Genomic DNA, 144,179 nt, shown 5'->3' with positions numbered 1-144,179 from the left:
ACACAGGCTTCCTGAGGCCTCTAATCAGAACCTGGCCCAAAACTCCACCCCTCCACCATCTTCTAAAATAAATCGAATCACACTTAAGCATATGATGATTTAGGCATTCCCCCGACCAAGATTTGTGAGGTTATATGGGAGAAAGGCCATAACAAGAAGCACATAGCCATCTGCCATCTCATTGGGCTGCTATCTTTTTCCTCACTTCGCTTCAAGCTGATCCCTCAAGTTCATAACCTTCCACAAGTCCACACTCTCCACATATGACCCTCCTTGCCTTCTGAAGCACTTCGAGAAGCATAGGACGCCCACCAGTCCTGTGTACATTTTCTTCAGGCTCCTTTGAAATTGAAATAAATTTCAATTTGAAATTCCAATAAATAAAGTAGTTTTTTCATTTCATTATTTGTTATGTAGTTCATTAACTGTTATTGTTCTGATTTGTTAATCTTGTATCTTATGAAGAATAGCTTATGTCCTCATGTTTTGAAAAGGAGAAAGAGTCAAGGACCCGGCACTTTGTATAAGACACGAGAAATATTTAGTTCACCCACACCTCAGGGACTTGGCTTTTTTGTGTCATTATTTCAGTAATTTATTAAGAGTTCCTCCCTATTCCCTGATGACTCATTAATGGTATCCTAAGCATCTCCCTCTAACGAGTGAGACTTGCTCACTTCCTTGCTTACCACTCCTGGAGGAATCTCCTCACAGGATTAAAATTGAAAATTGGGATTGGGAAGAAGAGAGCCACAGCTGTGGCTCTCTTCTTCCCAGTTAGTAATTTTCAGATGCCCAGGCTAATTGTTCCTCTCCTAAGCCAAGACCTGAATCAACAATATGAAAGTGGATGAATTCCAAATACTGGCTTTTGTCTGATTATCAATTTGTAAAGAAACAAAGACACAATATGGGTCAATGTTTTTATTTTTCTTCAAATTTATTAGATTTTTAATCAATAAGAACAAAAGAAATACTCTTGAAAAGACAAAGCTATATTGATGAGGAATGGATCAGTGGCTGCCAGGGGTTAGTGGCGGGGGAGGGTGCAGTTATAAAAGAAATTCGGGGGGACTGATGGAACTATTCTGTATTCTAATAGTGAGTACATGAATCCACACATGTGTTAAAACTCAGACGTGTATACCAAATGAAAAAGTCAATTTCACGTATGGTAATTTAAAATAAAAAATTCCAGAAGAAAAAAAGTTTTTTGTATTGCACAGGCTGTATCTAAAAATGTACATAAGGGACGCCTGGGTGGCTCAGTTGGTTAAGCACCTGCCTTCAAATCAGGTCATGATCCTGAAATCTTGGGATTGAGCCCCACATCGGGCTCCCTGCTCAGTGGGGAGTCTGCTTCTCCCTCTGCTCCTCCCCCCTCATACTCTTTCTAACATGCCCTTTCTCTCATTCTCTCTGTTTCAAATAAATAAAACCTTTTAAAAAAATTAAAAGGTACATAAGATGCACATCTCAGTAATTTCCTCTGAGGAAGGCAACTGGATAGATGGAAAACAGGTTGGAGAAATATCCTTATTCCTCGTTTACCTTGTGTTTCAAATTTTTTAAATAAATTATTTTATTAAAGTATAACATCAGTATCCATTTAGATGAATTATCACCAAGTGAACACACCCAGGCAACCACCAATCAGGGCACAATATGGAATATTGCCAGTACTTCAGGAGCCTCTCCCTCCTGCCACCTCCCATTCATTATCTTTCTCTCTTCCCCAGAGAAAATCACAATCTTGATGTCTAAGACCACAGATTAGTTTCACGTCTAGAAATTTATATAAATGGAATGATACAGTATGTATTTCTTTTTGTTTGGCTTCTTCCACTCAACATTATGGGACTCATTCCTATAGTATATTGGCAGTTCATTTTCCTTTTATTGTGGTGTAATATTTCTCTGTATGGATATATTATAAATTTTTATCCATTTTACCATTAGTGGACATTTGGGCTGTTTCCAGCTTTGGAATATTATGAATAATGTGGTTTCAGACATTTTTGTATTTGTCTTTTGGTGCCTCTATTTATGTATCTCTTTGGGGTATATCTTTTACATAGCTAGGAGTGGAATTACTGGGTCAATAGGGTACATACATGCTCAGCTTTTGGGTTTTTTAAAAAAAGATTTTATGTATTCATTTGAGAAAGAGAGAGAGAAAATGAATTGGGGTGGGGGGGCAGAGGGAGAAGTAGACCCCCCCCTGAGCAAGGAGCTAGACCTGGGACTCTATTCCAGGACCCTGGGATCATGACCTAAGCCAAAGGCAGATACTTAACCAACTGAGCCATGCAGGCATCCCACATGTTCAGCTTTGACAGATGCCAAATGGTGTTTCCAGTGGCTGTACCAATTAACACTACAACTGATCACAAATAAGAGTTCTAGTGGATGAGTATCCTCTATCAACTTGGAATGGTCTTTCTTTTTTCATCTTAGCCATTCTGCTGAGTGTGTAATGTCATGTTGTGGTTTAATAAAATAAGTTCCATTGAAGTATAATGTACATACAAATTAATGCACTCACTAAAGTGCTTATTTTGATGAGTTTGAGAAATTTATATGCCCACACCACACTCAAGGTAGAGAACATTTTCACCACCCTAAAAAGTCCCATTGTTCCTCAACCAGGACAACCTTCCCTATCCTCAATGCTCAAGCCACCCTTGATCTGCTTTCTGTCATATAGTACATTTATCTTTACTAGAGTTTCATAGAAAAGGAGTCACACAGTAAGTTCTCTTTTATGTCTGCCATTTCTTATCAGGATAATGTTTGTAAGATTCATTTATGTTGTTGCCTATATCAGAAGTTAATTCTTGGGATGCCTGGGTGGCTCAGTGGGTTAAAGCCTCTGCCTTCGGCTCAGGTCATGATCTCAGGGTCCTGGGATTGAGGCCTGCATTGGGCTTTCTGCTCAGCAGGGGGCCTGCTCCCCCCCCCCCACCTGCCTCTCTGCCTCCTTGTGATCTCTGTCTGTCAAATAAATAAATAAAATCTTTTAAAAAAAGAAGTTAATTCTTTTAAGTATTCCATTAGTATGAATATTCCACAATTTATATATTTATTCACTCATTCATTGTCATTTTAGTTATATCCAGCTTTTGGCTATTATGAATAATGTTGCTAAGAACATTTGGGTACAAGTCTTTTTCAAAACATGTTTTCCTTTCTCTAGGTTGAATACCCAGAAATGGGAATGATAGGAGATATATATATATATATATATATATATATATATATATATATAATTTTTTTTAATCTCAAAGGGAACTTCCAAACTATTTTCCAGATTAGCTAGATCATTTTGCATTCCCACCATCAATATATGAGAGTTCCAATTGCTTCACATTCTTGCCAGCACTTGGCATTCTTAAATTTTGTCTTTTTAATTTTGGCCATTCTCAAGTGTGTGTAGTAGTATTTCATATTGTGGTTTCAATTTGCATTTCACCGATGACTGATGAAGTTCAGTCTCATTGAGTGTATTTATGGGCCATTCTTGTATCCTTTTGTGAAGAGTCCGTTAGACTTTCACTGATTTAAAACATTTTTAAAATCAGCTTTATTGAGGAGCAAATCACATACAATAAAATTTACTGATTTTTAAGCAGTCTGCGGAGTTTTGAAGAAACGTTACACTCATTATAATCATGAATCCAATCAAGATATAGAACATTTCCATCAGCCCAGAAACTTCTCCCAGGCCCCTTTGAATAATCCCCTCCCTCCACCCCTGGCCCTTGGCAACACTGATCTTTTCCTTCTTTCCTTCTTTTTCTTCCTTCCTTCCTTCCTTCCTTTCTTTTTTTTTTTTCTTTCTTTCTTTCTTTCTTTCTTTCTTTCTTTCTTTCTTTTTCTTCCTCTCTTTCACACTGATCTGCTTTTTATCACTATAGTTTTAGTTTTGCTTTTTCTAGAATTTCATATAAATGGAATCATACAGGATGTAGCCATTCTTATATTATAACATTTTATTCTTTGTATTCATATACTTTTAAATCAGTATTATTGAGATACAATTTACATCCTCTGAAATTCTCCCGTTTCAAATGCACAGTCTGATGAGTTTTAGTAATCTTACAGAGCTGTACATGCATCACCACAATCTAGTTTTAGAACGTTTTCATCACCCAGGAAAGAGAGTTCTTAATCTTCATTCCCACTGCCAGCCCAGGTAACAAATAATCTACTGTCTATCTGGCTACTTTCACTTATAATGCTTTTGAGATTCATTCTTGTGTTAGCCAACTATCAGCAGTCAATTCCTTTTCATTGTTGAGTAATATTCCACTGCATGGATATATGACAAAATGTATATCTATTCAACAGTTAATGTACATTTGAATCATTTCTACTTCTTGGCTATTATCAGCAATGTTGCTATGAACATTCATGGTACAAGTTTTGTACAATCATATGCTTTCATTTCTCTTAAGTAGGTACCTAGAAGTGGAATTGTTGGGTCATATACACTAACACTATGTGAGACATTTTGAGAAACTGCCAAATTATTTCTCCAATTGCTGATCCATTTGACATTTCCACCATCGGTGTGTGAGGTGTCCAATTTCTCCACATGCTTGCCAACATTTGTTGTCTATCTTTTTTATTGTGGCCACTCTAGTGGATGTGAAGTGGTATCCCATTGCAGTTTTAATCTATGTTTTCCTAATGTCTAATGATGTTCAGCATCTTTCTATGTTCTTAATAGCTGTTATGGGCTGAATCATGTCTCCCCAAAACTCATGAAGTGGAGCCTTGTCCAGCTGAGACACAGTAGTCATCAAGGTGTTGGGCCGCAGAGAACTGTGACCTGAAGAGGTAGATGAGCTTGAATCCACCCAGAACCCTACCACACCAGACAGCATCCTTGGAAGCTTGCTGAGGATTTCTCTGAGGCCTAGCCGAGTTGGGCCTGGAGACCCCAAGTCTGGCTAGTCCAGCTCAGACTGGCTACCACTGCTGCCGTCAAATCATGGGTTGGTGGGGGGGGGGGTCACTGCTGCTTCTGGGTCTGAGCCCAGCCAAGGGGAGCCATGGAGAGGGCTCTGGGTCTCTGCAGGAAATGGGGTTGCAGCCTGCACCTCACCTCCCCTTCTCACTGCCCATTCTTTTTTTCAAACTGTATCTCTGAAATCCCCTGTGTAGTTCACACTTGCAGAATATGTGAACTTGAACTAGCCACATTTCAGGTACTCAATCAGCAAGTGTGGTCAGTGACTACTGCATGGGACAACACAGTTCTATAGCTTTACCAATATATTTTGTCACTTCTGTCATTTACAAAAAGAAGTATGATAGAATTGTCCTATGACTATGAATGTACCAACTTTAATTTCTATCCAGTTTTGCTTTAAAAATGTTGAGTCTAGGGTATTGTGTACATCAAAATTTTAAAATTTTACTTTTTTCTGGTGAATTGAGTCTATTGTCTCTGTGAAATAATCCTTGTTCTCTCTAATTCACGCTTCCTGCATGAAGCCCTTAATCTCTTTCACTCTCTTCGTGACTTATTTGCTATAGTTGCTGCATAATTTAGTGCTCCATATATTGTTGACCTTACATGACATTATTATTATTGTTGATTTATACAATGTTTACTTAAGACTTACCAACAGATTTACTATTTTTATTATTATCACTTCTTGAATCTCTAAGCTGCCATCTTGATCACTTATATTTGATATTTCTTTCAGTATGAATCTGCTGGTGACAGATTTTCTCAGTTTTTGTCTGAAAATTTCTTTAGTTCACCCTAAATCTTTTATTGTAAGATCATTTGGGTTCACATGCAGTTTTAAGAAATAATATAGAAAAATCCCATGTACCTTTACCCAGTTCCCCTAAAAGTAGCATCCTGCATGTATATAGTCCATACACCCTACACAGATATGGTACAATATCACAATCAGGAAATTGACATAGATTCAATACACTGACCTTATTGAGATTTCTCCGTTAATCATTTTCGTGTGTGTGTGTGTATTTCATTCTGTGCAATTTTATCACTTGTAAAGATTCTTGTGACCACTACCACATCCAAATACAGAGCAGTTCTATATCACAAGGCACTCTGGTCTTATCCTGTTACAGCCACATCCACCTCCCTGATGCCCACCCCAGCTTCTAGAGTTCTAAAATGTTATCCTTTCAAACATTATATAAGTGGAATCATCAGTAAGTGAACTCTGGGGATTGGCTTTTTTCAGTCACCACAATTCCCTGGAGATTCATCCAGATTGTTATGTATATCAACAGTTAGTTCCCCTTTACTCAAGAATAGAAGTCCATGGTATGGATAAGCCCCAGTTTGTTTAACCATTCGCACATGGGGTACATGTGGGCTGTTTCCAGTTTGGGGATATTATAAATGAAGCTGCTATGAACATTCATGCACAAGTTTGTGTGTGAGCATAAATTTTCCTTTATCTGGGATAAATTACCAAGAGTGCAAGGTTGTATGGCATGTATATGCTTAGTTTTGTGAAAAACTGCCATTGTCATTTCTTGGAGTGGCTGTAGCATTTTACATTCCCACCAGCGATGTATAAGTGATCCATGTCCTTGGCATCCTCTCTAGCATTTGGTGTTGTCACTATTTTTTTATTTTACCCTGTCTGCTAGACATGCAGCGATATCTCATTGTGGTTTTATTATTTATTTACTTACTTACTTACTTAACAGAGAATGTGGGCTCACAAGCTGGGGCGAGGAGCTGAGGGAGAAGCAGACTCTCCGCTGAGCAGGGAGCCCCACGCGGGGCTCCACCCCAGGACGCTGGGATCATGACCTAAGCAAAAGGCAACTGCTTAACTGACTGAGCCACCCAGGTGTCCCCCTCATTGTGGTTTTAATTTACATTTCCATGAGGTTAATGTTATGGCCTGAATTGTCCCCCAACCCCACCAGATTTGTATGTTGAAATCCGAACTCCCAGTACCTCACAATGTAACTGTTTGGAAAGAAGGCCTTTAATGAGGCGATTCAATTAAAATGAGGCTGCTAGGGTGAGAACCTAATCCAATATGGCTGGTGTCCTTATAAGAAGAAAAGGTAACACAAGGGGCATGTGTGCTTAGAGGGACATTTATGCAAAGAGGCTGCAAGAAAGTGTCCAGCAGTCAGCCAGAGATAGAGCTCTCAAAGGAAAAAAAAAAAAAAGCAACCATGCCAACATTATTTTTGATCTTGGACTTTTATCCTTCAGAACTGTAAGATAATAAACCTCCATTGTTAAAGTCAATTTGTAGTATTTTTTAAAGATTTTTATTTTATTTTATTTTCATATATATATTTTTATTTCTTTTATTATGTTATGTAAGTCATCATACAGTACATCATTAGTTTTTTTTTTAAGATTTTATTTATTTATTTGAGGGAGAATGAATGAGAGAGAGCATGAGAGAGGAGAAGGTCAGAGGGAGAAGCAGACTCCCCAGGGAGCTGGGAGCCCGATGTGGGACTCGATCCTGGAAGTCCGGGATCATGACCTGAGCCGAAGGCAGTCGCCCAACCAACTGAGCCACCCAGGCGCCCCCATCATTAGTTTTTGATGTAGAGCTCCACAGTTCACTGTTTGCATGTAACAACCAGTGCTCCATGCAATCCATGCCCTCCTTAATACCCATCACCAGTCCAACCCATCCTCCTACACACCTTCCCTCTAAAACCCTCCGTTTGTTTCTGGGAGTCCATGGTCTCTCTTGATTCATCTCCTCCTCTGATTTCTCCCCCTTCATTTTCCCCTTCTTTCTCCTAATGTCCTCCATGCTATTCCTTATGTTCCACAAGTAAGTAAAACCATGTGATAATTGACTCTCTGCTTGGCTTATTTCACTCATCATAATCTCCTCCAGTCCCATCCATGTTGGTGCAAAAGTTGGGTATTCATCCTTTTTGATGGCTGCGTCATATTCCATTGTGTATGTGGACCACATCTTCTTTATACATTCGTCTGTTGAAGAGCATTTCTGCCTTTTTCACAGTTTAACTACTGTGGACATTGTTGCTATGAACATTGGGGTGCAGTAGAGGTTCCTCAAAAAATTAAAAATATAGTTACCCTATGACCCAGCAATTTCACTGCTGGGTATTTACTTCAAAGATACAGATGTAGTGAACAGTTTGAAGTATTTTGTTATGGCAGCTCTAGCCAGCTAATATAGGTACTGATGTTGAACATCTTTTCATGTGTTTATTTGCCAGGTGTTTATCCTCTCCACTAAAATGTCTCTTCATGTCTTTTGCCCATTTTCTAATTGGATTTTTTTTTACTCTTATTTGTTCTTTTTTTTACTGTTGAGTTTTGAGAATTCTTTTTCAGTTCTAGACATGAGGTTTTTGTTTTCCATGTGGTCTGGAAATGTTTTCTCCCAGTAGACAGCTTGTCTTTTATGTAATTCATAGGATTTTGATGAGGTCCAATTTGTCGATTTTTCCTTTACACTATGGTGATTCTACTGTCAGGTTTAAGAATTATTTGACTACTTGCTGATCCCCCAAATTTACTTCTATGGTTTTCTCTAGATGTTTCAGAATTTTGTGTTTTAAAGTTGTCTGTAATCCATTTTGAGTTAATTCCTGTGTGAGGTGGGGATTTAGGCTGAGGTTCATTTTTGGCCTCTGTATGTGCAATTGTTCCAGCACCATTTTTTTTGAATAGGCTCTTTTTTCATTGAATTGCTTTCGCACTTTTATAAAGAATCAGTTGGACATATTTGTGCACATTTTGTCTTCACTTTCACTTTTGAAAGGTATTTTTGCTGGACATCAAATTGTATATTGCTTTTTCATTTTTAAAAACTTTCCAGCTGTTTGACAATGTCATCACATTGTCTGGTGGCTTCTATAGTTTCCACTAGACTGTCAGTTTAAGTTGCTCTTTTGAATTTAATCTTTCTTTTTAATGAGTTCCTCAACCATTAGCACTCTCAAAATAGTGTAAGCTTTTAAAGGAACATTTGGAAAAAAAGAGAACCTGAAGTAAAATGACATCTAATGTTACCAGCCTACCGCAACCTCAGATTTGCACTTTTAGATACTAATTTCCATAAGCATTTTTAATAGGGCTAATTCTTTAATTCTCTGCCTATTTCTTTTAAGTCCTACCATTTTCTATATGTTTTCAGTTGCGGTATCCCCACCGCATCTCTTGCATTTGCAAAAATAGATAATAAGGAAGACTTGCCAATGTCTACATTTATAATTCTTATCTTCTATTTAGTAGTAAGATTTTTTTTTCAACTAAGTCTGCATGGAGTGGTTTATGGTTTTATATGTCTAAGAGGGGAAAGGTACACAGAAATATATAATACATTACATAAAGACTAATATCCTACCCTTCCCTTTTTTAAAATGTAAGAAGAAACACTCTTACTTTCAGCAATTTCATTTGTATTCCCATGACTCAGCCTTACGTTTTGTTTCAGTAAATGTTTTGGTCAGCTGGGATTTCTCCTGCCGTTTTTGATATTGTTCTTGTGCCTATGGTATTTTTTTGGGGGTTATTTGTAGGTTCTTTCACCATTTTAGAGAAACTTTTTTTTTTTAATTTGCAGGGTTTTTTAAAATTTAAGTAGTATGAATCCATAAAGTGGCTTCTAGAAAAAAAAAATCCATTTTCCTAACATGGTGAGTACATTTGGAGTGGCGTATGTTTGTTTTACTCAAGTGTGCAGGCAGCCTACCTTGGCAGAAATAGTATAAACTGAAGATTCTGTAAGCCATTACCAACCATAACAATCAAAAGTCACCACTCCCAGTAATTCAAGCAAAGCTACTGCTTCCATATTCAGTGTTGTGGGATACGGAGCCTCTTCAACAGCTTACCCAAGTTGAGTAAGAGACAGAACTCAGGAAAGGTTGAGAAGACAGAAAAATGGAACTATTTCAGCAACCTCTAAGAGAGAAGCCATGTGTTTTGGCCTCCCTAGTAATTTTCCTCAATGATTTTTATGCCAGATCTCCAGGGGTTTTTCTCCCAGAAATTTTTGGGGCTTGTGTCTCTGCTTTGAAAGCCAGACAGTTACACTAAAGTCCCTTTCACAGTGTTTATTAAAATATAACTGCATATAATACTTTACAATTTTCAGAGTGGCTTCTTCACAGAACCATCCAATCAACCCTTATTTCCAACAAAGCTGTCGTGTTGATAGGCTCAAGACTGTCCCCACTTTAGAGATGAGGAAGCTAAGTCAATTGTCCAAGATATTACAGATAGTAAATGACAGGACCCGAGCAAGTACCTGAGTCAAGTCGGCTGATTCTGGTGCTCTTTCCTTCCCACAAAACTGCCCCCACCTCAGAATATACAAATAGCCATGAATAAAATCTAAATTTACAAAGAATTTTTTTTATTTTAAACTTTTCTTACTTGTGGAAATTGCCCTTCAGTTTTCCAGAAGCGTTTTTACAATTCAGTAAGTTCGCATGGGTCTGTTTGAACAGGGATATTTTCACTCTTAGCCCAAGACAAAGCCTCTGCTCCCAGCCTAACAATTTTGCTGCGTCGTCAGGTCACTTCTGAGTCCCCACGAGAGAGCCACACACAACTACGAGCTCAGTATGAAACTTGAATTTATATTGAATTTGCTCGCCACATAATCAGACATCAGTAGAAAGTGAGGAGATTTAACAAGTGCACCCTCTCTTAACAAGTGCACCCTCTCTGCACGGTGTGGACATAGGCTGGGACAAGACCAACCCTGAGCTAATCTTCCTAGGTGTTGCGGGTTCAAGGAGGAATTTTCATGCCTGAATCCCATCACTTGTTCTCCTCAAAGCTTTCCTCTCAGAACACTATAGCACAAGGAACGATTAGCAGAACAGCAGGAAAATGTCCTTTGTTAATAAAAGCTTGATTTGAAAATGCAGCATATGCCTGGTAACCCCTCCTCCCCTCTTTCTATGTTTCTATTGTGGGGCTCTCTGTTTTTTGTTTGTTTGGTTGGTTTGGTTTGTTTCTGTTTTTGCTTTTTAATAGATTGAGAAATGCAGCTTACGCTACTCCCTCCTCTCAGAATCCAAGAAACTAAGGTCTTCTCTTCAGAACAAATTGGCCTGACCTAAAAATCCAGAGCAGGGGGAACTGACTATATAGTCAGAGATGTATATCACTTTTCACCATGATGACCTTGCTCGCTGGTGAGATGTGGCCCTAATGAATCATTGCAGACCAATCAGATGATTAGCTCTGGCGCAGGGTGATCTAAGAAAGAGGTATATCACACACCCGCAAATGTAGGTAAGAGTATTTGCTCTCTACGGTGGACCAAGGCTGAAGTGTGGAGAGAGGGTTAAAAATGATGTGTGTGTGTGTGTGTGTGTGTGTGTGTGTGTGAGAGAGAGAGAGAGAGAGAGAGTACACTTACTGTTCCATGTAAGTCTATTGGGGAACGGATTTCAATGCTGGCTCCCTCTCTTGGGTTGCCATGGTGATGAGAGCGTGAAGAGCAAGTGACAGCGGACAGAGGAATGCAGTGCCATCCAGAGATCCAGTGCTTCAGGGGGAAGTAACAAGAGTCTCCTCTCAGTGGAACCAAGCTTCCCAAGGCTTCAGGGTCAAACAGAGGATGAGAAGGGGGTCTTGTGCTCGATGATTTGTTATCTCAGCAGTGCTTGGGCTGTTGCCAATGTGTCAGAATGAGAGCCGGCCAGCCTCTGGTGCTGACGGTCAAGCCTGCATCCTCTACCCCCAGAATGACGTCACAATACTGCTTCCCTCAGTGCTTTCAAATAGGTATTGCCCTCAGCACCCATGCTCACGGCGCACGTCAACACTTCCTGGTCCCCATACTGACTAAGAACAGAGTTGCCCTTTTGAGCCCCCGATAGCTATGTCTGACAGGAGATGAGTGGCTGAAGCAAGCTGACTGTAAGGACAAGGCAGAAGTTATTTCTCAGCAGGACACGCAGCTTGGCTGGGGAGAGAATGTTCACCTCTCCTCAAACCTGTCATTGAACCTTTAATGGTATTCTTGGCATGTGTTTGAGATGTGTCAGTCTCGGGCCACCAGTCCTGGGAATTTTCTGCCCTTTCTTCTAGGAGAAGAGTCCTCGTTTGAGAGTTTACTGAGGATACAACTTAGCCTCAGGAGAAGCAAGAAATTTGTTGTCAGAATGCAGCGATGTGGTCTCCAAACAATAAGCCACATCCTGGGCTATTGATGCTCCATGTTTAGCCGGAGCTCGGGGACATGGGTGGCCGCAAGAGTTGGTGGAAAAGATTTGCGGGTCCAATCCTAACTTCTGTGCTGAACAAGTCACTTCTTGTCCCATCATCTTCAATCTCCTTATTGAAAAGTGGGACTAGAGCTCCTTTTCTGATTTCATATTATTTTATTTTTTCCTCCCCCTATGATCCTCTGTTTTGTATCTTAAATTCCACATATGAGTGAAATCATGTGATAATTATCTTTCTCTGACTGATTTCTTTCGCTTAGCATAATACCCTCTAGTTCCACTCATGTTGTGACAAATGGTAAGATTTCAATTTTTTGATGGCTGAGTAATATTCATTGTATATATGTCTTCTTTATCCATTCATCTGTTGATGGACATCTGGGCTCTCTCCATAGCTTGGCTATTGTGGACGTTGCTGCTATAAACATTGGGGGGCAATTGCCCCGTTGGATCACTACATTTGTATTCTTTGGGTAAATACCCAGTAGTGTCATTGCTGGGTTATAGGATAACTTTATTTTTAACTTTTTGAGGAAATTCCATACTCTTCCCCAGAGTGGCTGTGCCAGCTTGCATTCCCACCAGCAGGGTAAGAGGAAGACTCTTAATTCTAGGAAACAAACTGAGGGACACTGGAGGGGAGGAGGGGAGGGGAGGGGGTACCTGGGTGATGGGCATGAAGGCGGCACGTGATGGAATGAGCACTGGGTGTGATACGCAACTGATGAATCACTAAACCCTACCTCAGAAACTAATGATACATTCTGTGTTAATTCATTGAATTTAAATTAAAAAGAAGAAAAATGAGAGTATATCATGGGGAGGTCTACAAGATTCAAATGAAATCATGGATGTAAAGCTGCTCTGAACCACAGAAAGGGGCTGTGTAAAGCAAGTTATTAACAGTCACAGGATGTACAAAGATGTGCAGCCCAAGATTCTTGGAAGTATATACACGGAAGGAAACACCTGCCTTAGCCCAAGTCTTGGCCGCAAGCCTTAGGTGAGTTTATCAACATTGCCTCTCTTGGGGCAAGATAGTGGGCATGGGGGCATCCACGACCTAAGAGAGCATGTTGGGGAAGTCAAGAAGAGTCAAAAATGAAACTTCTAAAATGATAAAATGTGTCCAAAAAAAAAAAAAACCCAAAAACAAAACAAAAAAAAAACAGTACTGGGGGACCTGGGTGGCTCAGTCGGTTAAGTGCCTGACTTGGTTTTGGCTCAGGTCATGATCTCAGGGTTGTGAGATAAAGGCCTATGTCAAGCCTCCTGTTGAGCCCCACATCAGGCTCCACACTCAGCGTGGAGTCTGCTTGAAGTTCCCTTCTTCTCCCTCTACCCCTCCCCCCACTCTCTCTCTAATACATAAATCTTAAAAAAAAAAAAGAGCAATGCTGTATATATCATTGTATCTCATATCTACAATGTGCCAAGTATTCTAAGTCCTTTACATGCATTTTCTCATTTAATTCTTACACTAACCCTGTGAAATTAGTTATTATTATTTTTATCTTACAGATGAAGAAGCCAAGGCTTAAAGATCAATGTGCTATTTTGCCCATGGTCACTTAGCCAGCAAGGAGGAGAACCAAGCTTTGAACCCTAGTCTAGCGTGACTCCAGAGTCTGTCCCCATGACCACCTGGTGCTAGCTAAAAGGCTGGTCATAGAACCCTTTGCGGCCATGGGCCTCTGGATCCCTTGCTTAGTGCTAAAGGTCCAGGCTCCGTCTTGAGCTGGGCCACTAGGGGGCAATGCATCTCCTGCTATTTCTAGACCCGGCTTAATTTGCTGGGGCCTTGTGGGAGTTGGCTGTTCTCTCCCAGAGGCAGAAGGCTTTGGGAAGAACCCAGAGCCTGACTCTAGCTTGTTCTTGAGCTTTCCCTCAACCCCCTTTTAATCTGCACTTGGCTCTAGGCCCCAGGCATCCCCAATGTTGAGGATAGAAATGCCTTTGCATGGGGATTTACCTGCTTCTCCTCCATGTAGGCACAGGAGAGCAGGTGAGCTGCACACCCTCAAGGGCCCTTCCCTAGGGGATTCCATAGAAGGTAGGAGGAGCCTAGTAGGTAGGAGCCAGGACTCTCTATCTACACTGCCCCAGCCTTCCCCTCAGCTTCCCCACATCGTGGTTGCCACTTAACCTCTCCAAGCCGCTTGCTTGCTTGCTTGCTTGCTTTTTTAAGATTTTATTTATTTGACAGAGACACAGCAAGAGTGGGAACACAAGCAAGGGGAGTGGGAGAGAGAGAGAAGCAGGCTTCCCACCAAGTGGGGGCAGGGGGTGGTGGGACTCAGTCCCAGGACCCCAGGATCATGACCTGAACCAAAGGCAAGTGCTTGAGGATTGAGCCATCCAGGCGCTCCTCCTAGCCACTTTCTTATCTGTGTGTATGAGCATGACGCCACCCATCCTGCTGGGGTTTGGTGAGCCTTGCTTGGGATAAAGTATGTGCCATAAGGGGTACAGTGCCTGAAGCACCACCTAGACAATGGGTAGCTCCTTCCTCTGAGCCCAGAATCTTCGGCCAGAAGGAAGCACTCCCAGCCGAGGCCCAAGCCTTTCAGAGGCCATACAGCGCTGGGGGGCAGGAACAGGAGACGTCCCTCATTGGCCCCTGGCCCCTGGTAGCCCCCGTGCCTGAAGAAGCCCAGGCAGGTTCTCACAGAACCTGCGACTGCCCAGCAGGAGTCCTCCAAACGTCCTGACCTTGGTGACAGCTTTCAGCATCCCTCAGTTTTTCCTGGCCCGGAATTATTCCTAACTTCTGACTCACTTCCCTCCTGCCAGAAGTGAACCTTTGTTTCTCCCAGGAACCAACCCCCACTTCTATCCCCCGCCCTTCGACAGATTTAATCTTTCCCCAAGTCTGTAAATTTCATTTCTTGAAAGCATGGGATTCTGGAAGGAGACAGACCTGAATCTTGCTCCTGCTGCTTATCATTGTGGAGGAAACTTAGGCACATGCTGCAATAGCTCAGAAACTGGCTCAGCTGTTTATTAACTGTGTGACCTTGAGCAGATTCCTTCATCTTTCTGAACCCCAGTTTTCTTATCTGTACTAGTGCTTATGATCCAGGATTATTGTGAGGATTAAGTGAGATAATACGTGTAAAGCGCCTGACACTTAGAAGGTGCCATGGATCACCAGCTGTGTGATTTGGAGCAATTAAAAAAAAAATCACTCTAAGCCTCAGTTTTCCTAACAGTACCTTTCCCTCGGGTTTGTTATATTAAAAGAGTTTATCTCTGTCACTTTCCTAACCGTGCACCCAGTCCATAAGAAGAATTCAATGATTATCTGCAGGGTGCCTATGTGGTTCAGTTAATTGTCTGCCTTCAGCTCAGGTCATGATCCCAGGGTTCTGGGACTAAGTCCCTCATGGGGCTCCTTCCTCAGAGGGGAGCCTGCTTCTCCCTCTCCCTCTGCCTGCAATTCCACCTGCTTGTGTTCTCTCTCTCTCCCCCCCCACTCTCTGTCAAATTAATAAATAAATAAAATCTTGTAAAAAATAAATCAATGATTATCTGCTATTGTAACTGTTATCCTCCTAGCCACCCTGTTGCCTCTGGATAGGGAAAGCTCCTTGTTCCACCTCAGTGTTACTAGCTCCAACCCACCAACCCCCCAACCACGCACACGTGGCTATCTAATGAGCAGCATGTCTCCTTTCCTTCCTAGCACCCTGGTGTCAAAGGGTGGCCTGAGTTCCCTATTCTGACCTGTCAGGGGCCTCGTATCACCTCCTGTATTTCGGGTTTACCCCCAGATGGCAAGGCTCAACGTCCGTGTAAGCACACAAACCCACATACAAAGACCTTGCTAACTCTTAGTTTACTCGCTCATCAATGGGCATAGTAATCGTGCCTGTCTCCTAGGCGCTCATGGGTGTTATGTGAAGAGCAAGTACGAGGCAAAGAGTGTTGTGGCTACCGCTTCCTGAGCACTCACTCTTCGTCAGGTTTTTATACCTGGATTTCTGTGCTTTGCCTGGGGGGTTGCAAAAAGCCTTCCGACCTGGGAGTAACCCCAAAACACAGTACCCGACACCAGGCTCCTGACAGATCCAAACAGGGAACTTGGGCCACCAGACCGCCTTGTTAGGGAGTAGGATTGACAACCATTTTACAACAGGGTCCTGAAGCAGAAAGGAGACAAAATGCGCACTAGACGGACACACAGGCTCAGTTAGGGGCAGAGGGGAGAGATGACTGATGGTGATACCCACTGGAGCAGGGAAGGCGGCTCTCCTTGCCTAGAGACAGAGGAGAATAAGCAGAGAGCTGAGAGATTGTTGACACATGAGTGGAGTCAGCCTACGGGTAAAGCCAGCCTGGAGGAATTTATAGTGCTGCCTCTTTCTGGAAAGGGTTCTCCCTCTGTCTTCCCCTGAGCCCATCCTTCAAAGCCCGGCTCAGATGCAGCCTCCCACGAAGCTGATGTACCCACCCTCTCTCCATTGCTCTTGGATGGGGGAAGCCAGAAGCATTAGTGCTGGGGTGAGGAAGTGTGGGGCACAAGGATGAGTCAGCTGTCGTGGAGCTGGAGGAAAGGCTCTTGAGTTTTGCGCTGGATCTGAAGTTGCTGCAAGGACTGGATACACTGATAACAAAGTAACTCACACGGGGTTCTGGTTACTCATAACAGTGAATTCCAATCACTTAGCAACTACGTGTGGGGAGGAGGATTGGAATCCATTTCAGGGCAGGGGACTGGGAGGAAAGGGGGACAAAATGTCTGCCACTGACCAACAGGGCATGCGCACTGAGGAGGAGGAGCAGAGGGAAAGTGAGAGGAGCTCATTCTGAGTTAAGAATTACTGCTACGAGGGTTTTAGGGTCTTTAAGCCCGTGGGGATTTAGGGATTTGTAATTCTATGCTATATAATACTCTAAAACCAAGGATATTGGGATTCCAAGGATTTTAAATGCCTACAACCTATGGTACAAGGACTCGAGCAGTTTTTGAGCTATGAAATGCTGGGAGCTTAGGACCCAAAACAAGGATTTTAAACGGAACACTGGACATGTTAAAATACCAATCCCCCTTCGACTTCAAATCAGTCATGTTTTAACCCTTGCGACAGTGATTTCCAAACTGTCTTTCCAACAATCTAGGGATCCCTGTGCGTGTCTCACAGACGAATGGAGAGTTAGTTTTTACAGGAGAAAGGACAACAGGATGGGAATTCTGCATCAGCCGTTGTGCCTTCGACCAGGGAAACTCCATCTTCATTTGGTTTGTATATTGGTTTGCTGTACTTGGTCCAAAAGAAGGGTGTTTCTGGGGCACCTGGTTGGCTCAGTCAGTAAGTGTCTGCCTTCAGCTCAGGTCATGATCCCAGCGTCCCTAGATTAAGCCCTGCATCAGGCTCCCTGCTCAGCGGAGAGTCTGCTTCTCCCTCTGCCCTTCACCCCACTTCTGCTCTCTCTCTATCAAATAAGTAAATAAATAAAATCTTTAAAAGAAGAAGAAGAAGAATTAGAAGAAGAAGAAGACGAAGACAAAGACAAAGATGAAGACGAAGAAGAAGAAGAAGAGTGTTCCAGCTAAAGCACAAAAAGGAAGTTTTTAAGCCTCTGGCCTAGGAAAAAGGGACCAGAAACCTGCGGAGAGTGGCCCAGAAAGCCACATTTGATCTCTGTTTTGTTTTGTTTTTAAACCAAATACCGCAAAGATTCTTCGACTACTATACCAAATGGTGCCAGAGAAATCAGGTGGATCAGGATAAAGCAGTCATTAGCTGAGTAAACTAGTCATTAGCTGACTCTACAGATAAGCCCATGTCTCCTATAAAACTAATAATAACTGCCACTGAAACTACAATTGCGATGACTACTACCATTTACTGAACACTTTTACTATGTGCCAGTAGCTATACTAGGTACTTTACACATATTATCTCATGGAATCCTCACAACAACCCTGAGAAGAAGTATTAGTTTCTCCTTATGACAGATGATGAGACTGCGGATGAGTGGACAAGTTACTTGCCCAAGGTCATACAGCAGGCAGACGGTAGAGTCTGCTTTACTTACAAGCCAAAACAGAATGGACTATAGGAATCCAGGTGGTCAAAGGTCAACTGTCTGGCAGCCTCAATTAAGGAATGAGGTTAAACTTTGACCAATAGATGGCACCAGTGTGTGTGTGTGTGTGTGTGTGTGTGTGTGTGTGTGTGTGTGTATGTATGCGTGTGTGTGTGTGTGTGTGTGTGTGTGTGTGAGAGAGAGTTCCGTGGTCTGCTCAGGTTGTCCAAATTCAGGCACTTCCCAGGGAGGGCTCAGAACTGAAGCAGTCCACTCTCAAGTTGAAGGAGGAGAGAAATGGCCAGCATTTTGGGCCTGAATCAAATGATGTCACCCAGTCCTGTTTGTAGCTAAGCAAAGATCCGGGAGACCAGCAAGTGGAGGGACAGAGGCGGTTCCTTAAGAAGACCTGAGAATTTTTTCCTTCAACATTTCCTGAGCATGTCCCTTATACAAGGCAGTGTGCTGTATGATAAAGTCACATGGGGATATCAGACACAGCCACAGGCGGACAGAGGCAGATGCTATGGTGGAGGAGGTCATGAATATATGGGGGGACCCCACCGGGACTTGAAGTTCTGGGGAGGCTTCACACAGGAACGGTGTCGGTGTCTGAACTAGTCCTATTGGCTGAAGGGGAGCTCACCAGACATACAAAAGTGATGAGGCATTCCAGAAAGAGGGTTAAAGCCACCAAGGTGTTCAAAGGCATGACACATTCAAGGATGGGCGCCACAGGCTTCAACTGTCAAGAGACGAGTCTGAAGAGACTGGCAAGAACTAGGCTGTCAAACAGCTTAGAATATCAAATTAAAGGCTTCATTTGTGAATATATGAATAGAGAAGCCATAGATTCTCAAGGGGATCTGTGATCAAAAGAAAAAAAGAACGGTAAGTCCCAACTGTTGGTGAGGCAATGAAGAGCATGGTAGGGCTTTCAGCGGAGCACGCTATGGTCTGATCTTGGGACCAGTGGGCACATTGCGTAGGAAGGCAAGAACATGAATTGGGGTAATCGGGGCAGGATGGGCATGAGGACCTGAGCTGTAGAAGATACAAATGGAATCGAGGAGATAAAGTTGACAGGAGTTAGTAATCAACCCCCTTGAACCCCCTCCCTGCATGTATACTCTCATCTCCAAAGCTCAGCAGAGGCTACACGTCTCACTCTCCCCCATACTCCCATACTCTGGGCGTTTTGGAGGCCTATTTGCTCCTTTCCTAAGCTGCTGTTGAAGTTTAATCGAGCCTGACTGATTTCACATGTTGACAGAGAAAGCCTGGCCCCATGCTGGGTCAGTCTGGGCCCTATATCCCCATGGAGTAGAATCTGTCAACTGACCTCAAGTAGGGCAATGAATCGGCCTTGAGCTGTTCTCTGACCCTCTGCCTGTGGCTTCACAACATGGGCAGAGTTCAGTTAAGAAATCTGCACAGTTCCAGGAAAAGGGCACACATCATCTAGTTTATTTTTCACCTGATTTATTTCATACCAACATACAGACCTCAGTGGATAGCATGCAAAATACATGGAGGTTCTCCAAAGCAAGCTGATTTCCTAGATGCCCCTTTCCTATCCTGCAAGGCGCCTCAAAGAGGTGCCCCCATTTTGCTTGGATCTGATATTGGTGTCTCTGCAGGGGAAGCCAGAAGTCAGGCTTTATGAAGGAAGGCAGGACTCTGGGGCTAGCTGGAATGCTGGGGAGTCAAAGGCCCCCTGAAGAGTAACTGGTTCTCTCTGCATAAGCAGGTATTGTCTTGAACTGCTTCTGAGGTGCTTCAGAAAGCAGGTCTTCCCCTAGAGCTCCTTGGACCCCCTCATTGTCAACACCACAGCAACACAGACAATGAGATGCCAGAGGCCTGGGCTCACAGGCTAATTGAATACAACCACTGTGAGCTGGGCACTCCAGGGCCCAACTTATAATCCAGAAAGCTGTATCTGGAGATTCCTGCCTCACTGATGTTCTAGAGCCTTGCCAGTCATCCTGAACCCCAATCAGACTCTGACCAGTTCAGTTTGGGCATGTCAGGAGAAGGGAAGGAAGATGAACTGTGGCCGTGTGTGGTGCTGACCTTGGTACCCTCACACACTCTTCTGGCCCCCTTTCCTCTGTCTCTGTCTCCTCTTCCTTGTCCTTTTCTTCTTCCCCCTCCTCCTCTTCGCTGTCTGAATCCTCATATAGGTTGATGGTTGCCTGGACAGGGAAGTTCTGCAGTAAAATCTCCCCATCACTGTACAGGTAGTCAAAGGAGCGGGATTTAGGCCAGAAGAGCCTGTGGACAGAGAAGAAATATGGCCCCTGACTTAGTTAGGTCTCATACGTGCAGAGAGGCAAGGAAGGCCAGATGGAAGTGAGGCGAAAGGGAAAAGAATGATTCTAACAGAACTTTCAAAATGGCCCCAGGCAGGAAGGTCATGTCGGTGGGCCTAGAGCTGTGGAAAGCCCCTGCCCCGGCATCTGTCAACTCTGACATTGATCCCACCCTCCCCTCACCCACGACTTCAGAAGTCTTCTAGCCAAGAATTCTCTAGCCCTGCATCCCCCACATCTCACTAAGGCTTCCTTCGCTGACCCCACCCATCGGGGCTCATTCTTAGGGGTCACCGACAGATCCTCCAAGGAAGCCAACCTTGGTGAACTCTCTGAACCACCCTGGGCTTCAGTTTCTTGGTCTAAGAAAGAGGGATCCGGGCACTGCCTGCCTCCTCCTGCTCCACAGGGCTGCTCTGAGGATTAGAAGAGCTGACAGATCTACGTCAGGTTCCAAGCTGAGCACCATAGGCTTACCTGACGGGATGATGGAACTTGGAGTCAGCCTTCGTGACTTCTGCACCTGTTGGACCACCAGTAGCCTGTCCAAAGCAAGAGCTAGCATGTGACTCAAAGCCCATGGCCACACAGCAGCCTCCTCTGTACCAGGACTCCCAACCCTCCCTAAGATGATCTAGAAACCTTAGACATCCCTGGGGGCAGCCCCTGGGCCTCGTCCCCCACAAGGGGCTCTGTCCTTCTGGTTGTAAAACAAATCCACAGAGTCCTGGGGGTTGTTTGCTTTCCTGCCCCTATTCTAACACCTGTTTGGAGATTGGCCGGGAGACAGAGTTCTACTGAGCCACAAAGATTCAAGGGAGGGGGCTTGCGGGGTGGGGAAGGGAGAGCACTGAGGTTGCATGCCAGGAGACCAGGATTCTAGCACCAGCTCTCCCACAGGTTAGCTGTGGGGCCTGCCCAAATCCTTCCCCACTCCTGGGCACTCATCTCTTCATCCTTCCCTTTGAAACCCCAGAGAGGCCCTCCTCCCTCAGTCATCATGAAATCAAATGTGAGGGAGGCTGTGGAGAGGCATTCCCACATCTGCAGCCCGGACCCAAAGGCAGGGGCGCTCTGGAAAGGGACCTGCTTGACCGCTGTGAACGCACGTGGCTGCCTGTGCATGTGACCGTGGGACACAGGGGCTCAGACTCACCGAATCCACCAGTCTCCAAACCTGGCCCGAAGGGTCACTTGTAGAGGACAGCCAGGGCCTCCAGAGACAAGCTCCTCTAGGACAGAGAGGCAAGATCAGTCGTGGCAGAAGGAGATGGGAACCTCCGAAGCACTTGGCTCTGATGCCGGGGCTCCAGGAAGCCTGCCGTGAGGCCCCTGAGCCCAGGTCAGGGCCCCTCCCGCCTCCTTCAACAATGTGATCATTGCTCTTGTCAGGCTGCTTTGTAATTATCTGTTTACTCGCCATTGAGCTTCTTGGGGGCAGACATAGGTATGATTGCGTCTGAATCCCCAACGCCCAGAGCAATGCCTGGTACACAGTAGGCATTTCACTCAGTGTTTGTTGACTGTGGCATGTTTGGAGGAATAAATTAGGGTTGCATGGAAAATATCTGGCCCCTCATCTCCTACTCCAACAAGCAGAACTGAGAGTCCTGCCATCTTCCTGCACTGGGGAAAGTGACCTGAACTATTCCTGGGCCCACTGCTTCCCCACTAGACTTCCAGAGGTCCGGGAAAGAAGCAAATGGAAATCTTAAGGCCTGGTCAGGAAAAAGACAGCCCCCCCCCAACCCCCACCACCAGTCAAAGGCTTCTTGGGACTTTGGCCCTCTTTTTCCCACAGCCTAGGTCATATGGAAGACATGCACGCAGTGTGCATGTCTCCCCTGTGCTCCTCAATGGACTGAGCCCCTTGGCCCATGAGGCCTTGGCTGCTCAGCTTTTAGCTTTGGCAATGCCTCTGTCCCCAAATTCCCTCCTGCCACCCAGAAGGATGAGTGAGGTGAGAAACCAGTTGAGGCACTCTAGCTTGAGATGGGCAAGGGGCAGTCTCTGGGGGCTGGGAGGTCTTACCCTACCCCTCCACAGGGAGCAGGGGCACCCTGGCCATTCATCCATTTCATTGTCCCAGGAATCCCAGGACCCCACTAAGCCAGAGTTCGGGTCGCCAGAGGCCAAGTTCCACTTACCTTTCTTTGCCACCTACTTGCTGTCCAGAGGAAACAAGGACCGATGGACTTAATAGGTCAGGGAGTGCCTGGGGGTGCTGCACAGGGGCTAGAGCTAGGACTGGGGCTGGGACAGGGGCAGCAGCAGCGGGAACAGGAGGGTCCATCCTTAGGGGGTTGAGGCCAGGCAGGCCGTAGGGGCTCTCATTTCTCAGAACCTCCTGCATTCTTTTGGCCTTTCCTGGGAGACCCTTTTATAAGGCCTGTCTGGACTCATAAATTATTCAGGGCAGAGCAGGGCTGGGGGACCGGGAGGAGGAGGAGGGATGAAGATTTAGAACAGGGAGCTGGGGGGGGGGAGCTGGGTCTCTGGGTGTGAAAGCCCTCCCAGTTGAATAAACAGAGTGTCGGTGGGGGGTGAGGGGTTTTCTTTACCTCCAAGTCAGAAAAGAAAACACAGAAGGGGCAAATCACACACCATTTGTGCAAATTCCCCAGGCAGTAACAAGGATGGAGGGGGGAAAGGAGGGAAGCTCATTAGCACCCCAAACCACAGAAAGCTGTCAGGCACAGAGGGCTGGAGAGACGGGCCTTTGGCAAAGCCAGTTCCCAGCAAAAAGGGACAGCTGACCCGGCTAAGGCAAGCAAAGGACTCACACGTTATTTCGGCTCAAAACCCACAAGAGATGTGCCCAGTAGACCTGACAGAGGGTGACTGCCGTTAAGCATGCCACCTGGGTCAGGAAAATAGGAGGTTGTGGGTGGAGCAGGTCTAGCTGCCCGTGGGGTCACCCTGGAGCCTTCCTTCCATGCCCTTTGTTTTCTGTGTCAGTTCCTTTGCAAAAGTGCCCAAATCTCCTCTCGTGGCCTCAGCAGTAAGTAATCTAGTAAAGGAGTGCAGGCAGCATTTCAGGGCTTGGAGGTCAGATTCCAAGTCTCAGAGCTCGACTCCCAGTCCAGAAGCCAGGATGCTGGGGGGAGTGTTGTAGGGGGGATGGCGGGAGGCAGGGTTCTTTCTGGCAGCTAAACTGCCTCAGAACCATCCCCAGCCCAGGGGCTTTTTTTTCCCCTCACGTGTGAGACGAGGGTGCAGGGTGCAGGTCCAGTGGTCTCAAGGGGCGCTGCCAGCCTGAACACTCTGTGACGGGGTTGCATGGTAAAGGGGTACTGACCCCGGGGGCAGGGCAAGCAAGCCAAGCGGCTGCAGCACCGTCTTTGGCCTTCGCCAGTCTTCTGGGCCTTTGCCAAAAAGCTTTCAGTTACAACTGCTGGTGGCCTCCTTGTGCTTTAAAGTCCCGGAATATTTCTCCGGAGCTCAGCATCCAGGACCAGCATGGATTTAGCTTCTTGGGTATTCATCCAGGTCGGGTTTGTGATTGTCCAAAATCTGAAACAACCTCAATGTCCAATAATAGGAAACCAGCTACATTCATTAGGGTAAGTCTTTGCCAGTGAATACTAAGCAGGCCCTCACAATCAGGCTCTAGAAGGAAAATCATCAACACAGAAAGTGGGAAAGAACATCAGATCCTAAAATCGTCTGAGCAATTCGATTCAAGGGCTCCTCTTTTCTCTCTTCACCCACCCCCTCCCCCCCACCCCACTTGAAATTCCAGCCCCACCGGGAGCTCTGTAGCAAAGGAAAATTGGAAACAATATCAACAAATGCCTCACTTTAGAAAGCTGGCTCAACAACTCCTTGAACAGTGAGACAATTTCACATTCAAATTGGCTTGGGGAAAGAAAACAAGCAGGGTCTATCCAGGATGCCGTGTTGGGGGGCGGAGGGGGAGACTGCTTGGAAGAAGGAGGAAGGTGACTGCGATCAGTTCTGGGAATAAGACTGTGGGAGATTTTTACTTCCTGCTTCGTCCTCCGAAGTTCCACAGGATCCTGCTGTCCTTTGGGCAAGAGAAAATAAAGACGCAAGAAAATTAAGAAAGAAGGAAATGCTTATCAGGGAGCAGAGAACCCTCTCGGGGGGAAATGACACTCCGTGGGAGCGAGGCCGAGGCCCAGGGCGGAATCTACAAGGAGACGCATTTTGGCTCCATCCAAGGAAAATTTCTAACAGCCCAGCCACCACCTAACCCAAGGGCCTGGCACGGCCCCAGCCCTCGATAAACAGAGGTTTATTATATGTGTTGAAATGAGGGCAGTGGCATGCGCTGCCTCAGACTGAGGTAAGCTCTCTGGCCCTGCTTTGTGGAAGCCCAGGCTGGAGCCTGTGTCGGGAGAGGGAAAAGGAGGGCTGCTGGGCAAGTCCGCGTTTCTATCAGTCTCTGAGGGTTCTTGCTCAGTTGACCTCCAGAGGATGAGAATTTGCTTGTATGGCTTGGCTTCGCAGGCTCCAATGAGGTGTGAGGCTGAGGGGGAGGAGCCAGGTGGAAGAAAATTCTGGAAGGACTGGGGCCTGCGAAGAAGAAGCAGACCTACTGGCACTCCCTGGGAGTTTCTTGACCTCTAGGTGACCGTGGGCTCCGAAAACAAGCAGGACAGAAGAAGGCCAGGGAGAAGAGGGAGACATGAACTTCTGAGCCCAAGCCAACTCAGCCATGCCACCCATCCCACCACCTCCAACCTTGAACCTGTGTTCATTCAGTCATAGTCCTTCACTGCTGGGGCTGTCCAGCCCCCTCACTCCTCTGAGCAGCCCGCAGGTTTCCCCTCCCAGCATGCTCTTCTGGAGCCCAGGTGGCCTTTGGGCCTGTCTGCAATGGCTCTTTGGTCTCCCCACACGACTGCTCCTCCTGAGAATTGTGTCCACCTCATTCAGTGTATGGGAGATGAAGCCCCTGGCCCATCTCGGTGGGCTTTCTCCAGCCTGAAGGATTTAAGGCCTGCAAGCATTACTGGACAAAAGTGGGAGCCTGGCTATTCTCCCTTGCAGTCAGCACAGAACAGGAAGGAGCAGGATGGCCAACAGGGTGGTAAGGAAATGTGTGGAACAACCAAAATGTGTCACATCTTGGCAGGGTGGTTATGAGCCTACCTCTGACAGCCCTGTGGTATCTCTGGGCTTTGTCAGTGATTCCTTTGCCAGGCCCTTCTGAGAGGACTGGGCGCCTCCTCTGGGCTACACGGCACTGGGCATTGCCTGGAAAAGGAAGGGACTAGAAAGAGGAAAGTGCTGAGGACACTGCCTCCAGGTGCTTATAGCCTAGGGAGGGAGATAAAACCTGCACAAAGCCAGCCAGACTTAGACATCCCCAACTGGGGCCCTGTCCCCCTCAGCCACCCTCAAGTGCGTTCCCAGTCAAGCCCCAACTCCAGCCTCCACATTTCCCCTGGGCCCCATTCCAAACTTCCTTCAGCTCCCGACCATGTTCCTGCTCCACCCCTCTCCTCCTACTTCCCTGAGAAAACAGAGGCCTTCAAGCATGAATTACCTCAGTGCCCTGCCCCACCCCCCCAAAATTGGCTGGCCTCTCCAACTTCCTTCCCCCCTCCAGCCCTCCCTTCTCAAGGGACAAGGTGCCCCTCTCGTTAAAGGCTAATCCCTTTATCTGGGCCTTGGCCTCATCCACCCTCCTTCTTTGAGCCCTTCTTCTAGACATTATTCCCCCTTCTCTTCAGAGAAGTCCAGTTTCTTTGTACTAGTTCTTTCCTTTCTGATTGTAAAATGGTGGTCTCTTTTATGCCAGAAAATAAGGCCCCTCTGGCCCCAGATGTGTTCTCTTGTTCGCTTAACATGTTCCCCCTATCTCTGTCTCTTTTTCTCTCCCCCTCCACTTGCCTCTCTCTTTTCTTCCCATCACCCTCAAATGTACCTCAACTTACTACAGTTTGGCCCCTGCCCCATCTTCCTAGCGAATGGGCACCACCGAAGGTCACCAACCTCCCCTTCTAATTGCCAAATTCAGTGATCTCTTTGAATCCTGGATGGCAAAAGACACTAGTGGCCAAGCCCTCTTGGTCTCCACCATTACTCTCTTGTTTTCTCCTCCTTCTGGAACCGTTGCTCTTGGTCTCTGTGGCTGACATCTCTTCCTCTGCCCATTGACCAGACCTGTGGTTCTCAGTAGCAGTCCCCGAATTAGGCTATTTAGGCTAACACACAGTGATGTTTTCAGTTAGTCACAGCAAAATGGAAAACACATGCAAAGGAGAGGTTTTCAATAATCCAAACTTAAGTCACTTATAAAAAGGACTGTCCTTTATTCTGAGACTATGCCCTTCCTATTTGTGGGGTGGGGAAAGCAAAATAGTCTTTCTTTTGTGAAATGATCACAGTGGATATTCATTTTTTTTTCTTTAATGCTCCAACTTGGCAAACTAAAACGTTGGTTTCTCTATGTCAGTCCCGTTAATGTTTGTTGAATGAATCAAAACTCGAGAATGATATTTCCTCCCTGGCAAACCTCCTCCATACCCACCTCAGGAACCAGCATCAAATGGTCCGAGTCACGCAAGCAAAAACCTCAGCCATTTCTCCCATCTGTCTTCTCTGGGCTCCCCTGCTCAACTCATTGTTTCTTTGACTGTGGCCTCATCCATCCTCTCTCACCCGGCCACCTGAAACAGATTCCAAGGCTGTTTTCCCTTGCCCTTGACTTGGCCCTTCCACGCCACCCTCCCCCACAGCCACCCCAGTGATCTTTCTGAAACACACACCTGAGTACAGTCTTCCTGCACTGGAAAACTTCTGGTGATTCCCAGTTGCCCAGAAGAAATATCCAGACCCCTATTAAGGGAGTGACAGCTGAAGCCCTTCACTTCCTGAGCCCGACCTGCTTCTCCTGGCTTCTGCCTCCCGTGGCTTCCACGCACGCTCCACGACAGCTTCTCTTGACTTGACCTCCTCTTTGTAAACAGGCCATGGCCTTTCACTCCTAATCCTTTCAGAGTTTGGGGCCTCTGGAGGTCTTAATCCCATCCTGTGTCAGGTTTATCATGGACAATGTTGTGGGTCACAACCGAAGGTAGGGCTTACAAACCAATGGAGTGGGTCATAGCCAGCATTTAACCAAATGAGCAAAGAGAAGCACGGATCACATATGGTGAGGATGTAGGTCATTCTATGCAACTTTTGCTTTTGTCATATGGAGATGGAGAGAGAGATCGAAGCATGCACAAACGCATGTACTGTGTACACCATGCCGCACAATACATTTCTTGCTGGCGGTCACAGTCACGGTCACTGTCACCAGATTTGCCCTCGGGCCTACACGTTGTTCTGTGATTCACTTAGCGCTGCTCACGTCACAGCCCTTGCTCTCCAAATGGGTCTAGTCTCACTGGGGAGCGTAACAGAGGTCAGGAAAAGGGGTAATCCCGGTTGGGAGACCTCTTGGAGGAGGGGGTGGTTGAGCTGGGCTGGGCCTAAGTCGGCAGAGAGAAGGGGACGTGTCATCCTGGCCGGCAGAGCTGGCACAGAAACGGAGTGAGAGGAGAGAACATTTGTTAAACATTTATGTACCAGGCACTGTCCTAAGCATTTTGCATGGATTAATTTGTCTCACAAACAACCCTATGAGGAAGATACAAGCCTCATTTTATAGATGAGATTAAAATACTTGCCCAAGGTCGGAGAGCTAAACGTGACAAGACTGGGATTTGAACTCAGGTCGACTCTGTGCTTGTAACCACTGCAGTGCACCACCGCTGGGGGCTGGTGAGGAGAGGGGGGCCATCCCGGGAATAGTGGGAGCCCTAGCCCTCAGGGATAGGACCGACAATGGCAGGCAAAAAGGCCCAGAACTGGTTTTGCACTGACCTCAGCAATGGAGATCTTACTCTTTCTCCCCAGCCTTTGCCTCTTGAGCCAGGGCCCCTGGAGTTGGGAGGCAGGAAGCCCTAAAAGGCCGGTATGGGGGCCCGAAGCAAGGCAGGGTCTGCTCTGAGAGAGGAAAAAAGGGGAAGGTTTTCTCCCCCACCCAGTCTGACCCCAAAGCAAAAATAGCAAATGGTGCCTGGGACCTCTGCCCTCAAGTCCAAATGTCCCAAATGTGCCAAGTCCTGGACCCAGTCCCTTGGGTTCCTGAGACAGAGGGTCCCCTCTGGAGAACAGTTTGTTGCCAGGTCAGCCCTCCTCCCACACCCTCTGCCTCTTGGCCTGCCACTGGAGCCAGGCTGTGGCCCATGTGGTGCAGGGAGACCCCCCCTCGCAGCTCCCCATTTGCTCCTCATTTGAAAGCCAGGGGCCTAGAAAAACAGCTTGGAGGAAGCAGCAGGGGCGGGAGGAGGGTGCCCAGGGACGGTAACTCCCAGCCAGCCTCCTTCCCTCTGCTATTCAGTCCATCCTGCCCCCTCCCTGGTTCCTCTGGCCAGCCTTGCCAGCCCCTCTTCTCTGAGGCAGCCTCTCTCCCAGCCTGGTCTGGGAAGCCTCTGAAAGACACGGAACTCTGGGGAGTGCATTCTCTTCTTTCCCTTTTGGTCTTGGAGTCCCGCTGATCATGCCTAAGTAAGGCCAGATCTTGCTGACTAGTGGCAGGTGTCTTCCCGGGAGGTGGGTACTGATGGGGTCCTGAGAATAGCCACCAGCACCACAAAAATAAGGGAGCATTTATTGAGCGCTTACGATGTGTCGGGCACTGTGCTAAGCACTTTCTTTTTTTATTACTTCGTTTACTCCTTGTGGAGGTCCTATGAGGTAGGTACTGTTATTGCACCCATTTGAAGAGGAGCAGGAAACTGAGGTACAGAGGGATGAAGTGACATATCTGAGACGGGAACGCTGGTGGGTTTGGTTTCAACCCCCACCCCCCCCCCCCACCACCACCACCAGGAGGCTGTAGAATACAGCTGCGTGGAGGGTGTAATCCCTTCGGTGGTCGCCCCTGTGGGCCACTGTGGTGGAAGGCAGATGGCAGAAGGGGCCAGTGGAAGACGGTGACCAGCATCACAACCTGAGAAAGACTCCTGTCCCATCACCGGTGCTCTGGGGCTGGGCGGATCCGTCAATGGCTCCACCTCCCAACTACAGAACTAAAATACGGGGCACAGCTCTTCACTGAGCGCTCACCAGCCGCTGCTCTAGATGGCTCGGGCTGCCAATCTAGCTCAGGTCCCCGTCATCTAGCGTCTGTGTATCTACGCTGGACCTTCACAGGGAAAAGCTTGGCCTCGAGACTCAAATACACTCCGGTGCGTCCCACCTCCAGCACCTAGCTGCATGGCCCGTGGCAAATGACTTACCCTCCCGTTGCCCAGTGCCCGCATAGGTGAAATAACATAAGGGTCCCTACCCCGCAGGGTTGTAGTGAAGGTTTCACGAGACCGTGTAGAGGTTGTTCAGTCAGACATGTCCTTGGACCTCAGCCTCTGTTGCCTGTTGACATTATTGTAATTATTCCAATAATTACAGCCGCATCACCGTGGTTAGGTTCCCAGAGCTTGGGAGACAGGCATGAGTTGGATTCCCTCCTCGAAATCCACCGTCCAGGTGGCCTTGGGTCAATTAACCAATCTCCCTGAGCCTCAGTTTCCGGTTGGGGGTGGGTGGTGGAAAGAGTCGTGCCGTATCACAGGGCTGGCGTTGAGGATGAAATGAGATTCTGTAAGTAAATTGGTGTTGATTTTTTTTTTGTCCCACATATTGTCAGGTGTTTTCTGCACACGTGGCCAGATTTGCCTTCTTAGCTCAGTTTCCACCCCGTTCACGCACCGGCACCCACCAGCAACCCCGTGGCTGGCGGCAAATGGCAGGCACGACTTTCCCCGTGTTTTCAGCCTCACCTCCAACTCCACCCAGATTCCCTCTCACTTCCCGCAGGCCTTGCTGTTACACGGGCCCTGCGCGTGATCATCTGCACCTCCATGCCGAGGTCTAGAAGGCCTCTCCTCTTCCCCATGACTAAAATTCTACCTCTCCCTTTCCAGGTCCTCTTTGAACCGACACTCTCTCCAGGGAACCCCCAAACATGCCAATATCCACCACCTTTTCATCTGAGTTCCCTTTTCAGATGTGATGGGAGCCTCCCTATTGAGATGATCAGGGAAGGGGCTTTGTCATCTCTCCTCACTCCTGTTGGCACCTGGCAGAGGATTGGGTCCACAGCAGGAGCTCATTCCATGTGAATGGACTGTCATTCAATAGCAGAGAGAAGACCGTCTGAAGCTAATAGATTCAGTCTAGCAGAGCTTTGGGGCTCTAGTGTTGGGTGGCAAAAGGTCATGACAGATACATGGGCCATGATGAGATTCTCTGTTAGTACTTTGGCCTTGCAAGACAGAACATCCAACATCCCAGGAAGGGGGAGTTTTAGAGGGTAACTTCTGACTTGGCTGGGACAGCTCAGGAGCAAAGCAGGTCAAGAGAAAAAGGGGCACAGCAGAGGTCCTTGGGGGAAGAAATCTAGAAATTCTTTCTTCCTTTTTATTCCCAACTGCCTCCTCTAGGGACAGGACAGGAGTTTCATCTTCAGGGACAAGTGATGGCTCAGTTGTTGGGTGTCTGTCTTCAGCTCAGGTCATAAACCCAGGGTCCTGGGATTGAGCCTGGCATAGTGCCCGCTGCCTGGGTGGGGAGCCTGCTTCTCCCTCTGCCTCTGGCCCACCCCCGTCCCGTCATGCTCGCTCTCTCTCTCAAATAAATAAATAAAATCTTTTTAAAATGTTTCATCTCCACCCTCCCTCTTGCGTCCTCTTCCAGTTTGGGCCTAAATCACCAGCCCTAAAAGTGTGACCCAAAGACCACTGGGCGCCACTAAGATTCATTCAAGACACTCAGACAAAACTACTCACATGATAACACGAAGATGTTATTTGCCATTTCACTGTGTTGACATTGCCCTGATGGAGCAAAAGCAGTATTTTTTGGCATAAATGCTGGCGCCTTAGCTCGGATCGAGGCAGTGGCGCCAAACTAACATTCGTGCTGTTCTTCATCATCGATGTATTCCCTGTAGAAGAAATGTCAGTTCCACTTTAAAATGTCTTGATGAAACCGTAAAGATTACTTTTTATTAAAATTAACCCCTTGAGTACATGTCTTTTCAAATAGTCTGTGTGACAAAATAGGAAGGGTGTGTAAAGCACTTCGACTGCGTACTCAAGTCCGACGAGTGTCATGAGGAAAAACACTTATGTGATTGATTGCAAGCCAAAGTAGCCAGTTTTTCATAGAACCCTCTTGCTTTTTTTTTTTTTTTAAGGTTTATATATATTTGAGAGAGAGACAGAGAGACAGAGAGCACAAGCGGGGAGAGAGGTACAGGGGAAAAATGACACAGACTCCTGGCCAAGCCAGGAGCCCCACGTAGGACTCCATCCCAGGACCTGGAGATCATGACCTGAGCCAAAGGCAGATGCTTAACCATCTGAGCCCCCAAGTGACCCCATCCTTTTTTTTTTTTTAACTTGAAAGAACGATTAACAGACAAACTATGGTTATTCATACAGACGCAGGCCACTGTTCTGTTGAAAATGAGTGAAGTGATTGTCATCTCAAGGAAATCAACTGATTGTATTTGTTGTCCACGATAACATTTAAGCTTTCAAGTGAAAACCAGACTTTTGGAAAACTTGATCTGTCACTGTGAACTTGAGAGTTTCTCAGTACCCTAAAGACATTCTGATAAGATACTCACGAATGCAGCCTTTCACATTGTATAATCATACAGTGAGTCAACAATTGGAAGATCTGTATAACCGGGTTGGCCAGTATTTTCCAAATGACTAATGTATGTTACCAAATCTTCCATAGATAATAGATCCATTCAAAGTACAAGATAGACCGATGGATTTTAATGTAAGAGAGTACGAAAAGTTCATTGATATGGTTTCAGAGTCAACATCACAAATAAGCATCAGGAAACTACCATTTGTGAAGTTTAGGTGTAGTATGAAAGAAGAATATCCACAAGGTATTAGTTTTCTACTGCTGCAATAACAAGTTACCATCAACTTAACAACTTAATACAGCACCTACGTCTTACCTCACAGTTCTGTAGCTCTGAAATCCAGGTGGGTTCACCTGACATCTCTGCTTGGGGTCTCACAAGACTGAGGTCAAGTTATCTTGTCAGCTAAGCTGGGCCCTTATCTGGAGGGCCTGGGGGGAAAGTCTGCTTCTAGGTTCACACAGAATGTTAGAAAAATCCAGTTCCTTCAGGTTCTAAGTCTGAGGTCCCCATTTCTTGCTGGCACTCTCCTTGGAAAGGGCGCACATTACATTACATACACATTACATACATACGTCCAGGCCCACCTGGATAATTTCTGTTTGCCAGCTAACTAACATGATCATGGAAGTAATAATATCTGTAAACAACTACTCTCAAAGGAGACAGAATTTATACACAGGTTGAGTGTCATTTGGGAGTCATTCTTAGAATTCTGCCTAAAAGGCTATTTAAACAACACCCATCTCTATGACATATCATCATGAAGTTGGGTTTTCTTCATCTATTTTTTTTTAAAGATTTTATTTATTTATTTGACAGAGAGAAATCACAAGTAGATGGAGAGGCAGGCAGAGAGAGAGAGAGAGGGAAGCAGGCTCCCTGCCGAGCAGAGAGCCCGATGCGGGACTTAATCCCAGGACCCTGAGATCATGACCTGAGCCGAAGGCAGCGACTTAACCCACTGAGCCACCCAGGGGCCCCTTTCTTCATCTATTTTAACCGAAAAACATATTGCTACGGACTGAAAGCAAGAACAGATATGAGAATCCTGCTGCTTTTTTGTTGAGTCAGATATGCAGCAGATTTTGCAGAAATGTAATATGATCCTACTTTTCTTGTTAATTTGTTTTTGTTTGGAAAAGAGTTATTTTTTCATAAATATATGTTACCTATTTTAACATGCAATGAGTTCATTGTTTTAAATGTAAAAAGAAATGGTTTCGGGGTGCCCGGCTTGCTCAAGTCAGTAGACCACGCGACTCTTGATCTCAGGGTTGTAAGTTCAAGCCTCACATTGGGTGTGAAAACTACTTAAAAATAGAATCTTCTTAAAAACACAAAACAAACAAAAAAAGCAGAAACAGATCTATAAATGCAGAGAACAAACTGATAGTTTCCAGAGGGAAGCGGGTGGGGGGAATGGACAAAATGAGCAAAGAGGAGTGGGAGATACATACTTCCAGTTATGGAATGAATAAGTCCCGAGAATAAAAGGTATAGCATAGAGAAGATAGTCAAGGATAGTGAAATAGTGTTGTGTTGTGACAGATGGGAGCTCTGATTGTGGTGAGCACAGCGTAGCATATAAAGATGTTGAACCCCCATGCTGTACACCTGAAACTAATCTAACATTGTGGGTCAACTATATTACAGTAAATTAATAAATAGCTTTAAAATTTATTAATTTTAATTTATAGGAATGTTAAATATCAAAGATATAATCCATAAAAAGGAAAGCCCTAGTAGAGTTTTAACTAATACCTTATTTATTTACTTTTAAATATACACACATATCCTTTTAATACTCTGACAGAATGTGGAAGGATGCATAAAATTCATGCTTTTGGGTGTGAAGTTCCATGAATTTTGACACAAATGTGAAGTTACACAACCATTCTGTAATGCTTCCCACACCCAAAGAATTCCCTGTGCCTCAGCATTTTGGTCAACCCCTTGCTCCACCACAAACCTCCAGCAAGCATTAATCTAATCTTGTCATTTTAAGAATGTCATGTAAATGGAATCGTGCTAGAAACAGCCTTCTGAATCTGGCTCTTTTCACTCAGCACAATACATTTGGACTTCATCCTTGTAGCTGCCTATATCCATAGTACATTCCTTTTTCAGTTCTGAGTAGTATTCTGTTGTACAGATGTGCCACAGTTTATCCATTTACAGTTGAAGGACATTGGGTTGTTTCCTAAATAGTTTTTTCAGGGTGTAAAATCATCCTGAGACCAAAACAAATTTTTTAAGATTTTATTTATTTATTTGACAGACAGAGACCACAAGTAGGCAGAGAGGCAGGCAGAGAGAGGGGGGAAGCAGGCTCTCCACTGAGCAGAAAGCCTGACTTGGGGCTCAATCCCAGGACCCTAGGCTTGATCCCAGTACCCTGGGATCATGACCTGCGCCAAAGACAGAGGCTTTAACCCACTGAGCCACCCAGGTGCCCCTTGAGACCACAAATCTTGAGAGATGATCGTAAGAAAAGGTAATGGAGGTATCATTTTTTAAAAAAGATTTTATTTATTTATTTGACAGATAGAGATCACAAGTAGGCAGAGAGGCAGGTAGAGAGAGAGAGAGAGAGAGAGAGAGAGAGGAGGAAGCAGGCTCCCCACCAAGCAGAAAGCCTGATGTGGGACTTGATTCCAGGATCCTGGGATCATGACCCGAGCCGAAGGCAGAGGCTTCAACCCACTGAGCCACCCAGGTGCCCTGGAGGTATCATTTTTACATGGGAAACCAGTAGATGGATGAAAGAGCCATATACTGCATGTAGAATTGAAAGGATTTGCAGATGAGATGGGGGTATGGAGGGTCAGAGAAAGAAGAACGAAATTAAGTCTAACTCTGAGGTTCCTGACTTAAAATGCCTTTCGCAGATGGAGAAGACTGAGGTTTTAGTTCAAAGGGAATCAAGGATACAGTTTTGGAGATGTTGAGTTTGAGATGATTTTCAGTTATCCAACTGGAGATGTCAGTATATAGGGGTCTGGATTTCAGAGGGAAAATGGCAATTTGGAAGTCATCTGAGTACAGGAGAGATAAATGGGACCTCCAAGAGTGGGAATGCACAGCAAGAAGAGAGGGAGAACTAGGTCCGGCTCCTGAGGAACACAGCTTTCTTGGAGTCTAGCAAAGGAGGAGGAGTCAATGAAGAAGTAAGCCAGAGATAGGAGAACTCTTGTTGTATCACAGAGGCTGAGAGAAGCAAGGGCAAAGTGATCCTGGACACTGAATTCCACCTAGGGGTCAAGGAAGTTAGGGACTGAATAGTGCCCATCAGGGGCGCCTGGGTGGCTCAGCCCGTGAAGCATCTGCCTTTAGCTTGGCCCCTGATCTCAGCGGCCTGGGATGGAGCCCTGCATTGGGCTCTCTGCTCCCCAGGGAGTCTGAATCTCCCTCTTCTCTTTGGGTTCTCTCTCTCTCAAATAAATAAATAAAGTCTTTTAAAAGAATTTCTTTTAATTAAAAAAATGGAAAATGCCCACTGGATTTGGTGACATGACATGGGGTGGGCGGTGGAGTCATTTGTGACCTTTATGAAAATTTCTTGGTTTGGTGAAAGCACAGGGATATAATGTCTCAAATCTTCTCTCTGCCCGAGGTCCTAACTCCTCCTGTACATAGTCTTCTCATCCCTGCCCCTCTTGCCTGGAGAATCTCTTATTTCTCCTTCTAGACTTCTCTTCGTAGCACCTTCTCCTCCCTTTCCCTAAAGACCTTGCTTTATACAGACCTCTCTTAGATTTGGTTCCGCCAAGACCTGTCTCCTACCTGTCCTTCCACTCTCTTCCCTAACCCATCCCTACCCTCATTGTCCTCCCTTTATGATGTTCTGGCTCATTCCTCTCCTTAAGCGGAGGCTGCCTTACCTGGACTGCTCTTTTTTCAGGCCCCTCTCCATCCCCCCCACCCATCTAGGTTCACCAGCTCTCAGCAGGGGTCTTAGTTTGGTGACCAAGATGCCTCACAGACTCGACACCGAGGAGTCATATGCTCTGGCAGGATTCCACCAGGATCTGACAGTGCTGACCTGTAGGAAACACGGCGTTAAAACCAAGTCCTTGAATGACTGCCAATCTGCTAACCACATCCTGCCAACACAATGCCCTCATCCGCCCTGGCACCTGCCCCTGAGATTCTGCCTTTTCCTATTCCCAGTTGAACAGAGTCACCTCGAGCTGATAAGGTGCCCCTCTCCTCCAAATTCTTTCTCGCACCCCACTGAGGTTTTTCGCTGGAGAATGCTTTCATATTCATTAGTCTGGCCTTGGGAAGTCAGCAGGGCGAAGTCTGGAGAAAGAAGATGTGAAGACTTGCCCTCGGTCTCCCAGCTGGTTAGAGGATTAGCCTGCTACCCCTCCCACCGCCTACGGTTTGTCTTGCTTTCATGTTCCCCAAACATCCCCTACTCTGGGCCTGAGCTCAGGCATGGCTGCCCTTTTAGCCTGTTGCAGCCTGCCAAGGGGTACCCCTTGGAGAGACCCCTGCTCGGGAGCACTGCCAGGGAGCAGGACCCCAGTCACACTTTGCACTACAGTTCTAGGCCTCCTTGGGAAAGAGGATAATTGCTGGTTTGCTTCACTGAATTCACAGTAGGCAACACATTTGACTATTTGCTTTGAAATGACTTAAAAAATGGAGTACAGAGTAATAATTAAGAGTCAAGGGCCAGGGGTGGCTGGATTTGGTGTGCAGGCCTGGCTCAGCTCTGCAATACCCCAGTGAGACAATGTATATGAAAACCCTTCACAGAGTTCCTGACACAAAGCAAGTGTTCAATGAAGAGCGGCCACTAGTCTTACCATTTTTCCATAGGAATCCTTGGGAGGCAGTCAGTGTAGTGCACTGGAAAATTTACTGAACCAGACACCTAGGGACCCAGATTCCAGGTCTAATCATTACTGCTCAGCTCGCGATGCTGGGCGATTCATTCATTTCATCTCATCGGGCCTAGACTTTCTCATCCGCACAATACATTGTATTAGCCTTTAAAGCTCATTCTGTATGTACAAAGAGGTTAGGTTATGGTGGAAACATGGAAATAACAAAAATGCCTACTAGTGGATGGTTAAATAAATTACATTTCCAGACGACAGAAGACAATGCAGCCATAATGAATGAAGACAATCCGTTGTTTGATGGACATGGAAATATCATTGCCTACATGTCATATCATTGCATTACTTAGAAATGATAGAAGGTTACAGAACTGTAGGGTATAATGCGATTCAATTGTGGAAAAATACTTCTACTTGTGTCTTCTACAGTACGTCAAAATGTAAACATGATTAGCAGTACATCCCTGGCCGGTGGTATTATGAGAACCTGTATTTTCCTCTTTATATTTTATTTTCTGAATTCTTTGCAGTAACATCTAGTATGTTTCTAAATAAGAAAACGACAGCAAACAGAGAAGTTTTCTCTTGCTCCAGTCAGAGAGGCAACCCAATCATGGCTCTCAGCTCCACAGAAATTTCGAGGTCCCTAAACGGCATGCGTCGGGTATGGTACTGCTGTGTATGGGACAAAGGGGAGGGAGGCCCATAGTAATCCTGGCTGCTTCAGTCCCAACTTATAGGGAACTGTTCTTTTGAACCCACCAGAGTCTGAACCCAGAGTCCACATGTTCGCCTTTGCACTTTGGGGCTCAACCGCAGGGGTGGAGTAGGGCTGGGAGCTTGCTGGAGAACTGAGCTGGGTGGACGAGTCCATGTGGCCGTTTGAAGTGCAGGGCTGCTTGGGCACTGGCTCACCAGGGCTGTGTTTATGAGACTTACTTCCTGCTGGGCCTCAGGGCCCATAGCCAGGGACACCTAATGGGCCTCACAGAGCCCCCTCCTCTCCCCACCCCCAAAGCTGGAATGTTCCGAATTCTTCCTTCGGCCAAAACCCTCTCCCCCAAATGCCTCTCCTGGGCTCACAGAGGTCACCACACAAAAGCCCAGCTGGAGTTTTTGACAGGAAAAACACAAAACTCACCAAACTTTTTTTTTAAGTACCTCAATCTTCCAGACTCCAAGGGTTTAATTCTGATCTGTAATAAGTCTCTGACCCAAGGCTGAGATTTGCAGATGGATTTTGCAAAGCTGTGGCTAACAATTAGAAATCCTTTATCACCTCAGCCTGGGGCCCCTTGCACCTTGCTCCCCTCCCTCGGGATCCTTTCCTCATTCTCCAGGGCCATACATCTCCTCCAAGACTCTGCAAAAGAACTGCCTCGTAAGTGTCTTAATTCTGATTTATTGGCTCCCTCTTAAATTCACCTGTGGGCTCTTGTTTCCTAGTTGCTATCAGTTTGGCCCGTGGCGTCGCCAGCCTCGGCCATCTTGGGTTTCTGAGGGAAGGGCACGGGAGGGAAAGTTCAGGTGGCACCTGGGTGGGGAGCATTTGTTTCCTCAAGGCTACCACAAACTTTCCAGTGTTTGAAACTATGGCGCCAGAGGAAGCACTCTCCAAATCAGATAATACATTCTGAATGGAGCTTTTGAGGACAGAAGGACTGAGCTACCAGGATGGAAGGAAAGGAGCTACAGTTTACCCCTGTGCCCAACTGGAGGGAGGCTGAGGGGGACTGGAAGGGGACGCTTCCCCCCCCCCCCCGCCCCCAGCCAGCTTCAGTGCCTGAAGCTTTAGGGGTCCTCGGAAGGTGGATTTCTGAGTGAAGTCCTGGTCTCCTCCTTAACCTCTTAAATAACCCTTCCCCCACCGGTCTGTAAGTCTGTCAGAAATTCCTTCTTTGAAGGAAATCCTGCCATTTGTGACAAAATGGATGGGCCCTGAGGGCACTGTGCTAAACAAGATAAGTCTGGCTGGGAAACCAAATACTGCATGAGCTCTCTCTTGCCTCTCCGGGGCAATCTGAAAAAACAACACAAAACAAAACAAACCCCGATAGATACTCTGTATCTGTGTCTTAGATACAGAGAATTGGCTGGTGGTTGTCAGAGGTGGGGGTGGCCGGTGGTGGGTGGGTAAAATGGGTCAGGGAGCCAAAAAGTACCAACTTCTAGCTGGAAGATAAAGAAATCCTGGGACTGTAACACACAGCGTGAAGACTGATGCTAACAGTGCCATATTGTGTATTTGAAGGTGGCTGAGAGCGGTAGAAAGTTCTCATCAAAAAAGAAAAAGAATGTGTGGCTATGTGCGGTGAGGGATGTGACCTAAACTTACTGTCGAGATCACTTTGCCATGCAGACTTATAACAAGTCATTCTATTGGTAGCCCTGAAATTAATATAAGGTTATATGCTAATTACATCTCAATACAAAAAGAAATTTCTTTAGACTGAGATGTTATTCTCCTCAAGCATCCTCTTGGAAAATGGAGCTGGAAACAAAACATTAACTCCGTTTATAGCTAGAAAGATTGGAGACGCTGTGTTTTCGAAATTTGGCCTGTGTTTTCTAGCAGGGTAAAGTGGGAGCGCTTTACTTTGATGGTCAGGACAAAAAAAAAAAAATGAACTTCTTTTTAAAGCAATTAGAAAATCCCTCAATCCCGTTGTAGTTCCCTGAGCTGTCATCCGTCAACCGCTGCAGAAGGAAAGGCAAACTGCTCTGAAGACACACCTTCCAGAAAGTAGGGCTTCAGGGGGATGGCTTTGCCACTTACTAGAGTCCTGGGAGAGGCTGTCAGATCAGGTGATGGAGAAATGAAGTTCACTGGCAGAAGAGGGCTGTGGGGACCTCCATCTCCCCTCCACTAGGATCTCATGTCAGCTCCTTCCCTGAGCCTGAGAACCCCACCTGTCTTATCCCGCTTGGTCTTACAAGGTCCCAAAGAAGGGGCAGGAGACACAACACCCTTGGGGCAAGAACTCAGGAAAGGCAGAGCAAGTACCCAGGCAAGAAGGAGTTAATTCAGGAGCCCTGTCAGTCCTGACCCTTCTAATCCTCTCTGGCAGTCCAATCCCTCTGCTAAGGAAGATTAGGTAAGGATCCTAAATGAAGCCTTCTTGCCCAGCCCTTGGGCCATGGAGTGTGTTGGCCTCATGCCCAGAAGACAAATTCAACTGTCAAGGTCTAGAGTTTTCTGTTCCTCCCAAGCTGCCAAGGCTGGACTTTTAGGAGGATCCCGGAAAGAGAGGAGTTTCCTTTAAAGCTGGCTGCTTCTAGAAACAGCTGTTCAGTCCTCCTATATTTGTCAACATGGTTTCCTGTCCCCATTACCTTAATTGAGACCCAAAGCCTTAGAGATGAGCAGACTAGCACCTGGAGAAGTTAGGGGATCTTCTCACCAGGTTCCAGGGAGGTCTGAGACTCAAAGTCAGTCTTCTGATTCTCACTCGGGTCGGGACTCTTTCTCTAAACCATCTACTGCCTCATCACACAAACAAAAACAGAATCCAGCCTGACACACTCTGACACACTAATTTGTCCATCCCTGCTTTCCTGACCCTGCTGAAATCCGACCTCCTTCAGGCCATCTCTCCCGACTGAATAAACTCAATTAATGGGTTCTCCCTCTTGTCCAGTCTCCCCAGTACAGCCCAGTCTCTCCAGTACAGACTCCAGAGACTCCCAGCCTCACCGGTGGCCTTTTTTAAATTCTGCCTTCCCCAAACTACTCTTCCTACTTAGGCCTACTGAGTCAGGACTGACCCTGGGGAGAGGCCCTCATCTTGGGAACACTGCTGACTCTCATGGGAAACTCACGCTGGGCTCTTCTGCCGGCTTCCCAACAAGGCTGAGGCGGGAGCTTCTCTTCTTGGAGGCAGCGGGTCCGCTCCCTAAAAACCTCAAGGTAGCTCACCAACACTCACGGGGGACCCATAAATAGATCATAAATACTAAGGAAAAGTATGTGACCCAACCTGAGCTGACGGAAGGAGTCCAAAGAAGTTTTCAAGGGGAGGATGAGTCCTGAAGGATGATCAGCAATTAGCCAAGCAAATGTTGGGGTAGTAGAATATCATACTCAAGGCCTTAGAGACAGAGAGAAAGGCAAATTCAGGGAAATACACCTGTACGGCCATGGCCGGATTGTGTGTGTGTGTGTGTGAGTATAAAGCTTGAGATTGGAGATTATTGGTGGGAAACGAGGCTGAAAAGGAAATCAGAAGCTAGACAAAGAGGGGCATTCCTGATTTCCTGTGCTAGAGAGTTTGAACTTCGTCTTGAAAGCAATTAAGAGGCCCTGAAGTTTTTAAAGCATGGCAAGGGGGTAGGGTGGTACTTAAGATTAGCTTTCCTATTTAGAAAGATCGCTGGCTACCACATGGGTAATTGATTGCAGATGTGGAACTAAAGAGACGAATTTGAGATGCCCATAAGAGAAGTGGATGCATTCAGAACATATTTTGGAGGTATATTTGATAAGACTTTATAATTGATCACATGTCAAGAAGAGGGGAGGAATCAAGGATGCCTGGCTTGAGTTGCTGGATGAGGGATGGTCCTAGTGAGATGGGGAACACCATGTGAGAAATCACGTGAAGGTAGAGAAAGAGAGCAGATGATTTCAGCTTTTCAAATGTTGAGTTTGAGGTGCCATGAAAAAATTCAGATGGGGTCATTCCAAATGTAGTTGATTATACAAATCTTGAGTTCATGAGAGAGATCTGTGCCGGAAGTATGGATTCAGGGAGCATTGTCATAGAATGTGAAGAATGAGAAGTCCGAAAGTCCAAATGAAACCCTACAGGGAACAGTCAGTATTGTACAGAGGGCTCAAGAATAAAAACTTATAAAGAAGACTTAAAGGGGGGGCGCCTGGGTGGCTCAGTGGATTAAAGCCTCTGCCTTCAGCTCAGGTCATGATCCCAGGGTCCTGGGATCGAGCCCCACATAGGGCTCTCTGCTCAGCAGGGAACCTGCTTCCTCCTCTCTCTGCCTGCTTCTCTGCCTGCTTGTGATCTCTGTCTGTCAAATAAATAAATAAAATCTTAAAAAAAAAAAAAGACGACTTAGAAGGGGACTCCCAGGGGACTCAGTTAAGTGTCAGCCTGCAGCTCAGGTCAGGATCCCAGGGTCCTGGGGTCAAGTTCCTGTACTGGACTCCCTGCTCTGTGGAGAGACTGCTTCTCCCTCTCCTTCTGCTGCTCCCCCTACTTGCCCTCTTTCATTCTCTCCCTCTGCATGTGTCGAGTAAATAAAATCTTAAAAAAAAAAAAAAGACTTAGAATCACAGAAAACAAGGGAGAAGACAGTTTTAGGAAAGAGAGGGGCAAAGTGAAATGACAGCTATATGACCATTGGATCTGGGGACAAAACAAACTGTGCAACCTTAGTTTCAGAGGAAGGCTAACAGCTGGAGCCAGACTGAAGAGGATTGAGCAGTGGGTTGGATGGGGAAGAAGTAGCGACATCAACATGAAACGGTTTGTATAGGAATCTTAATTGTAAGGAAATGATGAGGAGAGAGTAGTAGTTGCATAGGGAGAAGGTCAGGAAAGGGGCTCAAAAAAAAAAAAAAGTGGTGTTTGAAGCAGTCACCAGGAGATGCTCGCCAGGGAGAAGCAGAAGGTGCCATTGAGATGCAAGGTCATGATCAGGATAGGGTAGAATCCTGCCAGCTTAATGGTAAGAAAACCAATGTGTGGAAAGGAGCGGTGCAGTGACACACCTGGTGAGCGCCAGAGCCAGGATTCAAACTAGATTTCCCTCCCCCTCCCATCAGGTGTGTATTGGCCCCTGTTCCACGCTGCTTGGCATCCACATGGGCCTTGTCAACCTCATCACTGAGGAATAGTGTTGACTGGCAACTCTGTCTGATGCTGCCGAGATCCAATGGACGTGTAATCGAGGTTTACAATATTGAATAATTAACAAGCTTAATGTGTTTCTTCCCTCAAGTGGTTTAGAATTGGAAGAGACAAGCTATTCAGCAAAGGCATACACACAGAAAATAGGAAACCCTGTTTCTTTCTCTCTCTCTCTCTCTCTCTCTCTCTCTGGCTCTCTTTCTCTGTGTTTGTCTCTCTGTCTCTCTGTTTTCTCTCTGTGTCTCTCTCCCTTTCTGTCTCTCTTCTCTCTGTCTGTCTCTCTCCATATCCCTCCATCCTCTGATTCCCGATCCCAACTTTCTTTCCCAACAGCAGGCAGCTCTCATCCCTTACACTGAAGTCATTGGCTCCTTTAGAAAGCCCACATCTTATAGTCCCTCAAACCCCTTTAACACTTCACTCATTAAGAAGATATTTTCTTAAAGATTTATTTATTTATATATTTATTTATTTGAGAGAGGGAAAGAGAGCAAGACAGAAAGAGAGAGGGAGAAGCCGGGTCCCTGCTGAGCAGAGAGCCCGATGCGGGACTCAATCCCAGGAGCCTGAGGTCACGACCTGAGCCGAAGGCAGACGCTCAACCAACTGAGCCACCCAGGTGCCCCAAGAAGATATGTTTGAACACCTGCTCTGGGTGTCATACTCTGCAAGGCACTTGAGATCCAGAGATGAATACAATACAGTCCTTGCCCTTATGTAGCTCATAGATAAGTGGGGGAGGAATAAGGGTTTATTTTTTTTTTCTTTTTTTTTTTATTAAAGATTTTATTTATTTATTTGAGAGAGAGAGACAGTGAGAGAGAGCATGAGCGAGGAGAAGGCCAGAGGGAGAAGCAGACTCCCCATGGAGCTGGGAGCCTGATGCGGGACTCGATCCCGGGACTCCGGGATCATGACCTGAGCTGAAGGCAGTCGTCTAACCAACTGAGCCACCCAGGCGTCCGGGAATAAGGGTTTAAAGAGGAAATTGCAGTACAGGGCAGTAACTCCTCTTCGTAGCTCAGTTTCCTCATCTGTACCATAGGGATGATTAGCACCTACCACAAAACATTGCTATGATGATTAAGTGAGTTAACACATATAGAAGGCTTATAATTTATACATAGGTCACGTCAGAAACACTAGATAAGTGTTGCTATTATTATTATTATTATTATTATTATTATTACTGTTGTTATTATTACTATACTACCATGATGCGGGTAAGGAAACACAGAAAATGCTGCAAGAACACAGAGGAGGTGAACTTGATCCGAGCCCGAGGAAGAGACAAGAGCGGAACACTAAGTGGTGAGCAAGCACTAAACAGAGAGAAAAGAATGCCAGGCATCTTGCATAGAAGAAACAGCTTGCCCTTGGGTTTGGAAGGAAAAGACAATATGGCATGATTGAGAAACCAAGAGTAATTTAGTTCAGCAAGAATATGAGGAGGACAATGGCAAGAGATGAAGCTTGAGAGGTCATAGAGCACACACAAGTTTGGACTTTATCCTTTAGCCAATGGGGAGCCACTGGAAAGTTTCATGTAGATACTTGATCAGATTAATGTGTTGAAAGATCACCTTGGCAACAACATGGAGAATGAACCGTGGGAGACAAGACCAGAAATAAGACCAGTGAGCAAGTCATTGCTACAGTCTGGGGGAAGGAGGACTGACCCTGGCAAGTAACGGTAGGGATGGGGAGAAGGGTGCCATGAATTTGAGGTATATGCAAGAGAGAGAGTTGGTGAGACATTGACCATGGAAAGTGAGGAGTCAGCATGAAAATAATGCCAAGAATCACTCTCTGGATTTTGGTCTGGCACAAGGGGATGGATAGAGGGACCGTTCAGCGATCTGAGGGGGCCCAGGGAAGAACTGTTTGGGGAAAGGTGTGATAGAAGAGATGATGAGTTCTCTTTTGAACCTGTCAAATTTGAGGTGCCTGTGGCATTTCCAGGTGGACATTTTATTCATTCATTCATTCATTCATTTAGTTTTAAAGATAGATTTATATATTTATTTGAGAGAGAGAGAGTGGGGGGAGGGGCAGAAGGAGAGGGAGAGAGAGAATCTCAAGCAGACTCCCCGCTGAGTGCAGAGCCCGCCGCCCAGCTCAGTCTTATGACCCTGAGATCATGAGTTGGATGCTTAAGCGACTGAGCCAACCACGCTTGAACACTGCAACATGCTAGACAGCTCCGAGTTTCTCAAGGATAGGCTCAGATACCTTCCTCTTACAAAGCCTTCTACAGTAGAAGAGCTTCCTTTTCCTCTGTCCATCCTAGGTCATCTGTTAGGAGATAGCCTGGGGAATTTCAGGGCTCCCCCCGCCCCCAGGCCTTGGCAGAACTTTCGCTCCAAAAATCCTTCCCCATTATCGCCGAGGCTGGGGTTGGTAGGGAATCTATTAAGAAAACAGACAGGAAGTGTCCTTAGTCGTGCCTGGTGGAGGGAATTGGGGCAGGGCTGGGCGGATCTGAACTCTCAGCGTGTGGACAGAAGTCTTCTTTGCCGACCCCAGTCGGCTCTGGTGTAGATTCCCACATGTGAGGATGATGACCTAGGGCCAGACCCCTGCTCTCTAGGCCCCTGGAGATTCAAGAGGCCTCTAGCAAGCCGGAGTCCAAAGCTGTATCCTAGGACCTGTTCCTCCTGTTCCAGGCTCCTGGAGTTTGGCCTTAGTGTGCAGCTGAGGGCCCCGTGGCAGTGTTGCCAGGCAGTGCATTCAACATCAGGCTCCGGAGACAGAAGCGTGCCAGGTGAGAGCCTGACCCGGAGCTACTGCGGCCAGCATAACCACCACTGTCACCACTACCTTCTCGGAAAGGAGCCACCCGTCTGGCCCCTGGCTTTGTCTGGCTGCCAACCCAACCCAAGGCATGTGCCTACGCAGGAGGCGATGACATTTTGGCTCCACTTTCAAAGTTCTTTTTTTCTTTCTCATGTGTTATTTCTAAAGATAACAAAGGTCAAAAGGCATCCAGCATTTTCTGGTTTCTCATAAGCTTCTGGTCAATATTTAATCTGGTTTATGGATTTTTTTTAGGTCTTCTAGATGCCTTCTTGAGCCTGCTTGTGGCCACCCACAGACACTTGTAAGGAGGAGAGAAATCGGCTTGGGAGAGGCACTCTGAAATGAGGGATTAGAGGCCAGGATCCAAAGAGCAAGCACTGCAGCCTGAAGGCAAGGGAGCAGGCTCCGACGACGCCCCCACTGCCGAGAGGTCTGCAATGGCCTCCCTCGGCCTCCAACTTGTAGGCTACGTCTTGGGCCTCCTGGGGCTGTTGGGCACCCTGGTGGCCATGCTACTTCCCAGCTGGCGAACAAGCTCCTACGTCGGTACAAGCATCGTGACAGCCGTCGGCTTCTCCAAGGGCCTCTGGATGGAGTGTGCCACGCACAGCACAGGCATCACGCAGTGCGACATCTACAGCACCCTCCTAGGCCTGCCCGCTGACATCCAGGCTGCCCAGGCCATGATGGTGACATCCAGTGCGCTCTCTTCTTTGGCCTGCATAGTCTCTGTGGTGGGCATGAGATGCACAGTCTTCTGCCAGGACTCCCGAGCCAAGGACAGGTTGGCTGTGGTGGGCGGAGTCTTCTTCATCCTCGGAGGCCTCCTGGGCTTCATTCCTGTTGCCTGGAATCTTCATGGGATCCTGCGGGACTTCTACTCCCCACTGGTACCTGACAGCATGAAATTTGAGATCGGAGAGGCTCTTTACCTGGGCATTATTTCCTCCCTGTTCTCCCTGGTAGCTGGAATCATCCTCTGCTTTTCCTGCCCATTCCAGGGAAATCGCTCCAACTACTATGATTCCTACCAGGCCCAGCCCCTCGCAACTAGGAGCTCCCCAAGGGCCAGCCAACCGCCCAAAGTCAAGAGTGAGTTTAACTCCTACAGCCTGACAGGGTATGTGTGAAGAACCAGGGGCCAGAGCTGGGGGCGGGTGGCTGGGTCTGTGAAAACCAGCGGACAGTGCCCCCCGCCACCCAGGGCCACAGGTGAGGGACACTGGCACTGGGTCATGTCAGAAGGTGCTGAGGATAGACTGACTTTGGCCGCTGGATCAAGCGAAGGCAGAAATGGGAACTAGTGTGACAGCTTGCAGGCGGGATTGTCAAGATGCTTGCCAAGCCAGCCTTTCTGTTCCCTTCAACTTGCCCACGGCCCTGCCACCTCCCCCCACCCCCACCCCGGCCCGAGTCCCCAACCCTCAACTCCAAACTCCGCCCCCTAGTCTAGGCCATACCACAGAGTCTCCCCTCTGCCTTTCAGGTGACCTGCGAATCCACCCCCAAACCCACTCATTAATGACATCCCACTGACTAACCGTTTCTGTGATCAAAGACCCTCCCTCTGGCTCAGGTTGGCTCTGAGCTCATTGCTGGGGGGTGGCGGGGAGGAGGACTGGTGGTTTTTATGGTCACGGCTCTCACCAACTTCCCAAACTTCTCTCTGAAGAAGAAACTGTTTGGCCAGTAATGGAGCCCAGCGCCTCCATCCCATTGTTGTTATGACTCCACAGTGTTCAGACCGGTTTGTGCGTGGACTGAAATAAAACCACCCTGTGGTACCGAGGGAGCAGAGAGCAACTGGGTACAGGATGAGAGGGAGGGAAGGCAGTTGAGGACCCTAAAAAGACCTGACTCACTTCCCAGGGCATTTCCCGGAATTCCCTCCCACTGTGGGCTGGGGATCTAGCCCCCCTCCCACTAGGGGAAATCACGAAGAAAGAAGATATGGTGGAAAAGCTCAAGGCAGCAGTAGACGCTGATTCCGCTGAGGAACTGCCTCCAAGCTGCAGCTCCAACTTTCACTGAAGCTCCTGCCTCCCTCTGACCTGGCCTCCTGCTAAGAAACAAGGCTACAGGTCTCCTGAGTCCTGCACAGTGGTTTCCTTAGGAGGGGGAACATGTCCTTTCTCGAGATGGCTCTGGGCTGGGGGATGACAGCGTGGGAGGCTTGGGGTTCCAAGGAAGAGACCGCTCCTTGATGCTGCCCCAGAAAGAATAAGAACTTCTTTGGTCTCTAAGAAGCTGGGGAGAGGGCATGTGAGGTGGCTCCAGTGGGAGTTTCTATCAAGCCAGAGAGAGGTGGCTTCCCCAGGGAGTCTGCAAGCCTAATAGAAAATCAGCCTGAAGTCTGCGATCCATTCCCAGGGGTCTCTCCACAGAGCGCCAGAGAGCCTCTGAAAGACAACAGCCCCCCAGCTCTCCCACCTCCGTCACCCTTCAGAAGCACCCGCCATCCATCGCCAGACATCTCAGAGTTGCCAGAAGGCATCTGAGGGCTTTGGCATGGAACGACAATGCCCAAGGATCTGGGCCCCGATCTGAGCGAAAGATGAGCCGCCGCCTGGGATTTCGGTTGGGGAGGGACTGAGGAGAACGTCTCCCCGGCAGACCCTTCCACCTCCAAGGTGTGGAAATGCTCCATTTCCCCTGGGGTGGGGGTGGGAGTCACAGATAGACCAAAGGCCTTTTCCCTCACACACCGCCCTATAAGTACACCCGGCTTCGGACAAACTGCAGCCCACCTTCCCAGACCTCAGTACCAGCAGAAGGGGCTCACTCGTCTCTAACACGCCTCTCGCCTCTCCACCTTCTTGCTTATGATTAAGCTCTTCTCCCAAGCTGGAAGGCCCTGTCCCCTTAGCCGTGTCCTCCTGTTGTTTGGAGAACTTGCTCAGCACCAACTCCTACACTGAGTCTCCTCTGACCACTCCGTCCCTCTCCTGCCCTCCCTCCTCCACCCCCTCAGCATATAATTATTGCTTCTTTAATGCTTGTAATTCACAATTTTTGATGGATAGCTATCTTTTCGTGTGCGCCTATCTGATTTCACAAATACGTTATAAACCCTTGGAGGGTAGGGGCCATACCCGAGACCTCTCTGTATCCCCCCAGACTATCTGTAAGAGTGCTGGGCACACAGTAGGTGATCAATAAATACTTGTTGATTGAGTAATTTTGTTACTGTTTTATTCATTCAAAAGGGGCCTTGGCAGGCATGGCAGGTGTGAGAGAGAATTGGGCCAGGGGGAGGGTAGAACGGAAACTGGCTTTTCTTCCCACCGGCTGGATAAAAAAAATTCTTGACTTTATGGGAGACATTAGGAAAACAAGACACCCCCCCTACCACATTCCCAGGGAAACTTCACTTTTTCATTGTGCCTAGGGCTCCTCCCTCTTCACAATTCTTTCATCGAAGTTATTTACTGAATGGCTATGTGTTTATTCCTTTCGCTCTCTGAACCAGCACTGTGAAGAAGGAAAAGTCAATCTGACAATCTCCATTCAGCAGATGGGGAAACCAAGGCCCATGTGAATAAAGAGATTGTTTTTCCCAGAGCTACATTGCTGGTGTTGGTGCCCCCAGACTCTAGACTCCCCAAATAGAACTCTGCTGATCCACTCATTGGGAGAGCCTGCCAGGGGTCCCCCCAAGCTGCCGGAGGAGAGCAATTTATGGTCAACAAAGACACATTGGGGACATACACAGTTCTAGAGATCTCCCTTGGAGATGATCTGGGGGAGCAGGACCAATTCACATTTGAAAGAGATGTAATACCTCCGTACTAATCTCCCAAACTCTGGAGGTGTGAGAGTTTGGGAGGCCAATGATTCGGCCGGCCGTTGTTTGAACTTCCTGGGGGAATGAGCAAAGCCTAGTTCATAAAGAAGTTAGCTGTGGCGACACTGATGATAACAGCTCCCCCCTGCTTCCCTACCCCCGCCCCAGCAAGATTCAACTTACACAGCCCCTGGAGAGAGTGGGTCGCAGAGCACAGGGACCTGTTACAACAGGCCCTGCCTTGCACTCCCCACGTAGGCCTTCTCTGGTGCAGAGGTGAGGACCCCACCACCAGAGCCCATTTAGAGAGAATGGAGGCGGGCAGGAGTAGGTGTGGAGAGAAGAGGCTCTCTGAACAGAAGTTGTACAAGGGGTCCGGTCTCTGGCCTGGCACCAGGAACTCCAGAGTGCTTGACTCGGGTGGGGGGCAGTAGAGGCCGGAAGAAGGGGTCGCTTTGTGGACTGTGTTGTGCTGAGGGGGCAGCCGTCTGGTCTGGGCTCTGAGGACCCACCACAGGGCCACAAAAGCACTTTCAGATCCACAATTGCCTTGCGTTCTCCAAATACCCCAAACGAAGCAGGTCTTTGTACAGGAGACAAAATGGAGGCCTCCCTAAAGTCACAGTGTCAGAGTCTGACTCGAAGCTTAGAAATTCTTCCCCCAGCAATGTGGGTCTGTGATTCTGCCTGGGAAGGTGTAAGAGTGGCTTCTGCTCTTCAGACGGCCGCAGCCCTCCTCTCCCTGTCTGCCCCTGGGCTAGAAGGGCCTTCGAGGGAAATAGGGCCCAGGGCTTCTGTTCATCTTAGGATGAGGCTGCCCGGGGACATCCTCCTTCCCTGTAATCTGGGAAGAGTCTACTGAGGAAGTTAGAATTTCATCCTTAACTAGAAAAACCGGGGCAGAGCCGATAAGGAGCAACTGTTCCCTTTGGCTGGGTGTGCAAGGAAAGCTTTGCTCTAAATAATTTCCTCGAAATATCCCGGTGTCTGAGTCCAAGTTGAACGGCTTTCAGCTCACCCCATTGCCTTCCATCATAAAGTAATTTAGATTAGCCACAACCAAGGGGATAGTGGAGGCCATTGTGTTTATGCCCCAGACTGATGGCTCTGACCCTTGCACAAGGGGAGATGTTTCTGCCCTCCCTCCTTCCTCTGATAATAGTGTGACTCATGTTTTCTCCCCCTCAGGGCCCTAGTGACCAACTGCTATGTGATCATTAATAGGGGAGGGGGAGGCTGAAACTGGCTTCTTGGGGGAAAGGTGAGCTCCAGCTTCTTGAGAGACCTTCATGCAGCCGGTCCGACAGCCATTCAGTGGGCTCCGCAGCCAGGCAGCCCATGCGGCCTGCACCCTCACTCCATGTCGGACGATGAGCGGAAGGCTTCGAGGTCAACAAGTGCAATGAGAGTGAACAGCAAGGTAAAGTCTGTGCCTTGCAGGAGTTGACAGCTGATGCAGGGCCAGATAAGACATGCACACCGAAGCGTGGTGCAACGCATGATACGGTGTGTCCTATGAGAGATAGGAGGTAGGAGGGAAGTTCCAGAAGGTGGGGTCTCAGGGGCTACTTCAGAAAGGCTTGTACGTCCCCTCAAATCCCAATCCATATGAACGGAGGGTCTGGCATCCCTTGAGCTTCGGTGTGGGTGGGGGGGCGGGCGGGGAGAATGATCCAAAGAAACTGCCTCCTGTAGCTAAAGAACCATGGGAAACAGAGCAAAAAGGTGGAGAGCAGCGCTGAGGAGGAAACACGGTTATACCGCACAGCTCAGCCAGAACCCCTCTGAGTTTGCCTCACAGGCTTCCTGAGTGGCTCCAGTGGAAAGAGTGCCCCTAGGGCCCAGCCCCTTCTCCCTCATCTGCTTCTCTTGGGCAGCTTTTCTGGAAATTGGTGGGGGCAGTGGAGGCAGTGCCCATCCGAGTAACCTGAGACCTTTTGGCCCCGGACCAGAGGAGAAACAGCTGTGGGAGAAGGGAGAGAGGACAGAGAAGGGCACGGTGCTAAAGGCGGGCAGATGGGGCCTGGGCAGAGCCAACTGTTCCCTCCCACTCAGCCCTGGGTCCACGGACAGGAGATTCTTCTGTGCTTGTCGCTAACCACTCTGGGACACAGAGGCCCTCAGCAGGGAAGCGCATGTGCTGCTCCACTGGCTGAAGCCTGGCCTTTGCCCAGCCTGGTCTCCCTGCCCCAGCGGCTGCGGACTTTGATGAGAACTCCTGTTATCTCCCTGACAGAGAAAACCTCAAACAGGAAGTCCAGCAGGTTATCTCTCTCTTTTGCCCCAAGTGGTGGCTCCTCCACGCTGCGATGTGATCGCTGATAAAATATTAACAGGTTGTTATCAGGCCTGGCACTGCGGAAGCTGTAATGGGACCACCCCTCTGCCTCCCACAAGCTGCCGCTTTCCCGAGACCGGCTGCTCAGGAATTCCTAGCTAACTCTTGCCTAACAGTTCCCTGCTCTGGGCCTCATGTCTCCACAAAACAGGTGACGGTGGTGTTGGACTTAACAAAGCAGGAGGTCACTCCACAAGTGCAGACCATCAGGTTGCACTTCCCCATTATTCCTGAAGTCCCAATCCTCCAGAATGGCACCCTTGCTGCTTCACAAGTCACCTCTGAGGAAGGCTTCGAAGAACTTTCTATTTGCAAACATGGCCTCGTGGAGGGAACACTGAGAAAGCTCACATGCTTTCAGACAGATACGTACAATGCAATGGGAAACAAGGTGCTCAATGAGTCTCATAGCGTGGCAGGCAACCCCGAGTTTCAGCGGGGGCCCCTTTCCTCCAACAGCACTTCGTGAGCCTGTGACATTTGACAAAGTTCGTGTGGGTTGCTCAGGAGAAAGGCCACTCCCACCAAAATCACAAGCAGCCTCTTTGTTTGCTTTTATGTAGAATCACCCAACGGGAGGCAAGAAGGTGGATCAGCATCCCCCACAAAGGCTATCTGCTGACATTGCCAAGACTCTGCTCCCTTGGTTTAAAGGCACTAAGTGCCTTGATGGGAGAAAAAAAAGCACGTATATTTTTCTAGCAAGAGAAACCCCTTCAGTCATAGATTAGCCACTGACGTCAGAATTTGTACTAGTTTCTCAGTTTAGTGCTTTTCTTTAAGAGCCAGAATGAGAAGACAAGCCCAGTGGGCTTAAGAAAAAATAGAACATCAACTCAGAGGCAGTGGACGCTGGAATCACAGGAAGCAGGGGCCTTCTCTAAGTAACGCATGCACTCTTCAACTAAATGATTCAATAGGCTTTGATGGAGATGAAGGAGAAATCAAGAAAGAGGCAGACAGGATGAGAAAGGTGGTGCCATCTTTTTCTCAGCAATTCCAGAGGCACCTCCTGTGGTTAATTTTACTCTTCTGTGTGTAATAATAAACCAGCATGTTCTCAAGAGTCACTTTCTCACTCCCGGAGAAACTTGCCCACCTCAGCACTGTCTGAGGTGGGGGTGGGGTAGCAAGGAGCCAGTGAGAACCCTCACAGGCAGAGGCTAACAAGTCCAAGACCTCCTGGAGTGTAAGAATAAGATTTTGATGGCTGTTTTGATATCAGGAAAGCTGCCAAGTGACAGCCCTGCGTGAAAAACCCAGTCAAGAGGAAATGAATTTCCACATTGTTTGGAGGGATATTCGTTACATAAGTGAACGATTTCCTGATCATGAGGGCAGTTAAACATTGTGTGGGATTGTGGAACTTTCTTCCTTGGAAATTTTTATTAGTGTGGGCTGGCTTTAGCTTTTTCTTATCAAAAGGAAGAAGACAAGACTAATCGTTTTTAAGACAGGCCATACTGTGTTGTGGGCAAAGAGCCTGGGCTTTGGAGTCAGACAAACTTGGGTTTGGTTTGGCGTCTGCACGCTCTCTAGCTGTGTGGCCTGGGAGGGGCACTTCAATTCTCTCTGCTTTAGTTCTTACATATGTCAGGTGGAAATGATGCCTGCCTCGTAGTGTGGTCATGGCATATGGTAGGTCCTCAACAAGGGGTTAACTATGTTCCAAACATATTGATGACCCAAAGGGTAGTGTCAAAGTCACACCAAAATGTGTGTCTGTGGGGAGTGGGGGCAGATGACAAAGTCTATTTCCCACTACAGATCTGAATCTACATCAAGGGATATTCTTGCCCAGGTCAAAACTTCTCCAGATTCTTCCCCAAAGTCTAGATTCATAGGATTCACAGGAATCATTCAGATTCCATTAGTAGAGGCCAGAGGAAAAGCAGACTTGAGAAGTTGGAGAATAAAGGAGGGGTGTTGGCTCTTTGCCCTTTATCCAGATCTGTGAAAATCTGAGGGGGAACAGAACCATCATCAATAAGGTCCTACTTCTAGAGAAAATTTTAGTCCAGGGGAACTGCAAACTGAGGTTAATTCCCCCAACTCTCGGACAACTGGGGAGATACAACAAACACTTTCCTAGTTTGTAACCTACAAGGGCGCCACTGGTAGGCAGATTTAGCATAGCCCCTGTCTTGCTGGTATTCCCCAACCCTTGGTCCCTTCTGTTCCTTATGCTTCAAGTTAAAGAATTCAGTATTCCTCAGACACACTTGGGTGTTTCTTTATTCACAACCCCTCCTCCCACATAGTCTTGTGACTTTACTTACACTCTTCCCTACAACCTGGAAAATCCTCTCTACCTCAACCTCCACCTTTCCGATCATTACCAGTTTCCAAAGCTTTCTGGAAAATCAGGACTTTGGGGAACACCTTCCTGAACGTCTGCCTAAAGTCATCTTGCCTCTGTCCTAGTGAGTAGAAGGCCCCCAAAACATGTGGACTAATCTCCTCTAAAAGGGGGTTGTGTTTTCTGATGACTCACATCAAGACTTTGGACTTGGGGATGGAGGCAAGTAACAAAACACATTCCTTCTGCAAAAAATGAATGCTGCATATGTCTCCATGACTAAGGCTTCAATCTACCCAAGACGATCTAGGTTAGTTCTTTCCAACTGTCGGGTTTATTACCCAACCATGTGCCGTGACTGAATTCACAAGTATGGTTCCTGAATTTCCTCTCTAAGAGAAGTCGTAAGTTAAGGACGTCCTTGTCTTCAAGAACAAGGATTCTTTGGGGGGAAATTACCCTTGAGTGGGCCTTAGCTCACCCCTGGATTTCCTGAACATACCCTCATGCTTCACTCCTAACCCCATACTACAGAAAGAGCTTTTAATTCATAGTATACAACTCTGAAACATGTTCTATCTGAGGATTGCTCTTTGGGAATAGAGCACCTGCCGATTAAGCCTTTGCTTTTAAATTATTGAAGCAAATCATCTGTAATCACTGGATGTGGACAACTATATCTTTCTGCTCCCCCCTGGGACCACCAAGTCTCCAACTTGGTCCTCTGCTAGGAGCCCATTTGTTTATCCCACAGTACTGACTTCCTCACACATGCCAGGAACTTATTTTCTTGAGGCTTGCTCTGTCTACTCTGTTTATGGATAGCTCCCTTCTCTTTTTTTTTAATTTTAAAAATTATTTATTTAAAGATTTATTTATTTTTAGAGAGAGAGAGCATGATCAGGAGTGGCAGAGGGAGAGGGAGAATCTCAAGCACACTCCACGCCAAGCATGGAGCCCAATGCGGGGCTTGATGCTGAGACCCTGAGATCCTGGCCTGAGCAGAAACTGAGAGTCGGACGCTCAAGCAACTGGGCCACACATGCATCCCTGTTTCTTTTTCTGAAAGATTCAATCACTGCTCTTGGCAAAAAGGAACAGGAGACCCTTCAGAAATTTTTTTTCCCTCCTTTTAGTTTTCACACTCAACATCTGTTCTCTAGGCTTCTGATTGTATTCTGTAATTCTCAGTATTTTAAAATTGCATGCTAGGGAACTTCCTTTTGATAACATTTGGAGTTTGTGGGAAAGAACATCCATATTCCCCCCCCCCCGGTAGTCTCTTCAAATATTCAAGTGAAAATTCAGATACAGAGAAATGCTGGGTCACCCCAACTCCCACTGCCTGCCCCCCACACCCCCCGGAACCTGAAGGACTTATGGTCTGCTTGGCATTCTTAGACTTTAATGTCCAGCACTGTTGTTTCCCTCACTCAGACTGATCTAGCCAGCCCCTTCCACGAATGAGCCACTACTATAGGCTCTCGAGGGAGATGGAAATACGGACAACTTCCCATCATTGACTCATTCAGTAAAAATTATTGATTGATTGCCTACTATATACCAGGTACTACGATAAAAGGGATTGGCCATCACGGGCATGGCCCTTCCCCTCATAGAAGCTTGTTAGGCAGAGGCAGACAGACATCAAGCAGGCTGTGCTCCCTGCTGTCTATCACAGCACACAGTAGGTAGCCGGTGAGTATTTGCTGAACGAGTGCAAGTCAACAGTCGAATACATAACAGCAAACTGTGAGAAGTGCCAGGAATTGAAAACAGGAAATGACGGCAGAATAAGGTAGAGGGAGAAGAAAGGCTGCACAGAAGGCCTTTCCGAGAAAGTTGAGACTTACACAGACACCTGAAGGATGAGGACTAGGCAGCCATGCCCAAACTGGAGGTGTGATCATTCTAGAGGAGTGGAACAGTGTAGGTAAAGGCTCGGAGGGAAGGAAGAGCCTGACATGTTTCTGTGGGAAGACCACAGCGAGCGAGGGGGAAAGTAAAATATGATGAAAAATTGCAATGAGAAGTCATGCAAGGGCTTTTAGCAGGGAGTTACGTAATCGGACTTGTATTTTTTTCTTTTTAAATCTGGCTGACATGATAAGACAGTTGTGGGAACGAGAGTGGAAGCAAGGACACCAGTTAGGAGTTGCAAAAATGTCTATGGGAGTTGATGGTTGTTTAGACTAAGGAGGCTGTGGTAAAAGTCAGTGAAGACAAGATATACTTTGGTGATAGAACTGGCAGACTTTCTGACAGACTGGATGTGGGGGACTACCAAAGAGGAAGATTAAGGATGACTTCCAGGTTTCTAGCTTATGTGACTGAGTGGGTGGAGGTGCCATTTTCTAAAATGAGAAAACTGGGGGAAGGAACAGTCCCAGGGTGTGTGTGTCACTGTTTATTTTTAACACATTTTATTTGAAATGCCTGTGAGACATGTAAATGTAAATGCCAAGTAGGCAGCTATATATTTGAATCTAGGGCTAATAGGAAGACTGGACAAGGAAGTTTGTGATTAAAAAGCCGTGTGACACAAAACTTACGTGATCAAAGAAAACATTATGCCTTGCCTGGGTTAACTGGGGGAATTTGGGGTGGGGCGGGGTTGGGGGGGGGTGCTGGCATTTGAGCCAAAGGAAAGATGATGAAGGAGGATGTTCCAGGTAAAGGGAAGGTTCGAACAGTAAAGGTGCAGGAGGAAACCTCCAGGCAGGTTCGGAAACTGAAAAACAGTTCAGCTTGGATGGAACGAGGTTTGTGTTTGGAATGTTAGAGGAGTCTGGAGAGCACAGGAATGGCCACGGGGGACGGGGAGGGGTCGGTACTGTACTTGCGTGGTAACTGGGAGCACTAGTGGGTCTTTGAGCAGAGGCATAACCTGAGGAGGTCATTCAGCGCAATTTCGTGACAGTGAGAAGAGTGGATGGAAGGAGTGAGAACAGGAGGAAAAGGAAGCCAGTTAAGAGTTGATTTCAATTTTCCAGGCATGAGATAATAAGGGCCTAAATGTTGATTGTGGAAATGAAAACCTAAAGGGTAAACAGGAGAGACATTTGAAAGGAGAGTTACGATCTTGTTAGCCCAACAGGACGACCAGGAGTGGGCACCCACTTTTTTCTTCCAATGTCTTTTACCTCCACACTATATACGCTCTGGTTAAGGCTGGGGGACACTTGCGAATCTCTCCACTGTGGCTTTTAACATTGGCTCCAGGGGCCTCACACTGGTGTGGTCTCACTGCAAACAGGTAATATAGGGGCAGCTGTGGCATCATAGCAGACAGACTCACAGACCTAACTGTTGCTGGAAGAAGCGGTATGGGGTTGGGTCTAGGAAATGGGTGCAGAGGAAGCACTAGTAAAGAGGAGTTACATTTTCCAACTCCCCCCCAAAATCTTTCTTTTTAAAGCCCAATTGCCCATATTCTCTCCTACTTTGCCCTACACACACACACACACACACACACACACCACTCACACACGCTCACTCTCCTCCCAACAGGCTGAACCTTCAATGCTCTGAATTTTCTTCCGACACCACCTTCCATCCATATTGTCCATATCTGCGCCAAGTCCCAGCTTTTAACAGCCCCCACCTGAAGAATAAGTATCACTGAGAGGATAGCTAAAAATGCGCCCCCAGCCCCACTTCTCAGTACTATTCATATTTATTTAGACAATGGGGGCCTTCAATAACCTAGTCCCAATGTCTCCATGAAAACCAACCAGGCTGCAGGCTAGAGGTACGGTGTGGTGAGGGCCTGGGGCCGGGTGTGTGTGTGTGTGTGCACGCACACGCGAGCATGCACGTGACTGTCAGCACTCCTTCTGATGCTGAAGCCTGGCTTGGGCCTCCCCCCAGGCCTTCTGGTCTCCCTGGAGTACTTGTGCCGGGCCTCCTCGCCAAGGAGGCAAAATAAGCTTGGGAGAGACTTCCAAAGTCGCTCTGCAGGGAAACCAGAACAAATACTCCAAACATCCCTCTGCACCTCCTAATCCTTACTGCGAGGGCTTGAGCCCATTCCACCATCCCCTTCGGTTCCTTCTCCTTTACTTGTTTTTCACTGCTGGCATCGTTTAAGTGTTCATTGTTCAATGTTTTGTGAGGAGTACCTTGAACTCGTTGGAGAGTAGGCGCTATACAAATACAATAAAGGAATGGATAAACAAAACAGCTACTTTTACAAGAGTGTAGGTTTTACTATTTCTGATAATATGAGACCAGCCCCTTACTCAAGCACTAGGCTGAGGAGCAGGTGGGTGGTGAATTCTGAGGGTTGGCAGACAGACCTCCATGCTCTAAAAGGGCTTCCCCACTTCCTGAAATCCCAGTTCGGTGGTACATATTTTTTGAATCTGAGCATGCATGGACGTGTAAATATCACGTGAGAGTGAGTAGATGGGTCACGATTTAACCTTAGTTCTGTTCACATTAACCCATCACTGCTATCACATGTCCTTTTCACGTTCCAGCTTTTTTGTTCATGCTATTCTTCCAGAGGTAATGCTGAATGACATGAACTGTAAATATAAAATTACCTTATACATTCAACAGAGTCTCTCATCTGATATCTATATCCAAACCTACTCATTCTTTTTTAAAACAATTTATTTTTTTCCAATGTAAGAAGAATAATGGGTTTATATAGAAAATTTGAAAAAGGCAGGAAGATAGCGAGAAGAAAAAAAAATATCAACCGTAGTCCTACCCCTAGAGGACAACCATTGTTGCCATTGTTGACAGTGTGGTCATGCTCGTTCTTTAAACAAATCTTAGTTTAGGTCCCATTTCTGATGTGATGCCTGCCTCATCTTCCTCCCCCAGAACTTCTCTATCCGTTTGTATCCCTCACTTGTACCAGTTAGTGAACCTGGCGTGTGTCCTGCACTTCCAACTAGGTTGTTGGACGCTCGAAGGCTGCAGCCATGAATTCTACTTCTTAATTTATCCCCAAACACCTACCACATTGGACCCAGTATTTGCTGGATGATTTAACCTAAATGAATACAAACCACTTCAGAAAGGATATAAAACAGGCCAGTATCTACATCATGAAAATTAAAGCTTTCAGGTCACCTGGCTTGGTGATTACTGTTTTTCTGTTCCTGGAACTCCTGAAAGCCTATTAACTAGCCTCTTTCTCCACATCAAAACTGAATAAGAAGCAGAATGAGTGACAGCCAGGATTTACTCAAAGATTCTCTATATAAGGCATAAAAAGGTGGGGGGGGGGGAGGGGAGATGGGGAGAGAGGGGGAGAGGGAAGGAGGAGGAAGAAGGGAATGAAGAAGAGAAGAAAAGAAAAGAGAAGACAAGAGAAGAGTAGAGTAGGGTAGGGTAGAGTAGAGTAGGGTAGGGTAGAGTAGGGTAGAGTAGGGTAGGGTACAGAAGGGTATATAGAGTGTATAGTCCGGTGCTCAATCCAGTATGTGATTTGCCTCCAGCACCGTATACAGGATCCCATCCACTTGCTCTGAGTCAAACCCGATCTCACGAAGCTCCAAGTGAGGGAGGACAGAAGTAAGGAGATAGCTGACGTGGATACGCAGCCGCGTAAGCTTTGCCAAAGCCCTGTATGATGGAGTGAGGGGGCAGAAGAGATGACATGAAGTCATTAGCCAACAGAACAAAATGAAGCTCCTTAAAAATGGGCCTACATCTCTCAACAATGACGTGTCCATTAGCTAGACAGAAAGAAGAAAGCACGGTGCCACCAAACACAGGGAGACTGCAGCTCTCTAAGTAATTCCTCGTTCCTTGGTGGCCTCTAAATTAATTAAGGCTTCCTCCCTTAGCTACGGCCAATAACTGGGGGTCCTAAGGGATGCTTCCCGTTAGCACTCACAAGCTGATAACTAAACCCTAGTAATTAACCTTTCTAGGTCATCTCCCTCTGGGGTCCGGTAGGAGACCTGAGCCTTCTGCAGCACTTCCAGGTGCATCTCTGTCTCCTTCAGTTTCTCTTTGAGTTCCTGCTTTTCTTCCTTGGTTCTCTCCAGCTCGGCTTTCAGAATTTGGAATTCAGCTTGGCGATAGCCCATGTGTTTCTTGCTCCAATACAAGCCTTCCGTCTCCTGGGTGGTGTAGGTCACCAATTCACTCTGGACTTTCTTGAATTCAGAATGCCAGTGATTCCTCTCCTGTTCCAGCTCCTCCACCTGCAGTCCAAGAAACAGAAATTCAATGACCCCCACATGCTAGGAGTGCACCAAAATGTGTCCCTAATACATTCCTCCATACACGTTCCACTGAGGGACCTTCTCAATCCCCAGATAGGGGCGGGAAGCCCACTCGGGTTCATTCAGTCTGAGACACGGCACAGAACGAGTCGATGGCTTCTGTTGTGGAAAGGCCTCAGAACAGGAAATCGTCAAGAGCCGCGACTCTCTGGTCTCTTGGTTACAAGGATCTTATTCCTAGTGGGAAGGTGATGCCCTAACCTTTTGCTGGAACAAGTTCCGCTCAGCCAAAACACGTTCCAGTTTTTCTGTGGTTCTTTTCAGTTCTTCCAGTTCTCTTTGGTTCTTCATCTTTGGCGAACTGCGACCTCCGCCCTCCTCAGAACCTTGGCCCTTCTCCCCAGCGGCTGTGGCAGGGGTGGGACCAGAGGCCACGGAGGGGTAAGGCCCGGGGCTCCAGGATTCCACTGCTTTTCTCCTCTCAGCCAGCTCCTCTCTGTTGAAAGGGATCAGTTGAATGGGAGCTCCTGAATCTCTAACACCTTTTGCAACACCGACAACAGCTACAAAAGGTCCCTTGTTTACTTCCTCTTTGTTTATATTTGTGCTGCCTCTGTTAGATTCTTCTGCTACCAATCTTGGCATCTGATCTTCTAATTCTTCAGGGAGCAGGGACCCCTGGTGTTGGTCTTGGGCCCCTGAATACAGAACTGACACCTCCCTACTCTGACTGGGATTCTTGTTTGCATCTGGGTATTCTGGAGAAAGGTACGGTGGTGTGCTTCTCTCCGAACTGGATTTATCATGGCTGTTCTCCCCTTCTGGGTAGGAGACAGCTGCCTCCACCCTCCTATAAGGGCCAGGCATGGAATAATCTAGAGGAGGTGTTGTCATCTCATTCTGGAGCCTTCTTCGTTTCTCTACCGGCTCCTCTCCCAGGATCCATTTGTACTTACTGCAAGAAGAAGAGGGAATTAAATGTTAAGCTGTCAAAATACAAGCTAGGTGTATTCTTATCCCATGGAGCCTCTCTCCAAACTTCCTGCATTAGAACTGACTCTAGCTGTTACCCACAGATCACTTCAGGTTAGGAAAACACAACTCTACCCCCGAACTCCAAATCCTTCACTCATGCACCTTGCTGAGCTAGCAACCAGTCTGAATGGAGAGATGAAATCAAAAAGTATGAGAGTCAGTATCTGGATATAACAAGACCAAGTTGATCTTGGTAAGAATTCTGAAAACAGGATTGAAACCAGCCTGACTCCAAAATGCAAGGAAAGGGAGAAACACACACACACACACACACACACACACGCAAAATCCCCTAACACGAGAATGGAAAAAAAGGTCATAAAAAGCCTAGTAGAGTATGTGGAGGAAAGCTGAGCCAGCTCGTTAATTTTCAAGTGTCACAAAAAGCTCCCAGTATCAAAGACTTAGGCACATTTTTTATATTGCAACAGAACACCATGCAGTTCCTTTGCCAGCCAACTGGATTGTGGCTATAGCCCATTATTCACTTATAAAAGTTAATTAAAACACAGGGCCCTGGTCAGAAACAAACAAGTGGAATCGGCCACTTCAAATCATTTCCCTCTTCGGGTAAAAGAACTGCCCTCTGTCAGGGCAAACAGGCACTCCCTCACTTCTTCAGGAAAGTGCAGGAGAGTAATCGCACCATCGCCTTCCATTTGCACTAAGTGGTGAAGGAACTAAGGAAATGACTGGCACCCGTGAAATCCACAGGCAATTTAAAATCCTGCAGTAGGACAGGACACCTCCCCCACCCCCGGCACGCCAGCTCATTTTTACCCCATAATTATTTTGTCCTCCCTGCAGAAAATGCAGAAATTTCTAAGTAAATATCAAATTCCAAATTTTCAATGAGAAAGAATTAGGCATGTCATCAGTCATCTTACAGTGTTTCAAGGCTGCCCACTTTTCTTTGCAAGTTCTGAGAACGTTTGTAAGACATCTCAAACCTTAGCTTCTTACAGCGCCCTGAACATTCTTTGAAACTAGTGTTCACCCAGAAAGAAAATTGGTCTGCCTCTTAATAGGTCTTGCTGTGTCAACCTTAGGGGGAAAGCAAAAATATTTAGGGGCAATGTGAGACCAAATGCATTCATCTAGAACCTGCATAAAGGGCCACTGCAGAGGGCCCATTTAGCTGTGGTAGGGAGGAAGAGTCAGTCTCTCAGTTCAGAGGTAGGAAGGAAGGGTACACGATCCCAGATAGCAAGACCACACTTCTATGAAAGGCAATTAGTCAAATGATATGCTTTCTCTTCCTTTTGCTGCCTCCAAGGGTTCTATCTTTATCTCTCTCCCTGTATTTCTTTTCTTTGGTAATCTCAGACCACCTCTGGGCTATAACCTCTGGTCATTCCCCCAGCCCTGATCTCTAGTATGGAATTTCCAATCACCCAGCACACCCCTTCCTGCCTGTCCCACTGGTGTCTCAGGGTGTAGAAAACTGGCCTTCTGTTGTCAAGGTCAAACCCATTCCCTCTCCTATGTCTGATTTGTGTTATGACACCAGCAAACTCTCAGTAATTTTATATAGTTCAGTAGTATACTCAGGTTTGAGCTCACATCCCCTGTCCTGAGCTACTGCAATGGCTTCCTCCAGTCTCCCCTTCTCTCACTGACAGACCACCTGCTGCCAAGCTACTAATCTTCCTAAGGTGCTGTCCTGTTTATGTTACACCCTTATTTGAAATCTTTATTTATTGCTACCCACAACATAAAAGCTCAAATGCCTTAGTTTGGTATTCCATTCCAAAACCCAAGAAACCTTTATTGAGCACTTACTCCATGCCAGACAGTATGATAAGTGCTTAATGTGCATGGTCTCATTCAGTTTTCCCAAAAACCCTGAGGTAAATGGTATGTTTATCTGCATTGGTTAAAGAGGATGCTCAAATGTAGAGAAGTTAACTTTGTCAGGGTCATGTAGCTAGTCAGGGGGAGGGGTGGGACATTACTTGGCCCCAGCTTTCTCTCTCATTACTTCCCTTCAAAAACACCAGCCAAAAGAAATGCCCATGATTTCTTATGCTGCTTCGTTTGATTGGAATGCCCTTCTCCTACCCAATACTGCACGTCTAAGTCTGGCTCAAATACTACCTCTGAATTCCTACAGCACCTTAGCACTCAATTATAACATATTATCTCTTTTTTACCGTGTGTGTGTGTCTTGTAAATTCCCTACTAAAGTACTAAAGTATAAGCTCTTTGACAGAAGAGAGCTTAACTAGCTGTGCTAGATGGGAAGGAAGGGACAAAACCTGGCACATAAGAGGAAATAAAAATGAAACTATTATGTGAGAGAAAAATAAGTGGTTCTAGAACTTAGTGGTTCTAGAAGTACTTAGCAGTTCTGTAAGTAAAGGTCTGATCTTCCCCTTAGGGAATGATTCTTATTCCAGACCTGTATTCACTCATTTAGTAAGGACTAATTGAGGGTTTATCCACCAGGAATTCTTTTCAAACTACATAGCTAGTTTCTTCTCATTTTCTTTTCTTTTTCTTAAGATTTTATTTATTTATTTGAGAGAGAGAGAGAGCACAAGCAGGGGAAGTTGCAGTGGGAGAGAGAGAAGCAGGCTCCCTGCTGAACAGCGAGCCCCATGCCGATGCAGGGCTCGATTCCAGAACTCCTGAGCTGAAGGCAGACGCTTAACCAAATGAGCCAGCCAGGCGCCCCATCTTCTCCTTTTTTTTTTTTTTTTTTGTCGTACTCCTCAACTGTCTGCCTGCAGAGGAGCCAGCTGATATTTTGATAGGGGACTGCATCAAATCTGTAGCTCAATTTGGGGAATATGGTCATCTTAACAACAGCAAATCTTCTAATCCATAAACACGACATGTCTTTCCATTTACTCAGGTCTTCTTTAATCGCATCCAAAAATATTTTGCAGTTCTCAGTTTACAAGGCTTACTTGCACTTCTGTTAAATTTATTCCTAAAGACTATTTTTGAAGCCACTGTAAATTAAATCACTTTACTGTTTTCTTAAAGTTTTTAGTGGCTACTTATGTATTTGAAGTACAGTTAACATACAGTGTTATGTCAGCTTCAGGTGTACAATATAGTAATGCAGCAATTCCATACAGTACTCAGTGCTCCTCCAGATAAGTGTGCTCTTAATCCCCTTTATCTATTTCACCCATTCTCCCCCATCACCCATCTGGCAACCACCAGTTTGTTCTTTATATTTAAGAGTCCATTTTATCATTTGATTTTTTTTCCCTCTGCTTGTTTTTTATTTGTTTTGTTTCTTAAATTTCACATAGGCGTGAAATCACACAATATTTGTCTTTTTTTATCTGACTTATTTCACTTAGCATTATACCCTATCCTGTTGCAAATGGCAAGATCTCATTTTTTGTGGTAATATTCCACTGTGTGTGTGTGTGTGTGTGTGTGTGTGTACCCCATCTTCTTTATCTAGTCATCTACCAACAAACACTTGGGTTGCTTCCATGCCTTGGCTACCGTAAATAACATTGCAATGAACACAGGGCCGCATATGACCTATTCAAATTAGTCTTTTCATTTCCTTTGGATAAATACCAACAGTGCAATTACTGGATCAAATGGTCATTCTATTTCTAACATTTTGAGGAACCTCCATACTGTTTTCCAGAGTGGCTGCACCAGTTTGCATTCCCACCAACAATGCAAGAGGTTCCCCTTTCTCCACATCCTCCCCAACACCTGTTGTTTCTTGTGTTGTTGACTTTAGCCATTCTGGTAGGTGTGAGGTGATAGCTCATTACGGTTTTGATTTGTTTTTTTCCTGGTATGAGTGATTTTGAATATCTTTTCATGTGTCTGCTGGCCATTTGCATGTCTTCTTGAGAAATGTCTGTTCAGGCCCTTTGCCCATTTTTTAGCCAAATTTTTTTGTGGGTTTTTTTTTGATGTTGTGTTAAGTTCTTTATATATTTTGGATATTAAGCCCTTATTGGATATAAAATTGGCAAACATCTTCTCCCATTCAGTGGGTTACTTTGGTTTTTTTGTCGATGGTCTCCTTCACTATGCAAAAGCTTTTTAGTCTGTTATTTAATTTCCACATATTTGTGAATTTCCCAAAATTTCTTCTGTTGTTGATTTCTACCTGAATTCCATTGGGATTGGACTACATTTTTTGCATGTTATTAATCCTTTCAATTTACTGAGGCTTGTTTTCGGGTCTAACATAGGTTCTTATCCTGGATAATACTCCATGTACACTTCAGAAGAATATAAAGTGTTCTATACATTTCTGTCAGGTCCAGTTGGCTTATGGCATTCTTCAACTCTTCTGTTTCCTTGCTGATCTTCTACCCATAATGGAAGGTGGGCCATTGAAGTTTTCAAGTATTATTGATATCCATTTCTTCCTTCAATTCTGTCTGCTTTTGCTTCATATATTTGGGGGGGCTCTGTTATTAGGTCCACATATAGGTATAATTACTACATCTTCCTGATGAACTCTGTCATGAAATATTCCTCCTAAAATCTAGTAACATCTTTTTGTTTGAAGTCAACTTTGTCTGATATTAGCATAAGCACTCTACCTCTCTTATGGTTGCTTTTGCATGGTATATCTGCTTCCACTCTTTTATTTTCAACCTATTTATATCTCTGATTATAAAGTGTTTCTCCTGTATATTTGGATTTTTTAAAAAATCCAATCTTGATATTTTCTGATTGGATAGTTTGAACTAGTCATATTTACTGTTATTATGGAAATGACGGAATTTATATCTGCTATTTAGCTTGCTGTATTCTATATGTGCCATGCCTTCTTTGTTCCTTTCTTCTTCTACTGTTCCTTTTTCACGTTATATGGATATTTTCCGGTTTAACACTTATAAATCTAACAACACATTGCTGTAACTATTACTTTATGTAATGTTACGCCTTTTGAGGAAGTGGAGAGAAGAAAGAGCAACTGCATATTTATAATGTTTATAGAGTCTGCTAATCAACCTTATTTTTCCATTTGAAATTTTCTTCATTTCTTACTATGGTGTTATCTCTTTACTCCAGTACTTCTTTGCTTCCACTCACCTCCTTTGTGCTGTTATTGTCAAACATTTCACATCTGTGGATGAGCCCAACAACGAAGTTATACACATATATAAAATTATATACATATATACACTTAATTTTATGAAACTATTCTTTATATTAACTTAGTTAAGAATAAAACAGTAAGGGTGCCTGGGTGGCTCAGTCAGTTAAGCACCTGCCTTTGGCTCAGGTCATCATCCCAAGGTCCTAGGATCGACCCCACGTTGGGCTCCCTGCTCAGCAGGGAGTCTGCTTCTCCCTCTGCCCCTCCCCCTGCTCAGGCTCTTTCTCTCTCAAATACATAAATGAATGACTAAATGAATGAATGAATGAATGAATGAATAGAAATAGGAAAAAAAGCCATTATATTGTCTTTTATAATGAATTAGTTATCATTGCCAGTACTCTTATTTTTCATGTGAATTTGAATTACTATCTGGTATCACTTGCTTTCATCCTAAAGAACTCCCTTCAGTATTCCTTTTCTTTTTTAAGATTTATTTTATTTATTTGACAGAGAGAGAGATGGCAAGACAAGGAACACAAACAGGGGGAGTGGGAGAGGGAGAAACAGGCTCCCGCTGAGCAGGGAGCACAATGTGGGGCTCGATCCCAACACCCTGGGATAATGACCAGAGCCAAAGGCAGAGAATTAATGACTGAGCCACCCAGGCATCCCCTTCAGTATTTCTTTTTTTTTTTTTTAATTTTTAAAAAATTATTTGACAGATCACAAGTAGGCAGAGAGGCAGGCAGAGAGTGAGAGAGGAGGAAGCAGGCTCCCTGCTGAGCAGAGAGCCCTATGTGGGGCTCGATCCCAAGACCCTGGGATCATGACCTGAGCCGAAGGCAGAGGCTTTTACCCACTGAGCCACCCAGGCGCCCCCCATCAGTATTTCTTGAAAGGGATTTTTACTAGAAACAAATTCCATCTGCTTTTGTTTATCTGGGAAATGTATTATTTCACCTTCATTTTCTAAAGATAGTTTTACTAGATTTAAGATTCTTGCTTGACACTTTTTCTTCTTTTACTACCATGAATATGTGATGTGACTGCCCTGTGGTCTCCATTATTTGTGTTGGTTGGTTGGTTGGTTGGTTGTAGTTTCCGAGGTAGGGTTTAGTGATTCATCAGTTGCGTATCACACCCAGTGCTCATTCTATTACGTGCCCGCCTTCATGCCCATCACCCAGGTATGCCTTCCTTAAAATGGATGCCTTGAAGTCTGTGTCTACTAAATCCAACATCTGGGTCTCTTCATGAGCACTTTCTATTATCTGCTTCTTTTTCCCCCCCCTATGTACAGGTCACACTTTCCTATTTCTTTGCATGCCTCATGATTTTTTCCTGACAACTGACTATTTTCATTTTTAAAGATTTTTTTTTTAAAAATTTAAAGTAATCTCCACAGCCAATGGAGGGCTTAAACTGACAACCGTGAGATCAAGAGTCACACACTCCACCAACCAAGCCAGCCAGGCGCCGAGAGTTGGGTATTTTTAATAACAGAACAGCAACTCTGGACACTGCTCCCATAAGCCTGAGTGGTTGATGTTGTTGTCTGCTTGGTTGTTTAGTGACTTGGCTGAAGAAATCTGAGCAGAATAAATCTGAACAGAAGTATCAGAGGCTGTTCACTGTAGAACAAATTGATTTCTTCTTGGTTTTTCTCTCTTACCTGGCCATGCAGAAGTCACCCCTGGGTCAGCATAGGCCAGTTACTGGTCACAGATTGTGCTTAAGCCCCCACAGCCAGTTAGCTTTTTACCCTCTCCCATTGGGTGTTATGTATGGCATGGAGGTTGCTATCACAGTTCAAGGAATCTGTTTTGGCCCCACTTCCGGCCTGGTAGTAGCAGCTTGGATTTTCCCTCTCGAATCACCTCTGGGAGGGCACGACTTTGAGCATGCACACAGTCTTCCAGTCTACCAGGATACGTGTGATTTCTTTTTAAGCCTGGTTTCTTAGGAATTGCCCCTGGGTCCGAAAAGCTTATTAATTGGCCAGTGGTTAGACAGAGGCTGTGCTTAAGTCCCTAGTGCCACTGAGGTCCCTGTCCTTTTGTTGCTTGATCTGCGTGAAACTCAAGGACTGCCTTAAAGTTCACCTCTTGTCCTAGCCTGACTGCTTCCGGGGAAATGGAGCCTCGTGCCTATGTGCAGCCTTCCTAATCCCAGGGCTGACTGTGATGCCAGGAGAGGTCTTTCTTGACTGTCTTTCTCCTTGGTTCTCTCTGTTAGCAAACTTCTGACTGCTCAGCCATTTCGCTTGTTGTAACGTGTTATCACAGAGCTATGAGAGCCCTCTTAATTACTGCTTACCAAGATTTCCAGTATTTTTGACAGTGCTTTTACGAATGGAATTCTCCATGATCTGTTCCGCATAAAAGTCAGGTCCTTCCGGTAGAGTGAAGGAGTTCTTCATCTTTCAGGGCCCTTGACCTAAGCAGAACCTTGGTGCCACTGTCCAAAAGTGGCATAAAAGAAAATTTTCTTTATGAATGTAGATGCCAGGATGTTTTTTGGGGCTTGCTACTTTAGGCATGAACCTCTGCCCTGTAAGCAAGCTGGAGCTAGAGCAGCAGGAGTCCAGTACTGTCAGCACGCTGTCCTGAGGCGAGGGCTTCCACCCTGAGTGGGGGCTGCATGGGAGAAGAGAGACCTAGTATTCTGGGTTGGCCTGGAATAGAGTTTTTGCAAGACAGAACTAGGGCACTTGAGAAAAGCCGGAGGCCTGTCCAACCCTGGTGAGACCACAGCTCCACACTGGGAGCTAGGGAAAGAAGGAGCCCACCTTTTTGACCATACCCATTTGGATTAGAACTCCCTGAGAAGTTTTTGTAAAATACAGCTTGAAGAGGGATGGGAGCAAAGCTGAAGGCTGAAGACCCTTGCAGTTGTCTCTGAGATTTCATAGATTTTCTTCAGTGAATGTTTTTTTGCTGTATGCCTCTAGGACAATTTCAAGGAGCTTCAGATGCTTGTTTTGTTTTGCTTAATAATATTTTCCAGTTAATGAGGTTATTTGTTGGTGAAATCGTCTATCACACTCCTCATTTCTCCATTCTGGAAGTCTCTCTCATTAAAATGTTAACACTGGCTGCTGAATCCATTTTATTCACTTATAAAATTGTTCTTCTCTTTCTCCCTTGTGTTTGTTGTTTCAAATATTCCTTTAAACATATCAGAATGTCTGTCTTCCTCTCCTTCAACTATTACAGTGTAATTTGGATGGTTTCTTTTTGTTATCCTTTTAAAACATGAACTATTTATAATTAGCCTTCGATATATAGTTTATTCAAGGGGTCTCTAAACAACTAAATAAATTATAGCTACTAATTGCCTCCTGTGTCTATATGCTAATAGATACCTTGGACCTTAAGTTTGTAACTGCACATATGAAACCTAGCATGTATTGGGGATACTTACATACAGAACTCTGACTGCCATAAAATTCTTCATTTTTGAGTCCATCACTGCCTTAGAACATTGCCTTTCATACAGCAAGCACTCAAAATATATGCAGAATAAATGAAGAAAAAGGACTATTTCCTTTAACAGAAATAAGCTAAATGATTATGCCCACTTGCATCCTGGCTGAACCTATTCCTCACCGCATGTCCTCCCATCCCCTTGGCTAGTTTGTGAAACTCACAAAGCTATTTCCAATGACCCCTCGGGAGCCCCTGCTAGGTCAAATAACTTATTCCGCTAAAACTTTAAAAAAGTCTCTTGAATAGTATGGGCTTTATTTTATCTAGTGTTGGAAAGCTGTACTACATGACCCAAGGACCCTTATTAGCTTCAGGTTTTGATAAATAACACAAGAGACCTTTGTAACTGCTGACTAAACCTATTACCTCATTAACATTGTTTTACCAAGAAAACCATGTATATTTTACCAAACCCCTGCATACCTTCACTTCTCCCTATAATAAGGCAGACTCTTGGCACTCAATCTGAATCCCCTTATCCACGTCGCTTAAAATGACAGCCTCAGCTTACTGACCCTATATAAAACAGGACATTAGCAATATCACGGATCACGTTATCGTTTTCCCTTGAAAGAATAGTATTCTCAAATTAAAATTACACACGAATGATGTACTTTGCCTGTCCTTTATAGCCAAAACTCAAACCTGGATATGGCTGTTCTATAAATAATTCATACAACAACCTCATTAAAGCCTGATGAAGTGCGCCACCCAATGGCCGTACTGCCATACTGCACTCATTAAATACACAAACACGTATCTGCGTCTATAACTTCCTTCCAGGGACCGGAAACCACTCAGGGTAACAAAAGAAACACTGCAGAAAAAGGAAAAGGCAGTGGTTGCAGCAGGGAAAGGATAGCCTTCAAGAGCTACGACACCTTGAAATGCCAATGGCAATTTGGATGTGTGGCCACCTCAAGGAGATCAAAGCAGAGAAGCAACAATGTGCTTAAAAATTATGCAGCACTCTACTGTATGTCCCTCTTCACCTACAATGGGAGTTGGAAAACTATGGGTGGGAACAGAGTCAAATGAGACTCAAGGCCATGAGACGGACTGGACTCTATTTTGCCACACAGTTCAATCTTAGAAATGGCTCCTGTTGCAGGGCTCTGATTTCACATTAATTACTCAGGGCCTCCTAGCTCCCAAGGCACTGTTCTAGGTGATCTCCTACTGATTCTCATTTAATTCCTTTAGAGTTTTAATAGTGTCACTCCTAAAATAGCTTACTCCCTCTCGAGACCTTCTGTTCATGTTCAGGGGGGTCATGGGGTTCTTCGAATATCTACAGGGCTTAATTGTGGAAGAATCACAGAAGAGGGGACTTGAACACATATGGAGATGTTTGCCTAGATGAGAAACTGAAAAGACCCACCTATGAAGCAAGACACAAGGAAAAGACTCAGTACCATTAGTGGGAAAAGCCAAGAGTCATTTTTGTTTGTTTTTTTTACCCTGTTATGTATATACCATTGCTTCTATCCTAGAATATATTAAGAAGATACCCCAAATGAAGAGGGTCAATGAGAAGTTCACAACCCACGATAAAACAGTCACATTACTGACAACTGCAGAAGTTTCTACTTTTAAAGGGCAACCCTGTACCTGCCTTATGGTTTGGCCTTGCCAGAAGGGAGAAGTATAGCGATAGGAGAAGGCAAGTCCTAATTAGGAGTCCTGAGTTCCAGTCTCATGGTAGTGGAGGGGCAGTCATATCTCTCAGCACTTCAAATACTCCTGCTATTTCAGAAAAAGAAGAGTTATGCTCCTTCCTGTTAGAAAGACTAATGAAATCATACCAACTAGGTGCTAGGAGATGGACAAGTGAAGCCCAAAACGACACTCACACTCACAACTGACTCTAGGAGACAATGGATGAGAAGGCTTGCCTAATGGCACAAACTTCTAATAGTTGTTCTTTGTATGTGGCCAACATGTGCTAGACCTATGGGGCCCCACAGGACCTCAATATTCCTAAGGTTAAGGAAAGAAGTAACACTTACCTATGTTACATTACCTTATATTTGGATTGCATATTATGCTTTTCAAAGAGTTTTCACATCCATTATTTCACTTAACACAGTTCCCAACATAATGGGGATACAAAATACATAAAAGTATTTGTCAATTGACTGCCTCAAAAGAGAGACAGACAAACTCGACACAGCAGTTGTAATGCTGAAAAATTGCAAGTACACGCAACACACAATTCTGTTACCCCCGAATCGTGTTTCTCCAACTGGAGTCCATGCTAGGCCTTCGGAGAAGCATAAATATGATAACCATCCCGGCTTACTTCACAGGAAAATGGACCCCGAGGCTTACTACTGAAGGCAGACTATATTCTCTACCCACCTGGAAAGCTGAAAAACACTGGAATCCAGAGGCTTAAGCTGAAGAGAGGGTGTCTTGCTTTCTTCATCAACAGATGGAGGCCGGCTAGGACTATCCTTTCCCTCATATTCAATTGTCTTATTGTTCAAGTCATTCATATCTCGACTAGCAGGGATCTTCAGCGGATTGGCAAATACCTAGAGCAAAGAAAGAAGTGATTCATAAAAATCCCAATTTCAATAAAATATCAAAAGGATGAGTCAAATCCTTCTGATGCTAGGAGAAAACACTTGGCCAAATAAAAAGAAACTGGTTTCCTACACGAAACAAAAAGCGCGCAGTAACGTACACTAGACCACTGAACCTAGTTCAGTTATAACCTTATCGGCTGGACACCAACAGACCTCCCCAACTCACTTATTGGCTCCTAGAGTCACCCCACCCACAACACACACCCAGGCCCCCGAATCACCATCTAATTCTCTCCTGTGACCCAGTTGAGGGCTGGGGGGTCACTCCTCTGAGATCTGTGATGCGGGCAGGGGTGGAGGGAGTAAGCATCGCAGCAAATGTCAGGGCTGGTTTTGGAGAAATGCATGCAAGAGACGAACGCATATTCCCAGTGCACACACACAGAGACATGCATCTAAGATCTCGTGGGAGAGCCAGCTGAGGAAGAGAGTAGAAACGATGAAGGTAGAGGAATATAAAGGGGAGGTAAACTGAATGAGGACAGGGCGGTCCCAGGACATCTCCCAATCTCTAGATCAGATGATTAAGCCAAGACATTAGGGTATGAAACCTGGTTATTCATATGCCTGGGTCTCAGTAGGATGTCAGAAGATTAGTATCGAATTGCCTCTATCCTCACCAGTCTGACCTACCCTGATTGGGAGGGGAGAAGGAGAATCTAACATGCTACTAGCAGATATCTCTGGGAAAGAGGGTCAAGAGGAAGATCATGCAGAAAGGCAAGGTTGGGTGGGGAAGAGACTTGGGTGCTATGGTGGCTGTCAGGAAAGGAGTGTCCCTGAGAGGACGGCCAACCTTATTGCACCCTTCAGCGTCCGGAGCTGGGCAACCATGTCCGAGAGACAGTGCTCCTGAAAATTCAAAACAGCAGAGTCTTTATAAAGCCAGCCAGCCTGAAAGCAGGGATAGGGGAGGGGCAGAGAGAACCACCCCTTCTTCCCAAGAGGAAGGAGGAAGGAATCACCCTTGAATCCTGGAAGAAAGGAGATTGAGGAAAATCTAGACACTCAATAGGAGCAGCCTGTATGAGGACGGAACACAGCCTTGAATATTCTGGGACACTGAACGTGACATTCACACTGTCCAGAATCAGTATGAAATCCAAATCTGAGAAATAAAAGATTTGGCTCTTCTATTTTTGGTGATCTGAACATCAGTAACAGCAGATCAAGGCAAAATCAAAAGATCCAATGGAAAAAAAGATCACCAGAAGAAATGGTTTGTTATTTCTACGCAGCTTTCAAGACTGCTGCTTTCTTCAACCTATGTCCTCTGTTGGGGAAAATTTTCTGTGAGAAAACAAAGATGGCGGACTGTCTCTTACCTGGTGGTTCTCACTGTCCACTGGCAGCTTCTTCTTCTCAACCACTTGATCCCTAGGAGAAGATAAAAGTGTTATTTAGTTCACTCATGAAATTTCTTCATCTGAAATGGATTACCAATTGTAGATTTAGGTTATAAGGTTCCTTCTGAGTTGAGTAACTGAGGGTGCCTTCCTAAACTCTGCCACTGAAGAGAGAGGTCCAATGCCCCATCAAAAGAGAGAGAGGGGGAAAGGAAGGTGAGAGACAGAAGACAATCATGTGTTAGACACTCAGGAGATGATTAGAAGGAAGAAAGAATTAGGAGAACAGAAGTGAGAGGGAAATCATTCAAAACCAAAAAAGAAAGATAGGTCCTCTCTCTTCTTAAAACTCCCCCTGTCCTGCTAGGAAGGGTCAAGTCCCCTCTACTGTATGATCTAAAACCTTAGGTATACTCAACTGTTTTTTAGCTTTGTTCAAGTACAGGTCTTCATCGATGAGTTCTTGTTCCTCTGGAACAGAGCATCTCCTGCAGTGCAGAGAAGAAATCATCTTTGGGAAACAAAATGTGCCCTTTGGTTTTACCCTTTGCTTTCCTTACAGCTATAATGAGGCAGGTCATAGAGGTTCACAACCCTTTGGCACTACAGAGTTCAGATTCCACCCACATTACAAAACCTGTGTGCCATGTTACCATGCAACAATTCTTTTTCGTTGTTGTTTTAAAAGATTTTGTTTATTTGAGAAAAAGTGAGAGGGAGAGAGAGTGCATATGAGCACGAGCACAAACCAGGGAGGGGGGCACAGGCAGAGGGAGAAGCAGACTCCCTGCTGAGCAGGAAGCCAGATGCAGGACTCAATCCCAAGACCCTGGGATCATGACCTGAGCCAAATGCAGATGCTTTACCGACTGAGGGCACCTAGATGTCCAACATGTAGCAATTCTTACTTCAAGGCATACCATCATTTAATTTTTGGTGCATATGTACCTTTCCCCCAGGACATACAAAGTACTTGACAGCTACAAAATTCCTATGATGGTGCATGGCAAGAAGCATAATCTCTATTTTTACACAATGGATTTCAAGGATGAGAGAGACCTGCCTGAGGTTCCACACACAGAGATGATTGCTGAGACCAGAACCTGGGTCATACGCCTCATGTTTATGAAGAAAGTAATTCCCAAGGTGCAGTCTAGAAGCATGAGAATCCCTAAACTAAGTGATGATACCTGAAGAAGAAAATCAGAGGTGATGACAGAGGGAAGCAATAAGGGATTAGGAGCTTACATTGTAAAAGCAAAATAGTGGAGACTAGAGCAAAAAGAGGATTCTATAAATGGAAATACATCTGTTATATGTAGAGCACAAGAAGAGAATCTTAGGAGTAAACACTAAAAGGAGTACTAGAAAATGTATTCAGTGATCTAAAGCAATCCTAGAACAAATAAACAGAAATTCGTAATGACTGGAAACCCTATGTTATACCCATTTTATAAGGAGGCATTTCTTAGAAGGCTATGTCTCCTGAACTAAAGTGTAAACTGACAGAAGATCCAGGCTTCAAAAATGAGACTCCTGAGCACTTAGTCCCATGTTCTAGTCCTACCATCCTGGTTACTGTCCAGGGAGAGGGGCTTAGGTACATCTGCAGATGATGGGGGAATGCTTACTCGTCACACACCTAGACCTCACTTACTTAATTTCCTCCATTTTGAACACTTTTCCTAAAATGCATACCGTGTTTTAGTACCTTTTTTACTATCAGCATTTATCCCACAGGGGGAAAACAATATTAAGAAAGTCAGAGCTGAAGTGAAGCAAACCGTACTATTATTTTAAACCTGTGTGACTACTGAGTCAAATCGGAGTATCTGTTAAACCGAAATGAATGCTCACGGATATGCCAGGCAGTATCCAGATGTTAGATGCTGCAAGGGACATGTGCACAGACGGCATTAAATGCACAACAGGTATCATGATAGATTTAGGCAGCGGAAGGGAAGCATATGAAGAAAATCATCAACTCCACCTGAAGTGTAAAGCCCTTGTTCTCAAGTAGTTTACAATCATTTGGAGAGCCAAAGTATATACATATGAACACTATCTAAAGAATACAAAACAGTATGTGAACAAATGTCAAGAATTAAACACCACAGGAAGCCAGCATAAAATCACTGTAAACTATTGTCAACAGGAGAAGTACCACACAAGAATACTTCAGCTTCCCAGATGGATAAGATTTCGACAGGCAGATGGAATGCAGAAACACACTGTAAGCAAGGAGAATGACACTCTCAAGTCATGGAGGAGGGAACAAGTATGGCGCGTGCAGGGAACACTGGTGCCACAGGCCTAGCGAAAGCATACAATTTGTGTTAAGCTACAGTGAAAACTAAGGCTGGATAGGTAAGGCGGGATCAGTTAGCAAGGGGTTCGGATGCCAGGCTGCAGAGTGTAGACTTGAGATCAAGTGTTTTAAGTGGGCAAAATGAACGTAAGGGAGTGGGGTTCCGGTTATGGAGTAAGTCCTGGGAATGAAAGCTACAGCAAGGGGAATATGGTCACTGATCCTGACATAGTGCTATATGGGGACAAATGGGAGCCACACTCGTGACAGCAGAATGGATAGACTTGTTGAATTACTATGCTTGTGTCAGACATCTGAAACCAATTTAACGTTATAGGTCAACTATACTCAGAAAAACTTTTTAAAAAAGTGTTTTAGAATATAGAGACAAATCAGGAATGTTCCCTAACACAGTACTGAGTCCCAACCTTACCTGTACTTTGGATGGGAATTATAGTAACAAAACCATCTTGCAGGTAATGTAGACGGATCAACCTTGCCAGGAAGCTTCCTCCATTTAAGACACTCGTCACACTGTACCCATGTCTGGTCAGGAATCTTCCTGAAAGAAGGAAAACAGAAATATGACTGCGTATATCCTAGATCTGTGCCCTTACGTTAGAAAGCCACACCCCAAAAGTGAAAGAACAAAATTTTATATAGGAAATGTGTTAGAACTGTTATGTTATGGTCAGGGTGTCTAAAATATGCATCTTGGGGGCACCTGGGAGGCTCAGAGGGTTAAGTCTCTGCCTTCAGCTCAGGTCATGATCTCAGGGTCCTGGGACAGAGCCCCATATTGGGCTCTCTGCTCAGCAGGGAGCCTGCTCCTCGCCCTCTCTCTGCCTGCTTGTGATCTCTTTCTCTCTCTGTGTTAAATAAATAAAATCTTCAAAAAATATGCATCTTGAACTTCACAAATAAAATAATAATAGAACTATACCAGATATGGAGATGAAAAATTATAACAAGTATTAAGAAGGTAAGCTACCATTATTTTTGGAAGTAAATAATATTTATCCAGAATCACTTGTTTTAAACAAACAAGATGATAATTTTAACTCTAAAATTATTAGGAAAAAATCTATATACACATCGATATATAAATATATATATTATATGTTAAATATATATATATCATATGTTAAATATATATATTTAACAATATTACCAAGAACCAAAACCCACAGAAATCATTTTATTTGCCTCTATCCAGCTGTGCAACAGGCTTAAAGTGCATTTGTAGGAGTCACAGAAGCATCATCATCACAAAATCTCCCCCATTTCCCTACAGACTCCCTAGTCCTCTCTTTTTTCTGTTCAAAAGTCTTTGTTTATACCTCAGTCAAAACTTTATTAGGTTGGTATTCCCAACATTCATCTTAAAAACATCCTATAAATGTGATTAAATTTCCTAACTAGATATGGTAGCTCCAGTCCAACAACTGGTTGAATTAAGGTAAAATCCTTCCAGAGTTGTACACAAAGCCACTCCCATCCCTTCCAGGAAGCTTAACCCAGTGAACTATATCGCATCGTGAATGTGTTTCTCTGTGAAAGGAGGTGGTCTGTGTATAGGAGCAGTCAGCATCCAAGGAATGTAAAGCAGACTAGAGGGAAATGACTGGAGAAAAGAAGCAGAAAGAGGGCAGAGGGGCACCAAGGGCTGATTTGAGAAACATGTAAATGTTAGCCTAGAGCAAGATGTGTGTATATTACATTTATACCGTTCTTCTAATAGCCATTTCAACAAAGTGATACGGTTCTTTTATGTCTTAGTTCAATGTTCTCCTTATCTTTTTTTTTTTTTTTAAGAGAGAGAGCGCGTACGCACACGTGCAAGCAGGAGGTGGTAGGGAGGGGAAGGGGCAGAGGCAGAGGGAGAGACTCTTAAGCAGGTTCCATGCCCAGCACAGAGCCTTATGTGGGGCTCGATCTCACAACCCTGAGCTCATGACCTGAGCTGAAATTGAGAGTCAGATGCTTAACCGAATGAGCCACCCAGGTGCCCCTTCCTTATGTTTTTAAATGATGCTTTTTTTCTAGCTATAAAAATACAAGATGATAGAAAAACTGGAAAATACATAAAGATATAAAAAAGAAAAGACACTCTTATTTCTACAACTCAAAGACAATGTCCTCTTCTTGTTTAAAACTCTGTTTTAACGAAGAGAGTTCATACACATTTCTGGATATACAGCTTCCTATCTCCTGGTTCCAGGCTGCCCCAGCCTTGTAACCTCTGAGCTCTAAGCTCAGGCCTGACCTCTGGTGTCCATATATTTCCACACAGCCACTGTTTTTGCAAAAAGCACTTCTAGCAGGAGTGGTGGGCAGAGGAAAGGTCCTATTAGCTTTGGTTTTACATGGAGGTGCACAGAAGAGCTGCTTGCAGAAGCACGTCAATATTACTGCCTTGGAGGCAAGCATTAGAGACAGCAACTCCTTGCCTCAGGTTATATCAAACCATGGTAGATCCTTCCACCCAGGCAGACAGGAGAGGCATTTAGTTCGTGCTTGCAATAAATGGGTAGTTAAAGGGGTTAAACCATATTTCCCTCACTGCATCCTTCCAGAAGAGTGTCATGGCTAAAAACTTGGGTTTGGGGGGCTGACTGCCTATATTTGAGCCTTGTATCTACCACTTTCTACTTGTTTCATCTTGAGCAAGTTATTTAAGCTCTCAGTGTACCAGTGTCTGCATTAGTAAACAGGTAAAAGTATGATTCTGTCTCCCTCATAGGGTTGTTGTAATGACCAAATAAATGAAACTACATGTAAAGAACTTAGACCAGGGCCTGGCATATAAGTACTCAATAAATAATAGTAATTATTACGATTCTGCCTCCAGAAAAGTTGTGTAACACATACACACACACTCCAGCAATATATGAACATCTGCTTCATTGCATTAATCACCACTTATGTGAAAGGCAAAAAAAAAAAAAGAAAAAGGCATCTTGTCTAGGTTGGCATTTCTTTGAAAACCACAGAGGTAGGACATGAGCAGAGATCTTCAGAATAAGACAGTGATTTACACAATAGCTGATCATGTTGCCTTCAGAAGGAAATTCTGTATCATTCATTTACCTGATAACTTCCAATTTAAAAACCCCCCACAGGTGACAATCCCCAAAATGAACTTCTAACACTCTAATCTTTGTCATGATGGTGCTGTAACTGATTACGTACGTGTTGTTACACATTCTATCCTCTGTTTTATGCTCCCATGCTGGCTCACTGAGGCATGTCATCCTGATCCACAGTTCTGTAACTCCCTATCTTTGATTCAATAAATTCTACCTTTTTCTGGTATGCTGGGTTCTTTACTTCTACCCTCAAATTCCTTGGTACAGGCCCAACAATGTTCCCTAAGATTAAAGAGAAAGGAAGTTTGCTAACACTTCTGAACATGTACTATATGCCAGGTACTATGCTAAAAATGTTATGCTACCTAATTTCAACTTCTCAGGGAGGTGAAGTGTGACTTACTTACCCAAACTCACCAAACCATTAAGAACTAGATCCAGATTTTCAACCCACAAGTGTCTCATTTAAATGGCTTCATCTTCCACTATATCACACTGCCTGTAGGATAAACTCACAGTCCTAAACTCTTCACATTAATGAGCCAAACCACACATGTGTTCAACCAGAGGTCTAGAGAATGATGGAATTAGTACCTGTGGTTTCCTATTATTAGTTCATTAAAGTTGCATATGTGAAAAGCACCATCTTACCCTTGTCCCTTCCACTCGCTCTATCAACATCACCCCTAATACTTTTTATATTCGTATTTACTACTCACGATATTGGCCTGGTGATGGCTGAGGCCTCAAAATTCTCTTGGGATGTCTTTTCCTTCCAATAAGAATTGAGCTTCTGGGCAAGGGCATTTATTGTCAAGCTGAAAGAAAAAGCAAGTAGAAGCACATCAATGCTGAGGATCTGTCAAACAATTTCATGATCTTTGAGATGCTCCCATTTAAGAGAAGCTGACAATGTAGACTATACAGTCTAAGTCTGAACAACTATACTTCCAGAAACTAGGATGGGAATCCACGGCCTTTGCAAATTACATGTATAAAATGACAGTCATCATGTTGAGTGGTCACGTTGGTTGCAAAGGTAAAATGGCCACAAGTCCTAAAAAGTACTGTGTTCTCCAGATATTCAGGGTTTTGAGAATCATGAGGTGGGAGAGCTGACATTATTGACCATGATGGAAGACTAAATTGCAGAGCGAGGACAGAGCCATACTGATAAGTTGATGGGGAGCTGCTCCGACGGTCCGATAACTCCAGGTAAACAATTTAGGACCCAGTTGAAAGTTAGAGGATCATATATCAAATACTGCACCCTACTTATTACAAATCAATCCAATCCTAACTTAGAAATGTGTATATAGCTCTTCACTCAAATGTTGATCACAGAAGTTAGGGCACCAATGGACAACAAAGCCCCCTTCAACCCTCCACTGAGCATTTGTTAGTGGAGGCTGGACCCCAGCTCTGGCTCTGGCTCTTTCTCCTTTATCCCTCCTCCCCAATGAACAACAGTAAACCTAGGGTCAAACGATGTTATGTGTATAAGTCAAAACCTGAATTTTACTTTTAAAAACTGCCAATTTCAAATGGCTGCTCTATATTTAATTCTATAACCTAGTGTTACACCTAACTGTAGAGCTGTACACACCTGAAATACTACAAATATAGTATTTTTTAAAAAAAATCTCTAGACTCCATGCATCATTCCCAAAGGTATTATAGACCTCTTCTCTCCTTAAGAGGTATTCTTCCTTACTTCCACCTTACTAATATTAAGTTAGATTCTTTTTTTAAATTTTTTTTAAAGATTTTATTTATTTATTTGACAGAGAGAGATCACAGTAGACAGAGAGGTAGGCAGAGAGAGAGAGAGGGAAGCAGGCTCCCTGCTGAGCAGAGAGCCCAATGCGGGACTCGATCCCAGGACCCTGAGATTATGACCTGAGCCGAAGGCAGCGGCTTAACCCACTGAGCCACCCAGGCGCCCTTAAGTTAGATTCTGACTACACAGAGAAGAGCAATCATTTGTGAGCTCCCCTATAAACACTTACTCCCCTCCAAGCTACTAAAAACTCACACTTCTCTGTCTGTATCTTTCCTTCAAGTCACAGATAAAGAATTATTCCTTGTTTTCTCTTACAATGCTATTTTAAAACTATTTTTTAAAAGATTTTATTTATTTGTCAGAGAGAGAGAGAGAGAGAGAATGCATGCATGCATAAGCAGAAGGAGCAGGAGGCAGAGGAAGAAGCAGCAGAGGGAGAAGCAGGCTCTCCACTGAACAGTGAGCCTGACGCGAGTCTCGGTCGCAGGATCCAGGGATCATGACCTGATCTGAAGGCAGACACTTAACTGACTGAGCCACCTAGGTGCCTCTTAAAACTATTTTTAAAAGGAGATTAGATGGGATTCTGGAAAGATGGTGGAGTAGGAAGCACCAGGAATCTATCCCCCCACCTAGACAGCCACTGCACTAGCAGAACTGCCTGAACTATTTGGAACTCTAGAGTCTACTGATGGCTTGCAACTTTTGGGAGAAGCCTTGAATGGTACATGGGCAAATTTCAGCTCTCAGAACAGGAATAGCTACCATCTCCCATCCACAGACCCATGGCAGGCAGCTGTGCACACATTTTAGAAGCAACCTGCAGGATCCAGGATAGGCAAAAACAGACTGCCCTCCAAATATTGGGGATATGGACTCTGATAGCTATTTGCTGCTCCTGATCACAGATCATGTAATCCCATGGTTGCCACAAAGAGAACAGCTATAAAATGTACACAAAAAGAAATGAGGAATAAATTTTCACTACAAAAAAAAATAAACAATACAAAATAAGACAGTAATACAGGAAATGAAGGACAAAAAGAAAATCTTCGAAGCCATACAGAAAACAGAGCAAAATGCAAGAAGTCCTTCCTTATCCCTAAGTGCTTTAAATGTAAATGGTTAAACTCTCCAATCAAAAACAGAGAGTGGTGGAATGGGTCAAAAAACAAACACAAAAAAAGACATGATGTCAATATATGCTGCCCACAGGAGATGAACTTCAGATTAAAAAAGACACAAATAGATTGAAAGTGAAAGGATGTTCCGTGTAAATACTAACCAAAAGAGAAAATGGTGGCTATACTAATGTCCAACGAAACAGACTATAAGTCACAAAGGGCTAGAATGTGGAAAACAACCTAAGTGTCTGCCAATGGATGAATGGATAAACAAAATGTATCATGCGTGTGCATGTTTGTATACGTATAGATATACACACAGACACACACACAGACACTAGGCCATTATACGTCCTTAAAAAGAGGAAATTCTGACACGTGCTACAACAGGCATGAAGCTTGAGGACATTATGTTAAAGGAAGCCAGTCTCAAAAAGACAAATTACTATATGATTTCACTTAAATGAGGTAGTCAGAGTAGTTAAAATCATAGAGACAGAAAGGAGAACGGGGGCTGCTTGGGGCTGAGGGAAGTGGAATGGGACTTATTGTTTAATAGACACAGAGTTTCCATTTTACAAGATGACAACAGTTCTGGGGCTGGATGGTGGTGATGGTTGTAAAACAGTATGAATGTTCTTTTTTTAAAAAATTTCATTTATTTATTTGATAGACAGAGATCACAAGTAGGCAGAGAAGCAGGTAGAGAGGGAGAGGAGGAAGCAGGCTCCCCGCTGAGCAGAGATCCTGATATGGGGCTTGATCCCAGGACCCTGAGATCATGACCTGAGCCGAAGACAGAGACTTAACCACTGAGCCACCCAGGTGCCCCACAGTGTGAATGTTCTTAATGCCACTTAACAATACACTTAAAAATGGTTAGGATGGTAAATTTTATGGTACATGTATTTTGCCACAATTAAAAAAAAAAACTGGAGGAAAAAAGGGAAAAGATTATGTGACTGCCAGGGACTGGGGTGACTGCTAATGGACAAGAGGTCACTTTTTGGGATGGTAGAAATGTTCTGGAGTTCAATGGTGGTGATGACTGCACAGGTTATGAATATACTAAAACCACTATAGTGTTCACTTAATAATGGTGACATTTATAGTATGCGAATTATACTTTTACCAAAAAGAAAAATAAAAGTCTGTTCTCATGTATTCCGGTAAAATTTACACAGAGTAAAAATAATCTTGTTAAGTGTGTAGTTCTAACAGTTTCGACAAACGTATACAGTCACATAACCGCCATCTCAACCAAGATACTGTTACCATGTATTCTAAAATCCCTTTTCTTCTCAAAAAACCCTGGCTTGACTCTATAGTTCTATTCATCTCCATCCTTTTACTTCTCCAATCCTGGTATATGTGGCCTACACCCACTACCCCCTCTTCATTCTCCTGTCTTAACCCGCTATGGTCTAGTTTCCACCATCGTCACTCCACAAGACTGTTCCTTTTCCCAAAGTAGAGTCATTACTCTATCAATGATCCTGCCAATGTCTCAGTGTACTCAATTTGAGTCCTTGCAATGATCTTGGACTCTTCCCTCTCCTTTATATGTCTTACATAGTACGTCACCAAAATCACTTGAACTTTTCTTCACATCTGTCCTATACTTTTCTTCACAGCTACTCTTATTTCAGACATTCATCTCAGACCTATGTTACTCCAAGAGCCTTTAATCCTTCCTTCAATCCATCCTGGGCCCTGTTTCCTGATTTATCAGCTGACGTAATTCATGTAAAGCACCTTAAAAACCATAAAGCAGTATATAGTTATAACATAGTATATCCTTAAGATAGAAGGGTTTCAAGTCATTCCACCATTCAAGAATACACAATGGAGTCTCACTGTCTACGGTATCAGCTACTCTACCCAACAGTCCTGTAAGACAGAAGTTCTCAAACCTTCTCAGTTCGTGGCACCCTTTGTGTCTCAAGTTTTTCACGGCATCCTCAGGTCAAAAGCAATATGTACCAGTTCCAGTTACTAAACAGTTAGGTCCAAACAATTTAATATCGATTTGAGAAAATAATACATATAAATTGAAAAGGAAATTTTTATCTCATTCTTAAACAGCCACAATTACTACTGGGATGGATATGTGTGCATGCCTGTTGGGCAGTGTACCACTGCTCAAACCTTGGAATGAAACGACACGGCTTCCCTCACTTTTTCTTCAATGTTGACTTTCCTGTATTACGTTTTATCACAACAACCGCTAAACACCCAGACTTGCAAAGATATGATATAATCAAAAGGAATGCAACAGATTTTGTTATCTGGCAATGGGGTGGTGCTGTAACAAATACCCACAAATGTGGAAGCAGCTTTAGATCTGAGCGGTAGGCAGAGGCTGGAAGAATTTGAGGACCCAGACCAAAATGGCCGAGACTATATAACCTAGATTCTAGATTGAGCAGATGGTTAGTAGAAATATGGATGTTAAACAGCCAGCCCCCTGGTGAGGGCTCAGAAGGAAGGAGGGGTGTGGTGGAGAAAATGCAAATTTCCTCAGAATACCTTCATCACTGGGAACCGACCCTTAGCAGAATCACGGATGATAAGATAGGTGCTGCTGCTGAAGGCCCAGGAGGAAATGAGGAACATGCTACTGAGAAATTTGAGGGAATGTGATCCTTGTTACATCACAGCAGAGAGCTCAGCAGAACTGTGTCCAACAGTTCTGTGGAAAGCAGAACTTGTAAATGATGACACTGGACATTTAGCTGAGGAGATTTCCAAGCAAAGTGTTGGAAGTGTGGCCTAGTGTCTTCTTGCTGCTTACATAAAAAGGTGGGGAGAAAACAAATATATTGAGAGAACTGTTGGACAAAAAGGAACCAGGACTTCATGATTTTGGAAATCCTCAGCCTATCCAGACTGAAGAAGATGCTAAAATTGAGACATTCACTGTCAGGAAAGCCTGCTCTAGGGAAAAAGCCAAGGCTGTGCCTAGAAAACCTTTTGCTAATATCTTGGATCAAAAGGTCAGTGTATTCAGTCACACAAAAAGCTCTTTGAAAAGCTTAAAAATGTGACTCAGATCTTCACAGCCATCTCAGCAGAAGCCAAGAATAGAAATAGGATTATCTAGGAAAGACCCGTCAAGAGCTTCTAGTCTGACTGAATGAATATCCACGACATACGTGGGAGACCCACAAGGGAATTGAGGTTGGCATACTGGCACTCACACTGCCTCACTGGACTGAAGGGATGGAGAGAGTATAACACTGAAAGAAGGCTGGTGGACCTCCCAAACTCTAGAGTCAGGAAACAGGCTGATGAGGCTCCTGAGCTGCACAGACATGCTCCCTTTCCTGAAAAAGTTAAGAGGACTCCAAGGGTGCAGCCATGAGCCCAGAGGGTAGAGCATGAGGTCTGCAGGATGAAGATGCAAGCCCTAGATTTGTCGCAGGACTTGAAATTCAATGGAATTAGTTTGGCTGGACTTTGAAGTGGTTTGAGACCTGTGGCTCCGTTTTCCTTCCATTTTCCTCCGTTTGAGCTGGAATATCTGTAACTGGTATCCTATGCCTGTATCACCATTATATTTTAGAGGGAAATACAAAAACAAATAAAGGACACAGCTGCAGAGGGAGAGGAATTTTGCCACAGGATGCATCAGACCCACATCTGATTTAGATGATGAGATTTGGGGATTGTGAGGTGCTGACATTAAGATGAGGGTTTAGACTTGAGTCACTGTAACAGTTGAGAGTTTGGGGATGTTGGGATGGGGCAAATATATTCTGCAGGTGAGGTATAAGTGGATCTTTGGAGGCCAGGAAGCAGGCTGTGGTAAGTGGAATGATGGTCCTCCAAAGACGCCTATGTCCTAGTCCCAGGAACCTGTGACTGTATCAGGTTACCTGGCAAAGGGGAATTAAGGTTGCAGATGGAATTAAGGTTACTTACTTACCAGTTGACCTTAAAAGAGGGAGATTATCCTGAATTATCCAGTGTAATCACAAGGGGCCTTAAAAGGAGAAGAGTGAAGGGGAAGAGTCAGAAGCAGAGGAGCAGATGTGATGACAGATAGAAGCAAGTCATCGGAGAGATGTGATGTGAGAGGGACTCCACCCACCACTGATGGCTCTGAAGATGCAGGAAGAGGGCCACGTACAGGCCAAGGAATGCCAGCCCTCTCGAAGTTGGAAACGGCAAGGGAATGGATTCTCCCCTTGAGTCCCCAGGAAGGACTGTAGCCCTGCTAACACCTTAAGTTTAGCCTAGTGAGATTTGCATTGGACTTCTAAACTACAGAACTCGAAGACAATAAATGAGCATTGTCTTAAGCGGCGAAGTGAGTAGTGATTTGTTCTAGCAGAAAGAGGAAACAACTTCTAGGATTTATAGGCAGAAGTCAAGTATCACTGTAGTTCCCTCAAAATTTTCAAATATCCTATGAATCCTCTGTGACTTCTTTAAGTGCAGCTTGACATGCTGTTTGGGAACTGTGGCTCTAGGACAGGGCTCAGCATACAGCCTGTAGGCCAAATTCAGGCCATTGCCTGCTTTTGTAAAAAAAAAAACAAAAACAAAAACAAAACACTGTACTGGACACAGTTCATTCCTTTACTTCTTGTCTAGCGCTACTTTTATAGGACAGCAGAACTGAGCAGTTGTGACAGAGACCATATGGCCCGCAAACCCTCAAATACTTATTTCCTGGCCCTTCACAGGAAAAGGATGTCAACTCCTGCTCTAGGAAGACGGCTCTACTCTATCTAGTAGACTATATTTTCCTTCTCTCTAGCTGTCTCCTCTTAGCCCCACTCCCTATACTCTCAGCATTCTAAGTTCCTGTCATTACTTTAGATCATGCTATAGCCCCATCCTGGAATTCCCTTCCTCCTGTTTCTAAGTCCTATATCTTTTCAGACAAATCTCAAATCACACCTTCCACCTAAAACCTTCCCTATCTGCTCTATCAGGGCATTTTTTTTCCCATACCATATAAGGTTTTGGCTGATGACACGGCCATTTTATTGCTCTCCAAATTGTTTTATGTATGTGACAACTCATTTTTCTTAATTTTTATTTTTTAAATTTCTTTTCATTGTTCCAGGATTTATTGTTTATGCACTTTTAAAAATTTTTATTTTTTTAATTTCTTTTCAGTGTTCCAGAATTTATTGTTTATGCACCACACCCAGTGCTTCATGCAATTCGTGCCCTTCACAATACCCACCACCAGGCTCACCCAACCTCCCATCCCTGACAATTCATCATTATAAATTGACTGTAAGCTCCTCAAAGACAGCAACCATGTCTTGAATTTCTCTGGAAAATTCCACAAAGCCCAGCCACTGTGCCATGCACCGGGGAGGTGCTCAGTGGTGTTCATTTATTTCTTAAGCTGAAATTCATTCTAAAAATGTTGTCAGTTTGAGCCCTGGTAGTTGCGACTGAAATCTGATATCCACAACTATTAAGAGTGATATTACAGTTGATTTATTTGTAGACATTCCAACACTGTGATGGCTGGTATCTCTTTTAGCATTTGCAGGTTTTTTTATTTATAATTATTCTTTAGTATTATCACAGAGCTAGTCTCTATTCAAATATCCTCAAATGTCATGCATTTGCAGTTTTAATATCTATAATACTCAGGATGAATTTCTGAGTATTCTCTAATCCCCTTCTCAAAGTTCCCTAATTTTTTTTTAACTAAACATCTTTTCTTTTACATAAAATACAATAAAAAAGAATCATGATGCCAGAACTGGAATAAAAGTAATGCAAATTTATTATCCTCAAAAGACTGTATATAGCATAGTATATGAGTTTACTGTTTTTAATAAAATGTGTAGCAGATATTAAGCTACTTGAGGCAAAAATCCTAGATGTTTATAGCCAAATAAACCTACTGTCTATAGACTATCTCTGTTTGAATGCCCTGCAACCACCTCAAGCTCATCGTGCTAAAATGAAACATCACAAGCCAAGGTTTAATATCTCTAAAATTTCAAAAGTAGATGGGGGTGTGTGACAGAGAGGATATAAAAGAATGTTAAGTGATGTTTAGTATCTAATATTTGGATGTCACAAGTCTTAACTATTTGGTTAATCAATAGAAAGTCACTGTTCCTTTCACTCAAGAGAAACAGAATGACTTAGCTCTGAGACTTGTCAAACTGACGTCATTTCTAAACTTTTACCCTCAAGAGTCAAGTTCTACTCAAAGATTTCTGTTCTGGACCAGACTCACATTCAAAAGGCCATTTTACTTATATGGAGGGCAGGCAGTTACCATACCCACTGAGTAGCCCTAGAGATCAAGAACCAATTGCCCTGAATTAATTTAGGGTTGTCATCCAAACAGCTGTCTCTTTTTCAAGCACTAAACCTAAAATTCCTATGGTTTCTGACAAATTGAGGCAGAAGAGTTAACTAATTTTGTTACAGTTTTTTTGTGTGTGTGTGTATGCCAAAAGAGATTTGGGGAAATACTTTCCCCCCACTCTAAAATTTGCTACTGAGGCTTCAAGGAGAGCAGCACCAAATGTCCTCATACCTTCTCTCTCCTTATTCCCAGAACACCACTTGCCCCTTCATGCCTATTCTTCCTGGTCCTTAGAATGTCCCTGCCCTATTTGTCCACCTAGCCAACTCCAATTTCTCCCTCAAGTTTAAGCTCAAATAGGATCTGCTTTGTGATGAATGACTCCTTTAGGTGTATTTAAAGGCTCTTCCCATTTTGCATGTATCCTCCATTGAAGCAATTATTTTATAGGTATGTGAGTTTCTTATTTGCATATATCTCATCCCATTTGTTCACAGACATCAAGGATTCTTACCTTTCATTCTTCTGTCCCTAGTACCTAGCACATTGGAGATATCTCATACTTGATGAAAAAGGAATGAATGACCCATCCCTCCTGAAAAGTTTTACAATAAACTATTTTATCCTGGCTTTATTGATTCCTTTTTTTGTCTTCTAAAAATATCCTTGCTGCTTCAGCCTCAACATCAAGTTCCTTTCTGATTCTTTTCTCGTCTCACCTATGAAATCTAGATGCGTCTATGACAACCCATATCTTTCCCGCTGCTTTCCTCTCAATATGTTCACTGGCTTCAAGAAACTCTTTGGAACAAATTTCAAACTGCGGCTTTTTTTCCCCCCAACATATTCGATACCTGCAGATCCTTTCATCCCTTTTCATTAAGATCAGTCCCAACTCTTTGTTTCACTACAAGTATTTTAGGAAATGACTCCCATATTCTCTCTGTACTTTTTAAAGGTAAGGTTTATCTCTAGTGGGCGCTCTCTATCAGGTATCAGTAAGTTTTAATTGAAAAGTCAAATCATTTTATCTCTAATCTTGGAAGAGAGATTTGAAGGAGTTCTCAGTTAACTCATCTTGCTGGCTTTTAGAGATGATTTTAGAGGTTTCAGAGAATAGAAGAGAATTTTATCTGAAGAAACTATCAGAAACATGTCAGGCTGGGAGTGACTCACCGGTACTCTTTGGTGTACTCAAAGTCTTGTTTGTTGTAGGCGGGTTTTAAGAAATTGCACTCGATGACTCCAATTACTCCCACACCTTCTCCATGAGTTGGCTTCGAAAAAAATATTAATTTCAACACTTACATTACTGTTGATGGTCTGGAGACATTTCCTTTTTATTTTAGGCAGTAATAGAAAGGTTACATAATATTCAAAGGCAAGGAAAGTACAGCAACATCTAGAGAAATACTCAGAATGTACTTCAACAAACTGCAAGTATTAGACTGAACTGGCACCTTTGACCAATTCTAAGGCAAAGATTTTCAAACTATGATCCATAGAATCTCTAGGATTTTCCAGGGATTAATTGCCATCTCTACTTAATACACATTATTTCTACCTTCATCCGTTTTATATTATGGGATGGCCATAAGATTTCTTTGAACAAAGAATGACAATGCTAAAAAACAGAACAAAACAAAACAAAACAAAATCAAGGCCACGCACTACTGTTCTAGGGAATGGAAACCAAACTTCATGTGAAAAACGATTTTAAGGATGCTGCGGGAACATGACACTCTATTAAAAGAATTTTTATATACATAGGTTACCGAACAGTTACTAAAAGGAGTCTGACTTGCAGTGGTTTTTAATGGGAAGTTGATACAAGAGATTTTTGGATTTACAAAGTCAGGGTGTAATTAGACTGGCATACAAATATGAGTTGCACATATGATAGAACAAGGAAAAGCAGCACAGGCTGTAAACTAGCTGTCCTGAGTCGTCTTTAACTTTGTCCTACTGTGTAATACAAAGTGTTTTATCATTCTTCATGCTTTAGAAATCTTACCTGTAAAACAGGAATGAATAGAATACTTGTGGACATTACTACTTTAAATTGCCAATAAAACATTAAAGATGATGATATTTACACAGTTCAGTTTTTAAAGTATTTTCACATACTTTATCCCATTTAAGTCTCTCAACCCTGTAAGCTGTAGTATAGGCAAAGCAGGAACAATTATTACTGTTTTTTCTATTTTACAGGGAAGGAAAGGGATCCTCAGAGAAATTAAACAATGAAGTGAAAGTTACACAGCTTCTACATGGAAAAGTCAGAACTCAAAACCTGGTCATTAACAACTAAATTTTATGCTTCTTCTATGCTTTACAGTCTCCCAATAATTAGAAAGAGCTACCTTAAACACTAATAAACTGATACACACTGCAAAGTTGCTGGTGTTCTAATACTATCTCTTCTCTATGGCTACCTAGAAAACGCACTGAGTAAAGCTCCTGGATTGATCAACATCTGTGAAGAATGAGAAGTAGAAACAGCTTTTCAACAAAACACAGCTCACTAGTAACACAGAGTTCCAGGATCAGATTTAACAAGTATCATTAAGATGGGAGTAAAAGCCATTCATGAGTCTATTCCATTTGCAAATTTTAAATCCTCTTCCTCCTCTTTTCAGCTTTTTATGGCAAAGAAACATTAACTACTCACCTTCACCTGGCATCCCACCTTCTCAAAAGACTTTATGAGTCGGTTGTTATGATACATCATCATTCCAAACTGGTTATTATTCTTGCAAGAGAACCCAAAAGTTATTTTCACCTGCTTATTCTGAGAAGAAAATCATTAAGGAGACAAATGCCAGGGGATTTAACAGAGAACCTTCTGCACTATGCTATAACAAAAATCATCCAATACCATGGGACAGAAATCGGTATGACCTTTCTATGGGACATTAAAAAATATGTAGAGTAGTTTAAAAAATATTCTTAATCTGTGACCAAGTAATTCTCTTTCCAGGAATTTATCCTAGAGAAACAGTCAGGAAAGCCCATAAAGGTTAATGAGTTAGAGATTTATCAATTAGTTATGGCAGAAAAACAAATAATTCAAATGTCTGACAATGAGGGAATGACTAAAAAAATATTGGTATAGTCAGATGGTCTATTATCTACCTCTTAAAATTGTGTCCTTGAAAAATATTTGGGACCATTAGGAAATGTTCAGAACATAGCAATGATCATTATCTAAAAATATGTATATATAAATACATGCATAGAAAAGAGTGTAGGAAAATACATCAAAATACCATCAGTGGTTTGAAATTCATTAACAATCACAAAACATTCCTTAACCTTTGCTAAGTTGCTCAGTTTGCTGTTGCATAAGACAAGAGTCATAACTAGTACAACACAAATCCACACAATTCCAGTTGATGCTTGAACAGCATGGGTTTGAACTGCACAGATCTACCTGCGCATGGATATTTTTCAATAAATACATCAGAAAAGTTTTTAGAGATTTGTGACAACTTTTAAAGACTCACAAACTGTGTAGCCCAGAAGTACCAAATAAAATAATAAAAAGTTATTATTCTAAGAATGCAGTATTTAGAATCATACAAAATGTATGTCAACTGTCTATGGTATCAGTTAAGGCCTCCAACCACCAGTAGGCTATCAGTAGTTAAGATTTTGGGGAGTCAAAAGTTATACCAGATTTCGACTGTGTAGGAGGTAGGTGCCCTAACCACCCCTGCCCCCGCACTGTTCAAGAATCAACTGTATAAGCAATAAGGTAAGTCCTGCTAATCATACAAAACACAATGAAAGCAAAAGCACCAAGAACAAAAATCAGTTTTAGAGTTAAAAGGACAATGAATCATCCTGTTGCAATATGCCTCATGAGAAGAAGTGAACAAGCTTGGATAGATGAAATAGAGCGAATTATGATATGTAAAAAATGAATATAATGTGTTTTTAGCAAGTCCTATTTGATTTAAAAAGCAAGGTAAGAGAGGGAGAAAGACAAAGGGGGAGACAGAGAAACTGAAATTTTCATTAAAACAAATATAAAGAAATCTTCACATCCAAATGAGTTAAAAATTATTTGTTTACTGACTCAAAAAATGATCTCCATTGTCCCCTCTACATAATAAGCTACTTGCATCAAATCCATGTAACAAATGTGTCAGGTATGATACAAAGGCATCATACAAGTGGGTACATAACACAGTAATGTTTGGCTCAGAAAATATGTTCTGGGCTCCAGAAGTTCCAATCAAACCTCAGATAAGACCCTATTCCAATGAAAAAGCAGGACAAACTCCCCAAAACAGACAAACCAAAACTCTATACCATAAAATCAACATTTTTAGAGATATGACAAATTCTTCTGTTGCAGGCTTTTAAAATCCTAAATCATGGTGGGAGCACATTGGGGTAGGAGGTTCCCTACCCCAAATTAGTATAAGGAACAAGGACAAGAAGACAAAAGAGGACTTTGATAACTGAGGAATAAGTAAGTCAACATCAGTGATCTCATCCCTTAGTGACCTTGGGGGAAATTTTATCAGGAATTTCATTTCACTCATGCCTATAGTGAATTTGTTTAACCCAAATTCTAGTAGGGGAAGGTAACTAGTCTTATAGGAAGGAGGTTTGAAGTATGTATCAAATGCACTGCTGTTGAAAAAAAATGGGGTGCCTGGGGGGCTCAGTCTGTTAAACCTCTGACTTGTGATTTCAGCCCAGCCATGAATCTCGAGCGTTATGAGACTGAGTGTGCTTGGGGAAATTCCTGCTCAGCAGGGGGTTTGCTTGAGATTCTCTCTCTCCTTCTCTCCCCCACCCTCCATGTGTGCATCTCTCTCTCTCTCAAACAAATAAATCTTTAAAGAATAAAGAAGAAAACAAAACAACCCCAAATCGGAATCATCTGGCACCCCCCACTCCCAGCCCAAGATAAACCAAGACTTAGTTATGGTTCCAACCAATCCCAGGAGTATGACCTTTCAATAGTCAATACGAAATTTCCTGATCAGCACTATGTACACGATAAAAAACCTGCTGTTCCTTCTCCCACAAAAAGAAGCCAGCCTGGCCTAAAAGAATCTGTTCTTTTCTTTTGCTACCAACTTTTTGTCCCACTCTATAAATACCTTTCATTTTGTACAGCTTCTGGAAACATCTCTTAATTGCTAGATGGGATACTGCCCTAATCACTAATCACTTAATAAAGCCAATTAGATCAAATTTACTCAGGAGAATTTGTTTTTGAACAATGCATAGGAGTTGCTCTGATAGAAACCCACAAAAGAAAAAAGCTGGAGGCAGAAGTGTGGTATCCCCTGAAACAGCAGTTAGAAAGCACTTCTTTAAAACCAGCTCTGTGGGGGCGCCTGGGTGGCTCAGTGGGTTAAGCCGCTGCCTTCGGCTTGGGTCATGGTCCCAGGGTCCTGGGATCGAGCCCCGCATCGGGCTCTCTGCTCAGCAGGGAACCTGCTTCCTCCTCTCTCTCTGCCTGCCTCTCTGCCTGCTTGTGATCTTTCTCTGTCAAATAAATAAATAAAATCTTAAAAAAAAAAAAAAACCAGCTCTGTGAAACCTAGGTCACTCAGATCCTAGCCTACATACAGTGATATTACAACTAATTTACCTACACATGTAACAAAGCTAGCTCTGGATTTGTTAACATGGACTTTTGTAGTAGAGAATTTATGTGTTCCCAAAACAGGAGAAAATCAATTGACCTAGGAGTAAGGACTTACGCAGCTTTTTAAAAAGGGAACAACAATTTCTCATTTTTGGTCGAGGAAGAAGGACAAAGCAAACTAGATAATGCCTTTGATAAAGCAAATCGAGTGTGAACATGTTTCTTGGGCCAGGAGCTGTGCTTAATTACTAGAAAATAAAGTATAAAAGCAGCTTTTCACAACCACTTAGGAGTTCCCCCCCTTTCAAAAAGACTTTATTTTGGCCCCAAAGCCATCAACAGAGAGGGACCTCACTTCCATAGTACAACTTAAGATTTTTCTCAAGCATCTAAAATCCATTCTCACTGCAATGGGGATAGAAGTGAAAATCAGTAATTACTCCTTTGAGTGGCTGCCATTATGACAAGTACCAGGAAATCCATGTCAAACCTGATGAAGGTTTACCTCGCCTTAGAAAATCAACCTTTGATTTCTACTCTCCTAACTTCCATCAATGTAAGTCTGGACTTGTTACAACAACAATCATACCATGCCCAAAAGATTAGCAAGTTCTAGTCCATATTTGCTTATTTCAATCAATGTAATATGTAACAAAATTCCAGTACAAACCAAACAGCGTGGATCATTCCTTATTGCAGAGGTTCTCAAACCTGGCTATTCATTAGAATTAGATGACAATTTAAAAATAAATATGTCCTATTAAAAAAAGAGATTTCAGAATCTACTGAAACAGAAGCTCCAAAATTTCAGGATGCTGTATGATTCTAACAATTTCCAAGTGATTTCTGATGAAACTGATACATCAACTGGCTTTGAGAAATATTTTCAACAACAAGAAAGAAATACCTTCTCAAAGAATATACAGTAGGGACGCCTGGTTGGCTTAGTCAGTTAAGCATCCAACTCTTGATTTCACTTCAGGTCATGATCTCAGGATCGTGAGATGGAGCCCCATGTTGGGTTCCATGTGGAGCCTGCTTAAGGTTCTCTTTTTTCCCTCTCCCTCTGCCCCTCCTCCCTGTTCTCTCTCTCTCTAAAAAAAAAAAAATAGAACATACTGTAATAGGGTTTATATTATAACACACATTTTTCAATTGGAAAAAAGAAAGTTTTTTGTTTCCCTATGCCAACTTAGAAATCTAATCCTGGAATGAGGAGGTCAGCTTCATGTAGTTGTAAGGATACTGTGAAGGTAGGTTTATATAAATCATATCCTACATTGGCCAGGCTCTTGGCAATCATCTGGGTGGTCACCTTCTTTTGACGTAGAAAAATTTTCATTCGTGGCTTCATATACAGAATGCCACAAAATGCCTATGAAACAGTGAAGGGAAAATTATTATATGACATTGTCAGTTCTATTGACATTCTCATAAAACACTATTAGTGACTGAGATCTATTCCAGGCAAAGATCTCGCTTAGTTTCTATACCTTGTTATGTCAACTACTGCATGAAAATGCTAGTGACTACATCAGCTCTAGCAGAGACAGTGAAAAGGAATCCTAGCAGAGGGCTAAAAGTTTGTCATCTTTATCTAACTAAAGTGAGACCTTGTTCTACAATATTTTCATAGTACAAGACATCTTACCTCTCATTGTTGAAGAAAAATCACTCTTACTCACCCGTAAAGAATACTCTGTTTCTGGCAGCTCACAAGTAACACCACCAGTCTCTTTTTCTTCTGTGCCAAAGTCTGATACCAGGATGTCATATTGATCTGTATCAAAGTCCAACTCAGACTTTCCATCTTTATTTCTGGGTAAAAGAGACAAGTACCAATCTAACAAATACTGGCTCCAAAGGACAAAAATGCACTAGGAACCCAAGAGAAAAGAAACAATATGAGCCAAAACTCAGACACCTATTTCTTTCCCTGACTATCAGTGCAAAGGAACTAAAAATTACTTGGTTTGAAGATCACACAATATTTAGAGGTATTCCCAGTCTAAACAAATTGACTATGTTTCATAGAAGTAGTGATGCCAGTACAGAAGAAAAGGAGAAAAAAAGGGGAAGGTGGAAATATCTGATCCGATAAATGGATGTCAGCTACCCTCACAGTGGGATCTTAAAATAGGTCCCAACTTCTGGGTATTGCTGGGTAGGTCATTCAGCAACATCTTCTCCAACTGAATCAATAGAGGAATGAATTAAAACCTCTTCTGATTTCAGCAATGGTATAAGGACTAATGAAATATCAAGATTCCCCAGATCTAATCCTATTTCTTAGAGGGGAAAAAAAGGTTGCTATAGAAATAGCATGTATCTGCTAGTCCTCTGGAATATCATTTTCGAATTATCATTTAACTATAAAAGTACTCATATTCCTTTCATAAGGGTCTTTCTTCTTCTCATCGTCTTTTTGGGCCACTTAGCTCTGATCCACTCCAAGACTCCGCATTAGATCACTAACAACTGTCAGGGTAAGAAGGCAAGACCCATCTTTGTTCCTGGGAAAAACGCAAAACAAATGATGGGCTATAGAGAAAACATATATATCAGTTCCCCAAGTTTGTTCCATGGAATCATAGTTCCCCCAAATACTCTTAAATAAGAAACAAGTAATAAGGGTTGTATGACTGAATAAAATTGAGAAATAATTCCTGGCCCTCAGGGCCACCTCAAGCTCTATCGATAGCACACCACCCCCCCCCAGCCCACACACACACTCCAGGCTCCAAAGGCTCAGAGCTGTGGTGTTGAAAATGTAGCTCCAGGGCTGGACCAGAGCCATTATGGTCTATATGAAGCCCACCTCACTATAATAGTATATTCTGAAATTTCCAGGATATTCCTGATTCTTGCTACCTCACTCCACTCTCACATACTCTGAGGAGGTTTCCTGTCCTCCCTGTTCCTCACCATTCACCATTCAAGGAAAAGGGGTCTGGAGAAATTATTTTTTTTGAAACTGGGAAATACCACATTCTATATTGCTCTCTTAAACATTTTCAATGCAGATTGAAATAACATTAGCATATGAAAGCCTCTGAGAAGTCCTGCAATAAAGTAACAAGGTAAATTTTGTTTAAGCCAGTTTCCTCTGTTATTTGACCATGAAAACTTTTATTCACATAACACCTAATACCATATAACTTCAAAACAATGTACAAAGAAAAAATTCTGCCTAATATGTCTGAGTCACTGGAAACACCACAGGAAAATGATCCTTTATAATATAAATTACAGTACTTGAGATTTTTCCCAGTAGGACACAGAAGGATCTAAATTACCAATGTGTAAAACAAAAAACAAAAAAACCTCCTTAGGTTCTTCTTTTTAACTCAAAGTACTCTGTATAAACCAGCAAAGTTTTTATATCATTTTACCCAGTTAAGAAATGAGGCAAAATACTTCACCTAAGGAGAAAAAGAATGAATATATCTGATACTCTGTTCTACTAAAGATACTGTTATCTTCTCTTTTATATAAAAGATCTCTAGATTTTTGTGGACACTGTTAAAGGTATTGCACTTGACAGAAGATTAAACAAATGACGACATATCCTAGAGTATTTCTAGATGGTTTTATTAGTTCTAAACGTATGATGTGAAGCCAGCCTCATTATAGTGCAAATTTATGTGCTTCAAAGATTTTCACACTTCTAATCTAGCTACTCTGAAAGCACAACTAAGAAGTTCTTATTTTAAAGATCATGTTGTTGTGCTTTGTTATTCTAATTTGTTTTTCTCATACTTCATCTCCATTGTCAAATACGTAAAATAACTATCATTATCTTATCTCCATGAATATAAGATATTCATAATGGATTCTGAAGATCTTAGAATAATGTCAAACTGTTTTGATTATTTGTGGCAACAGCCTCAGGATACGCATGTCTCTATTTTTTCAAGCTCCACATTTTACCAGTAAGAACCACTTTCTCAAACAGGAGCTGTGGTTCCAAGGAAATTAAGGAAAGCTATGAAATGAGACACAAATACGTATCAAATTTATCCACTCTGCTTTTCTTAAGAGATTTCTGAAAATGTCCTTCATCGTACTACTTCTGCTTACTTGAATCTATCATCCTTGAGATACTATACCTGCGGATGTTCCAAATGAGTACACGAGTGCCTTTTTTGCCTGGGATGGCATCAAACTGGGAAAGCAGGTCATTTTCACTGTTGAAAATTGAATAGTTCAAGATGGCTTCTAGGCTGGGCAAGGAATCCTCAGTAATAATCATTTTTTGTAAAACCAAATGCAGTCAAAGAAAAATTAATATCTTAAAAGGATGCTGTCAATTAGTAAGATCTGCCTTTTGGGTTGTATCTTTAGACAAAATATAGACACACAGTCAGAAGCACGGGCAGTATTGCTACAGAAGGAAAGGGGGAAAATGGAGAAAGGCTGCAGGGACAAAACACCAAAGTCAGTTACCCCAGTAGACTACAGCTTCAAAGACACAGTGTAAACAAAGGCTATTTAAGAAACAGATCAAAGGCTGAATTTTTAGCCTCTTTGGAAGCAATGAGTTCAAACCTGGCTGCTGTGCTGCTTCGGTCAAGACAACCTGTGGTCTAACAGAAACAACAGCTTGTCTTAGTTGTAGGGAAACAAGCCATTCTTCCATCAGATAAGCTGGTGAATAGTATGTATTTCAAAACAATGGACATTTCAATACAATAAAAAACACATCTAAGCTTCTGTCAATGGCACATTTATTTTTAAAGGTATTTCATATGGTGAAATTCCAGGTAAATTTAAGACCCTTGAATAACTCTTTAAATATGAAAACTTTTGATACCAGGATTTGATCTAAAGACAAGAGCTTTCTATCATAATAGTCATATCAGGCCCATTTTAACCAACATTCACCATTTCCAGAAAGGATATTGTTTTGCTGGTTGAATGGAACAATTGGTACAATAACTGCCTGGGCCTGGACACATTCCAGATAGGTCTGTGACAGGAGTCCAACAGTGAGAGTACCCCCATTCTTGGTGAAGACGAGAGCATCCTTTCCTAGCCGCATGGAACCTGACTTGAAACCATTACCAAAGACCCCGATGGGACACTGGCTCTTCTTTATTACTTTATCTGTAAAGCCAAAGCTGTAATTAAACAAGAAAAAAAGAAATCAGAAAAAAAAAAAAAAGAAACCAGAAAGGTAAAAAGCATCCTAAGACAGGCTGACAGGCAGAATGGCTTATGAATAAAACACACTTATAAAAAGTCACTCCTTCTTTTTTCCTTTTGGTACCTCTGGGCAAAACTATTAAGTGAAAACCATAGGAAGTTACTATGATGTAATAGCCCAGATTCTCCTATGTAGCTGGTGTGTGTACACACAGTCATACTTGACAAATGTCAAGATGGCCTATTTCTTGCTGTCTAACAGAACTGGAGGAGGCGGTGGGCAGCTGCCTTTCTTATCTAGACACAATGGTTCTGACTGCTAATAGTGAAGTTAGGGTAGGGTGAAAAGGGCGGTTAGCTCAGAGTGTGCCCAAGTGTGGGTCACAAAAGGAACTGATAGCAATGCTGGTCAGAAGTATGAGATCTAGATCACCCTCTAGAATCTGAAAAGCCAGGGGCTATATATCTTAACAATTTCAACCCTCCACCAAAAGGATAACCCTTCCAATTCTTAACCTCTGCTCCATCTGCTGGGACAGTTCATTGGAATGTGGCCAAGGGATAAAAATAGGTAGGTCCACCACTGAGTATCAGCAGGCAGCTGCAGAATGAGGTCTCTCTTGTTTTATTTGGGACTTACACTGTGTCACCTCAACAATGTCTGCAGCCAGATCCTTTCCCTTGTTTAGAGACCCCATTCAAACACAAAACAGAATAACAGAACCAAAAAAAAAAAAAAAGATGGACATCTAGGTTCTTTCCATAGTTTGGCTATTGTGGACATTGCTGCTATAAACATTCGGGTGCACGTGCCCCTTTGGATCACTACATTTGTATCTTTAGGGTAAATACCCAATAGTGCAATTGCTGGGTCATAGGGTAGTTCTATTTTCAACATTTTGAGGAACCTCCATGCTGTTTTCCAGAGTGGCTGCACCAGCTTGCATTCCCAAGGGGGTGGGATTATGGACATTGGGGAGGGTATGTGCTTTGGTGAGTGCTGTGAAGTGTGTAAACCTGGTGATTCACAGACCTGTACCCCTGGGGATAAAAATATATGTTTATAAAAAATAAAAATTATTAAAAAAAAAGAAAAGAAAAAATGAAAAATACGAAATCCAGAAAATGATGACTGACTTCCTCACGGTCTTCTCTCAACATAAATAAAACTAATTTTAAGGACTGCTTCTCTCCAGACAAAGTATACAATGCCATACACTATCACTTGTTCAATAAATATTTACTGAGTCTCTACTATGTGCTGCGTATTGTACTCAGCACTGGAGACACAACTGTTAATAACAACAGAAAAAGATGTGATTTTTGCCTTCATGGTTTACAACCTAAGGGAGAATTTCATGTATTTCAGATTAGATGCTTCTCCAATATCAATAAAACAGAAAGTCTATCTGGCACAGCTGAGTGGCTTGGCCTCGGCTCTTTGGAGAAGGTCTGAGATGCCTGGTTTCTACTTCCTGAAGGCTGTCGCTTATGCTTACTCCCTAAGAAAAAAGGACCACCTTTAAATTTTCCATTAAAAGTGCTACACAATAAAACCATTATGTCCTTCTAGACACTTCCTAGGAGCTTTGTACATCCTAAATAAGTCTAACCACAGTAAAAAGTAATTTCTAGGGCAGCAGTTCCTTGGAAAATACCAAAAGATCATTGAGTTTCTGACATCTATGGGCCTCAGTAACCCAGGAAATAAACTTATGGAAGCTGGTGAAATTCAGGCATTCCTAATCCTCTTGTGTAAGAAGTGCCTAAAAAAGATGGAGTCATTAGGAAGATTAAATTATATGCTATCTGAACAGTATATTTTAAATTATAAAGTAGCATTTAAACATTAATTTTAAACTAACTCTAGAAGTCATTCTGAGACTATCCTGGGCTTTCCTTTCCTTCTACATCAGATCAAATGTTGTATCTGAAACTCAGGGCTCCTCATAAACAGCAATTCCGAAAATACAAAAATCCAATGAAAACAAAATTAAGAAGGAAAAGTCCATCATTAAATTCCTTTAAACTCCACAATGAATTTTCTTTAGCTTTTGGGGATAGTGTGAGGTAGCTAGTCTAAATGTCCAGCTGCCTTTCTCCAGGAGAAATAAATCTATATGGTTATGTGGACTTAAACCACCTCTAGTGCCACACAAGCTTCAATTTGGTGCTTAAGGGAAAGTGGTGAAAACAGGAAGAATCTATTCAATCCCCTTAAGTTCCCAGCCATTCCTGACTCTCCTGCCATCTAACCCCTCTTCTTCCTTTTATAAGAAGTATAAATCCTCCTGGTGTTATTTATTTGGAGAGACGTGATGACTATATTAGGCTGAGAAGACAAGTAATAGCTCAGGGTCAGAACCAGAAATGAAAAAGGATAAGAAAAATAAGAAGGGAGGAGCCGGAAGCTCTAGATTTTGTTGTTGTTATGTTCCAGTTAACCTATCACATCCATGTGTTCTTTTATTCCATCTACATTCCCATGTTAGGTATTCCATTTAACTCAAAACTGTGGAACGGATGCCAGATCCCAGTCAAACAAAAGCCCTCACAATGAAGAACAGAATCGTATGGATGCATTTTATATAGTTTTGTGTAGCTCACTAATTTTCCAGAGATCTCTTGGCTTAGACAGGTGGCTTCCCTAAGGTAAATCCTGTTCTATCATTTCATGTAAGAGACGGCAGTCTTTACACACTGGGGGAGGAGGGCTGAATACCAACTCTCTGAGTGGAATGTGGGGAGACAGCAGCTTGCTCCCGAGATCCTTAAAATGTCAAGATTCTAGAATCTAAGGAGATTAATTTAAATTGGGACTCTGACCAATGAAACATACCTCAGTGAACCTGCGGACACAGGAGGGCAGGCAGTGCTGTTTCCTAGATATACTGGTGATGTAATATGGAACATAAAACGGTGGAACACTGCTAAACACAGTTATTCTCTGGCTGTTGTTTTAGAAGAACAGACCTACTAGGAAATGCACTTCTGAGCAGAGGTGGCAAATACCTTTAATCCAAGGATCTGTGGCTCTTTTTAATCCCAGACCTTTGAAAGAGGTTTTCTACCTTGTGGAAAAAGGCAGCTGGACATTTAGACTAGCTGCCTCACACTATCCCCCAAAGCTAAAGAGAACTCATTGTGGACTTTAAAGGAATTTAATGATAGGCTTTTCCTTCTTAATTTGATTTTCATTGGGATTCTGTATTTATGGGAGAAACTTGCTGCAGTTAGAGAACTATTTTACTAGCCTGGAAATAGGAAGAGTAGCATGAAAGGTTGGAAAATGTGGATAGGGTTATTACAAATGTTTTTGGTGAAGTAGAATTTCAGTGGGCTTAGTCATTTTGCATAATTACCTCTATAATTATACAAAAGTAATACCTCCCTAACCAAATCCAGAAAAATGAACATACTTAATTTTCAAGGCTACCAATAAAGTTCAATTATTTATAATGATATTATGGTAACTGGAATCCATGGTCAGGAGTTAGGATTGGACTAAATGAACTTTTAAATAAATGGGACCTTCTAGCTCATTCAAATTTGTTTTAAGATATGACCATAAATAAAATCTGGTATATATACTATACATTAATCCAGGACTCATTAAAAATTCTCTAAAATTAATTTTGCAGTATGAAGAACAATTGCCCAGCTCAAATTAGTGGTAAAGATACTTGGTATGATAATGCCAAAAAACACTACAGCTAAGTAATTTTCTGCCTGGTTTGGCTATTTTGTTCTTTGGGGAGGGAACAAAATTACAAACACATAATACTCATCCTTTGTATTTCAATTCAAATGCCCCATCTTTGGGGGATCTTTTTTTGACTCCCTAGACTAGGATAGATCCCTTCACTATATACTCTCATAGAAACTTTCTTCATAGCACTTACCACTAAGTGAGATAACCTATTTAGTTGTATTACTAGTCAATTCTATTCTGTCCTTCTCACTAAACCGTCAGCCCCTTGAGAGCAGGGATCTCTATCTGGTTTACCACTTTATCTCCAGTGACTGTCACACAGGTGCTCAGTAAAAATGTCTTGAATGAATCAGGAACAAAAACTGTTGTGATTATTTTGAAACCATCCTCCTCCTTTCTCTTGCCTTGTTTCAAGGATGTAGTTACACAGAACAAATGGAAGGCACGAAGAGTGGCTGGGCCCACTATCAGACACCCATGTCACTGGGACAAAGTGTGGTGGGAAGGATTTATTAAAGAAATAAATGATTTTAGGGAAAAAATAAATATATACCTAATTAGACATACCAATATTTTGGTTCCACCTAAAATTTTATTTTTTAATATAAAACACCAACTCAAAGAGCTAAAAACAATGCTATAAATTAAAAGATAGGGCCAATTCCATACCTTCACCAACATACTGGCCACATCCCTATCTCACCTCTAGAAGATTTCCTCAAACATTCTTCTAATCATTCACAGACTGCTGAATGGTAAAACATAATAATTTCATTGGTTAATGCCCAAATTTCATTTCTTTTCTTTGATGGATCAGATGGATTTCCCTATAAACAGGGTTATAGAATTAGAACACCTTGAAAGAGAACTACAACCAAATGAATGTTTTCCATTTTTATAGTTTGGAGCCCTCTCCCTCCTCCACAGAACCCCTCTTCCATTGTTACTCATACTTCACACACTAGTTCAGGAAGCCACGTGGAGAGTAATTAACCTCATCTGCTAAAAAAAAGAAGAGAGAAGGACTTGAGGAAGCACTCATCTTTTACTGAGTGATATGTGAAGATAATCAAGTACAAACTAACACTCTCAACTACAAACGTTTTTAAAGTAATTAAATGAACTGAGAGTGGCAAAAGAAATCTCTATCACCAACTTCAGCAGTTAAAAGAGAAAATTCCTGAATTTTGCCTCCTACTGCAAAACCTTTCAAAGATTATGTGTATGAATGTCTTCTATTTATCTTTCATGGGCCTTTATTATACCCAGGCATATTCATGGTCCTAACGCACAAATCATCCCGACTGCAATACTTATGATCAAAGAATGAGTTCAGGCTAATAAAATTAGGAGGTGATCTCAGGTCAGTGAAGGCCTTCAGGTCTTTACACTTGCTATTCTCTGCCTGAACTCTCAACCCCTTACCCCTTGCTCCTTTACCTCGTTAAATTCTACTACTCACCCTCGGATATCTGTTTAAGTATCACTTCCTCTAAGAGGCTTTGACTGACTTCCTGAATCAGATTTCGTTCCCCTGCTGGTCTATCCCATGGCAACCTATGCTTTTCTAGTGTGCTTACCATTTTTATTATGATTACTGCTCACTGTCAGACTTGCCAACTAAACTGTAAGTTCTATGAGGGCAAGAAGAGTGTCTACTGCATCATCAGTGCCCTGACACATAATATATGTGCAATAAATATTTGCTGAGTGAATAAAGGGAAAGGGAAATACTAAAGAAAATTATGAAGCCCTAGGTAGAGTTCGTGAACTCAAGACAAGAGAACAAGAAAGAAGAAATTTTTACCTGAGCATTCGGTGTAGTTTATGAGGTGTCATTCCACATCCATCATCGGTAAAGGTCAAACAAGATTTATTCTTGACCTCCTCAACATCTATAAAGACCGTCCTGGCAGATACATCTGGATCTACAGCATTATCTGCAAAAGGTAGAAATCTGTGATATTAGATCCCCTTTTCTCATATTTCAGTAAAATCTCTAGTTCAGTGCCCCAAGACAAAGAAACTGGCCTTTATTCCCTTCAGGTGGATGTCCCCAAAGGTGGGTGGGGAGCTTTGATGGTAGTGTACTTACTGGGTTATTAGGAACAATAGGTAATGATGGCAGATGGAGTTATAAAGCTGATTTCTAGATTTTATATAATGACTGAGCTGTAACCTGCCTTTCTCCCTTCATATTTCAGGGTCTGTGGGAAAAATAACTCCTCTACACAAAGCATTTTGCTCCATTTTCATCTTATTACTTCTTTCTAGTCTTTCAGCCACTTCACTGCTCTTAAACACATACAGGAGAGGGGGGCTATGGAGAAGAGTTAAATCTGCAATTTTGGTGCACACTGCACACATCGCAGTGCATCTGTAAACATTTTCTTTTCTTTTTTTTCTACATCACCTCCTCTGTTAAAGAACACAGACATTATCACCATACCTGTTTGTGGCCTAAGAGGCACTGAGTTAGCAGTTCAAACCGAAACATTTAATTGGTGGTGGGGGGGGTGTCCCAATAAATGCTAATAAGCATGCTTACAGAGAGGGCGGGATTCTACCTAAGTACACTGTCATAGTCTTAAAGGTGACACTGTCCCCCCTCATTAAATAGAGAAGGTGGAATCAAAGCAGAAAAAGAAAAAAAAAAACCTGTAGGTAAAGTTACATGATTCCTCCTGAGTTCCATCTTCATAACGGGCTTCATCACTCTGAAGTCACCAGATAGAACCAATTCTAACATCTGGGCAAAGCTCACAACTGTCCGGGGGTACCAATGTCTAGTAGCCACATCTTTGTGCTCCAGACTCGAGGTCACACAAGTGTCAGTCACGGACACATGGACGGCAACAGCCTCATCAGGCCTTGCTGGCCCGAATGAGAGGGCAGTTTGAACCACATGTCAGATGGGTTCCCTGAGCACTCCTGTCCCTACTAGCTCTTTAATCAGACAGAGACCTTCATTTTCACCCCCTTTCCCTTCCTCTGGCATCCTAGACTACCTTACTGACACCACATGGCTGGGCTGAGAGAGCACGAGGTGGGGTTCTGGCTATGTACTTGTCCCGCCGCCACTGTTCAAATCATGGTATTTCTCCACTGGGAACACCCCTTACAAGCAAGAGAAATATTACTCACATTCAAAATATAATCTGCATTTTCAGTTACAACTACTTGGGAAGTGTGGAATGTCCAGCAATGAAAATAAGACATGGATTGATTTCAAGGGCCATAGTGGTGCTGCCCGTGTCCATTGATAAAATCCTCACTGACTGTAAGCCAAATAAGTCTTAACAGCAGTAAACCATTACCAAGAGCCCCAAAAGGGAATTAAGAGGTCTGAGAGGGTCAATCTTTAAGAACTAGGTGGGGCCAAAGCCCTGTATCATGTGGCAAATCAAGTGGGCCAACTTTTTTGGCAGGAATTATAAGTTTGACATGCAATAGAGGCTTTATCACAAATAGAGTCTTTTACTTTGTGTGAGAGGCAGTTTTTTTTTTTTTCCTCAAACTAACAGAAGGATTCAGCACTATGAAGCTGCCTACATTGTTTTAAGAAACCACTTGGCAAACAGGCCCTGAATTGTTTAAGGACTTATCAGTCACTCTTGCTGGCAGAAAGCTAGGGCCATTGAGACTGATACCTTTACCTTGTCAATGGCCAGGGCGTCATTTCTGTTTTGAAAACTGAACACAGGAGGAAGTCCTTCTAACATTTTATGGACATTCACAACTCAAACACATCACACATGTCCATCCCGATTCTAAGTGTATGTAACTGTGCAGTCAATGAATCAGCTCACGCCTCTTACAAAATCACTTTTCATTTTTTCCTGTTTACTGCAAATTTTGCCCAAATGTTATTAGATGCTTTTTTTTTTTAAATGGACACATACCAGAGAGTTTTAACACAGGCACTCCTGGAGTTACAAGGTAGCTGCAAAGAAGCAGCTAGGCATTTTATCTCCTTGGCTAGAGGCTGCTGGAGTGGGGGGAGGGGAGCACCCCAGCCGCCAGGGTCAGCTGGAGCAGCATGGAATGAGACAGCAGCCAGCAGCAGCAAGCCCAGCTTTACACTTATTTTCAGTTTGAAGTGACCTTTCTCTTGGCCTCAGCAAATGAAATTATAATAATAACAAGGTCAGCCTCCACAAATGAATATATAATAATAAGGCCCCAATCTGGTAGCTGGTTTTGATCCTCTATATTGCTGCTTAACCTTCCAAAATTGTATCGACATGTAACACATGCTATCCCAGCCTACCCAGCCTACAAACAGGTAGGACAGGCAGAGAACCCTGGAGAACCCCTGCTCCTCTCCCCCTGCCCACCTTTTAGGCCAGAGCTGCACTACCACATCCTGGGATGTCTTTACCTCCTAACCTGGCCTACACAATCTCACGTGCTACCAGATACCAAGGAGTCTTTTTTTTTTTTTAAGGATTTTATTTATTTGACACAGAGAGAGAGACAGAAAGAGAGGGAACACAAGCAGGGGAAGCAGGAGAGGCAGAAGCAGGTTTTACACTAAGCGGGGAGCCCAATGGGGGGCTCCATCCCAGGACCGAGATCATGACCTGAGCTGAAGGCAGACACTTAACGACTGAGCCACCCAGGCCTCCTACCAAGGAGTCTTCTCTCTCCTATATCGGCCCACACTATCTGGAGTGTGAAGACCCTATCTCTGCCTCCCCTTACTCCCTGCCCCCACCCCGACTTAGGCAAGAACATGAGAAACCAGATCCCAGGGAATCTATCTTATCCCTTGGCCTGGTCCACCTAACCCCTGATCTTCTAAGAAAGCATTCTAAGTGAATGAAGCCTCAGAGCTCATCAGAACCTGAGCCGCAATGAGAAACTGTCTCATGACAGCCTCCCTGTACAGACAGGACAGCAAGTGGGAGGTAGCTTTGAGGTAGCACTTTACAAGCCCCCCATCCTTTCCTGTTCCAGGAAGACAGCCTGTGTGGATTCCTGCAAGACTGCCAGGGCCAAGCTGCTGCCCCAAAGACATCCTGCAGGTAACTAAAAGCATTCTTGTCTAAAATTACGGTCATCACCTTCCAACACAAACCAATCTTGCCTCCTGTTCGCCCCCTCCCCCCACACATACACCCCATAGCGCCAGCATTCAAATGACCACAAGTTTGAAATTCAAAAATCATTTTTTATCCCTCATTCTCTCTTTCCCTATGCATCCCTAAGCTCTCACACATCTAGCTTTTTCTACTCCCCTGTCACTTTCTTAGTTTACAGCATTTATTCCCTCTCATCTAGATTATCACATTAACCTCCCAACCAGTCTTTCAAAATCATGGCTCTCTCTCTTTTGCAATCCATCTTTTACACTGCTACAAGATTAACTCTCTTGAAGCTCAGCTCTGATCAGGACTTTTTCCTGCTCAGAAAACTTCAGACTTAAAATAGTTGGGCCTCCTAGTCACATCCTGGCTCCAGGTACCTTTCTAACTTCAAGACCTCCTTGGTACTTGGGATTAAAAAGACCCACGCTTGAGTCCTAGACCTGCCACTTACTAAACATGTAATCTTGGAAAAGTCAGTTAAATTCTTTGAGCCTCCATATCTTGATCTGCAGGATGAGAATAATAATGACAATAATAATATTAATTATAATAATGCCATATAATACCTCAAAGAGTAAAGTTAAAAATGTACTTGTGATGGCACTTTATAAGCTCTCTAAGGACCTACAGTTGTAACTGTTTTGTAAACTCCACACTCTAGTGAAACTCAGCGACTCTACTCTTCATGCTTTTGTTCATGCAGTTGTTTCTTTTGCCTGGAATGCCCTCCCCTCCCCACACCCGTATCCACATGTCCCAATCCTTCAAATCTCAGCTCAAATGTCACCTCCTCTACAAAGCCTTTCCTAACCCCCCTCTTCCTGGTAAGCTGGAAGTCATCCCTCCTTCCTCTGAACTCCCACAGCACTCGATATGTAGATCTTTGCTGATATACCATTTTCCATTTTGCTGTTATAAACCTTCTGTACGAGTTTCCTCCCCCCAACTAGAAAAGTGAGTCTATGTTGTTTTCATTTTTGTTCCTACCATGGTGGCCTTGCCCACAGAGAACGCTCCATAAATATTCACTGAATGAATGATTCACTACAAAATTAATGCGTAAATGGAGGAGAAAAAAAAATCGAGGGAAAACCTAAAATGAAAACTGTGGGTTACCAGTTAACCCTTTGCTCTCCTTTTCTTTCTACTGTTAATATTACCACAAATAGTTGTGATTTGTTTTTAAAATCTGTGTTTCTCTATGCATGTGTGCAGGCATGTGTGTCTACATAAATAATACACACACACTTGCACTCATAGGAGTCATCTTGGGCCCAGCTTAAGGATTTAATGCTTGGGACAAAAATAATATAGTATAGTCAAAATTACAAACAGAACACACTCTTCAAGTCACCTCTAAAGTTTAGTATGCACAGTGCAGCTGTGCGGGAGTAACACAACAACTTCTCCCATTTCCCCCTAAGTAAATTATTATTTTTCCCTCTTTTTTCTTTTTGGTGAGTTACCCACTCAGAGGTCTGGTTCCACCCTGCAGAGTTTCGCTCAAAGGATGGTGCAAACCCTTAATGATACAGTCCTTGTTCTTTAGGACTCAAAGTGTGTCGAAGTCACTTTTTTTCTTTCTTGCACCTTCAAAAGAACAGTCATACACGATGTAAGCATTCTTGTGATAGTCAATCTAACCATCAAAGTTCTCTGTCACCCTTCCCAATACCTCTTCTGACCCTCCTGCTGCCCGCTGACTTCGTGCTCAAGGCAACTCACACGGAATTGCTTCAGTCGGGGCTGAGGCTCATCTGGCGAGCTTGAAAACCACTCTTCAAGATTTTGTTTGCTGCTACCTCGTCCTGTAACCATCTCTCCCTTCTTTCCATGTCTGAAACATTTACAATGTGCTCTCTGTGCTGCATTTTGTCCGGGAATGCCTTTCTTCTTTGCTTTCCACACAGTATTTAGCACACTACTGCAAAAGCTGGTGTACTTGGCTTCAAGGGATCAACTGAAAATGCTTTAAAAGCAAACATCGGTGGAGCGAGAGGTTAAGTGCTCAGTATTCATTCCAGCGGTGTGAGGGCGCTCGTGGACCACGAACCCAGCCCTCCGCGGTCGCAGGGAGCCAAATGCACTCGTGTCAGCTCTTAAAAGATGTCCCATCATTCCCAGACTCTCTGGTCCCAAAAGTTAAGAACTCCGTTTTCCAGACCTTTCCTGAGGACCCTTCCGGGTCCTCCATAATGCCCCTCTGCTAACTTGGCGCCCTCCATCGGTCGCCAGTCCCTGCGGAGCCCAGCAGCCTGGGGCCCCGATATTTTTATGCATCTCCTTTTGATTATTAACTCAGCTATCCTAAAGTGCCCAGAACATCACGATCCAGAGAGAAAAACCACACGGGCGTCCTAACTCTTCGGACACACCTTGTTTCCTCAGCTTTGTCCGCGGTACCTCTTCCCCCTTGGCCAGAGAGGAGTCCCCCTCCTCCGCCTGCGGAGCCGGGGCCGGTCCCAACTCCCCCACCCCAGCCCCGGCCAGCCCGGCGCGGCTCGGCGCATTCCTCTCGCGTCCGCAGCACCACGTTGGCACCACTGCCTCGGGCGATCGCGGCCAAGCCCGCCCTCGCCACTCACCTAGCAGCTCCGCGATGGCACTGAAGGGTCGCGTGTGGCTGCTGGAGTTGCTCTGGAGGTAGCGGGGGCTCATCTGGGGGCGAGAGAAGGTCCCGTCCCGCGTGAGGCCTCGGCCCGCCAGGCCCTCCCCGCGCGCCCCCCACAGCCCCGGGGCCCGCGCGCGCGTCCGCCCCCTCGGGCCCCCGACCTACCGTGCTCAGGCGAATCCCAAAGGCCTGTGGGCCACCGCCGGGCCGAGCCAGCCCGCTGCCCGGCGCGCCAGGGCCAGCGGGGGCCCCTCGATACAGGAGCATTTTTTTGGCCGCCACGATACTCGCTTGCTGCCGCCGGACTCCTCGCCCGGCCGTCCCGGACTGGCCCTCGCTCGCTCTCCCTCGCAGCTGGCGGCGGCCGTCCGGGACTGGCCCTCCCTCGCTCCCACCCGCAGCTGGCGGGGGCGGGGCGCGCTCCAGCCACCTGTCCCGGGCGGGAGGGGTGAGGCCGGCAGAGCCGAGCGGCGGCCCCGCCCTGTCAGCACCTCTCCCGACCCGCTGACTGCCTGTCGGGGCGGCCTCGGGGCCGTACAGAAATATGGCGACCTCCTGACAGCCGCTCCTTGATCCCCGCCCCTAATTAATTCTTGGTGTTTGCCATAGGCCAGGCCGCCGAGCGGGAAAGCGCGGGTGGGGGGAGGGGGGCGGGTGTGTGGGGAGGGGCGGGAATGAGGCTGGAGGAGGGAGAGGGTGTAGGGATTTCTGGAACGGAGTCCCAGTACGGCTGCATGACTAACGGGCAGGATAAGACAAGTCTCACAAGTTCGAAAAACTACAGTTTTGCTATCTGGGAAGATAGCAGTCTTGCGTGATGGGAAAGCATTCTGACTATGCTGGCTCCAGTGCCTCCAGAAGTACCCAGAACTTTCTGGAAGGCAATTGGGAAATCATCTTCAAAGCTTTGCTGGTGTACAGGGAGGCTGTTTATGAGAGAAAACATTGGAATGCACTTACATGCCCCCTAATGCGGGATTGGTTAAGTTATGGAGTATTCATGAAATGGAATACTATGCGGTTCTTAAAGGCCATGTTTGTAGATGAATATTTATTGATGTGGAAAATATTCATGAAGGAATTAAAGAAACAAGAAATTACAACATGTGCAATATGATATCTCTTTTTTTTTTTAAACTTAAAGCTTTTTTTTTCTTTTAATTTTTTTTTAAAGATTTTTTTTTTAATTTATTTAGTCAGAGAGAGAGAGAGAGCGAGCACAGGCAGACAGAGTGGCAGGCAGAGTCAGAGGGAGAAGCAGGCTCCCCGTGGAGCAAGGAGCCGGATGTGGGACTCGATCCCAGGACGCCGGGATCATGACCTGAGCCGAAGGCAGCTGCTTAACCAACTGAGCCACCCAGGCGTCCCTATGATATCTCTTTTATTGGAAAAACAAGTCTCTATATATGCATATATATTCACACATACATAATACATATGCATGCATATACACACACACACAATGAGAAACACTTGACATGATGTATTCCAGGATATCTCCAGATCTGGAACTATACATTTGTTTCTTATTTTTTTTTATTTGTATTTTCCAATTTTTGTGCTATTATACCTACACTCTTTGATTATAGAAAAAAATTGTTTAATTAAAAAAATACAACATTCCCTGGTATGGATGAAACAGAATTTATTTGACCATCCTTCTAAGACAACTCAGGTTGTTCTCAACTTTTTTTTTTTTTTTTTTTGACAACACAGAAAGTGCTGCCTCACGCATCCTCCTGTATAGATCTCTAATTTCTGGTACTATAATTTCTACAGAATATTGCTGTCTAATAGTATATGCGTGGTTTACTCTTAATAAATATTGTAAGATGGAAGCAATTTGCCCTCAGCAAGTCAGCTATTTTGCCATGCTCATAGTGCTAGATATCTGGTCCTGCTCTTTTGACTTCTTGCGGATCTTCTGAATAAAAGATAGGATCTCCTTATTGTTTTAATTTGCATTTCCCCAACTACCAGTGAAGCTGAAATGTTTGTTGTACATTTGAATCTCCTTTTCTGTAAGTGCCTGTTTATATCCTTTGAGCATCATTTTCCTTCCATTGGGTTCTTTGCATTTGTCCTTTTTTTTTTTTTTTGGTATCCTAAAATTTCTTTTTTTTTTTAAAGAATTTTTTTTAAAGATTTTATTTATTTATCAGAGGGGGGGTGGAGAGCGAGCACAGGCAGACAGAATGGCAGGCAGAGGCAGAGGGAGAAGCAGGCTCCCCGCCGAGCAAGGAGCCGGATGTAGGACTCGATCCCAGGACACTGGGATCATGACCTGACCCGAAGGCAGCTGCTCAACCAACTGAGCCACCCAGGCGTCCCCTAAAATTTCTTTTTAAATACACAAAAGTGCAGAAAATGATATAACAAATCCCCATATACTTATTACTCAGATTCAAAAGTTATCAACCTTGCTAGATTTGCTTTATATATTCTTTTTTCATTTTTGTAAGCATTTTAGAGCAAATCTCAAGCATCATATCATTTTACCCTATATATGTCCGTGTCCTCTAAAAATATGGACTTTTCTAAAAAACATAACCACGATGCCATTTTCACCCTAAACAAAATTCATAACAACTTTTTGATGTCCTCCAGTACAGTCCATATTCTAATCTTCTCCATTGTCTCCAAGGTATGCCTTTTTACATTTGGTTTATTTAAACCTAGATCCAAACAAGATGCACACACTGCATGGGGTATATGCCTTGAACTTACTTTAATTTAAAACAGTCTTCCCTCTTTGACTTCATGCTTTTGAGTCACTGAAGAAACCCAGTCCCTTGGAGTGTTGAATGCCCAACGTTCTCATTTGTCTGTTTGCTTCTTCATAATTACCGTTCAGCTTGCTCCTCTTGTTAGAGCAATAAGTGTAACTTAACTAGAAATCATGAGTTGGCTCTAAAGCCTTCATTACGAAGGTTTTCTGAAAGCAGGAATGCTCGTAGATGGTGCTATAGACTTCCTATTGCATCACATCAGGAAGTACATATGATCCAACACTTAATGATATTCAGATTGATCAGTGGGTTCAGGTGGAGGCAGCCTCAATATCCTGCTATAAAGTTCCCCATCAGCCTTTCACTTTATGGTCTCATCAATGTTCATTGTCTGAAAAAAAAATTTTATTGGGGTTGCAAAACCATGATCGTCTAATCCACTAAGTTCTTGGGAGCTTAGGCTGTTTGGTTGGTTGCTCTGAAATATAATTCCTGTAGGAAAAAGGATCAATGCCCAATTCTTTCCTTTTCATTGACAATTTTTAGGACGAAGAAGCTGGTGCCTGTGGTGGATACTGTGATACGCCGGCCCATCTCCCATTTCGATAAAGGACTTTGGGGCTGAGCTGCTGAGAATACTGTTGGCAAGCTGACTAGAGCTATTAGTCTCTTCAGGGATTGCCCAGGTACAGATACTGTTTCACTCAAGCTCACCAAGTGTTCTGAGGCAGCCACAGTGTTGGACCAAAAACGGAGTAGGAAAGCCTTGACCATGTCAGTCAGACTTGGGACAATTCCGAAGGGTCACTCTAACTCGATCTCTCTGTGTGGTTGCCTGAGGCTGCAGCGCCCCTCCACTCCCCCTCTGCCCTTACAAGCTTCCTTCCACAGCTGCTAATCCAAGACACCTCTTTTCCTTTCTTGTTTTTCCCCCGAACCACACCTCTTAGTAAGGAAGCATCCTGCATGCTACAATCTATCTTGCAGTCCATTTCTTGGGGAACTCAAATGATGATGCTTGAAACGGAGACTTAGTCAAGAAATTGGCACGTAGATGCGACTTGGGAGCTGGGTCACTCATTGCCCAGTTGGCAATTAGGACCACATCACAGATAGTCCCCTGCCACAAGGTGGCAGTCCTATTATTGTTAAGATCTTCACGAGATGGTGAGCTGGAATGGTATATCCGTAGAAGAGAACATACGATCTGGTGTGATAAATATCGACTGTTTGAACAATAGGGGGGAAATAGTAGCTCTAAGACCAGTAGGATGCAGTGGTTATTGAGCTCCCAAGAAGCTTAAACTCCCCCTGGAGACAGGTTTGCTAATGCCAGATTCAGAATGTTTCCTGGGAAAGAACAGGACCCTGATGCATGGTTTGGGGCTATATAGATGGATGCCACCAAAATCTTGAATCCCCAGATTTGCCTACAAAACTCATCTGACTTCCCTACTGATAACCTTCTTACCTCTTGCTTGGAGATGATACAGAATTTCTCCTCAACAAGGCAAAGTGTGTACTCACTTTCCCTCCTGGCCACTGGGTCTATAATGAAGTATAAGCTTGCCTAACAAGGCCTGATGAAGGAGGAAAGTGACTATGCCCCCCAGGAAGCCGCAAATCTAGCCAGCATGGATTGGCAGGAGCTGGAGAAATTCCCATGGAATTGGATTCTGCGAGCGCCTGATCTACGGAGCTAGACTATAATGTTGGATACAAGTGAGTTTCTCAATGCGGGAACACTCTCCTGGAGTATAGGATTTAACACCCTGACAAGGACCACAAGAAATGGTACAAACTCACTGCTGGGGTAGCTCCTAGAAGTACAGGAAGAGTGAGGATCTATGCTAAGTGAGGTTGGCAGGTCAGCATTGCTGGGGCAGTCTTGGAAGAAGGGATAAAAGGACTCAGAGGCGAGCATCCTTGAGTGGATATACTAATCAGGCCTGGAAAACTCACCCGAAGGCTGTGGGATATACCATGTAGCAAAGATAAGGAACAAGCTGGCGAGAGGGGCACCAGCAGCTCTAAGAAATTCAGTCCTGGTTCTCTTCCGCAGGTCAAGCCTGCAAGTGGGAGTGTCCGCTATGGAGCCAGGCTCTCCAGAGCAGCTCTGACATGATGGAGAGCGTTGGCTGAGAGCAACCATCAGAAGCCAGGTGGGTGGGCGCCTGGGTGGCTCAGCTGGTTAATGGCTCAGGTCATGATCCCAGGGTCCCGGGATTGAGCCCAGCATGGAGTTCTCTGCTCCACAGGAAGCCTACTTCTCTCTATCCCTCTGTGATCTCTCTCACTATTGCCTTCTCTCAAGTAAATAAATAAAATCTTAAAAAGAAAAAAGAAGAAGTCAGGTGGGTGCAGTTAACATAATTAGTAGCAGGCTTGGAGGAGGAGCCAGAAGTGCAGTTATGAAATAGTATATAGCATGGGGGGCAGAACAGATGGACAGGGACAATAAAGGTTATTCTGGTGAGGATCGGACCAGAACCCTTATACCTGGAAGTAGCATTCAGAATTTTCCGTGCCAAGGGACCCACTACCGTTTCTTAAAAACTCGTTTGCCCCTCACTTTTATTTGATTCAAGACTTGGAACTACTAAAAATGCCCATTTACTGCTTTCTTCCTTTTTAAAAAATTTATTTATTTATTTGAGAGAAAGAGAGTGAGCACGCCAGCAAGAGCACAAGCCAGGAGGGAGGGGCAGAGGGAGAAGCAGACTTCCTGCTGAGCAGGGATTCCCAGGAACCTGGGATCATGACCTGAGCCAAAGGCAGACATTTAACTGACTGAGCCACCCAGGTGCCCCTTACTGCTTTCTTCTAAGCTGTGCGGTCCATGTCTCCCGTTTGCTATGGTCATTGGGAATGCTGCACTAAGAACTGGTATGTTTACTACTTGGGGGGTTTGGTGTTTAAACAAAACCTTTGTGTCCTCCCAAGAGTCTGGCCTCCTGACTGGCAGCTGGAGTCAGAGGCTGCCTCTCAGCCCCTCCCCAGCTCTGCAAGACAGAGGGACGGTCCTCAGTGGCCAAGGGAGCTTCTGGAAGTTCAGGATTGGGCCCCCTTGGGGCCTTGCTGCCGCAGCACAGCAAGAAACAAAAGCAGCAAATGAATCCATACAAACCGCATCACTGTGGCTCCACAGGGCAGTAAAAAGGCCATAACACGAGGTTCCACATACTTGGCCACCCAACAGGCCTGCGGCAGCAGCTGGCACATTGTAAGGGAGCACTCCAGCCAACAGATCCTGTCAGGGGGCCGAGCATGGGTGGCGGCTGTGAAACCCCGGGTCTTGCCTCAAAATGAGGAGCAGGGAAATGCTCAAGCAGGGTGTGGTGGGGCCCTCTGACAGCCTCCAGCCTGCCCCTGTCTGTCTCACCCCGATCCAGAGCCAGCCTTGTCCTGATCCAGGGTCTAGGGTCTAAAGCCCTGAACCATCTACTTGATCTTTTCTTTTTTTAAGATTTTATTTATTTATCTTTCAGAGAGAGAGAGGGAGCACAAGCAGGGGGGAGCAGCAGGCAGAGGGAGAAGCAGGCTCCTTGCTCAACTGGATCCCAGGGCCCTGGGATCATGACCTGAGCCAAAGGCAGATGCTTCACTGACTGAGCCACCCAGGCGTCCCTCCCTGATCTTTTATATTTCTGCCTAGTCCAGGCTGAGATCCCCCAGCCGTTGTTGCAGGCAAATGAAGGAGCCCTGGGAGAACTAGAAAGGCACCTTGCATTTCCTCCCAGCTGATTCACCTGGAACAGGTAGCTCGATATGTATGACACACACATGTACTTGTTACCATGCAGGGTGCTCCTGGGCGAGGAGAGGCTTCTCCTAGCCTCTTTGACTCAGCCCCTAAGGTCACTTGTCCCAAGTTCCTGGAAGGATGTGCTGGAGAGGGAGCCTAAGAAGCATGAGTGTGGGAGGCCAGCAAGATGGGATAGAAGGGTCGAGAGGCAGAAGGACAGGTTCCTGTCCTGACTCCACCAAACTGGGCTGTGACCGTGGGGAAGTGTCACAGGCCGTGTTCCTAGGGCCCCAGTTTTCTCATCTGTCACATGGGTCCTAAGGATGAGCTCTCGGGTGCCTTCCAGCTCTGGGGTTCTCTGATTCCACCAACCTACCCCCTCGGCTCTCACCACTACCTCCCATTCTCTTAAGCTACACTCAGTTTAATATCCCACCCCCTCTTACATTTTTGCAGGGACTCCTCGTTGACTGTGGCAAAGTACAAATTCCTTAGGTGACATTCAAGGCCCACCATGATCTAGCCCTGACCTATGCCCTCAGGCCCCTTCCTCATTATTCTGTCCATGGGGAACACTTTGTTTCTATCATGTTTTCTCAGAAAACACTGTTTCTTCCTTGCCTCTGGTCTCTGAGTAAGGATGTGTCCTTTATGCATTCATGAGCAGAGCCACTGAAAAGGCTACGCAGCCAGAGCTGGGACCTGAGCCCAACTCTTTTAGCTGTGTGACCTTAGACGGGTTACCCAAGCTCTTCAGATGAGCCTCAGTTTCCTCCTCTGGAAAAACAGGAATGTCTTCTTTTTATCGACGTCTTTTCATATGGTTGTTATGAGAAGCAAACAAGGAAACATATGAAAAAGGCCTAGCGCAAAGCTTAACATAACTCATGAATGTTCGTTCTCTTCATTCTTCCCTTTGGTGAAATAGATGCACCTAAACAACACCATCCAACAATTAGCTCCAAAAATAGGTAAAATGTATAAATGGTGTAAATAATTTCGTATTTTTCTCACTCATCCTTAACTCAAAAAAAAAAAAAAAAATCAAGTCACTCAGAACTTTCAATCTGATGCCCAAATAAATCCCGTCTCTGTTCAGCCTGATCCTTGGTCTGCATCTCTCTCCATGGCCAAGGCCTCTCTGCCTTGGGCACAAGAACACAGAAGTATTTTTATCCCTTTGGCCAAGAGGTGTCAGTCAGTGTCACCTGGGGACTTGCTGGAAACGCACATTCTCAGCCACCGCTATCCCAGACCTACTGATCAGAAGTGCTGGGGCTGTCACCCAGCAGTGAAGGTTTTACCAAGAACGCCCCTCTCCCAGTAACTCCAACACATGCTCAGTTTGGGAGCCACCCCTGCTCTACCGCACAGCTCGTAATGGGCCACATGTCCTGGGGTTTGTTGGTGCCTCAGTTCCCTCCACCCAGGAAGAGAAAGGCAGGACACCAGGTGTTAGAGGACATCTGCAGAGACAGGGCCTTTGACAGGATGTCCCAGCTGTAACTCATATTCTTCAGCCACCAAGGGTGCCCAGGAGTAGGTTGCTGAGCTCTGCCCAAGGCCTGGCTGCATTGTCCTAGAAAACTCCTCTAGATCACAGGGCGCAGTTCCTGCTTCTGGACAGGTTCCCTCCCCCAGGACCAGAGACTCCTGACTTTCAAGCCTACTCGGCACAGCTCCTAAAGCAGTGGTTCTCAAAGTGCAGTCCTCAGACTAACAGCAGCTGTACCAACAGAGAGCCCGTTACGGATGCAAGTTCAACAGGCCCAGCCCAGCCCACTATAGGTGATTTTCATTAAAGTAGAAGTTTGAGAATCACTGACCTAGACATTGCAATCTAGCCTAACTTAGTTTGCTTTTTCAACCTCTCCGTTCTCTAGGTATTTCTTTCTTTTGTACTACACAAAAGATAGAAAGATAAAACCATTTTGATGGAGAGAATATGTGAAGCCCAGTTTCTTCATTGAAAGAAACTCCCTTTCCACTTTACTGTTTGGATTTCCCTTTCTGACCAGTCATTTCGAATGGGACCTGTGGCTGGTCTAACTTGATTTACATTTAGTACTTGTTTCTCCAGTGGCTACTGGTAAAAGCTCTGGCGCACAAAACAGCATTTGGAATACAAATAGAAGCATTTTGCACAGAGATTTAGTTTCATTACACCACTGGCTTGGTGTGTTCTACAGCTCTGATTTCAGTTCCAGTTGTGAAGACTCAGGGAAGACAAACAGATTCCAGAAAAGAAAGAAAGAAAATGAAGGGCAGGGGGAGGGGGAGAAATATACTCCCCACCTGGCAGATCAAGGCCAGAGGGCTAAAGTAGTCAGGCAGTTTTATAGCAAGGGGAAATATTAAGCTGTGGAGCCCTCACCAGGGAAGGAGGGGGCTGGGGGCAAGGCAGGGCTGGCTGAGGGCCTGGACAGGACAGACCAGGGGCCAGAGGGAGCTCTGTGGGAGAATTCCCAGAGGGCAAATAGGGCCAGGGGCTCAGGCCTGAGGGCCCCGGGGTGTGGATTACCAAAGCACTTCCCTCTCCAGCCAGGCAGAGGACTCCATAAAAGTCTCACTGAGAGAGGAGTCAGCACTCACTGGCGTACCTGTCAGTGTGAGAGAGAGGACAAGGACAAAGTGTGGAATGAGCCCCTTGCCTCCCTCCCAGTGCCCCCGGGCCTCCATGAGGCTCAGTCCCTTTCCCCAGTTAGTGGACAAGACTGCTTTCCCCAGCTCATGACAGGCATAAGGCCTTCCTACAGAAAGCCTCTCTCCCTCTTGACTTCGTTGACTTGCTCCTTCTTTCTCTTCCTGGGATCTTACCAGGAGCCTGAGCAGACCTTGCCTAGGCACCTTGGTCAGCAGAGAGCATGTGTGCTCGGTGATTTCCGTGTTCCCCTCCTGACAAATGCGGGCCGGCTGCCTCCAGGCTCCCACCTGGCAAGAATCCCAGAGACCTCAGGAGGAATGCGAGGGAAACTTCAGCTCCCTGGAAGGATGGCATGGGAGCACCCCTGGTGGGGGTGGGGGTGCCCTCCAGATGAGGCAGGAGTGTGCTGTTAGCTCAGCCCAGGCTGACTCTCCGAGGGGGTGCTCTTGCTGTGAGCAGGCCACAAGGCCAGTCTCCAGCTGTGAGTCAAGGCGATGCAGTCCCTGGGTATGAGGGGTTCAGAGAGAAGGCACTTGGCTAATTTATGCAGAAAGGACTAGCTGAGTAGCTTACTAGCTCACTCAGATGGGGCTGGTCCCAAATGTGTGTATGTTTGGGCAGTGGTAGGTGTGTAAATGGTATGATGCATAGGTTATATGTACTTGTCAAAAGCCATCAAATGGTGTACATAAGATTTGTGCCTCTCATTATATGAAAATTTTACCTAAAATAAGAAGTGTAAACAAACATTGATATACATGATGAATTTTTTCGAGGGAAGTGTTCTGATGTCTGTGACTTACTTTGAAATGCATATTTAAAATTTGAGAGATTGAAAGATAAAAAAATAAATAGGGGATAAACTAAATGCAATAAAATGTAGAATCTAGTTAGTGTCTACATGGGTGTTAGCTGTATAGTACTTTCAACTTTGTGTAAGTTTAAAATTCTTCCGTAATGGAAATTTAGGAAAAATAAGATTGCATTTAGCAGTGAGGTATGGAAATTAATATCATTCGTAACATCTACACGTGCACAGCTGTTAGGTCCTATCATATCTATGTTTAATTCAGTAATCTAACCCTTGGAAAAAAAATGGACAGATCTTAGAAAATGACAGACTATTCTAAACTCAACCAAGTAGCATCCTAACTCTGCCACTGGGTTAGATGTGAAATATTTGCTAGAACATGTAAATATAGCCCCATGCAAATGGTATACTACCATTAATTTGGTGAATGTCTTCTTTTCTATACCATTCAGAAAAAAAGATCAAAGTCATATGGAAAAAACAACAACATACATTTGTAATTTTGTTATAGGTCTATATTAACTCTCTTGCTTTCTGTCTGAAGAGATTCTGATGCCCTCCAGAACACTGCAATGATTCATTATGTGAAAGAAACAGTGCTAATTAGCCTGGATGAGCAAAAAGTGTCTTGCATTTTGGTGGCCTTGGTGATAGAGAATCACTCACAACATGGGAGATAAACCCTATGAAGATTCAGGGGCTTTGCATAACAATAAATTTCTTAGGCGTCCATTGGTTATGGGCACAATGAGTAATCCTATCTGAGGTAAAGGACACATGATCGCACTTTGAACCTCACAGCACAAGGAAGGGCAGCACAACGTCTGGTAGCACAGTACCTGGCCATGCAGACCACATATTTCGCCCTTGGAAATTCTGCTCTGACCCATATATTAGATGATGTGAAGACTGACACGTTTGAGTGGAACTCAAGGCAGGAAGAGCTCTGTAACAGGTCTACACCATAGTGCAAACAGCCCTACTGTTTCGGCTGTATGACTAGAGTACCCTATAGTATCAAAGTTAGCAGTGGTGGAAAAAGGTGCCAGGTGGAGTTCATGGCAAAGCCCATGGGGTATTCACAATGCCAGGTTCAGAACAGAGCTACGACATTTCTAGAGAATTATATGCCTTTGACAAACAACCCCCAGCAGACTACTGGGTACTGGTAGAATTGGAATAAGCTGGTCATGGGACACCAAGTGAGCATGTGGCCACAACCACTCCTCATGAACTAGATTCTGTTAGACCCACCAAATCCAAAGGTCAACTGGGCCTAACAGTAAGCTCTCAGAAGGAAGTGATAAAGCCAGCACAAGTAGGCCAGAGGACACAAGTAGCTACATGAGTGGGCAGCCTAGATCTCCATGTTCTCCACCACTATCTCACTGGCATCTCTTCCTCTGCTCACACTTATGGCATATGGGACCATCCTTTAAGATCAGATGACAATGGAGGGAAAAGCTCGAGCTTTGTTCATGGGTGGATTGCCATGGTGCATGGGTATAAGCTAAAAGTGAGTGACAGCCACACTACAGCTCAACTCATGATGGCCTTGAACAGAAGTGATGAGGTGTAACTCTGCAGGGCTGAGACTGTCTTTGGGCCTGCATCACAACCCTACTTCTCCCTCTGCCCACTCCTGCTTCGTTCCTTTCCCTTCCATAGCCATTGATCCAAAGCTTACTTTTTTTCCTTTTTAAAGATTTAATTTATTTATTGACAGGCAGAGATCACAAGTAGGTGAAGAGGCAGGCAGAGAGAGAGAGAGAGGAGGAAGCAGGCTTCCCACTGAGCAGAGAGCCCAATGTGGGGTTCCATCGCAGGACCCTGAGATCATGACCTGGGGCAAAGGCAGAGGCTTTAACCCACTGAGCCACCCAGGGACCCCCAAAGCTTCCTGCTTAATTAACATCCTGCTTACTCACTCCATCTTTGAGTCTACTTCTTACCACAACATTGCCCTTTAGAAAAAATTCTTGATTTATAAGACCTCTTTGTATATCAGCAATATTAATGCTCAGTTATATGTGCTGCATCTCTTTTTTCGTCATCTGTCTTATATCATTTAATATTGCCTACATTGTCTTTTGCAAAACAAAAAATGTGACTTCTTTTTATGATCAAATCTGTTCATCTTTCTTTACATCTACTGAAAGATCGTGACTTCAATGTATAGGCATTAAGCCGAAAGGATGACCGTGTTGTATTGTATTGTTGTATTGTTAAGATATAAAAGCAAGCTGTAGAATAATACAGAGAGCAACGTTAATCAAGCTCTTCCGATTATAGAACTCACTAATTAGCCTAGGGTGAGGCCCAGGAATCTGCATTTTTAAAAAACAAACACTCAAGGCAATTCTGTGACCAGACTCCTTTGCGTGTAAAGTAACACTCCAGTTTTGTAAAGAACATAAAGGGAAGAGGAACTGTCTTTTGGTGTGTGTGTGTGTGTGTTTGCACATTACTATATAAGCATAGAGAAAAGTGTGTAAGGATACACATCAGATTAATACTGGTTTTTCCAAGTGGATGAAATCAGAAAAAATGAGATTTCCTTATACACTTTAGTTATTCTTATTACAATGGGCATGAATTACTCATGACATTTTAAGAAATCCAGTAAATTTTTAAAGCCATTTTCAAATTGCCTTTTGTCCTTTTAAAAGAATAAGACAAAGAGGAAAAAGACCCATTCAGAAGAGTTGTCTTAATTCTTGGCTAAGCCTCCCCGCAAACTCCACCATTGTATCAGGAATCCCCCCTCTGTTACAGCAGCCAAGGCTGGCCAGTAGTGGATGAGGTTTATACCTATGTGACCATGAAATAGTTAACAGTCTCTATGTTGTTAAAATTTTGGTTCACACCAAAAATAGTTTATACAGGTTGTGTAACAGCTGCTGTTGCAATTATGTCTAATGGAAGGTTTTGATTCACACCAAAAACACTTACATGTGTTTTGAGTGGCTAAAACTTCTGGTTTCCTAGGAACTAACTACACAAGTCTCCCCTGGGGACTCTGAAATCATCCTTCTTACTTTTGCCTGGTTCACTGCCTTGGAAACATTCAAAACAGATCGCTGGTCTGCTTCGAGGCACTGAGCTTTTGAGACTTGCTTGTCCCTTTTATTTAGAAAAAGTATTTTTCTGATTATGCAAGTGATTACATGTTCACTGTAGGAAATTTGAAAAAGACAAAAAGTATAAAATGAAACAGAAAAAAATTCACTCACAACCCTACCACTCAGAGGCAACCGCAGCTAACCTTTTGGCATATTTCCTTCCGATTTTGTTTCCATGTACTTTTTTTTACATAGGGGAGCTCATCCTGGGTATATAATTTTATATAAAACTTTTATCATGTAATGCAATAAAACAAGCAATTTCCCACAAACCGTGTTTCTATAAGATTCCATTCATATGGTGTACTCTAATTCACTCTACTATTCAATAGTAGAGTAAATTTTATTTTTACTTTTATTCAATAGTTGTTTCTATTCTGCTGTTCTAAGTAACATTGAAGCTTGTATCTTTAAGAATAAAATTGATTTGAATTTGAAATCATTGTCCATTTGTAATGCTGAAGATGGTATAGCCTAACAATTATATCTCATTAAGGTTTAGAACTTTTCACCTTGTAATCATCACAGTGAATTGCAGGATCCCTTAAGCCCACCAGCCAAGAGATGGCTCTCTTGAAAACAGGAGACAAGGAAATAAATGAAATCATAGTTCCAATGACAGAAAGGACAAACGTGTTACCTTAAAACACAAAGCTAGTGAAATTCCCAAACAGCAACAACAGTGGTATCCTCGATATCCAGCCGAAACTCCTACGTTTCTATGTCTGAGTTGTGCTTTGTTCTTATCTGAAGTGTTCAGTCAAAAAATTTTTCCATTCTGTTTGTTCTGGCAGAACACTTTTAAAGGGAGAAGGGCCAAAAGACACCTTGTCCAGTTGAGTTGTGTGTTAGCTGAGCTAATGCCATAAAAGAGACTTTGCTAAAGCTGGAATAGTTTTTTTAAAAAATCATGCTGGCAATTTAATTAGGGCTAAAGACCCAGGAGATTTGGAAGGACATATATTTTCTCATTCTAATTTCACACCCCTTCAAAATCTTTCTCAAAACTAAGACTGTAGTTTCTTTAAAATGCTCCAGGAAAAAAAAAAAAAAGAAGAAGAATGGCTGTGTGAAAAAAACAGATGAAAGAGGATTAATAAAGTGTTGATAATTGTTGAAACTAGATGATGGGTATGGACTATATTATTCTCTCTCTTCTTGGGTATGTTTAAAATTTTCCGAGAGAGAGAGAGAGAGAGAGAGAGAAAGAGGGAGAAAGAAACACTAAAAGGTATCCAATAATCAAAAGTAAAACAAAACACCATAAGATGTCCATGCAAAAGGTAATATTTTATCTTATTTAGGCCAGAATATTCTCACCTGTAACTCACTTTCTAAAAAAGCTAAGAAACTACATAAAACAGTTGAGGGGGCACCTTTGATCATGTAGTTTCTCACCAATAATAATTTAGCTATTTGTGACAGCTATCCTATTGGTCCCTATATGTTTGATGACCTGATACTGCATTTGCTTAGAAAAATGTACTTTGGTTATTTACTAAGGCCTTTCATACCTCGCAGAAGGAAAAGTTAGATGAATGTGACTGACTGCAATTTTTCGGAGGCCAATAGCCTATCATTTACTGCACACACAAAGCAGGTAGATGTTCCAGCAGCATGGACAAAGCATGGCCTTTGAGTCGACTGTCACACATGGCCTCCTTTTCATTCTGGTTCCCTCACCAGAACCAGTTATTCCACCCAGTTTGTCCAAGTCTCAAGTCCAGTATCCGGCATATATTATGATATATCTCTCTACTGTTTTTTCTTCTCCTCTAGAATGTCAGAATTTCAAAGTCAAGACTGTATCTTGTTCAGTGTTTGTTTTCATGGTGCTTGGTACAATCTCTTGAAATGGATAGGGAGCATTAATGTATGATCAATGAACAAAAGAATAAATATGCAAAGTTACCGGAACCAGAATATGTGGACAGAGGGTTAAGATTTGACTTTGTTTTTGTTTGTTTGTTTATTTAAATTCAAATAATTAACACATAGTGTATTATTAGTTTCGGAAGTAAAGTTTAGTGATTCATCAGTTGCATTAACACCCAGTGCTCATTACATCAAGTACCCTCCTTAATACTCGTCACCCAGTTACCTCCCTTCCAGCAACCCTCAGTTTGTTTCCTGTAGTTTAAAGTCTCTTATGGTTTGTCTCCCTCTCTGATTTCATCTCATTTTATTTTTCACCCCCTTCCCCTATCATCCTTGGTTTCTTAAATTCCACATATGAATGAAATCGTATGATAATTATCTTCCCTGATAGACTTATTTTGCATAGCATAATACCCTCTAGTTCCATCCACGTTGTTAGAAATGGTAAGATCTGGCTTATTTTTATGAGCTCGTACAGTCTTAAGAAAGTTCCTTAACCTATGTGAGTCTCGGCTGCAAAATGGGAAAGACAATGCCAAGTTTTCCTACTTCACAGTGTTATTGCAAGACTTAGATCAACTTAAAGTAGTGCATATGAAAGGATTTTGGAAACCAAAAGAAGGGAGGGCCACCTGTGTTGTGTTAAGGCGGGAGACCATATAGCATGGTGTTTATAGCTCCTATCATTGGGTTACTGTGAGAGTAAAATGAGGTGATATATGTAAAACACTTGGCAAGGTACCTGGGACAAATAACTTTTCCAGAAATGGAAACAGGGAAGATTATTCTCTTGTATGTGAAAAGGTTCATGAAGCTGAGAGTGGTGGGATTCAAAATGGACCAGATGTCCTTTAAAATGACCCCTTGACCCTTTTGACACTATGGAGAGCAATTCAGAATCCTCCATCTTGCTTACATAACAACAGACCCACATACAGTCTCTATGGCTGGCTGGTATCCTCACTGGGCCTGAGAGCAACTCTTTCATATATATATATATATCTATATATATATATATATGTAAGTGTATGTATATGTTTATCTGTGTGTCTGTGTATACCCATGTATGTTTGTAGGCATGTATGTGTGTTGGGCCTAAGGACTGCCCCAAATAAAGGGCATGTGTCTCTATCTTCGCATATTTGTTATGTATGTATGTACATGCATGTATGTGTATGTACACATAAGCATTAGGTGAGTTAGTGTTTGTGTAGATGTGGGTATGGTGTTTGTTTGCATATGTCAATGTGTATTTGTGGGTATGTATATATATGTTGATCAGGGCTGTTCACCTTGGCTGACCTGAGTGTAAGGGTGAGCAGAAGCTACAGGCTCCACCAGGTCCCAGGCTGGACTAGGCTATAGGCCTGTCAGCAGTGCTGTGAGGTAGGTGGCAAGGTATTGATATGGAGGTTATGTGAGGATTCTCAGCATGTCAGGTGAACTTAGCTCTGGCAGTGCTGAGTGTGAGGTAATGGATGAGGAACAGGACATTTGGAGTTCAGGAGCTGTGATAGAAGGTAAAATTACAGGCTGGTAAGTATCTTGTGTATAGGAACAGATCTTGCCTTGGGGTCTTCTACTGAAGAACATCAGTAGAAGGGGGGAGAAACATTAGAGCGCCAAGGGTGCAGAGGGGTCAAGAATTACATCTGTAACAATTCCCAATTTCCACAGAGTTCCCTCATAGAATAGTACCCTGGGAACAGGAACCTAATGTTAATGAAACTGGATTTGACACTCTGAAGGCTCAGACCACATTCCACTTCAGGGGGATGTTGTGCAGAGGTGCAAAGTCACCTTCTCTGGAAAATAAATTCAGCCTGAGGAAAACTGTAGTTCTGAGAACTACATGTTCAAACAGCCTAACTGGCCTTTCCCCTAAGTTCATATATGGATAATTTCACTGTGTTCATTTTATTTCAGAGACCTGAAAACCTTATTTTTAAAAGCTGAAAACTTTATTCAATCTTCAAGTCAGAGATTTCTCCATGTCTTGTTTTAGATTATACATGACACCCATGAGAAAAAGTGGCAAAGAACTCAAGGAACAATAAATTAGTTGAGCAATCTTACATTAGCATTTTCTTATTGTGTAACTTTAGTTGGAAGTCCAGAAAAGCTGTTAGTAAGAGGCCCTTTTAGAAAAAAAAAAAAAGGTTTTTGGAAAAATGTCTGTGATCTAGGATAATTCATATTGGAAAAAAGAGTACTTTATGTGCAAGGCTGGGAAGTTCAAACAGAAGACGGTAGGTTATGATAAGTGGCAGTCTTCCCTTTCCCCTCCACCAGAACGTCTCCCTGAAAATACTTTTTATCAGTTTCTTATAGCTCTTTCCAGAAAAGAAATATTTTGCTCAACTTATTAGCACCATTTGTCTTATAGTTGTTCACTTCCTCCCTTTAAAACATGTATTCACTTAGCTTCCAGGCTCCCAAGCCCCTGTGGTTCTCTTTCTCTCTCCTGGGATGCATCTTCTCAGTTTCTTTTGTTGTTTCTTTCATCTTTCCCACACATCCTTTCCCAAAACAAACTTGATAATGTTCTGCTTCCTCATCACCCAGGGACTAGCAAATGGAAATACAGTCACATCAAGCTCTAGCAAAGATAATTGGGTTCTGGGTCCAAAAGCTCACAATCTATCTATGGTACATTGTTTTCAAAGATAACTATGACAATCCCTTCAATCCTGAAGGCCCATTTGCAGTATGACTTTGCTGCTCCTCCCATCAAGAAAAAGAGTCTATTTTCCTTGTCCAAGAATCTAGGCCGGCCTAGCGACTGGCTTTGACAAATAGAATGTCACAGAAATGATGTTGCTTAATATCTGAGACTAGGCCTGAGGAGGCCTTAGTAACTTCTGTTTTTGCCTTTTGGAGAGCTACCCTACTGGAAAGAGAAGCTACATGGAGAATGAATCAGAATCAAGATCCCAGACATATGCATGGAGCCAACTTGGGTCTTCCAGCCTCAGTTGAGCTGACTCAGCTGACACCATGTAGAATGTAGGCAGCTTCCTGAGCCTTGTCTGAGTTTCTGAGCTTTAACATAGTGAGCAAATAAATGGTTATTTTGTCACTACATCTTAGGGTTGTTTGTTATACAGTGATTGGTAACAGAAATAATAGTACAAAGAACCCATATTCAACCAACTGAACATAAGTCTGATTCCTACAAGATATGACCTATATGTGCAAGTCCATCCACTTACCACAGCTAGCCAGATGAGCCCTGACCAAAAAAGGAATCATTAGTCCTATTTGTACTGATATCAACTAAATAGAATTATTTTTCTTTCAATCTTTGCTTTTAAAAGTAATCAAAGTCAAGTTCTTAAAAGTTAAAGATTTCAAAAACATTTTCTGAGTTTATTGTATTCTGTTTAATCCAAGTTAGAGGTAAAAATAGCACATTATCCAGGAGTAGTGGTAATGCTGAGCATATTACAGGTCCCAACTTATCTAACCCCAACCACTCACCTTAAATAATGCTATTCCCATTTTACAGATGAGAAATCAGAGACTTAGGTTAACTAAGTTGTGCTCAAGGTCACACGCACAGCTGGAAAATGTTGGAGGAGGGAATCATATTAGGTTTTCTAACTCCAGATATCTTACACTCTTAACCAGCATATAGCATACTTCCTATTCCTTAAGAAGATGTCTGATCTTGGTCCTTAGGGTATCAAGACTGTGCTATGATGAAAGGTGTGTCAGGATAGAGGGAAAGAAAGGGTCATAGCAAGCTCGCCTTCACCTCTTTCCACTATTGTTCTCACTTTCCTCTCCCATCCCAGATGCCAGATGGAAAATTCCATGTCACCTATACACACCCACAAGATTTCTCTTTATTTGAGTTGACTCTGAGCTCACTCAATGTGAAAAATCTTTTCCCCTGTCGAAAATAATCAGTGGCAATTGTTCAACATAGTGGTTGCCTAAGGCAGTGACAATAGTTGGGGCAAACAACAAACTGCCCCAAAATTAGAAAGAAAGAGCTAGAGAATGAGATGTGCAAGGGAGCTTTGAATAAGGTCAACACATTCTTGGGAATCTAAAAGGCCATGCACATGTTTAGAGCATGTGCCTGTCCAGGGAAGACATGAGAAGACTGTAAGTTCTCACCTCTGGCTGTCCTTGAGGCTCTGTATAAGTAGGAAGTGAAGCCTAAGGCATGGTTGTCAGTTGCCTGACTGAGTGTCAAAAGTGTGCCCCAACATGCACGAAGAGCCCCATAGCAAAGACTGGGAAGTTTATTTGTCCCAAGCATTTAAGGAAATCATTCTCTAATCCGTACCTGACCACTAATAGCTAAGCAGAGACTTCAATGCCATGAATAACAAAGAATACAGACCTCACAGAATTTGTTCAGAAAAGTCACTAAACAAACAGAACAGCAAATACTGTGGAGGGAGGGATCCAATTTCCAAAGCTGTCACACTATATTATTTTAAATGTCCACTGTTCAACAAAAATATGAGGAATACAAAAAAGGGTTTTACTATACATAGAGTAAAAAGTAGTAATTAGAAGCTGTCCTTCAGAAAGCACAGGCATTGGATTTAATAGTTGAAGACTTTAAACTATTTTAAATGTATTCAAGTAACTGACTATGTCTAAACTAATATATGAGAATGATGTTTCATCAAGTAGAGAATGTCAATAAAGAGATAAAAATTATGAGTCAAATAGAAATTGAGTTGAAAGTTATAATAAGTGAAATAAAAAATTCAGAAGGCTCAATGTAGATTTGAGCATGTAGAAGGAAGATTCAGTCAACTTCAAATAAATTAAAATTATCCCATGTGAGGATCAGCAAGAAAAAGAATGAATTAAAGTAAACAGAGCCTCAGAGAAATGTGGAAAACCATCAAGCATACCAATATATAAGTAGGGGAATTCCAGGTGAGGGAAAAAGGGCAGAATATATATATTAGAAAATGTCAAAAACCCCTGAATGTGATTAAAAAAAAAAAAAAACACAACCCAACAACATCTTAATCTGCACATCCAAAAACCTTAGCAAACTCCCAAGCAGGATAAACTCAAAGAGATACATCATAACTAAATTGTCAAAAATTAAAGTCAAAAGGAGAACCTTGAAGCAAGAAAGACAAAGGTGACTCACACATACAATAGAACTTCAATAAGAGTAACAGCTGATTGCTCATCTAAAACCATGGAGGCAAAAGGTGGTGGGATGACATATTCAAAGCAATAGTGAAGAAAGATTATCAGTGAGGAATTCTATATGCAGCAAACCTATCCTTCAAAAATGAAGAAGTTAAGACATTGTAATATAAACAAAAATGTAGAGAATTTTTTGCTAGATGATCTGTCCTCCCAAAAATACTAGAGGCTGAAATGAAATGAATAAATATGTCAGGCTGAAATGAAAGGACATAGTAACTTGATTCAACATGAGGAAATAAAAAGCATACATAATGGTAACTTCATAGATAAATATAAAAGATAGTATAAATTTTGCTTGTAACCTTTTCTCCTATCTAATTTAAAAGATATATGCATAAACCACTAATTATAAATCTACATTGATGAGAATACAATGTAAAAAGGTATAACTTATATGACAATCAATAGTACAAAGGAGAGGGAGAGAGAATGGAGTTACATAGAGGCAAAGTTTTTCTAAATTTCTATTAAAATTAAATTGATGTTAGTTCAAACAAGATTGCTATAAATTAAGATATTAATTTTAATTCCCAGGGCAAGGGACACTATGCAGAAAATGAAAAGACAACACACCAAATGGGAAACATTTTTGAGAACTATATATTCAGAATATATGAATATGCAACTCAACAAAAACATGATAAATAACCCAAGTTTAAAATGGCCAAAGGATATGAATATACATTTCTCCAAAGAAGATATACAAATGGTTAATAAATGCATGAAAAGAAGCTTGTATTTTTATGATTATTTTTCATCCCTAATTATTACTGGGGAAATGCAAATCAAAATCACAGTGAGATACCACTTCATACCCACCAGGATGGCTATAATGACAAAGAAGAGAACAAGTGTTAATAAAGATATGGAGAAATTGGAATACTCATATACTACTGGTCAGAATGTAACAGGGTACAGTCACTGTAAAAATTATTTTGCAGTTTCTCAGAAGGTTAAATATAGATTTGCCATATGACCCAGCAATTCCAATCCTAGATATACATACTCAAAACTTTCAAATAAATGTTCATAGCAGCATTATTCATAATAGGCAAAAGTGGAAACTACACAAATGTATATCTATTAATAAATAAATAATCAAAATACATTATATTCAGGGTACCTGGGTGGCTCAGTCAGTTAAACATCTGCCTTCAGCTTGGGTCATGATCTTGGGGTCCTGGGATTGAGTCCCACATTGGGCTCCCTGGTCAGTGGGAAGTCTGCTTCTCCTTCTCCCCCGTGCCTTCCCCAGCTTGTGCTCTCTCTCACTCACTCTTTCTCTCAAATAAATAAAATCTTTAAAAATATACGTTATATTTGTACAGCAGAATATTTTTCACTATTAAAAAGGAAAGAAGTTCTGATATATGCGATAATAAACCTTGAAAATAACATGCTAAGTGAAAGAAGCCAAAAGACCACATATTATGATTCCACCTATATGAAATGTACATAATAGGTAAATCTATAGAGATGGAAAACAGATGAGTGATTAGTTAGTGCTGGGATGTGGAGAAGGGAATGAGAAGGGTGAAGAAAAATTTTTTAAAATTGTGGTGATGGGGGCGCCTGGGTGGCTCAGTGGGTTAAAACCTCTGCCTTCGGCTCAGGTCAAGATCCCAGGGTCCTGGGATGGAGCCCTGCATCGGGCTCTCTGCTCAATGCAGAGCCTGCTTCTCTCTCTCTTTCTCTCTCTCTCTGCCTGCCTCTCTTCCTACTTGTGTTCTCTGTCTGTCAAATAAATAAATAAAATCTTTTAAAATAAATAAAAATAAAATAAAATTGTGGTGATGGTGTATTAATTATATCTCAAAAAATATAATAATAGTTACACAGGCAATACTGTCGATAAGAGCAGGATTTCCTGGAATGCCGTAAGTGAAGTCTGGGCCTTAGAGACCAGAGCCTTCCTGCAACTGACTGTACCAGTATAATGTCAATTTCACCACTACCTCCTTCACCATCCCCAGAATGGAAAAAGATTCTGGCTGAGGACAGGGCTGATACTTTTTGAGATGTGTTTCTGTTACTTACTATAATGAAAGAGTAAGGTATAGAGTCCCATTAAGGAAGGAGAGGTGGCAGCCCCTGTCACACAATTGGAGTCAGTTCTCTGTTAATCCTAGAGCTATAGGGTCTTTTGGCTTTGCTGGACCAGCCCAGTCATTTGGCAGGTAGAGCATAGTCAGCCTCTTAGGTACCAGTGGGGTTGAGGCCCAGGAAACAATAACTTGCCAGAGTTAGCTATGCGCTATGGAGTGAAGATTGCCAGGGTTCAGTTGAGTCCAGGCTGAGATAGGATTTGGATCTAGGTTGTCTGCCAGCTTCTTGGGAAAAATAGATGTTTTCAAACAGTTCAGTTAAAAATGACCCCTAGGCGAGGAGCCCTGTGGGAAATGAGAGGAAGATTTCAGAAAAAAAAAATGGATAAGAACAGAGGGAAGAAAAGTATCTCTCTTTTTTTTAAAGACTGTATATATTTATTTGACACATATATTTATTTGACAGGGAGATCACAAGTAGGCAGAGAGGCAGGCAGAGAGAGAGAGAGGGGGAAGCAGGCTCCCCGCTGAGCAGAGAGTCCGATGTGGGGCTCGATCCCAGGACCCTGGAATCATGACCTGAGCTGAAAGCAGTATCTCTTTTGTTGTAGCAGGAAGAAGCCTAGATAGTTGGGAGATCTGAGTTACAGTCCAGCCATATTAATTCAAGAATGACCCAGTACGTTTCTGGGCCTACTTCTTCATAGGTAAAGGAAGCAGGCTGAATGAATTAGATTAGTTTTTTTTTTCTTTGTCCAACATGTTTCAGGAAACTTTAGGGCATTATTACAACTAAATTATGACAACAAAATCCATATGTTGAAGTCCTAACCCCCAATGTGACTGCATGTTGAGATGGGGCCTATACAGGTCTAATAAAGTTTGAATGAGGTAATAAAAGTGAGGCCTTTGTTCCAAGGACTGGTGTCCATATAAGAAGAGGAAAAGACACAAGAGATCATTCTCTATCTTTTCTCTCTCTCCCTCTCTCTCTCTCTCTCTCAGTGCATACAGAAGAAAGGCCATGTGAGGACACAGTGAAAACATGGACATCTATCTACAAATTAGGAAGAGGGTTCTCACCAGAAACCAACCCCGACAGCACCTTGATCTTGGACTTCTAGCCTCCAGAACTGTGAGAAAATAAATTTCTGTTGTTAAAACTCCCCCCGCCCCAGTCTGTGGTATTTTGTTATGGCAGCCTGAGCTGACTGTTATAGCTATAGTAAAGGTGCATCAGTTCATAACCTTTCATTTGACTTAACTTTTTAAGAGTTTATTTTAAAAGGTTAGTAAAAGTCATGAATATATAGCATTGCATGCCAAAAGAGTTAGAGACCACAGATTTTTGTTAAATTCTTCTTCTTCATTCTTCTGAATGAAGCTTCTTCTCCTAGCATTGTAAATGAAGAATATAAGGCTATTTGGGGGGTAAGCTGTTTTATTTATTTATTTAAAGATTTTATTTTTAAGTAGTCTCTGCACCCAACATGGTGCTCAAAGCCACAATCCCAAGATTAAGAGTTTCATGTTCTATTGACTGAGCCATCCAAGTACCCCCAGGGTAAGTAGTTTTAAATGAGTGAGTTAATAAGCATAGATTTAAGGAGAGGGAGCACAGACCCTTCCTATCAATGGGAAAATGTGAAGTAATTTGCACACATTGTTTAAAACAACCACAATTTTATAGATATTTATCTGTGTGAGTTTAGTGTGTTCTCAATGCTATAAAACCACATTCAATAATAAATTCAGTCCTGCACCTGAAAAGAAAGAACCATGGCAATAGAACAATTTTTTCAATGAGAATATTAATGAAAGCAATCCAGCAATGTATTCAAAACCATTATATCATGACTCAGAAAGATTTACACAATAAATTTGAGAAAATCAATGCAAAGGAATCTACTTATGTTAACTATAGTAATCTCTGGATGGTAAGACTATGTAATTTAATTTTCTTATTTTTGCCCTATTATGTTTTCTGATTTTTCTACAATGTAAATGTACTGCTTCCATAATAACAAAAGATAATACAATTTTAAAAAGAGAATCTGGGAGAAATAATTTACAAAATTCATATCATAGCGAAAGGACAATATTCCAAAAACATGAAAAAAAGTTTCAACAGAAGACTAAAAGACCAAAACTTCTAGTTTTTCTGATATAAGTGTGACTACTCCAGCTTTCTTTTGCTGTCCATTAAAATGATAGATCATTCTCCACCCCTCCCTTTGAATCTGCAGGTGTCTTTGGATCTAAAATGAGTACCTCATAAACAGCATATACACAGGTTTTATTTTTTTTATCCATTTTGATGCCTTATGTCTTTTGATTGGAGGGCTGAGTCCAAAAAAAAAAGAAAAACTAGATTTTAAAACAAAGACTGTAATAAGAGATGAAGAAGGGCACTGTATCATAATAATGGAATCTATCCATTAAGAAGATCAAACAACTGTAAATATCTATGCCCCCAACATGGGAGCACCCAAATATGTGAATCAATTAATAGCAAAATAGAGAAACTCATTATTAATAATACAATAATAGTAGGGGGCTTTGACGCCCCACTCACTGAAATGGACAGTTCATCTAAGCAGAAAATCAACCAGGAAACAATGACTTTGAATGACACCCCAGACTTAAGAGATATATTCAGAGCATTTCACCCTACAGCAGCAGAATGCACATTCTTTCCGGGTGCACTTGAAACATTTTCCAGGAGAGATCACATACTGGGTCACAAATTAGGCCTCAACCAGTACAAAAAGATTGAAATCATACCATGCATATTTTCAGACCACAATGCTATGAAACTAGAAGTCAAACACAGGAAAAAATTGGGAAAGACCACAAACACAGGGAAGTTAAAGAATATCCTACTAAAGAATGAATGGGTTAAACAGGAAATTAAAGAAGAAATTTAAAAAATACATGAACACAAATGAAAATGAGAACATGGCATTCCAAAACCTTTGGGACACAGAAAAGGCAGTCTTATGAGGGAAGAATATTGCAACACAAGCCTTCCTCAAGGTAGCAAGGAAAGTCTTAAATACACAATCTAAACTTACACCTCAGGAGTTGGGAAAAGAACCCAAATAAAGTTTAAAACCACCAGAAGAAGAGAAATAATTAAAATTAGAGCAGAAATCAATGATATAGAAATAAAAAGAACAGCAAAACAGATCAACCAAACTAGGAGCTGGTTCCTTGAAAGAACTAACAAAATTGATAAACCCCTAGCTAGACTTATGAAAAAGAAAAGAGAAAGGAACCAAATAAATAAAATCACAAATGAAAAAGGAGAGATCACAACCAACATCACAGAAACACAAACAATTATAAGAGAATATTATGAGCAATTATATGCCCCCAAATTAGGCAATCTGGAAGAAATGGATAAATTGCTAGAAACATACAAACTACCAAAGCTGAAACAGGAAGAAATAGAAAATTTGAACAGACCCATAACCAGCAAAGAAATTAAATCAGTAATCAAAAAATCTACCAACAAACAAGAGCACAAAACTGGAATTTTCAAACATTTAGAGAATTAACACCTATTCTGAAGTTGTTCTGAAAAATAGAAATGGAAGAAAAATGTCCAAACTCCTTCCATGAAGCCAGCATTACTTTGATTCCAAAACCAAAGACCCCACTAAAAAGGAGAATTACAGGTCATTATCCCTGATGAACATGGATGCTAAAATTCTCAAAAAGATACTAACAAATCAAATTAAGTACATTAAAGGAATTATTCACCATGATAAAGCTGGATTTATTCATGGGGTGCAGGGGTTGTTCAATATTCCCAAATCAATCAACGTGATACACTGGAAAGCATTAATAAAAGAAAGCATAAGGACCACATGATCCTCTCAATAGATGCAGGAAAAACATTTGACAAAATACAGCATCCTTTCTTGATAAAATCCCTCAACAAAGTAACTACAGATACCTCAACATCATAAAGGCCAAATATGAAAGACCGACAGCAAATATCATCCTCAATGTGGAAAAAATGAGATCAGGAACACAGCAGGGATGTCCACTCTCACCAGTGTTGTTAAACATAGTACTAGAAGACCTAGCTTCAGCAATCAGACAACAAAAAGAAATAAAAAGCATCCAAATCAGCAAGGAAGAAGCCAGACATTCACTCCTCACAGATGACATGACACTCTATGTAGGAAACCCAAAAGACCACCAAAAATATTGCTAGAACTGATACATGAATTCAGCAAAGTCACAGGATATAAAATCAACATACAGAAATCTGCAGCATTTCCATACACCAATAGTGAAGCCGTAGAAAGAGAAATCAAGGAATAGATCCCCTTTACAATTGCACCAACACCCATAAGTTACCCAGGAATAAACCTAACCAAAGGGGTAAATGATCAGTATCCTGAAAACTATAGAACACTTAAGAAAGAAATAGAGGAGGACACAAAGAAATGGAAAAACATGCAATGCTTATATATTAGAAGAACAAACGTTGTTAAAATGTCTGTACTACTCAAAGCAATCTATGCATTCAAAGCAATACTCATTAAAATAACACCAGCATTTTCCACAGAGCTAGAAAAAACAATGATAAAATTTGTATTGAACCACAGGATGCCTGAATAGCCAAATCAACCCTGAAAAAGAAACACTAGCTGGAGGCATCACAATTCTGTACTTAAATCTCTATTACAAAGCTGTAATCATCAAGACAGTATGGTACTGGCAGAAAAACAGACACATAGATCAATAGAACAGAATAGAAGACCCAGAAATGGACGCACAACTATACAGTCAACCAATCTTTCACAAAGCAGGAAAAAAAAATCCAAAAGAAAAAAAAAAAAAAGACAGTCTCTTCAACAAGTGGTGTTTTGGGGGCACCTGGGTGGCTCTGTTGGTTAAGGGTCTGCCTTTGGCTCAGATCATGATTCCAGGGTCCTGGGACTGAGCCCCACATCAGGATCCCTCCTCAGCAGAGAGCCTACTTCTCCCTTTCCCTCTGCTTCTCCGCCTGCTTGTGCTCTCTGTCTCTCTCTCTCTCTCCCCCAATCTCTCTCTTTCTGTGTCTGTCTTTCAAATAAATAAAATCTTCAAAAATATGGTGTTGGGAAACTTGGACAATGACCTGCAAAAGAATGAAACTGGACTACTTTGTTATACTATACACAAAAATAAATCCAAAATTGATAAAATACCTAAATGTGGGAGAGAAAACCATCAAAATACTAGAGGAAAACACAGGCAGCAACCTCTTTGACCTTAGCTAGAGCAACTTCTTTCTAGACACATCTCTGAAGGCAAAGGAGACAAAAGCAAAAATGGACTTCAGGGACTTCATAAAGATAAAAAGCCTCTGCACAGCTAAGGAAACAATCAACAAAACTAAAAGGCAGCCTTTGGAATGGGATAAAATATTTGCAAATGACATATTTAATAAAGGGTTAGAATTTTAAAATAAGGGCGCCTGTGTGGCTCAGTGGGTTAAAGCCTCTGCCTTCAGCTCAGGTCATGATCCCAGTGTCCTTGGATTGAGCCCCGCATGGGGATTTCTGCTCAGCAGGAAGCCTGCTTCCTCCTCTGTCTCTCTGCCTGCCTCTCTGCCTACTTGTGATCTCTGTCTGTCAAATAAATAAGATCTTAAAAAAAAAAGAATTTAAAATGTATAAAGAAATCAAACTCAATACCCAAGACACCAAATAATCCAGTCAAGAATGGGCAGAAGATATGACCAGACATTTTTCCAAAGACAACATCTAGATGGCTAACAAGACACTTGAAAAGATGCTCAACATCCCTCATTATCAGGGAAATACAAATTTAAATCATGATGAGACACTGCCTCACACCTATCAGAATGGCTAAAATTAACAACTCAAGAAACAACAAGTCTTGGTGAGGATACAGAGAAAGGAGAACCCTTTTGCACTGTTGGGAGGAATGCAAGCTAGTGCAGCCACTCTAGAAAACAGTATGGAGGTTCCTCAAAAAGTTAAAAATAGAACTACCCTACAACCCAGCAAATTGCCCTACTAGGAATTTATCCAAAGGATACAAAAGTGCTGACACCCCAATGTTTATAGTAGCATTATCAACAATAACCCAAACTATGAAGTACCCATATATCCAAATATCTATGCACTGATGAGTGGACATAGAAGATGTGGTGTGTGTGTGTGTGTGTGTGTGTGTGTGTGTGTGTGTGTGTGTTGGAATATTACTCAACTAATAAAAGGAATGAAATCTTGTCATTTACAATGACATGGATGGAACTAGTGTGTATTTTGCTAGTCAAAATAAGTCAGTCAGAGAAAGACAAATACCATATGATTTCACTCATGTGGAATTTAGGAAACAGATGAACATGGAGAAGGGAAGAAAAAATAAAATAATGTAAAAACAGAGAAATAAACCATAAGAGGCTCTTAACTATAGAGATCAAACTGAGGTTTGCTGGAGGGAAGTGGGTAGGGTTTGGCTAAATTGGTGATGGGCACTAAGGAGGGCGCTTGCTGGGATGAATACTGGGTGTTATGTATAAGTGATGAATGACTAAAGTGTACTCCTGAAACCAATATTCTACTAAATGTTAACCTACTTTAAATTAGAAAAAAAGAATCGGAAGGCTACTTTTAATTATTGATTATTTTTTAAAAAATTTTACCACCTTTTTAAATGATTTACTTATTTATATTAGAGAGAGGGTGAGAATCTCAAGCAGAATCCCCACCGAGCACAGAACCTGATGTAAAACTCAATCTCACAACTCTGGGATCATGACCTGAGTTGGAATCAAGAGTTGGATAGTTAACCAACTGATCCATGCAGGTACCCCATAAAACTATTTCTTTGGAGCAGGTTTTGGTTCACAGCAAAAGTAAGAAGGCACAGGGATTTCTCATATACTCCCTGCATCCCCACATGCATAGCCTCTCCCTTTGTCATTATCCCACCAGAGCAATAAATTTGTTATATTTGGTGAACCTACACTGATATATCGTAACCTAAAGTCCATAGTTTACATTGTGATTCATTCCTGGTATTGTACATCCCATGAATTTGGACAAATCTTTAATGACATATATCCATTATTATATTATCTTACAGAGCATTGTCACTGCCCTAAAAATCCTTGTGCTTCACCTATTCATCCCTTCCTCCTCACAACTCCTGGCAACCACTGATCTTTTTTAGTATTTTCATAGTTTTACCTTTTCCAGAATGTTATATAGTTGGAATCATTCATTAGGCAGAATTTTCTTCTTGACTTCTTTCACTTATCAATATGCATTCAAGTTTCCTCCATGTCCTCTCATGGCATAAAATCTTATCCTTTTTAGTGCTGAGTAATATTCCATTATCTAAATGTGTCGCAGTTTATTAATCCATTCACCTACTGAAAGACATCTTGGTGACTTTCAGTTTGTGGCAATTATCAATACAGCTTCCATAAACATCTGGGTGCAGGTTTTTTTGGGGATATAAGTTTCCAACTAATTTAGGTAAATCCCAAAGAGTGTGACTGCTTGATCACATGAGAAGAATATGTTTAGTTTCATAAGAAACCGCCAAACTATCTTCCAAATTAGTTGTACCATTTTGCATTTCCATCAGCTATAAATGAGAGTTCTTGTTGTTCTACATCCTTGCCAGCATTTTGTGTTATCTTGTAATTTTTAAAAGCTTTTTTTAGCTAGGTTTTGGAGGCCAAGGGAACTTTTCAAGAAGATTGCATTTTTGCTTTGAGATTATTCTCAGTCTCCCAACTCTCAAGAAGAAAAGGTTAAGAATTCTCCTAGTGCTACTAACCTTTAATTAATTGAAACCTACATCTAATTAATTGAAACCTGCATTTAAACCTTTATGATTTGTTTCAAATGTTTGTGAAGCAATATTCAAATAAACAGAATATCAATTTATAAACACTAATTGACGTAGAAGATTGAAGAGACACTATAAAAAGTGAACAGACAAGACACAAACTGAAGAATTCTAAAGCCATAGGTTACATTTATACAGACTAGATAGAGACAACAAATCAAAAGGACAAACATACCAATAGGAAATTGTGCCAAAGTTGAAATTTAGTATTTCATAGAAGATGCACAATGGGACAAGAATCATGTAAAAAAAAATTCAACCTTGCTACTAATTAGGTAAATGCATATTAAAATGATTGTTCTCTTTATAACCATCTTTGAAAAAAAATGACTGATAACATCAAGTGTGGTGGCCAGTGTTAGGAAGTAAGAACTCACACACTCTGTTTGAGAGTGTAAATTGATTTAACCACTTTAGAGAGCCATTCATAAACACCTGATATGCATTTCTAAAGCTCAGCAATTACACTTCTAGGGATAAACACTCCTTAAGTCTCAGTATTTACATTTGTAGATGTGTGAATATAATTTCTAGATTATAGACAGGGGATGTTGCTATGGAAAAGTGAGGAATACAAAATAGTTGTCAGGCAGTTATTACATAGTACAATCAGTACTAAAATGAAGGTAGTACAAGATGCCATTGGAGTATCCAAGAGAAAAAACTTCCATTTTACAAATGAAAACATCAAGATTTAGGTTAACTAAGTTATGTTCAAGTTCACATTGATAGGAAGAATCGAAGGAGCAGACTCCCTGCTGAGCAAGAGCCCTATGTGGACTCGATCCCAGAACCCTAGGATCATGACTTGAACCAAAGGCAGATGTTTAACTAACTGAGCCACCCAGGCATCCCAAAGTTGTAGCTTTATGTAGGTTTGATTTTAAATAAATGTGTTGGAGAGAGAGCCCACGGGAAATGATGAGGCCCATGGCAGGTGGAGGGAAATTTAAATCCTGTTTACTAGCCTGTTATTTGCAGAGTATGAGTGCCTTTGGAGAAAGGATTTCTAAGAGGTAAGTGGACTCTTTAAGGTGTATGATCAGAAGAACCCTCGACGCTTGCAATATGGAGCATGTTGTCTGTAAGGATCATTTGACTGGAACCAAGGAACCAAGGTCCAATCAAGCCGGTTGTGGGAAGAAAGTGGCTGGCTATAAGAATACTTGTAGAGTCAGGGTTCAAATCCCATCCTTTTCAGTTGAGGCCTGGAGTATAAAGCCTAGAAAGTTCCCCATAACATTCTCAAATATACTTCTTAGTCAAGACTCTTCTTAAGAGTCTATGTTCCATCTGACCCCACCACACTTTTTTGAACCCCCGACTTGGCTTACCTCTATTCACAAAAGAAACTGACCTTGACGGAGGAATTGGCTCTGCTCCAAAGACCAGAGCATCTCCACCACACCTCTGAAGGGAACACAGCCAGATTTCCAGAATAACTATCTCTATTCAGTGTCCAAATGCCAAAAACAAACAAACAAACAAACAAACAAAAAACCCTGGCATTTTGGTCTAAGACATCCCTGAGAAGCTAATGGAGTTGGTTAGCAGATAGGTATCCACAAGAAGCATTTTGGAGAAGTTGAGAACATGGGCTCTGTGTTCTAATTGTGGATCTCCTTTGCTTCTTTTAGATTCAACCTAGAAGTATAATATGAATAATAGTTATATTTTCCATATGTACTAATAGGCAAAGCTCAGTTCTCTGTGTCTGGCATATAAAAATTGCCCAGAACTATGATGTATCACTTACATTCATGCACAACAGTGGCCACAAAATAAGAAGGACATCATTCAGATCGAGATTGCCAGCTTTTTCTTCATCCTTCCCACTTCATATACAGTACCTAGAATCTGCTTAGAATTCAGTCATGCTTATGTACCGAATTATAGGTCATTTCTCATCATACTGTTTGTCTCAGTCTTGTGGTTTATGGAATTGAGGCTGTCAGCTGTTTCTCAACAAAGTGTGAAGCTGATTGGTTTTCCCATACATTTTGGAAGACTGTCCAAGGTCTTTAAAAGTCCTAAAATTGACCCTGAGTCCAAGGAAAACAGCCTGTGATGGTAGCCTGTATGTGACCCAAACCAGCTTTCCTATCAATGGTGCACCCTCTTCTATATGCCAGCATTTTACTTTTATAGACAATGCCCCTTATTACTACAACTTTACTGGAAATTCTGAAGTTGATCAAATAATAAAGCTATGGTTAGCAGGGACATAGCATAGTCGTGGATTTCCTCAAGCTTGTATGTGTGTGTTAACAATTTTAAAATTGAGATTCAAACAACACAAAATTTATCATTTTAATGTGTACAGAGTTCTTAGTATGTTTACAAAATTGTACAATCTTTACCACTATTTAATTCCAGAACATTTTCATCACTCTAAAGAGAATATTTTTATGTATTTGCAGTCATTCTCAATTCCTCCTACCCTTATTCCCTAGAAACCACTAATCTACTTTTTGTCCTTATGGGATTGCCTATTCTGGACAACTTATATAAATGGAATCATATAATATGTGGGCTTTTTTGCATTTAGGTTCTTTCATTTAGCATAGTATTTTTTTTATCCCCTTTTATTATTTATTTATTTATTTATTTAGATTTAATTTTTTTTTTTTAGTGTTCCATAATTCATTGTTCATGCATACTTAGCATAGTATTTTTAAGGTTAATCCACATGGCAGCATGCATCAATACTTCATTCCTCTTGATGGCTGAATAATATTTCATTGTACAAATACAACACATTTTGCTTATCCATTCATCAATTTGGACTTTTGTGTTGTTTCCACTTTTTAAGCTATGAATAATAATGTTTAATGTTTAATTCTTTGTGAATACAGTTCACTTTTCTCCCTCTGATATTGGGAATGTGGGCTGATATTTTCAAGGCTACCCTGACCTAGAGGATGAAGGATAGGCCTAGAGTAAGTTTAAGCACCACAAAACTTGCTGTTCTTACTGGAAATCAGCTGTTTTTCTAGAATAAGTGCTCCCCATGTTGCTGAAAGCCTTTGGTTAGTTTTGAGATTAACTAAAAAGTTGATTCTTATAGTTTTGCCAGTTTCATAATTGTTTTTATGGAGGTACACAATTCCAGTTTCATTTTTTGGTGTTATGCCACATCAAATGTTAAATAAAAACAGTTCAGTTCTACCTGGAGATTTGGTAACTGGACAAGACCAAGAAATCAAGTTCTTTTGTTCTCAAAGTGCAAATGCCCCAGGTATCATAGTCCTTTTCATTGTTGAGGTTGGTAATAAGTTCAGCTTCATCTCGTGCTAGAAATCCAACTTGTACAAGTCTACAGAGAACAGCCTTTATCCAGCTGGCATAAAGCACTGGGAAAGGGATAACAAATATGACCAGTTTGAGAAGCCCCAAAGCTCAACTTTGACCAGGGAGGAGGAGGGCCAGCAACTTTCTTCAAGGCACAGACTACTGCTGCAACCTGGCTGACTTTGAGCCT

General features: G+C 43.3%; 3 protein-coding genes across 6 annotated transcripts; 1 reads left to right on the top strand and 2 right to left on the bottom strand.

The window, feature by feature from the left end:
- Window positions 1-20,025: 20,025 nt before the first annotated feature.
- On the bottom strand, window positions 20,026-23,030 carry RIPPLY1 (ripply transcriptional repressor 1). The gene is made up of 4 exons (XM_082716539.1): window positions 22,697-23,030; window positions 21,706-21,781; window positions 21,027-21,091; window positions 20,026-20,511 (listed from the first exon to the last, which is right to left on the bottom strand). The coding sequence occupies exons 1-4, from the start codon at window positions 22,900-22,902 to the stop codon at window positions 20,250-20,252; spliced, it is 609 nt and encodes a 202-aa protein (XP_082572665.1). The 5' UTR covers window positions 22,903-23,030; the 3' UTR covers window positions 20,026-20,249.
- A 22,598-nt stretch (window positions 23,031-45,628) lies between these two features.
- CLDN2 (claudin 2) lies at window positions 45,629-48,935 on the top strand. Of its 2 annotated transcripts, none has more exons than XM_082716822.1 (2): window positions 45,629-45,722; window positions 46,010-48,935. In XM_082716822.1, exon 2 carries the CDS (start codon window positions 46,195-46,197, stop codon window positions 46,885-46,887), a length of 693 nt encoding a protein of 230 aa, XP_082572948.1. In that variant the 5' UTR covers window positions 45,629-45,722; window positions 46,010-46,194; the 3' UTR covers window positions 46,888-48,935. The 2 variants fall into 2 exon arrangements, with proteins under 2 accessions (XP_082572948.1, XP_082572949.1); XM_082716823.1 differs by lacking the exon at window positions 45,629-45,722 and having other exon boundaries at window positions 46,013-46,647; window positions 46,759-48,935.
- Window positions 48,936-58,777: 9,842 nt separating this feature from the next.
- MORC4 (MORC family CW-type zinc finger 4) lies at window positions 58,778-111,192 on the bottom strand. 3 transcript variants are annotated; one of them, XM_082715889.1, is made up of 17 exons: window positions 110,807-111,192; window positions 110,616-110,688; window positions 104,748-104,880; window positions 98,986-99,203; window positions 98,193-98,340; window positions 95,769-95,901; window positions 95,330-95,458; window positions 91,141-91,260; window positions 89,646-89,746; window positions 79,987-80,085; window positions 76,612-76,740; window positions 74,290-74,358; window positions 73,850-73,901; window positions 72,295-72,470; window positions 60,628-61,321; window positions 60,100-60,345; window positions 58,778-59,758 (listed from the first exon to the last, which is right to left on the bottom strand). In XM_082715889.1, the coding sequence occupies exons 1-17, from the start codon at window positions 110,906-110,908 to the stop codon at window positions 59,678-59,680; spliced, it is 2,703 nt and encodes a 900-aa protein (XP_082572015.1). In that variant the 5' UTR covers window positions 110,909-111,192; the 3' UTR covers window positions 58,778-59,677. The 3 variants fall into 3 exon arrangements, with proteins under 3 accessions (XP_082572015.1, XP_082572017.1, XP_082572016.1); XM_082715891.1 differs by having other exon boundaries at window positions 60,062-60,345; window positions 110,807-111,191; XM_082715890.1 differs by lacking the exon at window positions 110,616-110,688 and having other exon boundaries at window positions 60,062-60,345; window positions 110,807-111,175.
- Window positions 111,193-144,179: the final 32,987 nt, after the last annotated feature.

This window comes from Mustela nivalis, assembly GCF_964662115.1.
Source record: "Mustela nivalis genome assembly, chromosome: X".
NCBI lineage: Eukaryota > Metazoa > Chordata > Mammalia > Carnivora > Mustelidae > Mustela > Mustela nivalis.
This window is presented reverse-complemented; position numbering and strand designations above follow the sequence as displayed.

Coding starts and splice junctions, on each gene's coding strand:
- RIPPLY1 (XM_082716539.1), bottom strand. CDS start 22,902: ATGCAGGAGGTTCTGAGAAATGAGAGCCCCTACGGCCTGCCTGGCCTC. Junction 21,092..21,705: donor TTTGGAGACTGGTGGATTCG/GTGAGTCTGAGC, acceptor TGCTTTGGACAG/GCTACTGGTGGTCCAACAGG. Junction 20,512..21,026: donor AAGTTCCATCATCCCGTCAG/GTAAGCCTATGG, acceptor CTCTGTCCACAG/GCTCTTCTGGCCTAAATCCC.
- CLDN2 (XM_082716822.1), top strand. CDS start 46,195: ATGGCCTCCCTCGGCCTCCAACTTGTAGGCTACGTCTTGGGCCTCCTG.
- MORC4 (XM_082715891.1), bottom strand. CDS start 110,908: ATGCTCCTGTATCGAGGGGCCCCCGCTGGCCCTGGCGCGCCGGGCAGC. Junction 110,689..110,806: donor TTGGGATTCGCCTGAGCACG/GTAGGTCGGGGG, acceptor TCTCGCCCCCAG/ATGAGCCCCCGCTACCTCCA. Junction 61,322..72,294: donor AGTGTTTTTCAGCTTTCCAG/GTGGGTAGAGAA, acceptor TTCTTCTTGCAG/TAAGTACAAATGGATCCTGG.